The sequence below is a fragment of the Camelina sativa genome, chromosome 2 (assembly GCF_030686135.1).
Source record: "Camelina sativa cultivar CO46 ecotype springtype chromosome 2, ASM3068613v1".
Classification (NCBI taxonomy): domain Eukaryota; kingdom Viridiplantae; phylum Streptophyta; class Magnoliopsida; order Brassicales; family Brassicaceae; genus Camelina; species Camelina sativa.
Window position 1 is genome coordinate 26,148,080 of NC_141881.1, and position 135,992 is coordinate 26,284,071.

Below are 135,992 nucleotides of genomic sequence, written 5' to 3' on the forward strand. Positions count from 1 at the left end.
CTAGCTAGGATCGGTGGAAGAGGAGGTGGTGGAAATGGGGCCGACGGCCATGGTATTCTCCCTCTCTCACATTTGTTTTTTTTAGAATTTAGGTTTTGAGTGAAGTTTATCGAGAAAGACTATATTTTTTTTAGGTTAAGGGAATTACTTGAATTGATTGTGTTTCGGACTTGTCAAATATGCAAATTGTCTATAAACATATATATTTATATCAATTTTTTGATATTAGAAATAGATTAGAAAAAAATTATAGGGAGTTAACGTTTGATTATTAGTGAATGACAAACAAATAAAAGGGGAGAGAAGATATAATTAATTAGATTAGAAACAAATTATTGTGGGTTAAGGATTAGTAGTGAATGACAAACAAGTTAAAGGGAGAGAGGAAAAGGGAAGGATCCTAGTTCTATAGCCCTGTTTTTTTTCTCATATTTTGTTTCTTTTACATCGATTAAAAAAAAAAGAATTAAGAATCCATAATGCCCAAATTTTACCCATTGGAAATCAACTTCTTATCTTCGGCCACCAAATTCACTTTAATAATGCCTAGATAGAGTTGTCAAATCATTATTTTATATTTTAATAAATTGACCTATATTCAAGGCCAATAATATCATGTTGGAAATTAGATTTATTTAAGCTTATGCTAAATGATGTATTGAACTTGATATTTTAGGTGATTTGTATAAAATCTTACAAATTCTATGTTAATTAATCATGTATTCCAAAAATTTTACTGATATTTATTGAATTTAATGATTTAAAATCTATTTTAAAATCCATTATTATTCAAAACAGTATATGGATTTCGATTGTAATAATTTTTAGGAATTATGGAGGATTTAAGATTATTTTTTTAGTTAAAATTATAGAATTCCAAATATCATGATTTTAGGTAGGTTTTGAAAGAATTTTACATTAAATCATATCAATTTTTCTAAAATCATCAAAATTATTTAAATTTGACGACAACTAGAATCATTTGGAATATTATATTGAATACTAAAATCCTCTACTCGATTGTTTTACGATTATTTCGATTGCCATTAGAAATTTTTTATAAAGCTTAATAATTAATTTAAATAAATATAATTAATTAAAAATAAAAAACACTCACAAATCAAATATTAAAAAATCTGAAAAAAAATTCTCTCTCTAATAAATTATGGACGAAATTAGTAAATATTTTTTTTTTAAAATATAAACCAATCAGAATTTAAAAACTAAGAATTTATATTCAAGTATACAATATAATTATTTTTAATAACTAAATTTGAAGATTTTGTTAAGATTTCAAATTATAATTCTCCTATCATCTTTATTTTATTTTATTTACAAATTGTTTGAAATTTTCATATAATACTTATGATTAATAAAATGCAGAATTTTTTCTGCATATGTTGTGATTTGAATTTTTAAAACAAAGACATATTACTCAATCTATGAAAATGTGTGTTTTAATTTTCACATTGGTGGGTTGGTAAAACTAAAATTTATATAGATGATAAATTAATAATTTTTATTTGCTCATAATTATAATATTAAAATTACTATTTTATATTTCACAAAATAATGATGCAAATACAACAAACATACAATATAAAACTGTAATAAGATGTCAAAAATAAAATACTATAATATTCTAAAATAATTGGTATTCTAATAGACTAATAGATTTACAGAACAATTAAAAATAAATATTATCTCAAACAAAATAACTTTTTAAAAAAAATATAATGATAACTTTTATTATTATATTATAATTTTTTTTTTAAAATGTTGACCCGTGCTTTAAGCTTCTAGTTAATAATTTATTTTGGTTACCAAAACTAGTACTAAAATTTAACTTTAAAACTTAAAAATAAAGTACATTATATCATTATGCTAAGGTTATATCTAATCCAATAAGAAAACAACAAGACAGTAATAGATTATACATTCTCCATGTGCTAAAAATCTTGCACGTGAGAATATTAGATCTTTGAAGAAAACACTTACTAGCAAAGATTATTAAAAAACAAGATATTCTAAGTTTCTTACTTGGTAATTACTATTAAAGAAAAAACATGTTCTTTTACTTGATTGCTTATCGTCTTACTTGATAATCAAGTGCTCTCGTTGATTAACCAAAAAAAAAAAAAAAAGGTGCGCTCATTTGTTCCTTTCTTGTATTTGTTAGTGGAGAAGATAACAAATTAAATGACAATGGTGTCATATCATGTCATGGAAATTTTAGTGTGCTTTGTATCCATAAACAACTTTTTTTCTTAAGTAAACGTAGGAGTAGGAGTAAGCGTAACTCTTGACAAAACCACTTACAAATCACTCTTTTACACAGAGAATGAAGTGTTGTCAAGAAAAGACTTTTGTAGGCTATCATTAGCATAGGACACATATCACTCATTACCAAAAGAAAAAGCATCCAAAAGATTAAGATTAAGATTAAGTTATTGTTCTAGATAAGATTAAGATTAAGTTCTACAAAAGAAAAAGCATCCAAAAGATTGTATTTCTACTTGTTGGACTTCTTGTCTTCAACTTGTTTCATCTCAGCTAGTGCCTCCTTCATCTTTGTCTTCAAGGATTCTTCCATCTCAGCTAGTGCCTTCTTCATCTCTGTCTTCAAGGCTTCAAACTCTTCCTTGCTAATGCAATTGTTCTTCAGTTCTTCGATGGCTCTTTCAAAGTCATCCACCACATTTTCGATCATCTTTGCAGTCTTCCTAGATTTGTTAGCCTTGTCCATTTGAGTGATGTAAAGCCCAGTTGAGAAGATGGAGAAAGTGATCATAGGATTAGTGTAGACTTCAGCAAATGCAGTAGAAGACTTCTTCACCGTCAAGGTTGACCTGTTGACAGCAAATTCAGACGCTGCATCCACACCTTTGCCAAATTTCACCAGTTTATATTTTATAGCCTCTGAATTGTACACGAAGGAGACAAATCCTTTCCCCAATGTAGGATTTCTCTCGCAAATACTCTTCAAAGAGCCATTCACAGCTTGAGTTGCAACTAGCTTCAAGGATTTGAACCAAGTTATGTAACCATCACCCTTCTTCTTCTTCTCCTCCTTCGTGTACATAAGGAAATTAGAGAATTAAGAATCCATAATGCCCAAATTTTACCCATTGGAAATCAACTTCTTATCTCCGGCCACCAAATTCACTTTCATAATGCCTAAATAGAGTTGTCAAATCATTATTTTATGTTTTAATAAATTGACCTATTATCAAGGCCAATAATATCACGTTGGGAATTAGATTTATTAAGTCTATGGTAAAAGTTGCATTGAACTTGACATTTTAAGTGATTTGTGTAAAATTCTATGTTAATTAATCATGTATTCTAAAATTTTTACTGAAATTTATTGAATTAATGATTTTAAATCTATCTTAAAATCCATTATTATTCAAAACAGTATGTGGATTTCGATTTTAATAATTTTTAAGAATTCTGGAGGATTTAAGATTATTTCCTTGTTAAAATTATAGAATTCCAAGTATCATGATTTTAAGTGGGTTTTGAAAAAATTTTACATAAAATCATATCAATTTTCCTAAAATTATCAAAATTATTTAAAATTTGATGACAACTAGAATCAATTGGAATATTAGATTGAATACTAAAATCCTCTACTCAATTGTTTTACGATTATTTCGATTTGAACGTTCAACATTATTCATAGGGATGATACGTTATTTACTATATATAACAAATAAGGTTAGGTCGCTGATCATAATATATTCTCATTGATTGTATTCTTCAATATTGTATGTTTTTTAAATGACAAGAGAATAGATAAGATGCAAACTTCTCAAAACCACGTTCACGGATTCATCTACCCAAATAATATACCAAAGTCAGACAATCGTTTTTAATATTTACTAGGATATATCCCGTGCTTTAAGCACGGGTCAACATTTTAAAAAAAAATTATAATGTAATAATAAAAATTATTGTTTTATTTTTTTTTAAAATTATTTTGTTTGAGATAATATTTATTTTTAATTGTTATGTAAATCTATTAGTCTATTTGAATACTAATCATTTTAGAATATTATAGTATTTTATTTTTGACGTATTATTACAGTTTTATATTGTTTATTTGTTGTATTTGCATAATATTTTGTGAAATATAAAATAGTAATTTTAATATTATAATTGTGAGTAAATAAAAATTACTAATTTATCATCAATATAAATTTAGTTTTACCAACCTGCCAATATGGAAATTAAAACACACATTTTCATACATTGAGTAATATATCTTCATTTTACAAAATTTAAATCACAACATATGTAGAAAAAAATATGCATTTTATTAATTATAAGTATTATATGAAAGTTCTAAACAATTTGTAAATAAAATAAAATAAAAATGATAGGAGAATCATAATTTGAAATCTTAACAAAATCTTCGAATTTAGTTATTAAAAATAATTGTATTGTATACTTGGATATAAAATCTTTGTTTTTAAAATTCTGATTGGTTTATATATTTTTTTAAAAAATAATTAGTATTTTCGTCCATAATTTATTAGAGATAGAAAATATTTTTTTAAGATTTTTTTAGATTTTTTAATATTTGATATGTGAGTGTTTTTTATTTTTAATTTAATTATATTTATTGAAATTAGTTAATTAAACTTAATTAATTTTTTCTAATGGCAATTGAATGTAATTTTTTACACATTTTAAGGTTAGTTTCATATTTGTACTTCTCAATTAATATAGTAGGATACTTCATTAAGTAATTGTGAGCTTTAATTTAGGAAATTGTGAGCTTTTCAAGATATATGATATTTTAGACATATTAAAAAATAATTGCTTTAAAAAAGTTTAACCAATCATAATGAAGACTGCACAACAAAAAAAAATATAAAATTAATGTAAAAGTTGCATTAAAAACTTGAAAACTTAAAACAAAAATATTTCTCTAAACATCCACCTAAACATCCACCTATATTATGATGAAACCGAGGGAGTATTTGTTAGATCAAAGCTTTATATATTGATGCTCTATTTCACATCTACATGAAGTATATCTGTTATCTCAAAAACCAAAATAAAAGATCAGTTTTTGCCGTGACTGAAGCTCGACAAGAACTCAAGAATCTGAGAGGATACGTTCCCTGAGTTTCTGGTTACAGACGTGTTAACTTTACCATCACCCTTATTTATAGCTTCTACAGGCTCATTGCTGCGTCTTTCAACTTTGGCGGATTCAAATTCTGCAGCGAGTTTCATGGCTGAGTGTAGAGAACTTTGAATGTGTGAGTTGGGCGTTGTCTTGAGATTTCTACTACTTGCTGGTTCTTGAGGCTCTCGATTCACAGATAAAAAACTGATTCCTTTTGGAGGCACCACAGGAAGAAAGCTTCCCTGTTGTGACTGCTTCAATGTCTGATTATCAGAGTTGTCTGTGTTTGGCTTGGACGCAGGAGATGGTTTCACCGTACTGTCTGAAGAGAGAAAACTCATACCCTTCGGAGCAACGGATGGTTTTCTCAAAGGAGGAACCTGTGGTGGTTTTGCATGTTCGTTGATCTTAGAAGATGATGCATCAGATGAGTTTCGTTGGTTAGATTGACCCAAAGGCTTCAAAAACGCAACAGAGCTTGAAACTCTTGCTTGGATCGCCGGTAATCTGGCTATGGCTTCTCTTACAGATTGTTTATTTGTTTTCTGAGGCGAGAAAGACGCTGCAGCGATGTTAGTTGATGACGCTGTTACATTGACATTCGATGACGCTGTTACATTGACATTCGATGTGTCTGAAGCAGATTGTGGAGTACCCTGTAAAGCGAAGATTCGTAAATAAGGATCAAACGATCAATAGATAATCAGACTCAAAAGAAGTGTCATGCATGAGAAGATCGAGACTAGTTTATACCTTGTGCGAAAATAAACAACTATCACCCCTGTGGCAGAAACCTTTGGTAATAAAATTATTGCATGGGTATTTGGAGAGATCATGATCGTACGGACAATCATCTCCTTTCATGCATGACTGGGTTGCAAAGTAGCAGCAAGGCTGAAACAACAAGTAGACGTGAGTATGAGATTCCACTTTTTTGTCTAAATGATTGCTGCTGTATTACAGTTCAAAAGATAAGTATATATCTTGAAAACAGTAATCTTACCGAAGATTTGGTTTCCGGGATTATATCATGTGAAAATTTGCATTTATCTCCCTACAAAGGAAGAAAAACAATTGCCATCAGCGACACACAAACAATATTTTAGATTCCAAAGACATGCAGAAACCAAAACCATTGTGCATACCTCATGGCACCGTCCCTTGATATAGTGTCGACAATATTTTATAGGCTTGGGTTTTGGAGCTACTGGTTTAAGTTTCAGCTTTTTCACGCCAAGGGCTATACGCTCTTGAGCTCTTTTCTTCCTATCTTTTGCCTGCATGAAATAGCGTATCAATAAGTAAACATCTTAATCCACACACACACAAAAAAAACTGACTGCAAGATATGCCAATGAAATGTCAAAGAAAAGCATAAAGTACATTACCCTCTTTCTAGCTTTTGCGTCTTTAGAAGGCGCAGACCTTTTTTTAATGGAGGTTCCAGGATTGTTCTGCAGATAAGAAGTTAAATACAAATCAGATTTTATAAACACCTAAGCAACATAACACTCCGTTCTTTTATATTTGGATACCTTTGCTTCATCACTGAAAATTTGATCACACTTCTTGGCTCGATTATCTACATTCGATACCTCAACAACCAGCTTTTTTTCAAAACTCTCATAACTTGTGAGATGGCTGTTACCAATCACTTCTTCTGAGACATGAGACTCTTCAAGCCTTACGACTGGTTCATCATCTCCTACAAGCATATCATCATTCTCATCCCCAGATATCTCTCCTTCTTCTACATCATCATCTTCAACAAACACAGGCACGGAATCAACCAAAACCTGAGTACTGTCATCAACAGGTTTCTCCAATTCCATCTCTCTTTGAACTATTTCATTACAAGCTTCCAAAACTCCAGAACTTATAACTTCAGCTGGTTTAGGAACCTCCTCTGCCTTTTTATCACTTTCAACTGGTTCTACTTGAACTTCAGTGGCAATATCAGGCTTCTCCACCACATTTTCAACAATATCAAGTGGTTGTTTAGCGATATCATCAAGTGACGCAACTATACCATCACCATTATAGTCATTCACATCTAATGCCTCAAAGATATTCACACAACTTTCTGGAACAAAGCCTTGGCTTCCATTTATCATAAGCTCAAAGTCATCGAAAAAATCTTTGTGTCTACTACTAACAGTTGCATCTTGTAAGTCAATTCCATCGAAAACATCTCCAAGCATCAAAATTTTTTCCTGTGAAATTGTTTCCACCTTCTCACCTCTTGACTCATCAGACACGCCATTAGATCTTGGTTCCACCACTGGTGAATTCTCCGGCGGTTTGCAAGTTTCTCCAGGAGACGCTTGAGAAATATCTTAGTAAATAAAAACACAAAATAGCATCAGAAGTTAGGATCATACTATTCAAACTACACTACATTGAGATTCAGATTGATAGTTTCTGGCAAAATCAAGCAACTGAAGAACTTCGAATTTTTTACTATTAGGAGATGAAGTAACCTTCCTAAGAACAATCGAAAAAACTCACCAGTTCTTAAGACCAGCTCCTGAAGAACGGCCGGTGTGGCAAGAGAAACTCGAGGCTCCCGATCGAAACTCGAGCAGAGATGATGAATCAAAGAGCGATAAGTCCGATTCGGCAGATGCTTGCGTCGGTTAGGAAACGTAGCGACGGAAGATTCCATTGTCTCCTCCGGTGAATAATCTAAAAACGGTGACGATACGGTCACTTTAGACTCGCCGTTCGCCGGAGGAAAAGGCCGTTTTGTGGCGGTGGACGATTCATAAGTCTTTGACGATGGAAACAAACACCGTCTCTGATTATTTAACAGCGCGCCGTGAAAATTTTGGCTTTTTGATTCGTAAAAGGGAAACGTCTTTAAACGGCGTCATACGACGGAACCTTAAGGCCCAGTAGATTCGTGATTTCATTTAAGCCCAAAACAACTCTGCTCACAAACGGTGTCGTATTGAGGACCCAAACCCTAAAAGATTTATCGATTCAGGAGTTTTTCGAATCCGAAAATTGAAATCTCACACTCTCTCTTTGATTTGATCATTTGTGGTGTTTTCTCTAGCAAAAAGGGAGGAGAAATATGGTTGTAAGGATCAGATTATCGAGATTCGGATGCAAAAATCGGCCATTTTTTCGGGTGATGGCCGCAGATAGCAGATCCCCAAGAGACGGGAAGCATCTTGAGGTCTTGGGTTACTTCAATCCTTTGCCAGGTGAATTAACAAAATCAACAATGTATTCTTTCTTAGTCTAAAGTTGGTTTTTTTAATATCCCTAAGCATCTCTCGGTTTGTGTGTGCAGGCCAGGACGGTGGTAAGAGAATGGGTCTGAAGTTCGATCGAATTAAGTACGTTTTCTTCTCCAGTTTCTTATGCTTTTTTCGATGAAATTAAGTAGTTTTGTGGTTAAGTTTACCCAGAAAGAGGTTTATGAATGCTTCAGTAGATGATTTAATAAGGTATTGTTTGCAGTTGAAGTGTTTTGGTCAATTGCTAAAGTTAGCTCTAGATATTATCAGTCAAGGGTTACCTTACCTTAGCTGCCTCTAGAAATATTAGTACATTGTTATGTAATCAAACGTTATATCATAGTTAGCTGTAGATATTATCAGTCAAGGGTTAGCTTAGCTTAGCTGCCTCTAGAAATCTTAGTGCATTGTTATATAGTCAACGTTATGCTATAGTTACCTGTCTCTCAAAATCTATTAGTACTAAGCTGAGTTCAGTCTTGACTGTTATTTTTTATGCTATCGAAAGGTGAATGAATATGTACATGTTACCCGTGGTTGCTGTGGGATCACTTTCTCAACCGCTAGTTGAAGCAATTTTGTACTTAATTGAATTCCAGTCAATCACAAATTTGAAGAAGAAGGAAACTTCAAATCTTTTGTGGCAATTTATTAGCACGTTTTAGTGTATAACTTCTTCTTCTGAGTTCTGCAATTGTTTACTATTACTGTGAGTTGAAGAACCTGTTGATTTTCTATTCGTATACATTCCTGTACATTCACTATATACAACCTCTTCTGCATAAGTCTATAGTTAGGTAGTTTCAGAATCATCTGAAAGATATAAGTTTATGATGTCCGGATAGTAACAGAACACATGCCAAAATTACTTAGAACCTGCGCTTACCAATCAAATTTCCTGTTCTGAGTGTGTAGTTTCAACAAATGATGCGTGTAGATTTTTTTGATTAATGGAGACATTTTTGTGTAACTTTTTCTGTACAGGTACTGGTTATCTGTTGGTGCTCAGCCATCAGACCCGGTTCAGCGTCTCCTTTTCAGATCAGGTTTACTTCCTCCTCCTCCAATGGTAGCTATGGGACGTAAAGGTGGACCAAGAGACACTCGCCCTGTTGATCCAATGACTGGTCGCTATGTGGATACAGAGAATAATAACAAAACAGTTAATGATAACCAGCCTAAGGAAGAGGAAGACAAGAGTGCATGATTGATTCATTAGCCTTTCATCGTTGTAGCTTTTAAGTTCTCACTTTGTTGCCGGTTGATCATATCTATGTGTCATGCACTTTATACTAAAAAGCTTGTTCCTTTGTTTTGGCAATAAACGGCAAAAGTGTTTAGAAGCCTTTTTAACTAAAACCGGCACATATTTTGCATTTGGGATTTATTGAATTTTACCCTATCTTTTGATCGTTAAATTTCATATTTTATCGATATTGAAACATGTCATCATATTTGATGAATAAATCCTTTTTGGGTCAGGATATTCGATGAATATTAAAATATCTTTATGCAATAAATATGAAAGAAATAATAAGAAAAGTTAAAATAAAATAAAAATTGCCAGCGAGGGAAATTAAAAAAAGAAAAGAAAAAAAATGGCAGTTGTTAGGTTTATGATGGTATAAAGGAGGGAGCCACGTTTAGCGTATAGTCGCCACCACTCTTCTTCACAAAAACCCTCAACAAGTCTTCCTTCTTCTTCCTCAATCTCTCCACCACCACCACCGTCTGTCTCGATCAAATCGTCTTTCTTCTCTCAAGTCTTTTTCAATTTTTGATCTCTGAAAAAATGAGCAACGATAAGGACAATTTCAATGTCAGCGATCTCACTGCTGGTAATTAATTACTATATCTCTCCAGATTTTGTTTTTTCTCATTGTGCTTCAAAAGTGTTAGAAGCTTATCTATTTTTGCTGTTTTTTTTGTTTTTTTTTTGCAGCTCTTAAAGATGAGGATCGAGCAGGTCTTGTTAACGCTCTCAAGGTGAGTTTCTCTATCTCTTTATCTGTAGTTGAAGAAGAATAAGCGATTTTTGGGGTTTGTGTTCGAGTGTTTAGGAGAGAATTAGCTTCGTGCTCTATAGTTTCTGTGGTGATTTGTTTGTAATTGTTGTTATGTGTTTTGATTTTTTTAACAGAACAAGCTGCAGAATCTAGCTGGACAGCATTCCGATGTACTCGAGAATCTGACTCCTAAAATCAGAAGACGTGTTGAGGTCTTGCGGGAGATTCAGGTTCGGCAAATCTCCATTCTCATGTTTAGGAATGTGGATTGATATGGTATCTTGTGAATGTGGTAGTTGTATGCTTCTGATTATATGAAAAAATCTTGTGTAGGCTTCAAATTTCATCTTTTTTTTATAGGCTTGAAATTTTTCCTCATTGGTATAGAAATGATCAAAGCTCAAATGGTATTCTTGTATTTCTATAGTGCTATCCTCCCGGTGCAGTTAGCATTTCACATGCTGTATGTTTGCTGTTGATTGTTTATGCCTATAATCCTTACTTATTTAGTAACCTCTTTAGTGAATCTTTTGATACATGTTTTAATCTCCATTCTCATGTTTAGGAATGTGGATTGATATGGTATCTTGTGAATGTGATGTTGAATGTATATTTGTATGCTTTGGATTATATGAGAAGTATTGTGTAGTCAAGAGTGATGAATCATCCCTTTGATGATTTATCTGATGAGAATTCTTTCGTGTTTTTAGGGCAAACATGATGAAATAGAGTCAAAGTTCCGAGAGGAAAGAGCTGCTCTTGAAGCCAAGTATCAAAAGTTATATCAGCCTTTGTATACCAAGGTAATTTGGTTGTAACTTTCTCTTTAGAATGTGGTTACTTTATCTCAAGCAGAAACCATTTAATCCAGATGATAATTTCCTTAATCTGCTTTGGCTATGTACTTTTGGTTTTCTCTTGAATCTTTCTTTGACACATGGAATGTGCAGCGTTATGATATTGTGAATGGAGCTACTGACGTTGAAGGGGCTCCAGAGGATACTAAGATGGACCAAGGAGACGACAAAACTGCAGAAGGTAGTTTCTCTCTCCCTCTCTCTCTTTGCCTTTGTGAATTGTAATCATTCTTCAAAAACAATTTGCTTATTTCACCGTGTTGGATTGCAGAGAAAGGAGTCCCTAGTTTCTGGTTGACCGCCCTGAAAAACAACGATGTTATATCTGAGGAGGTTGGTGTTGCAGCTATGGTTGTTCATTTAGACTTACGTAATCATATCCATGGAAAATGACCAATAGTTTTAATTTCCTTTGATATCAGATCACTGAGCGTGATGAAGGAGCCCTTATATATCTTAAAGATATTAAGTGGTGCAAGATTGAAGAACCAAAGGGATTCAAACTTGAGTTTTTCTTCGACCAGAATCCTTACTTCAAAAACACCCTATTAACAAAGGCATATCATATGATCGATGAAGATGAGCCTCTGCTTGAGAAGGCTATTGGGTAATTTGTTGATACTTTCTTCTATTGCTCCATAGCATGTTTCGTTCTGAGATGCTTCCAAGAACAGCGTAATTTTGTGCTGACCTATGCTATTGTTTCTGTGTTCTCTCTCTCAGGACAGAGATTGATTGGTATCCTGGAAAATGCTTAACTCAGAAGATTCTTAAGAAGAAGCCTAAGAAAGGTGCGAAGAATGCCAAGCCAATCACCAAGACTGAAGATTGTGAAAGCTTCTTCAACTTCTTCAACCCTCCTCAAGTTCCTGATGATGACGAAGACATTGATGAGGACAGAGTATGATATCATTTGGTTCCAAAACATGCATTGTTTTGACTATGTTTGATCAAAATTTGTTCTAAAGCTTGATGTTCTTGGTGCAGGCTGAGGAACTTCAGAATCTGATGGAACAAGACTATGACATTGGGTTCGTCTTCTTGAATATAAACTCTGTCAATCTAATACTTTTCCGTTTATCTTTTTACCAACTGCATAAAAGCGTCAGCTAGCATCTTTTATTGTGAAGTTATACATTTCTTAATATCTGATTAAATTATTCCTTGCTTACTGCAGTTCTACAATCCGGGAGAAGATTATACCTCATGCTGTCTCATGGTTCACTGGTGAGGCTATTGAGGGAGAGGAGTTTGAGATAGACAATGACGATGAAGAGGATATTGATGAAGACGAAGATGAGGATGAAGAAGATGATGAGGATGATGAAGAAGAAGACGACGAAGATGAGGAGGAAGAAGTAAGCAAGACCAAAAAGAAGGTACTGTACTGAATTTCTCTTTTTTATATATCTTCTTCTCATGGAATTACCTTTTTGAGGTCGGTTGGTTACTAATTTTTTGAAATTATGTTAAATGTTTATGCAGCCATCAGTCTTACACAAGGTACATAGCCACTTTCCTCCCTTCTTATAGTATTTGTGTGATTTAAATAAATATATAGTTTCTGTTAAGTAATCTGACACCAATGAATCATAGAACAGACATAAATTATTGACATTTTTAGGCTCGAGTGAATTAGAAGATAGCTCAAGTGAACTGATCAAGCTCATTATGCAGGAATCTGTTTATCATAGAAACTTGAACACTTGTATGACTAAAGCTGAACTATAAGTAGACAGAATCATTCGCTTGCATATGTATAAGCTTTATACTAAATCTGGTAAACTGTAAATCAGTGAGTCATGTTTGTGAAAATGAGATAACTTCATATATTCTCTACAAAATCAAATTGCAGAAAGGAGGAAGACCTCAACTTAACGATGGGCAACAAGGAGAGAGGCCTCCTGAGTGCAAGCAACAGTAAACAACATCGATGAGTTGAAACGAAGATTGGAAAAAGAAAAAAAAAGGAAAAATGTTTTGGGTTGAGTGAAGAAGTTTCATGGCTTAGTTTTTTGGATTTTTGCAACCATGTAAGGCAAATTGTTTTGAGGACCGCTCGTAGGAGTTTCGCTGTAGGCAAAGAGTGAGCTTCTCATGAGGAGATGTGATCAAACTATTTTTGGTATCTTTTTTTGTGTTTTGTTTTTTTTTTCTTTTTCTTTTTGAAATCACTAAGTTAAACCTTGGTGTGTTCGTCAATTATATCCTTTTACCACTTGAATTAAGCCTCTTTTGGTTTCAAAAAACCTTTCTTTCAATTGAAGCGTTAATATTTTTGATTTTTCATGACATGTTTTGAAAACGATGTCCATTAAGTATTTTCTGGATTCTTAAATGTATAAAAGAACGGGAAGAAAAGTTTATACTACTATAGTAGTATTAGATAGTTTTTTCAATGGGTCAATTGACAGTATTCAATATGGTCAAGAGTCAAATTAATTACACAACGTGACTCTTAGCATTAGTGAGTGTCGTCGTTTCTTCTCGTTAATAAATCAACTAATTGGGTGATTTAATAATTTTAATAGTAGACGTAAAAATCAAAGGGGGATCTTTAAATATGATGGCTTGTAAATTTATATGATTACTGTTTTAATAGCACGAATTAACCAAAAAAATTAAGGCATGTAGGGTTTTTATCTAATAATACTAGTCTATAAAGTTATGTTCCCTCAGAAGACACAACCTACCGAAAAATGACTGAAACAATTGAGAAAGTTCAACTACTTAACATTTGAAAATTAAATAATCAAATCATTCCATTTTGGCAAATGTATATGGGGTTGGGTTGGGACTTTTGGTTTTGAGCGATTGCGATGTAAAAAAACTACGTAGATACAGTTACACACTATATTAGTGTCTAGAGTGAGTGGATTCATAACGTTGAAAGCGATATAGTTTATACAATGTTTCCAGACATTTTAACTTCTTTCTTTAACAAAAAAATAACATTTAACTAAGCTTTTGAGCTCACTTTTTTCCATAACAAGTAGTCAATATTCTTTTCATCATTAAGTATCTAGAAGCATAATCTTCAAAGTTTCACGTGTTTAGTGTAATAGTGTATAGTAAGACTTTCTCAATATACAATATCATAAAAATGTTAATATAATAGCCTTAAGTAGCTAAGTTAAAAAAAACAGTTGTTACTATTTTAATGTCATAAAAATGTTTAATATAAAAAGTTGCTTTACGAGGGAAAAGGTTTTGCCTAGAAGGTTCTTTCTCAACCTCAATCTTAATCTTCATTGGGTCAAAACTGCCGTCCTCCAAATCCAAATCTTTAAGTTCTGAATATTCTGCAGACTGCCCCAACTTTTTGTTTTGTGACACTTACACCCACACTGGTTTCCTTTTTGACAATTATATATAGCTTTGACGAATAATATTTCCTATTCATACGTACTAATCAAATCATAGATCGGATAGTATCTAATAACGTGCGTTATCTAACCATTATTGTATAAAGAAACTATGTTTTCCTTTTGTAAACTTTGGTCTTAGTTTATGTAACTATCATCAAAAACATTGTTTGGCGAAAACCCCCATCGATATCGGTATGTCTTCTTTTTCTTTTTATCTCTATATATATATATGTCCTTGTCGTTTGTTTTTTTCCATTTAGCAAGAAAAGTTCAGTCAATTTGGGCGACAAAAGAAATTTGATATCAGCCACAAGAACATAGGAAAGATTATATAGATCGTGACACAAACTTTTCATATTTTTATATTTTAGAAGGATGACTTGGATCGAGAGATTAATACATTAATATCAACTACAACTTGAAGTAGTATGGAGAAGTACAATTTGTGACTCGACCCATTAATCATAAAAAGTTAAAGAATTTAAACTAATACACGAATTGTTAATTAAAAGAAACAAAACAAAAAACATCAATCGTATATAGAGATGATGTCCCAAAATACTAATTATTACCTATTACAAATGAAGATACTAATTATTACCTGTTACAAATTTATGGTAATGACTTTATTCACAAAATAGCGACGAAGGCTGAAAAAAAAATCGACAGAAAGATAGAAATAATTTTTAAAAAATAAATTAAAACCTAATTTGTAAATTGTAAGTGTGGAAAAGACTATAAAATTAAAATATATAGTTATAGAGTATTAGGAAATAATCAAACTTGTTGTCAGTGAGCCAAGTCAGCAACAACCCTTCTGACTGCTTCCTGGAAGGCTGATTCGTCCCATTCACCCTACAATATAATAAATAATTCCAAAAACTTTGAGGTTCTTTTATTCCGATGACTAAAACTTTTTTTTAGTCAAGACCAGACCAGTGATTATCTACTTATCGTATCAAATAAATTAATCTATACTTTATCAAATCAATTCATTTGGAATTATAAAAAGAGTAAAATCTCAAATAATGTATTACCTTAACAGAAACCAAATTGATAAAATGAATTAAGATGTTACTTTACCTCAATCTTGAGCCTTAAGCTCACAAGAACAACCGAACTATCTCTAGCTCGACTTCGAGCTTCAATTGATACTAAGCTCACATTGTTGATTTGCTTCAAGAATTCGAGAAGCCTTATCATCAAATCGTCAACACTAATGATGTCTTCTCTTAGAACGACTCTTAGATCCAACATCCTCTCTCTAGATGTTGATTCCGGTATATGTCTTATACAAATGTTAAACCTCTCATCGGGTTGTAAATCATTTCCAATCTCTCTTTCTCCGGCTAGCTTCGCCTCTAGCTCCCGATTTCTCTTTAGGAGTTTTGAAATCTCGCCTTGCAAAGAAGATAGTTGCTCTCTTGCAATGGTGAGGACCGATGCTTTATCTTTCTGTTCACATATATTTACTCATAACATTAGCTCCACTATATATATCATGGTCAAATCTTATATTAGCATATGTAATATCCTTAAAAAAAAAGTTTTAAGATATTAATGATAACTGTAAATTGAACAGAAACAATAATTAATCATGGCCAAAGTGTTTATAGCATAAACAACATATAAAATTTATGAAAAAAATGACATGTCACATACCTTAGTTCCCGGAGGAAGGAGAGATCTCAATGCTTGAAAGCTCTCATTAAGCTTCTCTCGCCGTTTCCTCTCCGATATCATATGATGCAACTGCGTCGTGGATGGCGAACGTCCAGCCCCGCCACTTCCACCGCTTCCATCTCCGGCCATAGTAGCGTTTTCCCTAACAAAACGCTCTCTCCGTTGAATGTTAAGCCTATTGTAAAACGTAATCGCTCTTTTCATCATGCTTTGCTTCCGCATACTAGGCGGCGGCACTCTACCTCCGCCACTAATCATGCAGTAATATCTTTTAAAAGCGGTGGCTCTTCCTTTACGTAGCGGTGAGGAAGAAGTAGACGGAGGACTTGACGACCCCCGTAAAACCGCTAAGATAGCTTGCGTCATTGCTTCTTCCTCACGTTCACGGTTACGGAACAAAGGCTCTTGTTGTTGTAGTTGTTGGTGGATCATATTGATCGGAGCTAGCAGTTGATGTACCGGAGCGTTAACCGCGTCAGTCGTCGTTGAAGGTTTAGGGATGAGTGGGAATAAAAGAGAGGAATATTCGGAGACGTTGTTGGGACTAAGAGAAGAAGAAGATGTAGATGGATGACGCGGTGGCCGGAGATAGTCGGAGTTTATCGGAGAAGAGTTTCTATTGAAATCTTCAGGGAACCATTCTCGAAGACTTTCTTCTATTTTCATCTGTCGTTGAGTCGAGTCAATGCGACTTTATTATATAAAGATTAGTGAGAGAGACATTAAAAATATTAATTCAAGTAATTAATAAATGTGTATGGTGTTATTAGAAAAAAACAAAAAAAAAGATTCATACATTTGCAGCATCATACGTCATTCCGAGTTCGATCTCGCCGCTACGGCAACCCATGAATATCACCGTCTGATCATAATACACATTTTTACAACATTAAATTTACATGTATATATTAGTTACATTTTGTTGAAATATTGTGAAAATGAAATAGTGTACCTGAATCTTGGCTTCCTGCACGCGACCAATTATGAAACGAGATGAAGAATTGGTTATTAGTGAATTCATAATTACAATAATCCTAATTGATCATTGCAATAATAATGACCTGATAGAAGAGACGTTGTGCGTCGTTATAAGGAAGCCTTTGAATTTCTTGTTGTCGAATCTCTACGTATGGAAGATTGTTCATGAACGCCATGCTTGGTACATGCCTGACATGTACATATTTTATTTTTAAAATTATATACTATAATTAATCATGTACGTACGTATATTCACGAACGTAAACACTTCATGTGCATACATATACATTAATGACTTGAATTGATGACAATTTTATACCCATTATGGAGAGGGATAAGAGATTGGCGATACTCAAGGAGCAAGCTTCTAGCTAAACTTCGAGAAGAAGAAGAAGAAGAAGAAGAAGGTGGTTCTTGAGAAGCTTCATTGTAAAATGCATCCATTGATATCAAATAGCTGTGCAACACAAAATCAAATGCATCATGTTTACTAAAAAAAACATCTATACATTATATATATAATGAACATAAATGTGTTATGTGTATAAATGTGTCATGTGTAATATATGTAAAGATTGAGAATGAAGAAGATATGATTATTACTTAGAAGGCCGTGGAAAATAATAAGACCATAGACAAACATAAACGCATCCGAAAGCATGAGCTAGAGACGCGATTAACTGTTTCCGTGTATTCGAATCATCCATTAAGAAGAATGCGTCCATATCACACAAATTGAAGATTTTGAGAATTGAAGAAGAAGAAGAGATAATTAGAGCTTCATTGCTTAGTTCTGTGATAATGAGAGAGAGGGGTGGAGGGAGGGAGGGAAAATTATTCGTTTCATTATTAATTTTCTATTCAAACAAAAGAAAGAAAATATTAAAGTGGAGAAAAGTAGAGAGAAGAAGCAGCCAAAAGAGAGAGATAGAGAGAGATGTCTTACAAAGAGAGAGTCAAAGTCAAATGTATCGAAGTTTTGAAACACGGTCAAGAGAGGATGGCAAATTCAATTATTTTGTTTTGATCTTATTATATTACAAACCCTTCTCATAAATTTAAGTATATGTTGTTTTAACTTAATAAAGACAAAAAAATTATTTAGTTACCAAAACTAGTAAATTTTAAATTCAAAAATTAAAAATAATCATCAAAAATTAAAAACTAGTACATTATATCATTATGCTAAGGTTAGTGGTAAAATAATTATCAAAATTTTGTGTTATACACTTCAAAAAATTTAGATAGCTAATAGATTTTAAAATTTTCTTCATATATGATTTTTGAATAATTACCTAATATGCTACTTTAAAATTTTAAAATATTATAATTATTTAAATTTTATGGATTGAGAGAGTTAAGTGTGTGTGTAATAATAATTTATAAAGAATATTTGAAAATAACGGATATATGGATAGTAATAGTTAGAAACTCGGAAGTGAATCTAGATGTTTTGAATTTACAGGATATTCAATCTGTTTAACTATACAGATAATATATAAGGTTATTAGCTTTGATAATTCATTTGTTGCTATAGTAGCTTTGTGAAAATTTCAAGAAAAGTTTTGTTTCTATTTGTCTCTTAATTAATCAATTAATGAGAGTGGCCAAAAACGACGTCATGAGTTTCTTTAATTCTTTATAAGTACTGGTAATTTATCAAACCATTGAAAGAAAAAAAAAAGAATTCTATAACTAATTGTCTATTTTTGAAGAATCTTTACTATTACCAAAAAAGGTATAATCATGTGATTTTTATGTCGTTCCTTTGCCATTCTCATCCTTTTCAGATTATATATATAATAATTGTTCTAATATTCCTTGTTACATCGCCTCTAGAACTATCTTTCTGAATTAGTACTAGTATAACATTATGTGTCCTACACAATATATTCAATCCTATCCAATATAATATCTAGCAGAAATCATAAGCTTCTAGAACTATATAACCACCAACTGTTGTTTTTCTCAAGTATCATCAACTATATGGTAACTGTTGATAAGGTAAGCTAGGTAAGGTATGCCATTTTTAATTCTAATGTATCCAGCAAAAGCCAGATATTGTTTTTGAATAAAAAGACGATGACTATTAAAGTATTATTTATTTTTATAAATTTAAACTTTGAAAATAAAACACTTTCTCACTCACAGGTTAGGCTTCTCTCAATATCGAATCCGATAGAAAACAACACAAGACAGTTCTGATTTTGTTTTCTATTATTACATGAGAAAGTTATTTATCTGTCAAATAAAACATGGAAAAGTATGTCACTCAACCCAAAAAAAAATGATTTGATTCGTATGTTGGGACCATAAACGAGTCATGAGCAAGTAATTGGACTTATATTGTGGTTAGAGGTGTCAAGCGGGTTCCATGCCCGCGGGCCTAGCCCAAATAGTACTTTTGCGGGGCGGGTATGGATACTAAATATTAAACCCATTAAAAAGCAGGCCTTACGGGCCTAACCCAAGCGGATTGCGGGTTATAGCGGATTATGTCTGCGGGTTGGCGGGTCGGCCCGTGGTCTTTAATTATTAAATAAAAATGAATATTTAATATAGATATATAACTATTTTTATATTATTTTAAACATATATATTTTAAAATTATGTGACAATACAAATAAATTTAATATAAAAAATTAAAACATCTATAAATAATCAATATAAACATTAATTTTATTTAAAATTATTTTTTAAATTATAATTTATTAATTTTATTTTATTTTGATAATATATTATTTAGGCCCGCGGGCTGGCCCGTTAACCCGCTGGGCTTAGCGGGGCGGGCTTGGACATATCTTTTATGTCTGCGGGTTTAGCGGGCCGGCCCGTCGCGGTCCAAAAAATTGAAACTGCCCGCCGCGGACGGCCCAGATGGACGCGGGCCGGCCCGTTTGACATCTCTAATTGTGGTTCATATCATTTGCAATTTCTAGACTAATCATGTGTACATAAGGAAAAAACAAAAAACAAAACTGATGGAACGTTATCACAACCACATTTGGTTAGACGAATAATTCTATAGTACACATTTAGATTGTGTACCACCACAAAAAATGGTTTGGCCAAGTTGTATCAATCAATTTCCTAAAATTAAAATGTAGAGAATCTTTCTTACCGAGTAAATTAAATGCACGTTTCGTTCTGCTTAACGAGTAAATTAAAATCCAAGTTTCGTTATTCACAATGTCAAGAAGTTCACATCGACAAGATCCGTTAATCTCATGCACAGATGCACTTTGGACTTTTGAGTTTTGACACACCGACATGAACCAATAGCTTCATAATTTTTTTTCGCCAAAAATAATTACTTTGCATTATTCACGACCTGCATGTAGTTTCGTAAATTAATAACTGGTTTTACGGATCAATTAACTAATTAAATACTACATTGTAGATAAACATAAAAATGATTACACATTCGACGGTGGGAGTTACTTTATCTTAGTCGAATTTGGAACATTCACCATAATAATAATTAAAAAAATATATAACCCCTTTTTTAAAAAAAAAAAAAAAAACATTCACCATAATATATAAGCTCTTAAATTATAAATTATTACGAAATATATAAAACATTCACCATAACTATGCGAGTCTATGACATTGACAATTTGCCACTTGCTTTGCTTATTCTTTCGTTTTCTACATTCATGATAACGAACAACATGTCGTTAATATTGAGAAAACCAGCACGTAGTGTACTCCGAGGCCCAGAGCTCTACGTTTGATATTTGGGCTGTATATACGAGGCCCATGATAAATTTCCTAAGTCGCGCCTATTACTTTTATTTTAATTGATATATAAAAATTATACTAGAAAATTTGGGATGTAATTACACGAAAAAGGATAAGATATACAAGGGAATCTCATGATCGTATTTTTAGTAATGATGCAATGAGATTTTGTAAGAAAACAAAAAAAAGAAGAAGAGATTTTGCACTATAAAATAATGGTAGATAGCAAATGCTTCAACTTTTTTAGATAATAATATAAAGTTTAATTTGTATATGTCTTTATAAATTGATATACATTTTATTATATTAAAAATTAGGTTGGAGATTCCTACGGATCAGAAAGCTAACGGCTGCAACTTTCATCATATGATACCCACTTTTCACGACGTTTTTGTCGTTTTTCCTCTATTTACAATTGATATAATGAAATAGTTTATAACAAATTATATTTTCAAATGTATGTATATTATAATTGATTTAATCATATTATAAATTATTTATACTATAATAGAAGAAGGTGAACAGAAGAATATCTTTATGGAATATGTCGTTTTTCCTGAAAAGCAAAAGGATTTAAATTTTGATTAATCAAGCAAAGAGATGCATTGATGGAAATAATTACATTCTACAAGTTATGTCAATATGTGATTATTAATCTTAACACGACACAGTTAAGACCTTTTAATTAAAAAAAATAGAAAACATTTGAGACCAAAATAAACATCCGACGCTTAAAGGAAAATGAAAAACATAATATATATACGTGGACTTTGTTCGACCAAGATCTTCAAAGTACAGAAAGGAAGTAATTTTAAAATTAAGCCGAATAATAAAAAAACAGAAAGGTGGCAAGAAGTGTGGATGTCTCCTTCTTTCCCGCAGACTGTAACAAAAAGATTTGGGGACATTTCTCAGACATAATAATTATTTGTTATTGCTTTAATCAAATGTAGTATATCATATACTGTATATGTATATGTCAAAATTTTCTTTACGAAAAAAAGATAGTTTTCACATTTAGAGACTTACTTTCGCATCTCATGATCATGGCCGTGTTCGTTTGGTTGACGCATGCAGCTGCGGCAGCGACAACGACTGCGGCAAACGCAACATTTTTGATCGCCGCAACTAATCGACGTCCAAAATTAAAATCAGTATTCGCCGCGGCGTCTTGCCGCAAACACTGCGGCAACCAAACAAACAACGATACATGCGGTTGCCGCAGCCGCAGATACTTGCAGCGACCAAACGAACAGGCTCCATGTCTTTTACTTTCCTATCAATTTCCACTTTTTTCCTATCAATATTTCCATTTTCTTACACTAACATTTTGCTCTTATTTCATGTTGTTAATTATAGCCAAAATCTTCCACCGATATATAGGTTGAATTTTCTTAATTTGTTCACGTGGAAAATGTAGTATAAACACTACACTGTTCATATCTCTATCAAAAATTGATTTAACAAAGAAAAGCTTGGACTAAATAGAGATATTTACAAAGTGATGAGAAAGATTAGCTAACAATAGAATTCATTATCGACTTATCGTCTAACACTAACACAAGATTATTTATTGAAATATGTTTTGTCCCGGGGATAATATCATCTTGGGATCATATTTGTACTTTCTCTCTAAGAAAATATTCCACCTCGGACCAAAATGTCTAACCCATCCTTCTTGTGATGAATGATAAGGAAGATATTGTATAACCCTCATATTAGCATCCTCACAAAACTTCAGTATTTCCATATTTTCTCTATCGTAAGCCTCCCAATCGTCAAAATCTGCGGATCGCAAAAAACCGACCGCATAAAACACATCTTCTTCAGGTATAGCAGCTGACATCCGATCATTCCACCTGAGAAAAGACCCCAAAATTTAGTTACTAAATTTATTTTCTGATTTATAGAAATGTGGAAATATATAAAAAATCTTCATATCAAAACTTACTTGTTGCGATTCATGGGATAAACAAGAACGGGACCGCTAGTGATGTTATTTCTTAGGATAATACCCTTAAAAACACCATGATCGAATTTTGAAATTTGAGATTTTGGTACGAAAAGATTGAGCCATGGATGTGGAACATCCCATTGGCCTTTGGATTTCAGGCTTAGCTCTCCGGTACGAACCCGGTTTAAGAAATCCATATACGTCACATCTTTCTCGTACATAAACCCTTTTACAAAGTTTAGACTCTCGCCTAACTCCTCCATTTCCTGCATGGTTTAAATAATTATATTTAATTATATGAATAGTTACTTATAATTATTGCGTAAAGATCTCCCAATTATACATGTATGTGATTCATGCTTGTATTATTTATGTACGGACCTCGTTGACTGCGTATTGAGAAGTTTCGTCGTAATACTTGACGACTTCGAGGCAGTAGATGACACGATGTCGTTTGACCATTGAGACGATTCTCAAGTGATCGGACGGTGGATAATACGTGGATCTCCAGTTATCCGGTGGGCCATGGTCCAGCATAACGGAACCTTCCAAGAAATCTACACCGTCCGTTTCTGATATCAACCGTTCTTGATCTCTTGTGAATTCGGAGAAATCTATGTATAGAAACCTAAACCACTTGGCCTGCAAAAAACCAAAAAAATGCATATACTTGTATGTTCAGTTATAAGCTTAATAAAAATTTATTTATTTATTGCATAATTTACAATTTTAGCATACCCTTTTCGGAGCTACTTCGAGTTTAATTCTGGCTCTTGTGATTATTCCAAATTGACCCAAACCTCCTAACGCGGCGAAGAAAAGATCCGAGTTCATATCTTTGGAACAAGTTGCACTCTCTCCCTTTCCTATAATACAAAAATATATATTGACCCAAATTAGGAAATTTTAGCAAAAAAAATTCAACAAATGTGGACCGTTATATATGAGTTTACAAAGAATAATATAGAACAATGCGACGAGTTACATATAAATAAAAAGTATCATCATCATATAGAGCCTAAAGTGCTAAAGTCGGTCTCATTAAATTATGTTATCTCCTAACCAAACAACGGAACTAGAAAGTCTTCGTAAGCTAACTACACTTGAGACCAACATATGTGGACATCAGGACATAATGGGTACAGCTACAGTAAGAAAACTGACTGTTACTTAAAAATCCTACACCTGGTTAGGACCAAACGTTATGACTTACGAACTTTTGAGTTTTGTCCTTATGCCACAAGAAACCTCGTGTAAAATTATGCGCGTGGGACCATTTGGTTGATTTAGTTTTGTTTTCTTGTTCATCGGGTTTTTATGAACCGTTACATAATATATGACCATGTAAATTTCGCAGAAATCAGAATTAGTTTCAAGGAAATTTTCATAATATATAAGACTTTATCAAAAAAGAAAAAAAAATTTCACTAAAAAAAATCTTCTACTGATAAATCGACCTTTGCATTTACATGTGCATGTTTATATTATTAAGGAAAATTCATACCATTCAGAGAAGAAATAGCCTTATTACAACCACCTATTTTTTTACCTAGTCTGTAGTTTTTTTATAACCTTAGACAAAAAAAAAAGATATGTGATTAGATTGATGTGTGAAAAGAAGAAAAGCAATCAACCAAGTTCGAGAAACAAGTAAAAAGAGACAAACAATACAAACAAAACAAGAGCATAACCAAAAGAGCATAAACAAAATCTAAATGAAAAGACGAAAAAACGTACGAAGTTTTTTTTTAAAATCAGAAACGTACGAAGTAAAAAATAAAATAAAAATCACTATTATTGTATTTTTATGTGAAGATAATCATGGTACGTACCTGTAATAACATCCATCTCTTGAACATTAGTGATCTGTGGACCGTACCGAAACGTCTGTCCACTGATTCCGGCGTTAGATAACGTTCCACCGACCGTTAAATACAAATAATCCGTCCAAGAAACAGGCGTTAACCCTAACTCCAACGTTTTGTTCAACACCTCAATCCAAAGCCAAGCAGCGTCCACGTCAGCATATAAACCGGTCCTAGACACCTTGATGCCTCGATCCCGGTTTACCATTGACCGCATGTTAACCACAACTCCGTCTTTAGCCGAGGCTTGGCCACGGTGACTGTGTCCGTGGCCACGAGCAGCTAGAGTGAAAGAGGGTTGAGAGTCATAAGAGAGTTTTAGGAGATCAGTGATGTCCTCGACGGAGGAAGGGTTTAAGACGGCGGATGGGAAGATTTTGGTGACGTGGCCAAAATCTGTTGCGGCTGATTCGATGGAGGAGGAGGCGGTGGTGAGCTTTCCGGCAAAGTCGTCATGGGAAAGAATATTCCATGGTTGTGGTGATGTGTTGTAGGTTGTGATCGGAGTTAAAAGAGTAATGATGATTAAAATTATTATTACTCCAAGATGAATTTGCGAACGAAAACTGTTACTCGCCATATTTTTTTTTTCTTCTGAGAACTTTTTTTTTTTGTTTTGTTTTAATTTACACTTAAGCTTGATTTGTGTCAATGAAGAGTAGTAGTAGCTGTATATTTATAGCCACTAATGCCACGCATGTAGACACATGTATTGGACGGGTTCTTGTTTTTTTCTTTTTCTTTGTGTAAGTTATTTTGTTTTGTGCGAGTATCTTCTGTGTAATATTTAATTAACCCCGTTTTAAATTATTTGAAACAAAATTTATTCTTGTGTACTGAAGTACTCCATTAGTTAATATTTATACTATTGACTACTAGTATCTTTTAATGTAATAACTTATTACATACATATTCCTATACTAATTAAACTCATATAAGTTCTGTAATATTATCACAGAGATGACGTGAGACTCTAAATTTACAAACCACTGGTTTCAACTTTCAATAGACAACAATATTAGCTGTAACTGTTTAAACAGGCGCGATCTAGCTCGCTAGTCAAATGGTTTTGGAAAAATATTCCACGGTCCATTTTGTACATTACTACATTGATAAGAGTCGGTATAGTATATTCATACACTGCGTCAAGAAAAAAAAAATTAGCCTTCACATCTCATCAAACCTTAAAATGTATAATGGTTTTCATGAACCAGGTAATGCAGTTTGGATATTCAAATTAGATGTAATCAAATATATATATGCATGTCTATAAAGAATTAATCACTATTTTCAAATAAACACTTAATATCCACTAATATATATTGTAGATTAAACTAATAAATTGATTAACGATAATAAATATAACTAACATAATATTGTAATGTGTCATCATCACCACCACCACCACCATAATCCCCATCATAACTGTGATTAGTTGTAATTAGCAAAAAGAATTATATGAGCATGTACCATAATCATCATGGGGATTGGAGATTGGCCTTAGATCACCATGTACCATATTTTCCCAGGGACATGTCGTTATCCTAACCTTCGGATTGATCAGACTTTTTATATTAGAACTTGGCTAAGTTTTTTATCTAGTTAATGGGAGTTCAAATTGCCTTGAACTTTGCAGTCTATACAAAGAAAGTCTTTTTAATGATGTTAACTAGAAGATATCTGTACTTTAGATCAAGAAACCTGTGAGAATTCCATTCATCAGCTCAATAATGTTTTATTTTCTTAAACCTAAAAATGAAAACACTTCGGCAAACAGCCAAACAAATTTCAAGTACAGTATGGAGTTTTATTTAGTATATATAAATATGAGTTTCTTAATCGGCTTAAACTTGCAGTATCTTTTGGAGATGGTTTGTGCATGAACAATTTATTCTGTTACCAATCAAAACGAACATATGTAAGAAGTGGCTGCAGCATTTAAATATATATTTTTTTAAATTATAAGTTGGAACAACATGGTTACTAACTATTTGAAAGATGTATGATTTACAGATGTCTTTTTAAATTCACCAAACAAACATAGGTTTTTCTTCTATATATATATATTGAAAAATTGTTTTCTTATTCAAATTGAATAATACATTTTGTTGTTGTTATTGATCGATTATGTTGATTAAACCGCTAATCATCATGCTAACCATCCATGTTAACATATACAATCCGCCTTTTCTTATATGGCTATTGTCATATTCTTCTTTATAAGTGTACAAAAATAAAATAAAAATATCTTATCATTTTGTTACTGTAGAAACCAGTCGGATCTATAACACTTTGCATATATATTAATGTTCTTTTGTTGGAGAATATTTCTCATGAATATCCCTACTAGATGATGTTTCCTTGTCACAATTAGGTCATCATCAAAAGAATCTATAAGATCTTCTTCCTTACGGCTATCGAAAAGTGCCTATAAAATATTAAAAAGGGATGCAATAAACTATTTTGTCAATTTCAATTAAATACAATTGTAGATTCGTGATTAATCATTGTGCCGCGTTAAATAAACAATAAAAAGCAAGACATGGAATATCCTCAAGATTTCGTTATGTTTGCTTCTTTTGCCACATGTAAACTTGTTGTCGCTGCAAAAACACATTTGCATTACTTTTATGAATGTTTTACTGTTATTTATTGAGGGAACTGAAATATTTTAAGCAATATAACAAGATAAGAACGAGTATAGTTAGGAGGGATACAAAATATATAGTTATGCTCACTTGCTCAGTGGGAACTTATATACTGAATCGTTAATTAGTTCAATTTGATCATACATATTATTACTATATGTCATGTTCATTGACACCCTCGTTCAATTTTTTTTATTAGGTTCTCACTGTGTGTTACAGAAAAAAATATTATTATTTTTCTTATTATTATTATTTTCTAGGATGATTTGTTTTAACCATAATCTTTCTTCCGAACACATGGCTAATTTTTTAGGATTATCGACTGAAATTTTATACTATGTAAGAAAAGTAAAAAGACATACAGCATTACAGCCGGACAGCAAAACTGTGCTAGACGCACGTGTGGTTGTCATTTTCTTTCTTTCTAACTTCGTGTCGCGAAATTATTCATGATGATTTAAGAAAATAATCTATGAGCGACGACCAAAACGACAAGTGATTAAAGGTTGTGCTAAAAAGAATTTAATAATAAATTACCGAGAAAATCAATAAAATTCCATGAGCTGCATAAGTTGTAATAATAATGGAACTGGATTGGCGAGATTGTTTTTTAAAGGATATAAGGGTAATGATTTCAACTCGTGGGCACATTTTGTTATATTCGTATCCCTTTTAATTTAAATAAAGTAAATAGTGTTTTGAGTTGTCTTAAACCTTTTTTTGGCCATGCATCATCATGCTCCTTATATGTTCCCTTCATTTATATTATCCATTCATCATTATAAGATTCTAAACGCATGTGCGACGCACCAATAAGTGTTGTACTTTTATAAATTATGATAAACGAGTTTGGCGAAAAAAATGGATTCTAATAATTGGTTTGTTTTTTTTTTGGACTCTCATAATTGGTAGTGTTATTGCCATCTAAGTAGATGTAGAGCTTAATTCCTCTCGGGCGTGTGCAAAGCTTTCATTCTAACTATTTGCCTTGCGAAACGTTTGGACCTAAAAATTAATTGAAATTCAATTTGTGCAAAATAACAATTCATTCTTATCGATCGCACCATGCGTAACCGACTCATCTCCTTCTCGTCCTAGGATCCTTCTCTTCACTACTATCTCCTTGATTTTTACTTTCGTTGTATCTCTGGTCCACTTGAAGTGTGGCATAAGCTCAAGATGTATCATGTATCATTTTCTATTGTTCTCTCTATTTTACAGTTCGGTATGTTTATAGGTTTCCATTATAAAATGTAAACTTTTCTTTATTTGGTATAAATTTTAACATTAAACCAAAAAAAAAAACAGTTCACTTTAATCTTTTTTTTGGTTAAGGGGTTTACCTAAAAAATTAACCCATACAGATTTCACATTTATATTCATATGCATCTATAGATACATACCATACAGAAACACACATATAGACACAATGCATGGTCCCATAGAGTGGAATTTTATAGATCAATCATTAATTCCTTTGAGAAATATCAGAACATCATTCATACATGTACTTAGATTAGTTTTTTTTGAGAGATATATATATATATATATATATATATATATATAATTTAGATTAGAGTTTAAGGGGGAGTGGAATTAAGCAATGATGGATGAATTTATATTGGTGTAGATGGGATCAGAAACATCATGAAGATAGTAAAACCACGATCAAAGTTCTTTAAACTTGCCACGTGAATAAATAGTGACTGTTAGGTGTTTTATTTTACCAAACAAAAAAGTGCGGATTTAGTTTATTTCAAATGCAAAGGGTCATTATTTTTCCAAAAATAACAACGACTAGTCGACTACGAAAAATCAGTCCTTTTTTCGCTTAAGACCCTCTTTCTAATTTAGTGTCTTCCACTAAGGCTAAAATAGAGATTAGACCGAGGTAAAACTTTCCTCCTTCAGTTGGTTTCATCCAGTTTAATCCTTTTTCGCATCCCTCAGAGAATCTTTCCAGCTTTCAGTGTTTGTTCTTAGATTCATCACTCTTGAAGAATTATAATTTCGAGTGTTTCGGGTTAAAAACAGTCGTTCCTCCGTTCAAAGTCTTCGGTGTTACTCTTGCTTTCAGACAAAGAGCGGAAAGATAGTTTCAGTTTTTTAGATCTCAGATCTATTTGGTGTTACAGTAAAAAACCATGTCGTCAGCGATGGACAAAGCCTTGATGGCGATGTCGATTGAGGAAGAAGACCTGCCCTTTGATATGCCGGATTTACCAGAGTATTCTTCCTGTGAAAGAAACGTGTTGAGTTTAGTCGGTCGTACTCTAAATCCAAATCGCCAGCCAATGGATCAACTCATCCGAGCTATGCCTAGGAAGTGGCAGAAGCTGGGTAGAGTTCGAGGTGTGGCGCTTTCAAAGGAGAGGTTTCAATTTTTCTTCAATTCAGAACACGATTTGATTGAAGTTCTTGAAAAAGGCGTTCATACTTTCAACGAGTGGACTATAGTGGTGGATAGGTGGTACGAGTCACCTCCAGATAACTATCTGCAGTTCACGCCCATCTGGATTCAGATGTGGAACCTGCCTATCAATTTCTATACTAAGAAGGCCCTTACTGCTTTGGGAGAACAGATTAATCAAGTTTTAGAAGTAGCTTTCGATACTGAAAAACCCCAGGTTCAAGAGTTCGTTAGAGCGAAGATTCTCTTTGATGTCTCAAGACCTTTGAGAAGATCAAAAACGGTGAATCTCCCAAAGGGTGGTACTGCAACAGTATTTTTCGAGTACGAAAGGGTGCAGAAGAGGTGTTACGAGTGTCAAAGAATGACACATGATAAAGATGTGTGCCCCTTGCTTATTAAGAAAAGACAAGACTTGGCAGATGCTAGAAGAGCGGGTATTGTTCTTGAGAAGCCTCAAAAGATTCCTGTCCTGAAGGAATCTGATCCTTTGTATGGAGTTCTTAATGAAGATCAGGTAGGAATAGATCCAAATACGGGGAGACCAAGAATAGCTCCATCGGTTTTTGAAGGAATGAGACAATACTTGAGAGTCTGTAATGAAGAAGAAAAGCTGCTTAGGATTGATAAAGTCAAAACTTCAGTGGGGGAAGTTGAAATGGATCCTTTGGCTCAGAAGTCAATTTTAAGGTTGGAGCCCTTACCAATTTTTCACCAAAATATAAACAAAGACAAAGGAGTAGTTTTCAATTATGGGAGCTCCTCTACAGCTGAAAAATCCTCAAGCTCGCTGGTTATGAAGACAAAAGAAGGTCAACCTCAGCTCTCCCCAGTCCCGGAGAAATTATGGTTGATGGAAGCGGATCCTTCCTTCTCAGTGGAAAGTTCAGGTAGTTTCCTTGCCTTGTCTCAACCATTCCAAGACAATTCAACGGTTTATGGACCTGGCTCTTTTGTAGCAGGGTCCTCCGGGATTGTCAGGAATAAGACCAAGGCCAAGTCGAGAAAAAGACCAACAAAGAACAACAGATTTCCACAATCAACTAAACCAAAGCCTGGAAATGCTCAAGGAGAGATGGGTAGTGAAGATCAGTCGGGTAGTAAGGAAAAAAGAAAAACAGTTGGAGTGGGTCCAAGCACTGTAAAATCTCAAAAGCTAAACCCTCAAGAGGTGATCCCAAAGGGGGGATTGCCTACCATCCAATGAGCATCATCAGCTGGAATTGTCAAGGACTGGGACGGTCTCATGACTTGACAATTCCCCGTCTAAAGGAAATGCGTAAAAAACATTTCCCGGAGATGTTGTTCCTCATGGAAACGATGCACAGAAGAGATGTACTAGTAGATTTACAAGAATGGCTAGGTTACGACCGTGTATATACTGTGGAGCCGGTTGGAAAATGTGGAGGGCTAGCTTTGTTTTGGAAAAGTTCTGTAAAGGTGGATTTCAAGTTTGTTGATAAAAATCTGTTGGATGCTCAAGTACAGTTTGGAGCATTCAATTTCTTTATTTCCTGTGTGTATGGAGACCCTGACAGAAAGAAAAGAAGTATAGTTTGGGAGAGGATCTCAAGGATAGGCGTTGGGCGAAGAGATAGATGGTGCATGTTTGGAGATTTCAACGACCTGATGCACAATGGTGAGAAACTGGGTGGTCCAAGAAGAAATGATAATGAGTTCAAAGCCTTTAATGATATGATCAGTGCCTGCGACATGTCAGAACTTCCCAGTCAAGGCAACAGTTTTTCTTGGGCAGGAAGAAGGGGGGATCATTGGATCCAGTGCCGTCTTGACAGAGTCTTTGGTAATAGGGACTGGTTCTGTAATTTCCCGGTCTCAAACCAATTTTTCATGGACTTTAGAGGTTCGGACCATAGACCTATTCTTTTAAAGCTCATGAACTCTCAAGATTCGTACAGAGGCCAGTTTAGATTTGACAAAAGATTCTTACACAAGGAAGGTGTCAAAGAGGCGATAAACAACTCTTGGAATAAGAGCAGATTTGGCTTCAATCTATCGGTTGCAGATAGACTAAGAGCCTGTAGGAGATCTTTAAGCTCCTGGAAGAAGCACAACCCTTTAAACTCCCTCGACAAAATCCATCAGCTTGAAGTTGCCTTAGAGCTGGAACAGTCGAAAGTCTGGCCTGATAGGCTACATGTTCTCTTCCTGAAAAAAATCTAGCTAAAGCTTACAGAGAGGAAGAGTCGTACTGGAAACAAAAAAGCAGACAGAAATGGTTAAGAAGCGGGAATAGGAACTCCAAATTCTTCCATGCTTTGGTAAAAGAGAACAGACAAAGAAAGAGAATTGAAAAACTTAAGGACGTTAATGGTAATTTACAAGTTTCTGAAGCTGCAAAAGGAGAAGTGGCAGCTGCATATTTTCAATCTCTTTTCACGTCTTCTAATCCATCAAGCTTTCAAAGCTGGTTCGAAGGGCTTTCTCATAGGGTTTCAGAAGAAATGAATACGGTTTTGATCAAAGAAGTCACTGGACAGGAAATCAAAGAAGCTGTTTTCTCCATAAAACCTGCCAGTGCTCCTGGTCCGGACGGTATGTCAGCACTCTTTTTCCAACAGTACTGGTCCTTAGTTGGGAATCAGGTTATTCAAGAAATCCAGAATTTCTTTGTCAATGGAGTGATGCCATCAGAGTGGAATTATACCCACTTATGCTTAATCTCCAAAACGACCCATCCTACTGAAATGGCTAATCTTAGGCCTATAAGCTTGTGCTCGGTTCTTTATAAAGTCATATCCAAGATTTTAGTAAAGAGAGTTTAGCCTTTTCTGCCTGAGATAGTGTCTGAATCACAATCAGCTTTCATAGCAGAGAGACTAATCACCGATAATATCTTGATTGCGCATGAACTGGTTCATAGTTTGAAAGTTCACCCGAGAATCTCTGTGGAATATATGGCGGTAAAGTCTGATATGTCAAAAGCTTTCGATAGAGTTGAATGGAGCTACCTCAGATCTCTTCTCCTGGCACTGGGGTTCCTCAGAAAGTGGGTTAATTGGGTCATGATCTGTGTATCCTCAGTGACCTACTCTGTGTTAATCAATGACAAACCTTATGGTATGATTTCGCCACAAAGAGGGTTGAGACAAGGAGATCCCCTCTCCCCCTTTCTATTTGTTCTTTGCACAGAGGGTCTGACTCATCTCCTTAACAAAGCTCAAAATGAAGGAGTTCTAGAGGGTATTCAGTTTTCAGATAATGGACCTGCAATTCATCATCTGCTCTTCGCAGATGACAGTCTCTTCCTTTGTAAAGCTTCAAGAGATCAAAGTTTGATTCTGCAGAAGATCCTGAGCATTTACGGTAAAGCAACACGTCAGACTATTAATCTAAGCAAATCCTCTATTACTTTTGGAGATAAAGTTGAAGAACCAGTCAAGTTGTGTATCAAGAGAATTTTGGGTATAGAGGCTGAGGGTGGAGCTGGTACTTATCTCGGTCTTCCCGAGTGTTTTAGCGGTTCCAAGATAGAAATGCTGGACTATCTAAAGGACAGGGTTAAGAAAAAGCTCTCAAGCTGGCATTCTAGATGTCTGTCTCAAGGAGGTAAGGAGGTATTGCTTAAATCAGTGGCTTTGGCTATGCCAGTTTTTGCAATGTCCTGCTTCAAACTCCCAAAAACTACCTGTGACAATCTGGAGAGTGCAATGGCTTCATTCTGGTGGAACTCAGTTGAACACTCAAGGAAAATTCATTGGCAGAGCTGGGATAAACTATGCCTAGCGAAAGACTTGGGAGGTCTAGGTTTCCGGGATATTAAATCCTTCAATCAAGCCTTATTAGCAAAACAAGCATGGCGCCTTCTACAGTCCCCAAACTGTCTTCTGTCAAAGCTTTTGAAAAGTAGATACTATGAAGAGGGTAATTTCCTTGAAGCCTTTGTTAGCCAGAGACCCTCCTTTGGGTGGCGTAGTATTCTCTTTGGCAGGGATCTTTTGAAGAAAGGCTTGATAAAAAGAGTTGGTAATGGCAAATCAATGTGGGTTTGGATCGACCAATGGCTAGAGGATGAAGGAATAAGAGCTCCGTGGAGGAAAAATCAGATTTTTGAAGTCGGGTTAAAGGTCAGTTCCCTAATTAACCAGGCTACAGGATTCTGGGACATTGAAATTCTAAACGACTTATTCCTCCCTCAAGATATACAAAAAATCAAGGCCATAAAACCAATGGTTTCCGTAGAAGATTTCTATGTTTGGAGGTTTAACAAAAGTGGAGATTTCACAGTGAAATCAGCTTACTGGCTAGCGGATCAAGAATCCAACAGTGTCCTCAGAAACGAAGCATCGACTCAGCCTTCAACGCTGGAACTCAAAAAACTAGTTTGGAAGCTTCAAACTGATCCAAAAATTAAAGTTTTCTTATGGAAAGTGTTGAGCGGTATATTACCGGTTGCAGCTAACCTTAATGGAAGAGGTATGAGAGTTGACGAGACCTATCAGGTTTGTGGGGAGATAGGTGAAACCACAAATCACACGTTATTCCTTTGTCCTCTTGCAAGGCAGGTTTGGGCAATCTCTGACTTTCCTTCTCCTCCAGAAGGCTTTAATAATGGCTCTGTTTTTTCAAACATGTATCACTTGCTGGAAAACAGGGACAATCGGGCTTGGCCTCCTTTGCTTCGAAAGTCCTTTCCGTGGATTGTTTGGAGAATCAGGAGGAACAGAAATGCACTTAACTTTGAGGGTAAGAGTTTCTCATCCGTGGAAACAGTGGAAAAAATCAGAGAGGATGTCGCAGAGTGGTTTGAGGCTCAACTAGTCGAAACTGAAGAATCCATTCGGACTAGAGATCAAGAGGACAGGGGGTCTAGTTGTAGAGTATGGGAGAAACCACCAAGAGATTGGGTGAAGTGTAATGTAGGCTCTTCTTGGTCAAAAAGAAATCAGTTGGCAGGAGGCTCCTGGGTCATAAGAGATGATGAAGGGACAGTGATCTTGCATAGTCGTCGAGCTTTTTCCAACATCTCATCAAAAGCCGATGCTATGCTCAGGATTTTACTTTGGACTTTTGAAAGTATGGCTAGTCACAACCTTGACAGAATCATTTTCTCCTTTCAAGACAACTCTTTAGTAGGAGCGGTGAATAGACCTAATGCCTGGCCATCCTTTAAGCCCCACTCAGCGGCTCTGTTAAGAGCTTTAAGTCCTTTTGTGGATTGGAAAGTGGTTTTAGAATGTGCTGCATCAAACAGAGGAGCAAACCTTATAGCGAGGAGCGTTACTGAAGATATGTGCCTCCAGTCTTATGTAGCTCAAGGATTTCCTGAATGGACGCGCAACGTCTTTATGGAGGAAAGGGGTTTGTCCTCTGTTTGAGAGTCAGTTCTTTTGTGAATAGTCTGATGTGAAGAGACTATTGTATGTTGCGATCCTTAGGGGCCTTTCTGGTCAAGATCGTGTTTAGCCACCCAGCTATCAGTCTAGAAGTGTGTGGGTTAGGCTAACTTTAAGTAGTTTCTCTGGTTCCAATTTCAAGTTGTAACACCTTGGTTCCATTGTTGGATAAATATAATTCTAGATGACAAAAAAAAAAGTTTATTTCAAATGCGTTTAAAGTGCGGAGTAATCAAGTCATTCCGACACCCACGTTTTCAACATCAAGTACAACAACAGATCATCACAGCCGGCCAAAACTTACGATTAATACGTACAAAAGAAAGCATTAATGCATTATACACGTACCAAAACGTTATACGTATCTCGGAAAATAAAGGCATACGCATATACATTTTCGTTTTTTGATGGAGAAATGTAACTACTAGATGGAGAGTTCAAAATTCAGAAGTTATTGGGAAGTTTGGTAGCATCTACATTTCAATTTATGTTTTAAAACAATAAGCTTTTTGGTTTTTATCAAAACCCACATTTTTAAGATGTTGGTTTGAAAATAATTTCTTGAAACATGTGGAGAGTGGAAAATAGATTTGGTACAGCTGTAAATAAAACAGTAAAAGCAAACAGCTTAAAACATATGAGCTTTATAAAATTTTATAATCCTGGATTTTTGTATGTCAAACAAATCAGAAATTATTAGTTTAATTAATGTAGACATATTTTGATCGAGATACAAAAATGAAAATATATGAGTTTTATGATAGACCGAGCATGTGATCGACGTATTGGTGAAAGTCATTAACTGATTTGAATTTCTTAACTGGTGATAGTAAGTACCCTTACCCTTATCCTTACCATAGTCTTAAAATTTTACGAGTTTCGAGAAACAAAAACAAACTGAGTTAGTTGTGAACATAATTAAAATGTTATGAGGATGTGGTAATTTAGTCCATACGATTTATAATAATTAGGTTTGGTAATAAAAGGAAAAAGGAAAGTGAAAGTGGGGACTAATGAGATTCATGCAGATCTTCGTAGGGATTCTAAGTGTAGTGGACCACTTCTCTTCGTTGTACATATTTTTCATTGAAATGGCAAAATATCCATTTAAAAGTCGAGATATCTGTTAACTTGATATTGTTATATAAAGCAACATATAATATTCATATTTCCATACTAACTGAAATTTGTTGTTCGAACATACTGTTATGTTCTACAGGGTTTTGGATGATTTCAGTAGAGGTAGAGGATATATATGATAATGCGATGAAGTGATTTCTTCTGATGTATAATTTTCTTTTAAAAATAAGTACTAACACCGTTTATACAACCACCAACATATATTGAAAAATGAAATTGCACAACGTTTTTTTTTTTTACGTAAATCTTATTCACTGATCGTCAAATCGTTTGATTCTCATATCCAAATTACATTAGAATTCCACAATTGATATCGTAATCTTTGACTAGATTCCTCGATAGTTCCATCACACCCATCACTAGCTGTGGTTTTATTTCATGTTCTTTTGTTTTCTGTAAACTTTACACCAACTGAAATAAGGTTTTGTTTATAAGGACCACAACTTTTTCTCATTTCTTCTTACATAAATAGTTCTAAAACGAAATTTAACTATAACAATTACGAATAACAGGATGTGGGTTTATATAAAAGTTTTTCTTTATTTCATGTTCTTTTCTTTTCTGTAAATTATCGTGTAACTGTTATCTTCCAACATATGAGATCATCGATTATATATAGGTTTATTATACAAAATTATGATATACTTGTTCATTTTTAGTTACCAATTCGGTATTATTTGTTGTATTTATATCTACATGTTTCTAAGTTCTTTTAATTTATTTATATACAGTTTCTTCATATATATTTCATTCATAAATTGGTCTCACATCGTAGTCATAATTTATCTATGAATCAAAAATCTTGACTATACTATTCACGATTAGATCAACACAAGTTAGAAGAGAAAGAATGTTAGAGAGAAAACACAATAAAACAAAAAGCCAAATAAAATCATTCTCAAATCTTTTCTAAAGAAATATGATAAATGTGAGGAAGCTAAGAAACAAGATTATATTACAATTAAAATATGATCTTTAGAAATAAGGAACCTCCAAGAGTAAAATCTGGCTGTTTTACAATTGTCGGATAGATATTCGAATGTACTATATTTGAAGTCAGAAAAATGGTCCGGTTTTCTTTATTATGACAAAATGATTACGATTATACTGATAATACAAGATAAAAGCTAATGTTTTCCTCTTATATATAAAACAAAGTTTTTGTATTTCAAATTTAACCGAAATTTCCTTGGTAACAAAATTGGTTCGCATGGATATAATATCTCTTAATCAATCATCAATGCCTTAAGCAAACTGTTGCTACTGTTTAATTGATTTCCAAGGCTTTAAAAAAGTATGTTTAGCTTTAAATCGGACTCAACCATTCGATTCTAAATCATTACGTGAAGAAGACATTTATCTCTCGATTAACAAGAAAAAAAATATAGGTCTAAACAATTGATTCTGACTCTAATTCTTACGGAAAAGTATTGTTTCTTACTTAGTCAACTAATAAACAAATAGTTACGAACTTACGATTATACAGTATATAACATGGTGTGTCTGCTGTATATCACGTACTTACACGGAAATACACACATGACTAGCACATTACACATACTACAAAAGACACATATGTCTTTGTGAACAGATACAACTAAACAGTCTTGGACATGATAAAAACGAGACACGTAGGACATGCTTTATACGATTGTGAAATGTGTCGGAAGAGAGAATGTGACATTAATTAGACACTGGCAGGATCCTACGACAAGATCAACTCGATCTTCGACCAAATCAAAGTGTCTTAGAGATAAAACAGGTAAGATTTTGAAGAAAATGGTTATGAGGGAATCTTGGACGTGGGTCCAAGATCTTGGAAATTTCCTTACAGCTCTTTTCTATGAAACAAAGAAAAAATTACTTGGATTCTCTGCCATTATTCATGTCTTTTCGATCTCTCTTGTTTTGTTTTTCCTCACATTTAACGGACGTGATTGATTTGGTACGATAAACTTTCTCACAAACTTCTTTCGTAATAAACAATGAAAGTCCAATCTTGAAACTTGTGAAAAATAATGCTGTTCTAACTTTTGAAAATCTGTGTGAAAAAGATTTGGTAAAATCGCCAAATTTTGAGACATATGCCATCAATCAGCATACGGTACAAATACTAAAGATTTAAGTTTCAAGAGTAAAAAAAGAGTTGTTTGTCCAAAAAGGAAAAAAGAGAGTAAAAATAGTCTCTTTTTTTTTTTTTGACAGCAGTAATTATAGTCTTGTTAGACGTGTGCAACTTGATGTGATAAGTGTATCTTTTCATCACTGCTGATTTTATTAGGATCGCGAAATTTGTTTGATCTTTTCTCTTTTTCTCTCCCTCTCTCGGATTCTAGCTCGTATATAATAAGAAACGAAGACAACGATTATAAATTAAAATCATGAAACCTTATAGAAAATGCATAAACCTAACTATACGATCAACGAGTCCGAATACAACAAATCTAATGGTTAGATTTTACTTTTTCCGTATTATCAATTATATAGTTGAAAATTTTGTTCCATAATTATATTTGTTTTGTAACAAAAAAAAATGATTATTATTTTTTGATAGATAATAAAAAAGATTGTGAGGAGTGGAATACTTTTTTCTTTTCTTTTGGTGCCAACTTCTTTATTAAACTTCTTGGAATGGATCGATAAAGATGCTTTTGAGTTTTGATACTTCGAAATATATTCGGACACTGATGTTTCTGTGATTTGGTTTGTTTAGTCAAACAAGAAATTTCATGAGAATGGATATATAGATGTTGTGATACGGGTGATGTATAAAACCTTTTTGGGATATAAACTTTTAGTTGGGTCTAAGTCAAGTCTCTCAAGTGGGAGAAGCGTACGTAATCTGGCCTATGAACGTTCGATCGAATCTACGAATATCTTCTCAGCTTTCCAATGTGTAGCCCCACAATATCTAACAAGCATAAAGAACCGGGAATATGACGTAACCGGACGTCCCGACAGTGTGTGTACCTTATTATACTATTAACCGGTTTTGGTTTATTCTGGTACAGTTTTGTCCATATATACCTTTCATTATTTTTTTACGATAAACTACCCAAGTGTACTAATGCAGTTTATTCAGAAACCAATTTGGATCCAATCGAATGAAGTTTTAATTTTATCTTAGCTTGTTAGTTATATTTATACAATATCAAAAGAAATTAAAATGGAACTCTTAAGAAAAGAAAAAAAAAAAACAAAAAATATATTTTCTAGAATTCAACGATGTTAGGATTTAGGAAATAGGAATCCTTGTACAGCTTTAACCAAAGTAAAGATGACGCATGAAGTATGTATGGAAAATAAATTAATTTGTTTATTGCCACTATGTTTACTGTATCAGTATTAGTTTACATTTTTATAATATAAAAGCATGCGGTAAAAATTAAAGAATCCCTGAGACGTTGTCAAAACACAAACGAAAAAAACCTAACTCAAAGAGATAGATATGATCCCCTTTGCCTTCAAAAAATAATATGCAACAACGTATAGAATCACAAACAATATTGCCAGTATCCACCACCTTGTTCCAGCTGCAATTTCATCATCAAAAACCACAGTTAGGTTTCTGATCGGAAACCATATTGTTAAAACGGAGAGTTAAAAGGAGATACCGTAATACGCACGTTTTTCATTCTTTTTTTCAATAACGGTTAACCTTGCCCTTGAGTCAAAAGATACCGACACTAGGCACCTGCAAAACCAAACCCAAAATTCAAACTTCAGAATTTTCTTTGTTTCTTATCTTTTTGCTTGTTTTGTAATCATTGAATCGATAGTTCTTAGGTAAACACTTGAGCCCTAGTGAGTAGAGCAAAAACCTTGAATCAGGGGAGAAAGTCAGTGCTGTGACCAAACCGAGATGCGCTTTCTTGACAATTTGGTTAGTTCGCTTTCTCGTCGAATCAAGTATCAAAACATCTCCTTCAAGGGTTCCTCTGCAATTAAGAAAGAATCATGCTTACCGAAAAATAGTAATACTTGTTATCTGTTGGTTCTAAAAGTGAGAAGAAAGCTAAAAACTTACATCGCAAGCAGCTTCCCATCAGGTGAGACATTAAAGGCTGATATAGAGTTTTTTTTAATAGGCTTTGACTCTTTTCGTTTCCATGATTTTGTATCCCATGTTATAATACTCCCACCACGTTCTACGGAAACCAAATCAATCCTCTGTTTGTTGTTAGCAGCGACAAAAAAAAAGTAGAATTTAAAGTTGTATGTTCTCGCACTGTCAGAAAATATAAGTTTACCAGTATTTGCAGCAACGTAAAGAACTTCATTGCCTGCACTGTCTAGAGAAAATCTACAGGAGGCAAACATCTCATCCTGCATTTCAGTATTTCAACTCATCAGATCCACGACAATAATGTTGGAATTGTGTTATATAGAAAGTTAAAAGAGATACTAAGAGCAAAAAAACCCAACTGACCTTCTCTTTTGATAGACTGGCAACAGCAGTTGAAGCATTCACTTCCCAAACCCGACAAAGTGGACCTCCAAGAGATACAAGAAATTTACCATTTTCGCTGTAAACAAATAATAATATTTACTATCAGGATATACATCTGTTAACAATCACTGTTCGAAGATGACCCCTTTCTCATCAAGAGAATAGACAAATGATTCCCTTATATGAAAGGAGAAAGCAGACCTGAAAGTTAAGCTTTTGACTGATGAATGTGCCTGAGACTCATTAAGTAACGAATTCATGCTGGGCCATTCAAAAACCCTCAAAGTCCCATCCTGTACTGCATCAAAATAAGAACCACTACTAAACCTTCTTTCTCTGGTTATTTTAAAAGAGAAGGAATCTAAGAAACTTTTTACTACCTCCGCACCAGCAGCGAGCACAGATCCCTCCGGATTGAACGCCAGAGCCAACTGTTGTCCAACATCTTTTAACTCTTGAATCACTTCCTCAGACTCTTCACCAGCCTGATTATCCTCTCGTGGGCTCATAATGTTATCCCAACCAAACAGTCTGTGTATCAAGAGAACAGCACACTAGTTATAACCACACCCCCTTGAACTTTCTCTCTACTCCAAACCCCCATAAAATCCAGAGACACAACTTATATCTCTATTTGTATACAGAAAATTCAAACCCATATGCTTCTTCTCAAACATAAAAGTCCCAAATTCTAATCACAAAAAAACCTAGAATCTGATGATGAGTTGTGAAATCGAATGAGAGAACTCTCACCTACAACTGTTTTGCAATGCACAGATAAGACCACCTTCGCGAGGATGAACAACCATCCGGTAAGGTAGATCAGTGCCAAGAACAAGCCTACCCAGCTGAAATTGGATCTCATTCGTTTTTTTAAGTATCGGAGGATCTAAACAAAAGTAACTAGAGACCCTAAGATGCACATGCACTTACAGGTTGTTCCGAGAGAGAGTTGGTGTCGAGATCAACACGACAGATTAAGATGACATTCGGGATTCCGCTTCGTCCCTCTCCCCCTCCGCCGGACAAAACGATGCAGCTCCGAGACGACGACGACGAAGACTCATCAACATCATTTTCTTCGGACTTCTCTGGATCCATAAGGATTTTAGATCTAACATCAACCTCCGGGATCCAATCGGCGGCGTAAATCGGTACACCGTAAGTCTGCATATTCTTCGACGGTTGTATGTATGGAAAATAAATTAATCTGTTTATCAAATAAAAAAACCAAAAAAAAAAAAGTTGGAAAAGCTTCAAATTCATGAATATGAAGAAATCACACACTAGGAGGCTATGAAGTGTGTGAATTGAAGCACAGATCTAAGAGACAAAGAAACCATATAATTGAGTTACGAAATCGTAAAAACAATGGTGCTGAGATAAACAAAATAGATCTGAAGATCCGATAGGCGAATCATAATCAAACAATCATCATCACAACATATTTGAATGGGATCAACGGAATCGAGCACCAGAGATTCGGATCTACTCAAGCACAAACCGGAATTTCAAAAAATAAACTATAATGCGAACGGAAGAATAGGGAGAGAAAGAGAAATTGACAAACCGGAGATGACGGGGGAGATGAAGGAGGAGATGCGGTGGCGAATCGGAGTGGGTGGGCTTGAGATTTACAGAGTTTTGGATCTCGGGGAAAACGACGATCGTACAAGTGAAATTTTTAACTGTGTAGAGTCGACCATTTATCCAATTTATGTATGCTTAATTTCTTCACCACTAATCCAAATTACTCAAAGATAATTACATTTTAACTTAATAGTAGTTAAGAAGACTAATTACGTAACCCCGCGAATCCGGAGAAAACAAAATAAACTTAATTAGCAATAAAACACCGACCCATTTGGCTTAGTCGGCCCATAAGCCCATAATCATTTCATGACATTTTTTTTGTTGGTCTTCCAAGCCCAATTTTGTAATAAATTTAATATAAACTTAATTCCATTAATCCAACTTTTATTCAACCAGCACTGCAGATCAAAATAATCGAATCACAGAAAAAAAAAAAAAAAAAAGGGTCGAATGCTAACCTGTGGGAATATCCAATATACTGTAAATATACCCAAAAGCGTCTTCTTTTTGTTTACCTGAGGGCATGTGCATCGGTTGGTACAGAATTTTGGTCCTTCAATTATTTTATTCATATTTTGAGAGTTTCTTAAGTTTTGTATAGCATTGGTGTTCTTCAGGGTGTGGTCTTTCATAGTATTTTTAATTTAAAAAACTAATTATTTAAATAATTATGTAAAAACATATTAAAGTTTTAATTTAAATAAAACATATAACATTGACATTAAAAATATATGCAAAGAACCAACTATAGACTCTTAACACAAACAGCTTGTTAACTGAAATCATAAAACACAATCAAACTACAGCAAGTTAACAACCTATACTAACGCAGGAAGTTTTAGAACTAAAAGCCTTGTGGAGATCATGAATATTCCCACGGGAAATTCCAGGCAGAGGTTCCTGTTCCTTCACAAGATCCTTGTTTTCTAGCAGACAAAGAACAGCCAATTTGGATACCACGGGTTCTTTGCATCTGCCTTCAACTGCATAAAACACATCTATTATTCTATAATTATATACCTAGAATAGCAAAATCACAAGTATAATAACCACAGTCACTCCTTTTCCCAATCATAAACCAATAGATTACCAAGTGACCTCAAATAAACAAAACATACGAGACATATTCAGACAGTATGCAATAATTAGTGTATCCTATGCAGAGACAAAGAGAGATTGTATAAATCCAAAAGTCTCACTAACACAGACTGAAGATATAGTACCTGTACTCTTATTGGTACTTTGATTTCCGGCCACAGGATGGCGAAGAACACCGCAACTATCACACACAAACATAGTCTCATCATTGTCATATGTACAGATTGCACATCGCCAAAGCCCTGCCTTAGCAATATCTTCCTTTGGTTCAACAACTTCTGTTATAATATGAACTCCGTGAGTATTAACATTAACCGAAGAACAGTATTTATAGAGTACAACATGATGATAGAATCATATCTATGCTGAGAGGATATTCTATATTCACATATATCCAAGATCCCTAGAGGATCGTAACTGTCTAACTAACAGTCTAACTAACACTCCCCCGCAGTCGGAACGTCGGTGAAGCGGCTGAGCGGACGTTCAGACTGTCCCGAAAGTCTAAGAACAACGGAGATGGAAGGCCCTTGGTGAAGATGTCTGCGAACTGGTGAGCGGAGGGAACATGAAGCACTTTGATCTCGCCAATAGCAACCTTATCGCGGACGAAATGAATATCAATTTCGATGTGCTTGGTCCGTTGGTGTTGAACGGGATTGGAGGACATGTAGACGGCGCTAACGTTATCGCAGTAGACGAGTGTGGCCTTCGGTATGGTAATGTGCATTTCGGAGAGAAGAGCTCGTAACCAGGTAGCTTCGGCAACAACATTCGCCACACCCCGATACTCGGCTTCTGCACTGGACCGAGACGTTGTAGGTTGGCGCTTGGCAGACCACGAGATGAGGCTATCACCAAGAAAAATACAATATCCAGAGGTAGACCGTCGAGTTGTAGGGCACCCGGCCCAGTCAGCGTCCGTGTATGCAACAAGATCAGTAACGGACGAACGATGAATTTGTAGACCGTGAGAAATAGTGCCCTTGATATAGCGGAGTATGCGTTTTAAAGCGTTGAAGTGAGTCTCTCGTGGATCATGCATGAACAAACACACCTGTTGGACTGCATAGGCAATGTCAGGTCGGGTGAAGGTGAGGTACTGAAGTGCACCGGCTAGACTTCGATAGAGCGTAGGGTCTTTAACCGGAGCGCCGGCATCAGCGGCAAGTTTGGCTTTGGTGTCCACAGGGGTGATGGTAGCGTTGCAGTTTGTCATTCCCGCACGGTGTAGTATATCAGCGGCGTAGTTATGTTGACTCAAGAAAAGACCAGCATCATTCCTTGTTACTGAAATGCCGAGGAAGTAGTGGAGGAGGCCTTGATCCGACATCTCAAACTCAGAGCTCAAGGAGGAGATGATGCGTTGAAGAAGCAAAGGGGTGGAGGTGGTGAGAATAATGTCGTCAACATATAAGAGAAGATATGCGATGTCACGGCCGTGGTGATGAATGAAAAGCGAAGGGTCTAAAACGCTCTGTTTGAATCCAATGCGGCGAGCGTAGCTTGCAAACCGAGAGTTCCACACGCGGGGCGCCTGCTTAAGGCCGTAGAGGGAACGTCGGAGAAGGCATACATGATTCGGTTTAGTCGGATCGACGAATCCGGGGGGCTGATGCATATAAACAGTCTCCTTGAGATCACCATGCAGGAAAGCGTTCTTCACGTCGAGTTGGTGTAGCGGCCAGTTGCGAGCAGTTGCCGTATGGAGCACCGCGCGGATTGTTGCCGGTTTGACGACCGGGCTGAACGTCTCGTCGCAGTCAATGCCTAGTTGTTGTGATCTCCCGTTAGCGACGAGCCTGGCTTTGTAACGACTAAGCTTGCCATTTGCATCGAATTTGTGCCTGAAAAGCCACATTGAACGAATAATATTAGTAGCAACAGGCCGGGGGACCAGATCCCACGTACGCCTTTTAATCTGAGCATTATGTTCTTGTGTCATTGCGTCATTCCAAAATGGATCCTTAGCCGCTTGGACATCTGACGTAGGAATGGGAGATATTATGTCTGTATGGAGACATAATGGAGCTCGTGGTTTAGAGATACCACTTTTACTACGGGTGACCATCGGATGAGAGGGGGGAACGATGTTTGTGACAGGTGGCTCCACGAGTGGAGTGATGGTCAACCGGGGAATGGGAGGCACCGGAAGGATCTGTTTAGGGACAAGGATCAGTGGGGAAGAAGCTGAAGAAATTTTCGAAAAAGGAAAGACCGATTCATCAAAAGTGACATGACGAGATAAGATGACCTTTCTAGTGGCAATATCCATGCAGCGGTATCCCTTGTGGTTAGTCGGGTAACCCAAGAAGATGCAAGGAGTGGCACGCGGTGCAAGTTTGTGATCGGAGGTGGCCAATGCATTCGGATAGCATAAGCATCCAAATGTGCGAAGGTGACTGTACTGCGCCGGTTTTGCGAACAGCTTGGAGTACGGTACTTGATTATAGATCGCCGATGATGGTAAGAGGTTGATTGTATGAACGGCGGTATTGAGGGCTTCGACCCAATATGATAGCGGCATAGACGCTTGATGGAGGAACGTACGGACAAGATTGTTAATGGTCCGTAGGGTGCGTTCTGCTCGTCCGTTTTGTTGTGACGTGTGTGGACATGAGAAGCGAATGGTCGTGCCGGTGGAGGAGAGGTGAGTCAGAAACGCACGGTTGTTGTATTCACCACCATTATCGCATTGGAGGGACTTGATGGTGGTTTGAAATTGCGTTTGAACATATGCGGCGAACGATATGTACTTGCTGAACGTATCACTCTTGCGCTGCAATGGATAAACCCAAATGAAGTGTGTGAAATGATCTAAGAATAGGAGATAGTATTTCATTCCGCTCACACTTGGAACTGGAGAAGTCCAGATATCTGAATGAATGAGATCAAAAGGTTTAGAAACAGAACTTGTTGATGATATAAATGGAGAACGAATGTGTTTGCCAAGTTGACACGCTTGACACAATGTCGTCAAGTCGGTCTTATTGAAAGAAATATTGTTTGATGACAGAAGACGAAAAAGATTATTATTGCCGGGATGGCCGAGGCGACGATGCCACAGAAGACCACTTGGAGGGACTGAAACAAAAGCTTGTGGCGGAGAGCTTGTAGGTGGAGTAACGGAGTAGAGGGGACCCTCACTATTGCAGCGGAGGAGTTTTGTCCTCGTCGGGAGATCCTTAATGCAAAAGCCAAGGGGGTCAAACTCAACAGAACAATTATTATCCGTAACAAAGCGACGTACCGAGATCAAATTTTTGATTATAGATGGACAAATAAGCACATTACGGAGATTAAGAGAGCGAGAGGGTGTGGGGAGGATGCCATTACCAACGTGAGTGACCTTAGCCGAAGTTCCATTTCCCACAACAACACAAGGTACATTACTCAAATTAAAAGGAGGACGAAGGATACCTGGTTGGGAGGTGATGTGGTTGGTGGCGCCGGTGTCCATGACCCATGGAGTGGTAGTGGGGTCCTGAAGTGTCATGGTTTGGAACGCATTCGTCAACGCAGGTGGGAGGTAGGTCAGCGGTGTGTTGGTTTGTGCAACGTGTGCCTCACCGTGGTGTTGAGGAGCAGAATGCATGACCGGTGGCGCCGGCGGGTACGTCATGTGAGGCGGAGGTCCATAGTAGGGAGGCGGAGGCGGGAAGTAGGATGATTGGTGTGGAGCATGTTGGTATGGCGGATAACCATATCCCCATGGTGGGCTGTTGTACGACCAGTGGTTGTTGTGTCGACCCCTTCCTCTGTTTTGACGACCTCCACGACCGCGGCCTCTGTGATTACCACGGTTGTTGTGGCCAGATGAGGAACCACGCGATGAATTCTGATCAGTCGTGGTGTAGAGGATGTTGGGCGATGATGTGTTAGGAGGTGGAGTAATGGCGGGTTTCACATGTTTGGACAGGTGGTCCTCTTCCAGTTGTAGCATTGAGCGGGCAACGGTGAAGGATGGGTACGGAGTCTTGTGCTTGATGACGTTGATTACGGAGTCGAATTTGTCTGTCAGGCCGTTCAACATATACATGACGAGTTGACGGTCGGTAACTGGTGAATCAACATTGGCGAGGAGGTCAGAGAGCGTTTTGAGTCTTTTGCAATACTCTGCCACGCTGGAATCGCCGATTGTCAGGGTTCGCAGTTCTGTGTCGTACTGCATAGCACGAGCATCCTTGTTGTCGCGGAATAGTTCTTCGATGGTGAGCCAAAGTTCACGAGCCGTAGCTTTGGTTTTGAGAACCGTGTCGAGGATCAATTCTGAGATTGTGCCGTAGATCCACATTTTGACTAAGCCATCGTGTTCCGTCCACTGCTGTTGTGTCGCCGGAGTTGCAGTAGATGTGCCGTCGAGATGGCCGAGAACGCCGAAGGTGAGACAGTGGGTCTCAAACAATTCTCTCCAGACGTCGTAGTTCATTTTGGACATGTCAAGGGTGATTGGGATGTACGCCTTGATCTGAGAAATACCGAATGGTTTGTCGGTTTTCTGTGTTGCGTCGGCCATGCTTAGAGATGGGACGGCGGATAAAAAATGGAAAACAAGGGGGAAGAGTGAGAAGAAGATGAGAAAACAGGGGATGAGGAAGAGAAACAGAGCAAAGAAGAAAGAAGAGGGCGGAGATGGATCGAGCAAACAACTAGCAGTAGGCTAGGGCTTCTGATACCATGTTATAATATGAACTCCGTGAGTATTAACATTAACCGAAGGACAGTATTTATAGAGTACAACATGATGATAGAATCATATCTATGCTGAGAGGATATTCTATATTCACATATATCCAAGATCCCTAGAGGATCGTAACTGTCTAACTAACAACTTCTTCTTCTTCTTCAGTTTAGGAATTACAAGTTCATAACCAATTTAAAAAGAGACCATGAACCACCAAAAGAAAGGTAATGGGGAAGATGTTTAATACCAGGTCCATCTATATCAATATCATAGTCATAATCATAAGCATCGTCATCATCATCAAAACCATCATCATAATCATCGAAATTGGATAATCCTTTACGAGGCATCGTTTGTTTCTTCTGCACACAAGTTGGAACAAACAATTCAGAAACTTTAAAAAGTCTCAACTGTGTTACAAACAACAAACACATCACCTAAAGAACTGAACATAGTCCACATTAATGGAATCAGAAGAAGTTTAAAGATAATAAAACAGACATTGACTCAGAAGCAAACAGGCTCATGCACTTTTGGTACCCACAAAATCCCAAAAGAAGCAGAAGCAATGATAAACAAAGAGATAATTCTAAACGATCGAACCACAGACTAAACAATCGAACACCAGACTTACCGAATCAGAGAAAAAAATCGAAAATACAATAAAATTCCTAAATCGAGAACCCTAAGCTAAATCAAAGAATCCTAAATCGAGAGACTAAATTCAGGATAAAAAATTGAAACCCATAACCCTAAATCCAACTCTAATAACAAATGAGAGACTCAATCAAGAACCCTAAATCGAGAATCAAGTCGAGAGAGAAAGAAACAAGAAAGACGGAGTCGGAGATGAAAAAAAAATAAGTGATGTTTCGATTTTTTTGTTTACCCTACCCAAACAATACAAACATCTCTTGAGCAGATACGTGTACAGACGGACGAAGGAAAAACGTCCCCTAATAAGGAACGTATCTTCTAAATATGTCGAATTTACATTTAAATTAAATCACTTAATTGGCAAGGACAGTGTTTAGGGACACCGATGCAAATGCCCTGAGTCCCCCAGACATTGTAACTATCATTGTTTAGTATTAAAAAAAACTCACAAGTAAGCCAAAAGGGTTTTATAACTTTATTAGTCCACAATATTGTACTTTCACTATGTTTACTGTATCAGTATTAGTTTACATTTTTATAATATAAAAGCATGCGGTAAAAATTAAAGAATCCCTAAAGATTTTAGTACGTAATGACTTTTAAAAGCAACCTCCAGCGTAAATCGGTACACCGTAAGTCTGCATATTCGACGGTTGTACAACTTAACCAAAGTAAAGATGACACATGAAATATGTATGGAAAATAAATTAATTTGTTTATCAAAAAAACAAAAAAAAAAAACCAAAAAAAAAAAGTTGGAAAAGCTTCAAATTCATGAATATGAAAATCACACATTAGGAGGCTATGAAGTGTGTACGTGAGTACGTAATGGGCTAGGCCTAGTTTCTCTAACTTTCTATGTAATTAGTTCGGCCTTTTACAGACGGCCAGATTACCTTTGATAGCAGCATCTGAAAGTTTTATGAATAGGCCTTTCGAAAAATATAATGGAAAAAAAATATGTAAATGTGATGTCTGAGCCCGGGTTCGAACCGGGGACCTCTAGTGTGTGAGACTAGCGTGATAACCGACTACACCACCCAGACACTTTTGTTCGTTTATAACATCCTAAATAGTTAATTCAAATTAAATTGAATGTATTTTTTTTGTTTTTCTCTTGCCGTGCATGTTAAATATATAACAACTGATGAATATATTGAATGTTAAAATAATTTTAAACTAAACTTTGTTGAATGTTTTTCTTTCTAAGAGGCCTATATATATTTAAGAGAGTAAAGTGTATTTGAAAGCACAGAGCTGCAAAACAAATGAACTATTCGTTTAGAGAGGAGAAATCGAAACTGAATTTGAAGTTTGAAATTGTTTTGTTAAGTAAAAGAATAGTAAGCTAAAGAGATAGGGATGAATGGATGATGTGTGATGATTAAGAAGAAGATTAATATAATCAGGAATGACCCAAAAAGTCTTTTTCGAGCCACGAGTAAAAAACATAAAAGATTCCAAATCTAAATTTCGTGGCCAAGAATGGTTGGATGGGTTTTGATTCGGATGATCACTTGATTTCTAAAACCCTCATTATTACGACGTACACCCTTATCTCACAAGTTTTTGATTTGTTGGATCAATTCAAAGTCTATCCCATTAATTGTCAATGAAAATACGATAACGTATATAGCAAAGAGACAATTTAATTTGTAGGTGACTGCTATGACATTTTTTTTCAAAATATCCATCTACTAAAAAAATTATGGACACGTAATCTATTTTATTGCGTCGCTTCCGTACACCGTTCAAATGTGACTACCACTACGAGTCGTGAGTGACCTCAGCGTATATTCTCAAATGTTTAGTGTTTGGTTCCAATTTCTCTACACATACGTTGGTTTTTTGTTTTTGTTTTTGTTTTTGTTTTGGGTAGTTTCTTGAGTTGTACATAATAAATGAAGTTTTGAAACAGTATCATATCAGTTCGGTTTGAACTATCTATTTAATGAACATTTAAGTATGGTAAGCGAATCATTAAATGTATAAATGTTTTTTTATAAGCTTAACCTTATCAAATTTAAACATTATTACAAAAGATACTTGTTATTGTGCGGGGAAGGGTAATAGTAGCAAGTATAAGTAATTATAGCTCCCCTAACATCATTTATCAGAGAAGAAATTATCAAAACAGTTTCATTTTATTTGTCTTCAAAAATATTTAGTTGTTGACTTTGTATATATAATAAGATAGCTATTAGCCATTAGCCAATTAGTGGTCCGAACAATATAAAAAGGAAAAAAAGAATTACAATCACATGTGATAGGCATAATAAATCTGACAACAAATGAATTATATCATCGGCCACTTCATTCATAATCTTTTTTTGTTAATAACATTTACATGTAATCTTAAAAATCTGTTATATGTACATATAATCTTAAAAATCTGTTACAAAATAGGAGTAAGTAAGTACAAAAAAAAAAACATTTAAGATAGTAAAACTCTAATGGCATGTTGGAGAAGACATTACGAAAACGAGTTTACCCGAAAAACATCATGGCACGATCACAAAATTCTTATAGTACGATTGAAAAGTTCAATAGTAAAAATAGAAATAAACCAAAAACAACACCTGAAAGTAGGGCAGAATCTAGGAAACGTGTCGAACATATTGCCAAGTTGGATAATGTAATGATGAACATTAGTGGAATTAAGACGCAAAAACAACGTCCCAGATCCAATATTAACGCCCACACCACATCAATCTCACTCTTCGCCCAAGCAAACTACGTTTCTTTTTGTTTCCTTTTGTCTCTTATGAAATGACTAAAATAATATTAAATCCCACATAAACAAACTAATTCACAATTTACTTAAATACCCTCAACATGCAAGGGCATTATCGGTAACTCCGACATTCTCCACTCTCCTCTGTGGAAAAAAACGGCGGCAAACAAAAAAAAACCGCGACGGAGACGGTGGCCGTAGCGAGGAATACAAATCTCCACCGAGAAGCAGTTTCAGTTATTACTCTTCATCTCTCAGTTGGCCTTGAGCATCTCTTTGTACCTTAGAATCGAGTCGAGTCTCTGTAGTTTCAGTTGTTGTTTGAATTTGTTGATGAAATCTGAAGCTTTCGCGTCGACGCCATCTTCTCCGTCTCCGAACGACGTCGATCTCTCGACTCTCGTCGTATCTGGTCTTCTCCGTTCGACGGATTCAACCGTCTCCGCCGCTGCTTCCTCGTGGCTTCCGGCGAATCCGAAACCTGATTTCTCGCTCGCCGATTTCGTCATCTTCGCCGTCGTCGAAGCTTTCTTCTTCTTCTTCACCGGTTTTTTCGATTCCGATTTGCTCCTTACGTGCTTGTTGTGCTCTTCTTCGTGAAGAACCGGATCCGGATTTTGATCTAATTCCGGGTCGGATCTGTAGAAGGACGATAACTTGATGGATTTAACCCGTTCTAAGATCGAAGGAGCACGAGTTAAACCGGGCGGGTTGATTGGGTTATTATTATATCCGGATCCAGTTGGTTGATCTTCCTCCGGGATTCGGAATTTTGAGATATCAATCGGGTCAACCCGACCCATCCGTGTCGGGATGTTTTCGAATCGAGTCGGTTCCGTGTGATGATGATGATGATGAGTGTAATCATTCTCCTCCTCCGGGTTATACTGCTGGAATTTGAAGTACGACATGTTCATCGATTTGACCCGTTCCAAAAGAGACGGAGCGCGTTGTAACGGAGCCGGATCCAAGTGTCGATCCGGGTGGGAATAAGAATGAGAGTGAAGATCCGACCCGGTTACGTCGTGTGGGTACTTGAAATAAGAAAACATGTTGATGGATTTAACCCGCTCCAAAAGAGATGGAGCGCGTTCTAAAGGAGGAGCCGGGTTCGGATCCGGGTATACATGAAGATCCGATCCGATTACGTCGTGGTGAGCTGTCATCGAGAAAAGCTCTGTTTCCGGATGAGGAAACTTGTAGAGATGGAAATTGATAGACTTGACTCGGTCGATGATAGACGGAGCTCTAGCTAACGGAGCCGGAGCATGACCCGACCCGAATCCATCGTGATGTTGTTGGTGGTGATGTTTTCTTGAACCTGAACCGAGTCGAGACGTTACGACGATCGTGCCGATCATGAGATTGAGAAGGAGGAAAAGAGTCGTCGGAGTGAACCAAGTCGCGACGGTCGATAGTAACTCCATTTTTTTTTTTTGTTGGGGTTTGTGTGTTTATGTTGGTGTTGTCGGAATGAGAACAGAGCAAAAGGAGTCTATTTATATTTGGATTTTTTTTTTTTTTTTTTTTGAGGTTTGCGTTTATTTATTTATTAATTTTTCTTTATTTTGCAAACTTTTTTGAGAGTCTTGACTGTTATTATTTTGGTCCTTTTTTAATGGTTTTTTAGTTTTGATTATGGAAACGTCGGAAATATTTAGAGTTAATGTGTTCACATCAGACGCACGTGAAATTTTATTTTTTCTTCTTCTTTTCTTCTATTCATATTTCTAAAACAGTGATATTGTTTGCACTTTGTGTATGATTTTACAAGAACAGCTCATTATTAATCAAAGTAATTTTTATTAATAGGTAAATAAACCAGTTATGGATGATGATGACTACGTGAAAATCACTACACGTTGATGTAAAGTTTCCACCGCACATAAAAAATACGTACACGGTTAGATTTTGTTTCCGGAAGTCGGGAGGTGGGAACAAGTTGTATTGACATTTACCATTAAATTTTATTGTCAGTATCTCAATTAATGTAGATTGTTACGCATAATAAAATTTATTTCTACATAGTGATACCACATGATAGTGTAAAACATCTTTAAATGCGGTGAAATAAAATAATGAAAAAGCTAACGGTAGAAATGTAAAGGAAAAGAGCTGGAAACAAGTAAGAAAGAGATGCTCTAGTTCTTTTGACAGGAGAAAGTTATGTGTAGGGCTCATCCTTTAGTGTGAATTGAGAAATCATATAAAGTTCCAAAATTATTGTGACAGGAGAGACCCCATCTTATTAACATCAACTTTTTTTTTTTCATTTCTGTTTAAATATATTTGGTGTTTAGATTAGACCACCCATTTCAACACGTTTTTTTCTAATCTAAAGCTTACGAGTGACAACTAACTCTACTATTCACACATGTTTTACGCGTGTATAATTTGTCTACCTTGACTTTAGGGTTTTCCTGGTCTGGTCTCAAATTAAATGATTGAGTGATTCTTGAGCTGAGCTGAGCTACTATGTAACTATTAACTAATGCATACTGAAGAGCATGTAATTATCTTATGAAATTGGTGAATTTTCCTTCTCAACTTCATAATATTTGCGCAACTTCTTTCTTCATTTCATAATAATTGATCTAGGGGTCGCGAAGTGAAGTTATATCAAGATTGACGATGCGATTGCATATTGTGTGTGGTTACGTGGAACACACCACTTTATATATATATTTTTATTCGAATCAAGTGGGTATCAAATAGTGAAATCAATTAAACAATTTGTCGAATATTTTGCAAAGCAATCTCAACCATTTAGCTTAGTTTAGCTAGTGTTAAAGTATTGATGAAATATATAATTAAGACTTTTCCAAGTTGCACATTTTCTTTCAAAGGGAAGTTTTTTTCTTTTAAAAGGGAAGTTTGTTAACCGTTGAAGATTTATTAATGAAGAAGTGTGAGATACTCGATATGGATGGTAACTTGAAAATGCAATGACTCATTTCTAATTTATTAATTTTCAATTTCTAAATCTATATATGTCTTTGTCTTTCAAATTAATAAATCAAAGAAGACAACATTTACTCAAAATGTGGACTCGACGATATCGCGTGGATGCTAGCTGCAACGCCGACCTTTTACGGTTGACTTTGATTTCTTAGAAAATAATTTGAAACATACATTATTATTATTAAAATTTGGTCCACTCATACACGTCTCTCAAAATTTTATATTTATATATTTAATATTATTTTGAAGTAATTATCGCATACTTGCATGTATCTGGCTATATACACCCACATGGGTAGCCATTTCAGCATTTACTATAACGATGGATAACGAACAAAGATGGACTTTATGATTCAATCAGAAAGTTTCATTTTCATAGATTATGACTTTTCCTTTGATGCATTATGAGGATGGTCCGGCTTGAGTTATATCGTGGAGGACGAAATGGGTTATATTGTAGAGGTGGATTTATATCCTTTTCAGTTCAATCGAGTGTTTTTGAATTAGGCAAAAATTTATTTTCATTTTAGGTGAACTGATTCGATTTCGGTGTCTCTATTGAGATCGGTTCGAATGCATGTATCATTGGATTTTATATTTCCATTGACAGTGACTTGGCTACGACTAGCTAGTCTACTAGAATCATCCGTTAAATAAAAGTTTAGTTATATAGAGATAAGTACATCATGATATCATCTAATATGTAACCTTACGAAATATTCTAAAAATGATAATAATATATAGTTTAGAGTCCAAACGTGGATTGTATGGTGCCGTCAACATCAACATTTAGGTAAGGTACGTAGTCTCGATTGGACTGACTACTTCGTCCCATCCTATACCAATATTTAATTTGTGGAGTATCTTAATTATAATTAAGCTTTTTTTAATTGTCATTTGTCGCATTTTGTTAGACAATAATATTTGAAAATTACATTTTTACATATAGCAAACTGTATATGTCACGTATGTTTTCTATATACATGTAATATTGACCCTTATGAAGTTGCAAAAGTTACAGCACATGCAAACTTACAAAGCACACACGGAAGATGACATCAAAGAATAAAGGGATATAATTCACCAAAATAAAAGATAACATTCTTTAAGATTATGGTTACTGGTCTCTCTAGTCCGATACCTCCAAAATCTAGTCCAATATTTATCTCAAAATTTTTATTTACAATATTTAATTAATACATTAGTAATAATGTACATAAATGTGTAATAGTACTCACCACCTACTTCGATATGACTATAAGACTTAAAGTCCATAACAAGGCAGGACAGACACGATAAGAACGGCCCATGGCCTCAACGTATGTTAGGGAACAGAGACAGATTAGTAATTTTATATCTTTGTTATATAAATTACAAAACTAAGCAATATGAGAGGTGATATTTGTGATTTAAATTAATACAGTTAGCATATTGTAAGTTAAAATTTGTATACTCTTATAATGCTTGTAATTTGGAAGACAAGGACAGTACATACTACTAATTAACACACATATTACCTCAAGATAATGACTATGTATATACGTATATGAGTTTATTAAATGTCGACTGCGCTTCTCAAACTTAGAAAATATGATTAGATTTTAAAATATGGATTCCACTACAAATAAGAAAGTCAAGTAGGTAACAAAGCTACTTATATTTAGGCCTCATCAGGATAAATATAAGTTAATGCCAACAACTTACTAAGTTACTAGAGGTCTAATAAGGGATTTATTAGGAAGAGAGAAATAAGAAAGGTGAAATACAAACAGAGGTTTTTGGGGTTTTGGATAACACGCGGTGAGGATTATGGTGACCACACGGTCGGCTCAACTTCAGCAGGAATCCGAGTGAAGGAAACTTCGGGTATGGACATGTAACCAGATCCTGGACCCGTTACGGTGAACAATATGGTGGGTAACTCTGCAAGCACCAAATAATCCAGTTAAGAAAAGAGTCAAAGTCACCCACTTCGCTAGAAAGGCATATCAATAGCAGAGAGAGAAGAGTAAAGATTCACCTGGGTCAACACCAAACAATGGAGGAGGAGGATCCACTTGAACAGCAGCAATCTTGAGGTAATCCGAGGATCCATTCATCGTTGTAGGGATCATACAGCAGGAGCTCTCAGCAGAAACTTTTTTTGTTTTTTTTTCCAACTATTCTGGAACCTTTCTAAAAGTAAAAAAGAAAGAATATACTTAAACTCCGTAAACATTCCCTCTATAATAGATGACTAGATAATAATCCGCGCTGGTAGCGCGGAGAATTTTTTTTATTTTGTTATTTGTTAATATTATGTTTATGTTGTATCATTCATTTACATGTTATATAATATAGTACTATATGGTGAATTTTGATTTATATTAAACTATTAATAGGTAGGCCTGGAAACTACTACCGATACCCGTATTGGACCCGCTTTTCGGTTTATATCCGTCCCGAAAAAAGGTACCCGCAACTTTAGGGTCGAGTGAAGGATATAATAATTATATTATCTATGAATAATGATCGAGTATCGGATATTAATTTAATTTTTGAGCGTCTCGTTACCCGTCTCATTACCCGTTTTATTACCTAACTCATAAATACACATTAATATTTTGTAAAACAATGTTACCAGCGTGAGGAAATATTTATGTAAATTTGGATTTGTTTGTTACAAAATAATAGTAGAAAATTTATTAATTCTATACATTTTATAAAATCATATAATTAATTTACTTAAGGTCATACTCTGATTTCAACCCGTAGTTGGTACTACTATTTTGGTTTGGTGCAATATCAAATTCGTTAATTATACATTTGGTAAAACCAAAAAAATCTAACAAAACATGTATTGACCCGTGATTTGGTATTACAAATTGATGTGATCGTGTTTAGAGATCTTAATATACCAAATTTACAAATTGAAGTTATTGGTATAACATGTTGTATATTAATTTTATAGGTGAAAATTACAATTAGGTTATGTATATTATCAATATTATACACTTAGTATTGTTTATATAGTGAATATTGTGTATAAACAATTAAGTTTTAGCCAATTAAATAGTTTGTTATTATTTCCTAAGATTTATGAAACAATAAATAGAGTTTTATTATTTTGTAAACAAATCTAAACTTTTCTTTTGTTAGTTATTAGAATAATTAAAATATAATAGCATTTTCGTAATATGTCACATCAGAACTGGTTAAATTTTTAACAACATAGTTTAAATAAGTATATAGATATATTTTAAAAATATAAACAATGTTGTATCCTAATTTTAATATATATTTGTTATTATTAAATGATTTAGATATGTAAATATTTAATTTTAGTTTTATAAATAAATTTAAGTTTTATAATTTGCTAAATTGTTTGTTATTGTTTCCTAAGATTTCTAAAACAATAAATAGAATCTGTTTAATTATTTTATTACATAATTTCAAAATAATTTTATTAAATAATTTTGAAATTAATTTATTAATGATTTCTTGTAATCTAATAAATTAATAATTACTATTTTTTTGGATAATCATTTTCAGGTTACAACAAATTAATATTAAGATTCTGTTATTATATTTTGTATTAAAATACAATGGCATTTTGTGTAATATTTTATTTGGAGTATGGTTATTTGTTTAAAGAGTTGCTTAAATAAGTATATAGATGTTTTAGAAATTTATTTTATATCACAAAAATTATTTTTTAATATTTTTATTAACTAATACAATAAAATTGTAGATTTTACAATTATTAACTGAAATTTTAAAATTTTGATAAAATTATTTTAACGTTTCGTATTAATTTGTAGAAATTGGTACATAGTCTTGAAATAAACAACTCCGTAAATACAATGGAGGGTAGAAAAATATTTGGGCAGTTTCTTGTTGATGATGAGCTAATCTAGCTTATCAGCAACCTGATTACATTCTCGCCGAACAAGCGAGAACGATATCTTAGTGAAATGATCCGTCCAACTGCGGATGTCAACCAGGAGATTTTCCATAGTTATACTCGTAGTTCGTTTGTGTAATAGATCATCCAATGCTTTACAGTCCCCTTCTAGGATCACGTTCTGGTAACCTCAACACCAAGTCAATTGGAGAGCATGTAGCAGCGCTAGTCCTTCAGTTTCCAGAGGAGTAGATGCTTGCCTGAGTTTTGAACTTTCAGATAACAGATATGTTCCTTTATCATCGCGTATTATCCAACCAGTGCCGATATTACCATCATGATAATGGAAACTACCATCAAAGTTTACCTTGACTACATTCTTTGATGGTGGTTTCTATTGGAATGATTGAGAAGAGTTATGTGAAGGAGATTTCCGGTGCGATTGGTTTGCCGATTGATGTGTTGCAGACAGCCATTCTGTAACATCATCAGTAGCTTTGGCGAATACCGAGTTTGGTTCCAAACTACTTTGTTGAAATTCAGATCATTCTTTGATTTCCAAAGTTGCCATCCAATCCAGAAAGGTAGATGTTTTTTATATGTATCCATTGTTGAATTATACACCAACAGTAATGCCTCAAAGTTTTCTTCAAGATTTGATGTGAATGTCTGACCTGCAGGTAGGTTGGACAGTCTCCAAGTTGTAGTGGCGTAAGGGCATTGAAATAACATGTGGTTGATAGACTCAATATCTTGACAGCAACGTTGGCAAGTGGCATCAATAGGGATTCCTCTATGGGTGAGTTGGGATCCAAGGACCAGTGGCAGGTTTTATGGATGTCCCATCTCCTACTTGATATCAGAGACCTTTGATCAGTAGATTAAAACCATGTAGTATTGAGCACCAACCATGAGACGGTTTCTTGCCTAGGGTTGCATATTGAATGTCTAAATATGGAAAATATCTGCATTTTAGAAGTTTAGCGAGAATGGAATCCGGTGATGTTAAGATTCTGCTTAGCAAGTAAAGCATCATTGAATATCTCAATATCTCTGAATCCTAGTCTCCCTTCTGCCTTTGGGAGAGTAATTCGTTTCCACCCTACCCATGCTATTCGTCTCTTTGAATCATCTGAGCCCCACCAGAACTGAGAGAGGACAGAGTCGATCTCATGACAGATGGTCATTGGGAGTTTAAAACAACTCATAGCATGTGTTGGCATTGCCAATGCTACATATTTCAGCAAGACCTCCTTGCCACCCTCTGATAGATGTTTAGTATGCCAGTTATTCGTTCTCTCCTTCACAAGCTTAACAATATACTCAAACATCTGGCACTTTTTCCTTGAAAATTCTTCAGGCAAACCCAAATATTTTCCACAACCCCCTTCTCTTGTTATCTTGATATGTCTTATAACTGTGTGTTTTTTAGCATCTTTAACTCACGAACCAAAGGTGATGGAGGATTTATTGAGGTTTACCCGTTGCCCTGTCATATCCCCATATTGTTGTAGTAATCGAGTAAGGGCCTTACTATTTCGTGAATTTGCTTGACAAAAGAACAAAGAGTCATCCTCAAAAAGCAAATGAGTAATCCTTGGACCACTGTTGCTTATGGATAATCCTGTAAGGTTACCTTTGGACTCCTCTTGGCGTATCTTTTGTGTCAACATCTCCGCACAGAAGAGGAATAGATATGGAGAGATAGGGTCACCTTGTCGGATGCCTTGCTGCAGATTAATATCACCATAAGGGCTCCTATTTATTAAGACTGAATACGTGACTGAACGAACCATCGCCATGATCCAGGTAATACATGTCTGATTGAAACCAAGATGAGCCATTGTTTTCTCATGAAAATCCCAATCCACCCGGTCATAAGCTTTACTATTGTCAGTCTTGATCGCCATATAGCTTTTCGATTGACGTTTTCTGGACTTAAGGGAGTGTAATAACTCATGAGCCACCAATATATTATCAGTAACGTGTCTTCCAGGTACAAAATCCGTTTGTTCGAGTGAGATGGGATCCGAGAGGATAGTCTTAGCTGACTAGTCAAAATTTTTGAGATGATCTTATAGGAGACATTGCAGAGGCTAATGGGACGGTAGTCACTCATTTGACTCAGTTGCTCTATCTTAGGTATCAGACATATATTCGTTTGACTGAGTTGAATTGGCATGATACCTGTCTGAAAGATGCTCTTGATCTCTGCAGTGATATCAGTACCTAAGACTTCCCAAAACTGATGATAGAAACAACCTGTCATACCATCTGGACCCGGCGCCCGATCTGCTTTGATATCAAAGACTGCCTGTTTAATTTCATCCTATGTGACTTCTTTAGTGAGGAGTCGATTCATATCCACCGTAACTGGAGCATGTACATTATCAAAAAAATCACCCCATATGCCTTGACCCTCTTTTTGATACTGATTTTGGAAGTACTCTATAGCAACCAACACTATGTTCTCATCTCCTATATGTTCAAGACCATTGCTATCACGTACCGAGAGCATCCGATTCCAAGCTTTACGAGATTTTGCACGTCCATGAAAGTACAAAGTGTTTCGATCACCCTCTCTTAACCATTGTGTCTGGCTTTTTTGTTTCCAATAAATTTCTTCTTGTAGATAAGCTTTACTCAAAGCTTGTTTGATTTCACAAATTTTGTTGTACGCTGGTGCGGCTTGCTTGAATTCTGCTTCTAGTTGATCCTTGAGGATTTCACTTGTGACATTGGAACGTTTCCACTTGGATATTTTTGTTCTCAACTGTTTAATCGTATTTGTCTATGGTCTGGCCAACAGGGGAATATATAATACTGTCTACAGTCTACCTATATTCTTCTGACATATTTTATAATCTTATGACGTCTTTAATTCTAATAGTACAAAGAGTTAGAGACCATATATCAGACCAGTAAAAGCCTAATATCTATTAAAAAAAATTGTAGTCCACGAATCATGCATTGATATCAAAGATATATGTTCTTATGGAGCTTAAAGTGTAGATTATGAGAAAACATTATGCTTAATATATACAACCTATATCTAACCATAGCAACTGTACATTATGAGAAAACATTCTGCTTAATATACAATAATACAACCTATATCTAATTGGTGGCGGATCCAGCCAAAGCTTTGATCAGATGCAAAAAGTGAAAAAGTTGTTTTAATGGGGATTTTAACTCTTGACCTCTTGAATAATGTGGTGCATTCATTACCACTACACCACTTTTACAAACAAATTTAGGGTAAAACCAAAACACTTTCATGCAGTTGCACCACCCCCAACCAACGTGGCTCCGCCCCTGTATCTAACCATAGCAACTGCCAACTGGATTGGAAATTTCTTTATTATTAATTTAGAAGTACATTTAGCAAAGTAACTTTTTTTTAAGATTTACACAATTAAACCCCTACTATTTGAATATATATCAAAACATTAAGTTATTATTTGTAATTTCTAAAAAAACATATTTACAATAATTCTAAAAGAAATTAGTATCCATAATCTAAATATTCTAGATACTTTTAACTTGTTAAAAAACAAGTAAAATCTTGTGAATCATGTTATGCAGCGCATTAAAATTTACATACTGATTATTTAGTTTTTTTTACAGATTTGTCTATTTAAATGCACAAAATAGTTTACGATAGGTGTTACACCAAATACTAAGTAGCAAACTCAAAAAAAACAATTCATCTAAAATTACAAAATCTAAATATTAATGAAAACATATTAAAATAAATACAAAAATACAATATACATTTTTAATAGTTATTAGAAAGTTATCTCCCAGTACACCACATATTAAAATCTAGTTTCGGTTATTTTGTAAAAGTAATTTGTTGCGATAATACAGTCTGCAATGTAAATTTATCTATAAGCAAAATAAACCCATGACATGTATTTACACAAAAGGTTAGTAAATTCCAAAGGATAACCACGGAGTTGGTTTTAAACGAGTAATTTTAGTTGTATTATCAAACATAATCATATATATGTTAAAAATAGTATTTGCGTTTTTGTTTCGTAATATCCTAAATTCCCAAATAATTTTTTCGTGCAAGTGATTACAAATGGCTATGGGATTTATGCAGTATAGGTATGCAGTTCTGATTTCCCTAGATATGTGCGTAAACCAAAGTTAATTAGGTCTGAACCGCGTTAAATAATGAGTCGTCGTTAGATGTGTCAAAATGAGTCAAGATTAGTGAGCCAACTCAAATCATCTCAACTCATGAACCCTAATAAGTTTAAAATTTTGATCCTAATGAGTTGATGGGTTAAATAAGTTGAATATTAAATGAGTTCATGAGTCAAATGCGTTTAGTTATAATGAGTTTATGAGTTAACCATTAACCTATCATTTCATCATTATAAACCTAATATTATCAACAACATCATCATCATAATACCAACATCATCATATTATCATCATCATCGGTCTACCATCATCATATCAACATCATCATACTATCATCATCATAATACCAACATCATCATACTATCATCATACTATCATCATCATCATCCTACCATATCAACATACTATCATCATCATCATCATACTACCATCATCATATCAACATTATCATACTATCATCATCATCATACTACCATCATCATATCAACATCATCATACTATCATCATCATCATACTCCCATCATGTAAATATCATCATCATCAACATTGTCATACTATCATCACCATCATCATACTTTCATAATCATATTAACATCACCATCATCATATCAACATATATATATATATCATAGTCAACAGCATGATGTCATCATCATCATCCTATAATTTTATATTAAATATTAATTAATTTATATTGTAATTAATTATAATTATTTTATATTAAATATTAATTAATTTATATTGTAATGGATCAACCCAATTATTCATCTAACTCATTTAACTAAATAGATTTATGGGTTGATCAATCCCAATTGTTAAATGAGTTGAATTAACTCATAAACTCATTAACGTTTAACTCATTGGATAATGAGTTGAGTTGGGTTGAGTTAACCATTTTGACATCCCTAGTCGTCGTACAGTCAAACGTATACATACAATCATACAGAAAGATTTTGGTAGTTGGGTAAAGCTTTAAATCGTGGTATAAAGAGTTTGCAAGTTTTGAACCAAAATTTAAAAACTTCTGTTTTGGTTATATTTTTGAAGTATGAGCTTTGAATCTTTCTTTGGTTAACCTAGTTATTAGAAAGTTTTCTTACTAATTAAATTTTAAAGTTTTTTTTTTCCATCAGTTTTCTTCTCTGCCATAAAAAGAAATATCCTCGTTAAGTGCAATAAATTTGCTTTCACTCCTAAGAAATTATGATTAAATCAGAAAATCGTAAATGCAATTTGAAAATGCGCAGACTTAGCTAATGGACTTGGGTAGAAAGTTTCCTGTTTTGTACAAAATAAAGAGAAATAAATTATCTCTAACTAACTAAGAGAAAAATCAAATTTGATATATATATATATATATATATATATATATCATATTTTAGATCACATAAAATTCAGTTATATTTTCTTACAATATTCCTTCATTGTCCTCTAACAAAATAAAAAAAAGCCTTCATTGTCTGATTTTTTTTTTTTCAACCATTGGGGCACAACAGGCCGGCCCATTAGCCTAATCCTTATATTCGTAGGGAGCGGGACTCGATCCCGGATGTGATGGTGTTTTGTGCATTAAAAACTTACCTTTGACCACTGCACTAAAGTCACTTCACCTTCATTATCTGATTTTATCATTAGGATCAACAAAATATTTTCAAAAAAATTGGTATATTTTTTTGACTCATAAGCAATAAAGAGACAAAAAAAATAAAAAAGATATGGAGTAAACTTTTGTGTCTTCTGAGTTCTGTTTCTTCTATCAAATCATAATGGCTGAAATGGAGTATTTAATTTTCCATTTACATTGTCTCTAATTTTTTTCTTTTTGTCTTTCTTGAATTTATTGTCTCCCTTCTTATTCTATCTATCTAATCATTTCATTAAAAATAATTACCTATTTCAAAATCCTTATTCTTTATCTACACAAAAAAACCATCACTACTAGATTATGACCCGCGGTATACTGCAGGGCAATTTTTTTTTTGTTAATATATTATTTTAACATTAATTTTGCTAATATAACTCTTTTGTTAATTTTAGTGATCTAGTATATAATACGCGATATACCGCATACCAATTTTTGTTAATACAATCTTAATAAATCAATTTGATGTTGAAAAAAAAAATTTGTTTGATTCGACATATTTAATATTGGTGTTGTTAAAATAGTAAAATGAAGATTTAACTAGTATCGAAGTAACATATTAATGATATTTTATTTTTTAGTATTATCAATTCACTCATGTATGTCATATAACCCGTTATGTAATATAATTCGTTTGTGTTATTTTTAAAATTTAATATGTTTAAATATTCATAATTTAAACTTTTTATTATGTTAAGATATATCAGTTATAAATTATAAACTTCTTAAAATTTTATAATTTACTATATACGGTAAATTTAATATATATATATATGTTGAACACACATTTTTTATATTAATTTAGTAATATATGTTCGTTTAAAAAACACAAATTCACAATATATGCAGAATATACATTTTATTAACTTTATATTTTATACAATGATTTACTACATTTAAAATTTAAAAGAAAAAAAGATCATAGGAGAATAATTTTTTTAAATCTGAAATAAATCTTCTTAATATCTATATTAATGATAGAACATTATATGTATGGATATTTAAAATATTTTAATTATGTTTTGTTATAAAGATAGTAGAGAAAGTTAACAAAACTTGTTTGGATATGAATATAAGCATTTAATGGAAAATATTTCCAAAAACATAAACTAGTATAGATTTTTTTTTTTTTGATAAAGATATATTTTTCTTCTTACTCGATAAAAACTCACCACTCACTCATCCTATATATCTCACGGACCCTGACAATGATGAGCTTCGAGCATTTGTGAGACAACAACCAGTGAAAGTCTACTAAAATTTATGCAATGCTGGTGCTGAGTTCAGTAGTATCGGATCCGTAAGTTTCGTTAACTTGAAAGTCTACAAAAAATTATTTAATATCCTTTTTGGTAGATGAGTAACTGTTTCCAAAATTTACAGCGAATTTACCGATCACCAGTTGATTATGTGGATCGAGCTTTCCACCAAGATTCAGATTTCTAAAAAATATATTAACAAATTATATATAATGGAGGGAATGGAACTCACATTGGTTTTATAATATTGTTGCAGGTGCGAAAGAGAAACTAATGCTTTAGTGAGATAATCGGTGATGTTTTAGACCACATTAGAGTTTTTAAGTTCGATAAAGATTTGTTTTTTCATTTCTCTTTTATTTTGATTTTGTTTTTAATCTTTGTCAAGATTGTTGTTGTAGTTTGACTAAGACTTTTGCTTCTAGTTAAAACATATTATCTAAGAATTGCAACGACAAAACAAAATCTGAAAATTGAAACCTAACAAACCTAAGAGAAAAAAAGTTTAAATAATTGACAATGACTGTGAAATTCTGAGTGACAAGGATTTTGGGTACTGACAATGTTATCACATATTGGGGATCCATATAATAAAGACAATATAGGCTTAAAAAAATAAAATGCATTTCAATTTATTATTGTGAACTACCGATTATGTGGTTAGTAAAACATATAAATAAGAACATAAGTAGGAACAAAGCTATTTAGATATTTATAAGCTATTTACACCTCCGGGGTTTTGGTTTACACGTATGGTGAGGATTATGGCGACCACACGGTCGGCTCAACTTCAGCAGGAATCCGAGTGAAGGAAACTTCGGGTATGGACATGGAACCAGATCCTGGACCCGTTACGGTGAACAATATGGTTGGTAGCTCTGCAAGCACCAAATAATCCAGTTAAGAAAAGAGTCAAAGTCACCCACTTCGCTAGAAAGGCATATCAATAGCAGAGAGAAGAACAACATATTCACCTGGGTTATGATCAAACAATGGAGGAGGAGGATCCACTTGAACAGCAGCAATCTCTGTATCATATATAACCACACACACACACAAGTTTACATTCAAACATTTTCACATGAGGCAAAACAATATGCCAACTAAACCGTACGCCAAAGAAGTATTCCTAGCTAGAGTCCATCATCAACCAAAAGGCAACTATCCAATACTCCCAAGTTGTTAACCATCAAAGTATGGACATAAGCCTCAGCCAAAAGCAGTCTGCCAACAAAACCTTACGCCAAAGAAGTATTCCTATTTCCTAGAGTCCATCATCAAGTAAAGTCAAATATCCAATACCCCCAAGTTGTTGTTAATTAACCATAAAACTATGAACCTAAAGCCTCAGCCAAATAAGAAGAGCAAAGCAATACTAAAATTCCCGAGAAGAAAATGCAACTAGTCTATGAATGTTGATAGCAAAAAGAGAGATTGTTATCAAGAAGATACCTTCATCAGTAGGTTTGAGCCTGAAGATTAACATCTCACAGAAGGTTGGTCCGCAGAGGCGAACATTAGTTTGATAAAGTCTAGGCTCAGGATTGGATGATGCCAAATCCTTAGCCCAAAACGTAACCCAATAAAGTACACCTGCACACCACCTGTAACTTGCCGAAACGTGATCCACGAACTCAATCCGACTCCCCTGAATACATAAAAAATACGTGAGCAAACAAAGTAAGAATAAGGAATACAAACATACATTATATATCAACAAAATCAAAGACGACACTACTGACCGTATCAGCATTGTGTTGGAAAATGGCACGGCAAGCCACGCCGCGGATAACTTCATCATTGGTACTGTAAGCAGCAACGCGATATGGGTCCATTATAGGCCTAGTCTCGAACCGGTAGTCCAATTTATCCCAATCAATGACGAAACCCTATATCACACACAGTTCAAAAAATTGAGATTACAATTTGAGATCACGTAAACGTATCATACAGTACAGATTTAAAAGTTTAAACCTAAATTCAGGGAGAATGAAGATATATACGATATACGATACCTCGCTCTTATGGAACTGATAGTAGTATAAGAGGTACTGTCGTATGTAGTCATCGTCGTACGGGTCGTACTTCCGGAGTTCTCGGCGTGTGGAGGCGGAACTCGACTCGCCGGAGGATTTGTCCAACCGTGGCTTCTTCGTCAAGACAAAATCGCCGGCCATGATCGAGGAACAAGACAAAAGATAGAGATTTAGGGGTCTTATTAATCCGCATATTTATTTATTTTTAATTCTTATAATTTTGTGGTATGAAATATAGTAAAATATGCTATATTTTTTTAAAAAATTAACAATGATGCAATTAAATTGCACTCTTTTGTCTGGCTTGCTTGTATAAGACGTTACTCTGTTCATAAACAAATTAATCTGTGATGTCGCATTTTATTTACATTCATCCAGAGAGTAATTTACATGTTTTTGTTACAAAAATCATGATTTGCACAATTGCACTAAAGTTTCAATTCAAAATACTAATTAGACTTGATTTAGGCTATAGAGTACAGAGTATCTAAACTTAACTAATAACACATCTTTTTATAGCTCAAAAGCCTTTAACAGGTCCATTGGCACATCTAAGAACCATTCGTTTGATGAAGTTTCAGACCGATATCATGATGTTTGTTGCCTAATCTCCACCTCAAGATGTTTTTATGTCGATTTTGAAATATGAAATTGTGTCTAAGTAATAGTAGTAACTAGCACCCATAGAATCCATGTAACAAGCTAACGATTTCAGAATTATATACATAGAGGACACTGAAGTTTTGAAATATGAAAAAGAACAAGCAGAGTCTGTTAAGGTAACAACAATTCTCAGAGTACCTAATAACCAACAAACTCATTCAAACTTAAAACCAAGTTCTACCACGCCAATTAGAAAACAAGAGTTCATGATCATATCAATCAATCATATGAATATAATTCAATCTTTTTTATCATCACCCCAAGGAGAACAAATCTTTTCCAGCCCCTTTCCAATAGAGCATCCGAGTCCAGCTCTCTCCTTTTCCGGTGAGACAGACCGAGGAGACTTAGGTGAATCAGAACCCTCTGCCTCATTCTTCTTCTTGGGATGGATGGTGTCGATGACGGCCTCGATCTCTTCCTTGGCTCTCTCGAAAACATTAGGAGCCTTCACTTCATCCACCGGAGTGTTCTCATTAATATCATCACTCCTTCCATGAGTTTCTTTGTGATGATGATGATGGCGATGAGGTTTCTCCTTCTGGAATAAAGATTTGAGTTCATCTTTCGCCTTTTTCATCATGTTCGGTTTCTTCTTTCCATCTTCTGTATCGACGTTCAAAGTAATAAATTAGACAAAACTTTGTTCTGTTACCCAATTGAAACCAAAAAAAAAAACCCCTGTAAATCTCGAGACCGAAACAAACTTAACATGATGAGAGCAAAAAAATACTGAACCTGGTTTCTCTGATTTGACTTTGTCAGATTCATCCCTGAAACAGAATGTACAAAGCATTATTAGCAAACTCCTGAAGACGCTAGTAAGTTTCATTCTTCACGGCGTTATATAACACCAGAGAAGCTTCATATAATAAGACAGGGTCACAGAAGTGTATTAGAAGAAAGAAAGAAAGAAGCAAACTTAAAACTCTTGCGTTTTTGAAGAGATCCAATAACAGCATCAAACTCCTCTTTTGCTCGTTCGAACATGTTTGGAGCTTTCACTTTGTTCTCATCAATACTCTTCTTGTCCGAACGATCTCCATCACCTTAAAACACACACAAAATCAAAATCATATAACAGTGGACATACAAACAAAATCCAAAAAATTCCCACAACATAAACACATAAACCTCGTTGATTAAAGCTCAATAAAATCACAAGTAAAAAAATCGATATTAAAAAAAAAAAAACAAATTCAAGAAATCAAGATTCCCCAAAACAAATAAATCACAATTAAACCCCAGAAAGAAAAAACAAAAAATCTGCGACGATTCATCTAAGGCTCAGAAACAATAAACACAAAAAAAAAATCAAATCAAGAACGAGATTTATCGCATTGATTTGATAAAGAGCAAGAAATTAAAATCAACTAAAAAGAACAAGATTGATCGTAATTTGGAAACACTGTAAAAAAGAAAAAACCTCAGGGGGGGGGGGGGGGGGGGGGGAGAATTTTTATACCAGAAACTGTGTTGACATTAGTCATCTTCTTTATTTGCTTGGATGAGTCGAGAAATCTCGAAGAAATCTAGGGATTTGTAGGGTTTAATCTCAGGAGTCGAATTTGGGAAGAGAGCATGATTTTAATTTTTTTTTGCACAGACAAGGCAACAAACATATAGGAATTGGTCTTAATTTGAGAAAACAATCTGTAATAAGCCAGACTGGATTACCATAATATTGGGTCCCACACATTTTTATGTGTTTAGGCTAATTTAAGTCACTAAATCCTATCTTTTATGTGCTCTTTTTCTTTGTTTAAACTTTAAACCGTCATGTCTCTGTTTTCTCATGGGCCTTTTTCAAGCAAGCCCAATGTACGTTTTGATCCATGTCTTATTTGTTAAACTCAAAAGATAGTCAATTTACATAAAGTTGATTAACTATTATTAATCTTTTGAGTGACATTTCCTATATATTTAAAAGTAGCCATTGTGGTTGATAATTCTAATTTGTAAGTTATACTAAAAAATGTATTTGTAACTACAGCTTGTTTCGTGAATATAAATCATGGTGGTCTAGCGAGGTAGTATAAGAGATTATCAATTTAATCACAACTTTTCTTATTCAACTTGATTTCTTTTACAAGTTTTCGTTTACTAGTTATAATGTTCGCTTGTTTACTTGCTTGTAAACAACAGTGGGGAAATACTTTGGTTTTAACGTCATAAACGTAATAAAAATGGAAATAACGCTTTTGAATTATTCTTTAATATTTTTAATCTGAATATATCTTATATTATAAATTAGCATTATATTAATAACAATATAAACTTGATATCTCAAAGCATAAATATGTATTCAAATTGGTGTCCATCCTGAATTCATTCACTTTGTTTCCTTGTCAAGCATCTGTCCACACAAAGAAACACCAAATCAGTTTCTTATAACATCAGTAAACTTGGTTTATCTATATCAATATGATTGGTTCAAAAAAATATCAAGATGATAAAACTAGTAAATATGTCCCTCCACATGAAGATCAGTGAAAATACCATACATAATTGAAATATTAGGTATGCTATTGCGGGCTGAAACAGACAGTTTCTTTAGATAAGGTATTCAAGAGCAAATGAAACGTTTTCTAAGTCCACATTCATCCTCCTCTATTTAAATACCCCAACATAAACCATTAACATGCAAAAGTTTTTTTATATATCGCCAATACGTTCAAGCTCATTTATGTCTGACCTTTTGTACCATGCTAACCAACTATGCTTAGAGACTAAGATAGGGAAAATAAGAATATCAATTTATAACACTGAGAATTTATTTTTGCTATAGTATATAGTGGTAGAATGTTACATGCAAAAGAAATGCCTTGCTTCTCATATCTTCGCTATTCTCCGTTAGGTTCTTCATCTTCTTATCTTGGACTTGCATAATTTCATTTTGTTTTTTCTGCAAATACAGAACAAAAGTTCAGTTTTAGGGAGATGAAAACATCCATCATATGCGCAAGACAATCTTCTGTTTTGAGGTTTTTTCAGAAGAAGCAAAGCTCATTGACATAATAGTATGTTATTTTAGGATCCAACATGATTATGCATTTTATATTTGGTCAATCTATCAACAATTATACAGAAAAACTTAGAACAGAGAGTACAAGGAAAGACCAGAGACTACACACTTACAATGATAAACTTTCTCTCATCCAACTGCTGCTGGATTTTCAACAGCTCATATGATTTGTCCTGAAGAATATAATTACGGAGAAATTACAAAATCAATTTAAGATCAAATCAACTCACAATCAACTTGATTTATATAATTATGAGACTAGTAAAGATTGATTCATGGAGAATCATTTGATTGGGGATTATAATGTCCACTTGATTGAGCATATAGCTACAGTTCTTAACAAAATTCACATGAAAAGTAATAGCGAATACAATTGAACAAGTGAGGAACCTCGTCTAAAGCTTTGGTTACATATGGCGAAGTCTGACTTGAGACTTCTTTGTGATCATCAGGTTTCGGCTTTTGGAAGAAAGATTTGATTTTTTCCTTCGTCTTTTTCATCATGTTCGGTTCTTTCTTTCCATCTTCTGTCAATGTTAAACCATGTGAAACAAAATTGAGACTTGTATACTAGAGTCAAGAAACAAATAAACTAAAAAAACAACATTGATCGTATTTGGAAATTGCACAGTGAAAACTAAAACCTCCAAGAAGAATTTTTACCAGAAAATATATTGGAACTAGTCATCTTCTTTTGCTTTGACAATGATGAGAGAATGAGAGAATGAGAGAAACCGATGCAATCTAGGTATTTATAAGGTTTATATCTCAGAAGTCGAATTTGGTAAAACAAAGTGCATGATGTAAACAAGGCAAGATAACATATAAGGCATAATTTGAAAACATATGTTAAGACCACATGTAATCTCTTACTAATACTATAATATTATTACTTTTAATGCATTTTACTTATATAAATTTTATTTATGATTGTATATCTTCATTGATGAGAGACTCATCAATATAATAATTACTTTTTGTGGTGTTTAATTTGTGTAGTAATTTTATTTTACTAATTTTAAATTAAAAGTTTTCATATATGTTTACATTTTAAATATATTCAATTTTATCAATTAGTCATATTTGTTTATAAAATCTACAATATTAATTTATGTTTATATAAATTATAATAGTATAAATCATCTATTATAAGATATAATTGTAATAATTATTATCTTTTTAACTAATATTAATTCAAAATATTAATCTATAATTTAAAGTCATTCATAATGGAAATAAAGGATATAATTTTTTATTTTATGATTTCTAAGAAAAAATAATAATAATGACATATAAACTATTTAATTCACTTTTTCAAAATAACAAATAATGGTAAATCAAAGTTTAAATATATAGCAAGGTGCAATATACTTTGACAAAAAAAAAACAAAATAACATATTAGACTCAATTATAAAAGTCTATGAACATTTTTAAGCCAAAAGATTTTAAGAAAATATTATATGTTTCATCATTTATTATATACCATATTATACTTATATATAAAAAAGGAAATTTTTGTATTTTATAAAATTTTAGTATAAAGTATTATAACAAATATACATTTTCCTTTTGTATATAACAAAGATAATATGGTATATAACAAATATACATTTCCCTTTTGTATATAATAAATATAATATGGTATAAAAATTAAAACTAACTTTTGAGTTTACTAAAAGAAAATGTATATTTGTTATACTATTTTGTAGTAAAATTTTATTATTTAATCTTTTAGTAAAGTTATGTAATTATTTTGTTAATTTTTGTTGTTTATGAAAAATCTTTTGGTTAACGCCGGTCAACATTGGTCAACGTCGGTCAATACCGGTCAACACTGGAGTCCGGCAAAGAAAGTATCAAAATTAGATGGTTATGGTGTTGTACAAATAACTCATGTTTGTTTATGATGTCCGTATGTAATGACAATAGTTCGTATAGTTAATAAAACATTTATATTGTTTACATGTGTGATGATGTGTTGGCCTATACTTGGCATAGCTGCAATAATTTTTACTCTGAACGACAATTCATTCATGCGGAAAAATAACGTTTCATACTTAGTTGTTATTTTTCTTTTTTGTTCTTTTTACTGTAGGAGTCTGAGAGTCAATTTTCATCAAGTTTATCAACTATTAATATTTTGAGTGACATTTCTAATATATTTAAAATAAATGTTTTAAGTATAGAGAACAAAATTCGAATTAGTTCTTAGAGGTACGGGCACAATCCCCTTAATTTCTTTGTGTAGATATATTGATCCACGACATAGGTACGGGCACAATCCACACTTGTATTTGGTCAGCAAGCGAGAGTACTCAGCCTTTCTTCTTCTGGTAAATTTATAACACAAACCTTGGGAAAAGGGCCATTTCATACCCGTACACACCTCAAAAGTGCGAATTGCTGCCTGTACAAACAAAGAGTGCCAATTTAGACATGTACTCTAATACATTTCTAATTTCATACCTGTACTCACAAAATCGAGCCAATTACAAAGTCCACGTTAACAGATTTAAGTCAACCGTTAGAGATGCTGACTCAGAATCCACGTGTATGCAAAACGACGCCATTTTGATATGTTTTCCTCGCAAAAAAATTTGTGGACATTCCACACTCAGGGAGATTCGAACCCTCAATCTTGAACATTACTAGCATTGGACTTAACCAATTGATCCCACAACAACACTCGGTAAAATCATACAATTATATTGTTATAAACCTAAGGTAGCATCTAAATCGAAGAAAAATGTGGGATATCCACACTTTCGTAGGTCGAACCCGCGTCCTCAGATTTTAATAGCAAAGACGTAACCAATTGATCCAACAACATCACTCGGTTATATCACACAATGTTATCCTTATAAAACGAAAAGAAATCTAAGTCACAATTAAAAAACCAAAATTAATTTTAGTGTAACCAAATAATTTGATTTTATTTTATCAAAAGTTTTTAATATGAACAGATGTATTAAAGTAGATGTAATCTAAAAAATTTATATTAAAAATATTAATTAATTAATCTAAATTAATTAATCTAAATTTTTTTAGATTAATTATTTTTTTTTAGATTAATTTTTAATGAATTAAAGAAAAAAATGAATTAATTTTTTTAGATTAATTAATCTTTGTTTATTATTATTAATCTTTGTTTGTACAGGCAGCAATTCGCACACTTTTGAGGTGTGTACGGGTATGAAATGGCCCTTTTCCCCACAAACCTTAGTCAATACATTTATTTCTAATTTAAATTTTTAGTAACCGAAGCTGATTTTGAATGATACTAAAGGTTAGACATTGGAGATGGCAAGGAAGTAAATCTCATCAAATGTCCAAGAACACTTCTTCAACGCCAATGCATCACTTACCTTGGTCCGGTACGTACACTTGTTATTAGGTTAGTTGGTTATTGAAAACAAGAATCGATATTAACTTTTGGTTTGTTTCGGTTAACAGAAAGAGAGACAAGCGTACGAAGTGGTGTTTGAAAATGGGAAACTAGTCAACAAAAAAACCAAGAACCTCGTGGAGACCATCGAAGGAACTAAATGGATCTTCACGTTGAGCACGACAAGAAAACTATACGTTGGTCAGAAACCAAAAGGCCGGTTTCAACACTCGAGTTTTCTCTCCGGCGCCGCCATTACTGCCGCCAGTAGAATTGTTTCACAAGACGGAGTTGTAAAAGCCGTTTGGCCATACAGTGGTCATTATCTCCCGACGGAAAAGAATTTTAGAGAATTCATCGGTTTCTTGAGAGAAACCAATGTGGATCTCACTAATGTCAAGGTGATTAAGCTAGTTAAAATTTTTAACTACGTAAATAGTTAAAGTTCGTTATAAAATGTTTTAATTATTTTCTCTTAAATAATTTTGTTATAGATGAATGTGATTGACGATGATAATCAGTTGATCACAAATGATGGAAGCACAAAGCCGTGAAAGTGGTGGTGTCAAAATCGGACGGTTCAGATGAAAAGAACCGCTTTCGTGTAATTGGAGTACTAGAAACGATCCTAGGATCGAGTGTACGGGACTACCCAATAGATATGCAGACGCGGGCGCTTGAACAAGTCAACTTTTCTCCATGTGTGGTCAAAAGAACGACAAGATTATTGGGCCCAATACCATCGCCAAGGCCCAGTCCAAAGATTTATGTCTCTCCTAGACTCTCTTGCAGGGGTCTTCCATATCCGAGAAACTAACGGGTGTATTCAAAACATAATTTAGGAGGATTTGTGATTTTTTTAAAAATTACCTGTTATTGAATATGAATTGTTCAAAATCATTCAAAATCACTCATAATTCACTGTTATTCAATCAATAATTTGCAAAAATCATAACAAATCCATTGTTATTCAAAACCAAATTCTCTTGTTTTTTAGAAAAACATAATAGTGATTGTGAGAGACTTTGAGTACATTTTTGTAAGGGAAATCCTATTTTTAAAATCTCACCTTCCAGAAGGTGTTTTTGAAGGATTGGTTAAAAAAAAAACAAATTACAAATTGCAAAATTCTGGGTTCTCTCTTCCTTTCTCTATTCTCTTCTCTTCTCTCGTTTATGGGCTCTCTCTCTTCTCCTTTCTCTGTTTTTCTTGTGTGCTAATTATGGGCTTCACGTCTTGTTTTATTGTATTTTATTAGGGTTAGTTGTTCGGTATATATACTCTCGAGATTAGGGTAAAGGCTTCATGATGCAAATTACGGTGGTGTCTGTTCGGATCAAATTGCCAAAAAACCAAAAACCAACCTCTATACACATGAATATGTTCAACGTATTCTTTGTGTTATGCTATATGAACATCTCTCGTTTGGACTTGAGAATCTCTTAAAACCCCACTTAAGTCTCACCAAATCTCATCAAATCACAAACTATTTTTTATTTTCAAAAATAGAAAATAATAATAAATCCATCAAACTACCTTAAAAACTCACCGTAAATCTCCTAAAACCCAGAATATCATAAATCCTCCAAAATCCTCCCAAATTCTCTTTTTTCCTTTCCTAATTTAATCAATTTTTCAAATATTTCCTTTTTTTTTTGCATTGCCCTAATGTTGGGTGATTCTTTAATTAGAGTACAACTTGTACTCATTTATAATTCACATAATTTAATTTTACATGTATTTTTTTTTTAAGGTTTGTAACCTTTTTTATTTACTTGTAACATTTGTACTTTCACATCATTATTTTTCAGATGATATAATGTTAATGTGTACAATTTAATGGTTTTCTTTACTTTACTTGCTTGTAAACAACAGTGGAGAAATACTTTGGTGTTAACGTCATAAATTTAATAAAAATGGAAATAGCCCTTTTGAATCATTATTTATTATTTTTAATCTTAATATAACTTATATTATAATTTAGCATTATATTAATAACAATATAAACTTGATATCTCAAAGCATAAACATGTATTCAAATTGGTGTACATCATGAATTTGTTCCTTTTGTTTCCTTGTCAAGCATCTGTCCACACAAAGAAACACCAAATCAGTTTCTTATGACATCAGTAAACTTGGTTTACCTATATCAATATGATTGGTTCAAAAAATATCAAGGGATTGCAGATGATAAAACTAGTAAATATGTTCTTCCACATGAAGATCAGTAAATACTAAATACCAATAAATAATTGAAACATTAGGTATACTACTCCGGCCTGAAACATACAGTTTCCTCAGATAAAGTATTCAAGAGCAAATGAAACGTTTTTTAAGTCCACATTCCTCCTGCTCTATTTAAATACCCCCAACATAATCATTTACAGGCAAAAGTTCTTTTATATATCGACAACACGTTCAAACTCATTCATGTCCTACCTTTTCTACCATGCTAACCAACTATGCTCAGAGACTAAGGCAGGAAAAATAAGAATATCGATGTATAACACTAGGAATTTATGTTTGCTATAGTATATAGTGGTAGAATGTTACATGCTAAAGAAATGTCTTGCTGTTCACATCTTTGCTCTTCTCCATTAGTTTCTTCATCCGCTTTTCTTTGACTTGAAGATCATCAATTTTTTTTCGCTGCAAATACAGAACAAAAGTTCAGTTTTAGGGAGATGAAAACATCCATCATATGCGCAAGAAAATCTTTTGTTTTGACGTTTTTCAGAAGAAGCAAAGCTCATTGACATAATATAGTATATCATTTTAGGATCCAACATGATTATGCATATTATATTTGGTCAATCTATCAACAATTATACATAAAAACTTAGAACAGAGAGTACAAGGAAAGGCCAGAGACTACACACTTACAAGGATAAACTTTTTCTGATCCAACTGCTGCTGGATAAACTTTCTCTGGTCCAACTTCTGCTGGATTTTGAACAGACCAAATGATAGGTCCTGAAGAAATAACAAAATCAATTTAAGATTAAATCTACTCACAATCAACTTGATTCATATAATTATGAGACTAGTAAAAATTAATTCATGAAGAATCATTTGATTGAGCATATAGCTACAGTTCTTCACAAAATTCGCATGATAAAAGTAAGAGCGAATACAGTTGAACAAGTGAGGAACCTCGTTTAAAGCTTTGGTTAAATATGGCGAAGTCTGACTTGAGTCTTCTTTGTGATGATTAGGTTCATTCTTATGGAAAAAAGATTTGAGTTTTTCCATCGTATTCGGTTTTTCTTTTCCTTCTTCTGTCAATGTTAAACCATGTAAAACAAAAGTTAGAAAACAAATAAACTAAAAACCAATGTTGATCGTATTTAGAAATTACACAGTGAAAACTAAAACCTTCAAGAAGAATTTTTACCAGAAACTATGTTGACACCAGTCTTCTTCTTTTGCTTGGATATTGATGAGAGAATGAGAGAAATTTAGGTATTTATAAAGTTAATATCTCAGAAGTCGAATTTGGGAAAAGAAACTGCATGATTTAAACAAGGCAAGACAACATATAGGACATAATTTGAAAACATATGTAAAGACCACGTGTTATCTCTTATTAAATACTATAATCTTATTATTTTTAATGCATTTTACTTATATAAATTTTATTTATGATTGTATATCTTCATTGATGAGAGACTCATCAATATAATAATTACTTTTTGTGTTCTTTAATTTGTGTAGTAATTTAATTTTACTAATTTTAAATTAAAAGATTTCATATCTGATTACATTTTCAATATATACAATTTTATCAATTAGTCATATTTGTTAATACAATCTACAATATTAATTTATATAGTTATTTATATAAATTATAATAGTATAAATCATCTATTATAAGATATGATTGTAATAACTATACTAATTTTCACTAATTTTAATCAAAAAAATATTAATCTATAATTTAAAGTCATGCATAATGGAAATTATAAGATAGAAAAATTTATTTTATGATTTCTAAAACAAAATAATAATGACATAGAAACTATTTAATTAACTTTTTAAATTATTGTGGAGTTGATTTAGTATAATAATGTAAATAATTATTTAGAAAGTGAGGCATGTGTCTTATAATCTTAGTCTCTTATGTGACACCCACATAAGAGGTTGCTAAGAATTTCTCAAAATAATATTGGATCCCACTTTATATGTTTTATGCTAATTAATTAAAGTCACTAATCCTATCCTATCTTATGTGCTCTTTTTTTAGATTAGACCGCCACGTGACTATTTTCTCATGGGTCTTTATGATGAAACATATGATTAAAATTTATTATATATATATTAATAGATCTAACAATTTCAAAAATAAATTATAGTTTTTGCACTTATAGTTTCTGTTATAGTGAGTTTATTTTAAAAATATGTATTTTTCACTATTTTAATAAACAAAATTCACTTAGTTACTTCAAAATAAATTTAAATAATAGATGAATATATTATTTCATTAAAAATAACAATTTAAATTTATAACTATATAATATATCTGTTTCTTATTTATAATATTATAATATTTTAGAAACTGCTTATTGTATAAAATTTTTTATTTATTAATACAAAACAAATTAAAGTATATAATAATACAAAATCCGCACCGCAAATAATTTACCACCAATCAAACATTATTTTGTACCGCTTATTTTGGAATAACCGCACTTGTCCCACAAATATATTTGTCCCGCATGTACTGCAGTTGAACCGTACCGCACTAGTAAATTTTTTATCCCGCACTACTAAATCTGCGATTACCATTCGGACCCTGAGAATTCTAATTTGTAAGTTATACATTAAAAAGAAATGTGTTTGTAACTTGTTTTGTGAATAAAAAATGATGGTCGTCTCGTCTAGCGAGTTAGTATTTAAGAGATTAGTTTTTGCGCCCTTCACTTCCATTTTTCGTTAATACGAAAACTATATTTTTAAAAGTAATAGTAATTTCTATATAGAACTGTATATCAAAGATTCCAAACATACAAATTAATTTGAAAGAAAGAAAAAAAAAAAGTAAAATAATGTTACTTGACCATGCATTTAATTAGCTTATGTAATTTAGTTTACACTCTACGTCTCTTGCTCTAAAGGTGTAAAGTCCATGTCGTGTATCTGACTTATCGGTGCAATTTTAGACATCCATTTCAAACTTTGACCTTTTGGTCGTAGGTTAAGCCAAGACAAAAGGGAAGAATGATCTCCTGGTATATATAATATCATTTACTCCTAATATGAAATCGATATTAAGGAATGTGACCAGCTCGTCGACAAAAAGAGAAGAATGAATATTAGTGAATAGCTCATACAAATATGAAATCGATATCCAATATGTGGCTAACTGTAGTATTTTCCATTTTTATAATATCTTAGACTTCATGATCACGCATTATGTAAACGACAGAATAAACGACATATATTTCACCAATGCGAGAACTTTAACATATAAACGACAGAAAAAAAAAAAAAAAAAGTAATCGAAATACACGTAATTGTGATCTTACTTGTTGACCAATGTTGTAAAGTTATAATCCATTATTTGGGGGATGGTGTTTTAACTTGGTAGATAGGGTTGGCACTTGGCATAAAATCTACTATATATACTCAAACCCTTTTCTTACGCCTCGAGTAATGGCATCACCAACGCTGAGAGACGGTATGAGTTCTTCAATCTATTAATTTAATCATATTATAATAAATAAGTTATTTATTTAAATTTTAGATAACAAAAATAAAAGTTAACTAGTCATATGATAACAAGTGGCAAGAGACGTTTCTTAGGGCATCTCCATTGGGAGACTACTATTTTGAGACTCTTTATTTTTTTTTTGATATTAGAAAGTCTATTTTTACAAAATAAGAGGTTTTGGTTTGTTAATTAAAATTATACTTCTCCAATGGTGAGCTCTAATAATTGAGGTTCTTATTTTTGGAAAAAAAAATATTTGGTACAAAAAAATAGAAAGTTGTACTTGCTCAAGATGTGTGGTAAAAGGTACACAAAAACAAATAAAGAGAGGTGTAATTGCTTTTCTTATTTGTGGTAAAGGGTACAAGAAAACATTTTGCTCTTCTAAAGAATCTGAACCCCTCTACACATATCTACGAACCGATTATGCAACCAAACTCCAAAGGACCTACAAGTTCCACTGTCACAACCAACAACGAACCCCTGAAGCAAATTAGGATCACATCGAATACAGTTTCCCCAGGTATCAATTCCCCCTATAAACGAAACCATTTCGGCATAACCATCGAATACGAACCGTACATACTCGATTCCAGAACGGTAAACTTACCGGAAAACGTGTGAAACTCACGGTGTGAAGAAACTCCGATTTCAGAAACAAAAGAGGAAGACTTGACGACAGTGACATCGTCAGATAGAGGTGCTTCATCGACGACGAACAACGGAGTAGTAGAAGCAGAACCCGGCAGTTGTTTCTGCGGGACTATCGATAGAGAAATTACCATCAGATGGAGATCAGAATCTCTGGTTAGTTGTTCTGATTGCTTAATCAACACCTCCGACTGAAGATTGTTTGATCAGTAATTTGATTGGAGATTGGTTAATCAATTTGCGAGTGAACCCAAAAAATCTCTCGGCTTCGAGAGTATCGATCCGGAAGAGATGGAGAGAAGAAAAAGAAAGAAGGGAAGAAAAATAAATTGTTTTTATATAAAAAAATAGACCAATCAGATACAAACACCTACCCTATTTTACCCAATAAGAGTCGGTGTCAAAACATCTTAAATAAGAGGCAACTCTATCCAACTCTTATTTGTTTATCATTTTTCATTTATTTTTAATCCCAATAAAAATAAGAGTCCCGTTAAAAACTCTGCTAAATACACCAATGGACTTGCTCTTATATCTCTAAAATAAGAGACGACTCTCTCTTTCTCTCCTTCCTTTTCAATTTCTTTTATTATTATAATTGTCAGAGACTGTGTGAAAAGCCCCCGTTTGAGGTACTCTAAGAGTCTTTCGCGCCCATAATGAAATCAAATAACATTTTAACTAAATAACAATCCGCACATAGTGCGGTATAAAATAATTATTTAATATTTTTTACAGTAATTTTTATTTATAAAATCTCTTCTATTTGTGAAGTGATTTTAGTGCAGTGGCATAAGGTAAGTCCATTTGTAGAAGGCACCATCACACCCAGGATCGAGTCCCTGCTCCTACGAATGTAGGAATCTGGCTAATGGGCCGACCAGTTGTGACCCAATGGTTGACAAAAAAAAAAAAAATTTCTTCTATTTATGGGTAATTGAAATATTTAAAATTCGATTGTGTAGTATATATCTATAAAAAAAATTGTATAATAATTAAAATTTAACCCGTGAGAGTTATTATAATATCAATCTTATATTATTATATCATATGAACAAAGGGTTCATAAAATACATTTTAAAGATTTTTATGAAAATATAATTAAAGGATATAATTAAGTTAGAAAGATAATATAAAAATTTAATTTTGGGTGTTAATTGTATTTTTGGAAAAATACAATGGTAAATAAATGGAAATATTTTTAAAAGCTGATGATAAATAAATGAAAGAGTGTCCTGAGCTCTGTAATGCTGAAACCTCAGCTTTTTTGCCAAAATGTTCCTCTATCAATATATAGGGAATATGATCATTTAATTTTCTATAACTCTCTTAGTTAGTCTCTAATATATACATTGTAACATTGGCCCTGTTCGTTTCATCGTCGCAGGCGGCAGCGGCAGCAACAGCGTTAGCGACAGCATCAAACATTACCGCAGGTTGTTGTTCGTTTTGTCGTCGCTATCTCTGCCGCTGCCGCATGTATTCTGTTCGTTTTGTTAACGCTGTCGCTGCCGCTACCGCAACCGCATGTTTTGTGTTCGTTTTGCTGATGCTGCGGCAATTTTACACTTAATTTTTATTTTACTTTTATAAATTTGTATAATTATATTTTACAACCAGAAAATATTTTTTAATTTAGCTGATAATAATTTTCAGTTAGATATATAGTTATAACAACATATATAGTAAAAATTTCTAATAAGGTAAACGGCCTTGACCATATTCATTCATGATGTTTTGACGCAGAGCTTCCATCGTTCTATCACTGGTCGGCTCATATGCAATATGTTGTTGTGTTCTTCTTCTTCTTCTTCTCCTTCTCCTTCTCCTTCTTCCTCTTCTCTTTCTTTTCCTTCTCCTTCATCACCATGATATCTTTCTGTACTTTGCCAATGTACAAAATCATGATCTTCCCTATATGAATCCCGTATGAAGTTGTGTAGTACACAACACAACACAACACAACACTAAAACTGTAGAAACAAGAGACAGAAAAGAGGTGAACTTTTGGGTTAGAAACTATCAAATAGACATACCCATCAAAGCAATACAATCAATTAATCTCAATCTGTGTTAGAACAGAGATCGAGAGAGAGTTATGTAAAGAAGCAGAAGCAGAAGAGCTTACGAAGATGAGAGTAGGGAAGAAGACAAAGAGAATCGAGCCTCGATCTGCTCCTCGTCGCTTTGTTCTTCTTCGACAGAGAAATCGAGCCTGGATAATCAAATTAATCACAACTTTTCTTAATCTTATTTGGCTTTTACACTATCAAGCATAATCATAAACATTAGTGTTATTTAAAGTTTAGTGACCCACACACCACCTAACTCCAATGTGATAGATTTGATTTAACTTCTTTTACAAGTTTTTGTTTGCTAGTTAGAGGTTTCACCATCTTATTCTTACATTAGTCCCAACCGAAAGACGAATTATTGCTATAGGACATGATATCAGTATAATACTTTGGTGCTGCCATCACAAATTTAATAACATTCTTTATTATTTTTAGTACTTGATTACCTCCTAGGCTCCTAGATCATTATACTAGTATATTAGCATTATATTATCACTACAATAAAAGAAGAAGAAGAAGGTGTTTCTCTCGAGGTGCTGATACATCAACTTCAATATTGAAACAGGTGTTGACACCTCGGTAAAAATCAGTAGCCAATTAAAACATTTGGATTAATACACCTAAGATTTGTTTTCTTCCACATCATTCTTTTATTTACTCTCTCCCTCTAAACAAAGATATGCTCTATGATTCTGCTGGTACAATTCTTTTGTTTTCGTTGGTTGGTAGATCTTGATGAATTAATGTTGTTTATGTCTGATTAATATTAGGGTTATATGAATTGGGAATTAGAAAATTAGGGTTCTTTGTTGTTTGGATTTTATTCGGAAGAATGGGTTTGACGAATTTCATAGCGACAATGGTTGGAGTAGGCGCTGTGGTGTTGCTATTTAAGGGCGACGTCAAGCAAACTGACACCGTCGTTAGGCGTAACATCAAGCACATCCGTCACTGGCTCGAAGAAGAATCCTCTGCCGCCTCCAAGTCGTGATTCTTCTCTCTCTTGATTCCTTATGATTTCTCCTTTGCGAAGGTGTGTTATGTTTGTTAGTTTGGTGGGGTTTGTGGTGTCGTAAACCGGTTCACTCTCTCATTTTCGATTTTTTGCCGTGAGCTTAGTTGTGTTGGAAAGCTTATGGTATGAATATAATATCATTCAGTTGTTTAAATTCTAGGATCATCTGAGATTTTGTAACTTGAGTAAAACATAAAAAGATTGATTCTGGCAGTGGTTTGGGTGGGCATAGTTGTGTGATTGAGCAATGTTGGTATTAGTGATAGATCTGTAGCGACACAAAGCAAATTCTCTGTGTGTGTGTGACTGATGAGTTTGATGCGGATTTCAGGGCAGCTAAGGCCATAAAACCAAAGGAAATAGAGACAAAGGTTCCGAAGAAGGACATTCCAAAAGGGAAGGATTAAGTGTGCCACTATATATAATGGTTCTTTGGATTGAAGTGGTAGAATTGAAGAATTTCTTTGAAAGAATTTTGACTTAAGTATTATCTTAATTGAATCTGATATGTTTCTGATTTGGTATTTTGTTTGCATCGACGAGGAGAGTTCCAGGGATGTTGCAGGACAACAGTTGGCTCTTGTTTTAAACTCCCTGCTGATGCAGAGGTAAAAAAGAACTCTTTGATGCAATTGTCTCTTTTTTCTTTAAACAAGAGAGGGAGATATGATCTTAATTATGCATTTTGTTTTGATGTTGCAGGACAACAGTTGGCTCTTGCGTTCATTCTGTGTGCTCGCTTCTGGTGCAGAGGTAAAAAGAGCTCTTTCATACTCTCTTTTTTTGTTTGTAAATGACAGAGAAAGAAAGAAACTTAAGTTGATTTTATGGCTTGTATGTTTCAGTTAACAATGGGTTGTAGGTTTCTGTTTCTTCAATCTGTTACTCTTGTTCTTATTTCAGTTTCTGTTTGTGTTTCTAATGACTTGAATGTTGTTGTTTCATGTCTTCGGTTGTATGTTTTTTATTTATCAATGAGTTTGAGTTTCAAAGAGTGTGTGTTCATGGATGTTGATGTTTTTTGAATGAGCTATGACTTGCATTTATTTAGTTAAAATTAATCCTATTTAAAATAATATTATTTTCAAAATATTTTTTTTGTTTTAAACAAGGAGAGTTTTTGAATAAATATATCTACAGTCATTTTTTTTGAAAACTACCTAATGTTTTTTTTTTCCTTTTTTCAAATGTTAATATAAAATCACGAAATTTTAAATACAGTTTTTTAAAAAGAGTTGATATGTATTTTAATTTAATAGTGAAGATAGGACTGTCTTTTTACAAAAAGAAAAAAAAAAGAGTTAGATTAGAAAAAGAGAAAAAAAAAAAAAAACATAGGGTAGTTTTTATAAAATATATTGTAGATAGAAAGTCTATATTTAATACAAAATAGATGAAATTAATGTATAACTATAAGATTATAGATTAAGTTAAATAGAATTGATCCGGTGGGGTATAAAATGAGATATAAATAATACTGTAATTGGGACGTTAATTCTATTTGAATAGCAAATTGATCATAGTAATCGAAATTTTACGTAGTTGATATTTACATAATGAAATGTTTAACTCGGTAAAACACATTTAATGGTCTTGAAAATGATGATAATAAACAAAATTATGCAGCAACAAATAATAACAAAAAACTGATAACAACAATATTAGCAAGGATCATTGTCATAAACTGTATTAATAACGCTTTTAGATTACAAACAACATACAAAAATAGTGTTTCAGAAAACACAAAACAAAATATTTTTAAAAATAAATAAAAAATAAAATGAGAAACAATCCCGCGGTGTAGCGCGGGTACTAACCTAGTTAATCTTAAAAATTTCATATCTCAAACCATAAGGGTATAATTAAATTTTCAACACGGCATAATTGAAATAAAAATCTTATATGCAGAATCGGTTAAATTTTAGAAGTATAAACTTCAAATATAAAAACAGCTCGTATCTGAATAATTCAACATAATGATTTGATTCACAATTTATGTACTTTTCTTTTGTAACATTACCTTTTTTTTATATATAACATTACCTATAGATCTGAGAGATTGGTTTGTTTCAATAGAAAAAAGCATACAACCCAAGTTATTTAATCCTAATAAGTTGACAAAAGAGCAAACCCGTTGACCGTAAAAATATTGAAATCCATAAAAGTTGGGAATTGTATAACAAAAAAACCCGATGACGCATTCAAAGATGTCCCCACACGTACCGTGCGTAACGCCGTGCGTATGTATATCAAACACGGCGACATTCACATCCACATACAGTATATCATCTATGTTAGTAAAGTGAGTATTTATGTATATGCAACTCCTAACAGTGCGCGAACGTATTCAAAGTTGCCCTACACGCTAGTTAGTATGTATACAAACCTAAAACATTGAAATATGAAAATCAAGAGCTCGTGTGGTTTGATTTTTTATTGGGGTTTTTATAAGTCCGGGAAACGTAAAACCTTTGAATTACTCGAAGAAAAATCTTCCGTGCGTATCCTAAGGCTATCTCCAGTGGTAGAAACCCATGAGGTATCTTTACAATTATTTTAAGAATAAAATTTGAAAATTTATAAGTTAAGAGATTCTTAACTTTGTATGGCCGGTAGAAACCCTACTTAAAATATTTCTTTGAAAATTAAAATCTTTGAAGTAGAATTTATGTTTACACAATACACAAATATAAGCAAAAGTGAAAACGTAAAAAATAGGCGAGAAGGATAGATAAAGGCGAGGAAAAGAGAGACACCTTGTAATTTCTTTTTGTTTTGTAAAAAATATTAGCCAATTGCTGATGGACACGTAAGCGTCTCTTACCATCTCTAAGAACATCATTACTCGAGAACGACTCAACGTTTTTCAAAAAAACCAAAAAATATATATTTTTTACAAATTATTATTATTTATTTATTTTTTAGTTTATGTTTCACTGAATAAATGACACATGTCTCGTTTACTCTGAGAATCGTTTCTCAAGTGACTCGGAAAAAAAACGATTCCCTTCTTTTTTCCCTTCTTTCTCTTCCTTTTATTATTTTCTAATAAGAGTATTTGAGAGAGTAACTCCCAATAATCATGGTCTAAAATCCCTCTGCAGAGAAACGTTTCTTCACATTTTCTTTCTTTTCCAATTTTGTTTTTTGCCTTTTTGCTAAGAACTCTAGTTAAAAAGACAGCGTTAGAGATGCCTTCGAGCATCTTTAGTGGTGAGAAGGTGTCACCGTTACTCAAAGAAAAAAAAACTTAATATTTTAATATATGACTAATAAGTGATTGACATGTGTTAAAAAACACTGAGAATCGTTTCTTCCGCCAGTAACTGCAGCAACGATTCTTTACTTTCTCTCCCCTATTTATATTTTTTTATCTGTTTTTATTAAAAGAATTGGAGAGAAAGCAACGCCATTAATCATGGTCTTAAGGTCCAATCTCAATTTTTGTTCTCACCAAAATAAAATATAAAAAGCTAATAATTACATCATATAGCCATTGATATAAATATAGACGACAGATGGGCAAAGAACATGCAAAGAAGAGACATTACCAGAAACAGAGTTCTATTCTAGTGTCTCTGATTAAAACAACTGCATCCGCATTTCCATTCCTTACACCGGATACACGGAAAACAATTTCATCGGAACCTCATAATTCCGACAAGACAACCGACATCAACCGCTTCTGACAAAAGTTCCACAAATACTAGGTAGAGCAAACTATCTCATACTCTGCAGCTATTAACAGTAGTCATACAAACGTACTTCAGCTCCACAAGCATTTTACATTCATAGACTCTGATTACTCCTCCAACTGGCCACTTCATGATCCACCTAAACAAGCCACTTAAACATGTATCCTAAACATCACCTCATCTAGTTACTGAATCGCACAACCAACCACCCCTAGCGATCGAGTAACAAGAGAGGCTGGCTGGAATACTTTATTCCGTCCAGCCACGGAAACACTTCTCCGACGAATCCATCGATTCATTGTCTTAGCTTTAGCCCGACACTCCTGAGCTCCAACTTGGTTCTACAACCACCATGACCTTGCTCCATAAGCTTATGGAGGTTCTAGCTCAAACCGAGCTTGTTGGTTCAACCAACAACACAACTTAACACAATTCAATCCATACAAAACCTTATATAAACACTCGAATAGTTCATAAAATAACCGTTAAAATCGAAGTTCCACCGTTGGATACGAAGCCCGTACTATCACGTGTCTCTCTACCAAATAATTTCGTCTCGATCAGACAAGTTTTGAACCGCAAAATGCCTCCTAGAAAGAGCTATCTCGGAACAGTTTCTAAGGATCATACTTAGTCCAGATTTCACAGTTTAGTGATTACTTGGCCAGGAAGCAACGAACATAATTCCTTAGTATTAACTCCGAATGAAGCTATGTCAGATGATATGGAATCTTGGCTTGATGGAGATCACGCCAATATAATCACCTTTCCGAACCTATATAGGATTCGGCGCCGGCGAGCCTCCAAATTTGGCTCCTCCACACTGCCTTTATCACCAACCTTCTTTCACTTTCTTTCTCCTTTTCAGCTCTGATCTCTCTGCTCTGCTCTCCCACCACCAAAGAGGCATCCCACAGCCATGAAAGGACTGTACATAACCACTGTTGGTCCACCACCTCCGCCACAACACGTTGATCTCTCTCTCCTCCCCACAACTCGTTCTCTCTCTTCCTCGCACACCACAAGCGAGCTTTGTTTCTCCTTTAAATAATCCACCACAGTTCATCTTCACGATGACATAATCATTTTAATAACCGATCCTAATGTTCAATCCAAGAAACAAATCACGCAACCAAGACAAAACGATCATCTTCACGTGACCATCTATTCCGCTACGGTTTATGGACTAAAATAAAAATACATGATCCTTTGGTTTAATTGGTCAAGACTCTGGTTCAATAATCAGCCCAGCATACGACATCATCAACTCATTCGTGACCATCAACCTCACAAGTCGTTAAGGGGTTAAGGGGTAGCGATACCTTCTCGACAACACCGGTTTGCTCTCCGGTGAAGGCGTTACGGGCGACAGCACAGGTTGTACACAACGAGAGTCTCGGGGCTAACATACGGCGGCAACGAACAACCCTCTCCCCTTTCATCTTTATCGTCACAACATTCGGTAACAAACCTTTTGAATGATACTAAAGGTTAGACATTGGAGATGGCAAGGAAGTAAATCTCATCAAATGTCCAAGAACACTTCTTCAACGCCAATGCATCACTTACCTTGGTCCGGTACGTACACTTGTTATTCGGTTAGTTGGTTATTGAAAACAAAAATTGATTTTAACTTTTGGTTCGTTCTGATTTAACAGAAAGAGAGACAAGCGTACGAAGTGGTGTTGGAAAATGGGAAACTAGTCAACAAACAAACCAAGGACCATCGAAGGAACTCAGTGGATCTTCATGTTGAGCACGACAAGAAGACTATACGTTGGTCAGAAACAAAAAGGTTGGTTTCAACACTCGAGTTTTCTCTCCGGCGCCGCCATTACTGCTGCCGGTAGAATTGTTTCACAAGACGGAGTTGTAAAAGTCGTGTGGCCATACAATGGTCATTATCTCCCGACGGAAGAGAATTTTAGAGAAATCATCGGTTTCTTGAGAGAAAACAACGTGGATCTTACTAATGTCAAGGTGATTAAGCTAGTTAAAAATTTTAACTACGTAAATAATTATTTAATGATTAAGCTAGTTATAAAATGATTTAATTATTTTCTCTTAAATAATTTTGTTATAGATGAATGCGATTGACGATGATAATCAGTTGGTCACAAATGATGGAAGCACAAAGCCATCGAAAGTGGTGGTGACAACATCGGACGGTTCATATGAAAAGAACCGCTTTTCGTGTAAGTGGAGTACTGGAAACGGTCCTAGGATTGGGTGTGTGCGGGACTATCCAATAGATCTGCAGACGCGAGCGTTTGAACAAGTCAACCTTTCTCCACGTGTGGTCAAAGGAACAATGGGATTATTTGGCCCAATACTATCGCCAAGACCCAGTCCAAAGATTTGTGTCTCTCCTAGACTCTCTTGCATGGGTCTTCCAAGTCCGAGAAACTAATTTCCCTTTTTTTTCCTTTCTTAATTTAATAAATTTTTCACATATTTCCTCTTTTTTTTGCATTGCCCTAATGTTGGGTGATTCTTTAATTAGAGTACAACTTGTACTCATTTATAACTCACATAATTTAATTTTACATGTTTTTTTTTTGAGGTTTGTAACCTTTTTTATTTACTTGTTACATTTGTACTTTCACATCATTATTATTCAGATGATATAATGTTAAAGTGTACAATTTAATGGTTTTCTTTACTTTACTTGCTTGTAAATAAAAGTGGGAAAATACTTGGGTGTTAACGTCATAAATGTAATAAAAATATAAATAACCCTTTTGAATCATTTTTTATTATTTTTAATCTTAATATATCTTATATTATAAATTAGCATTATATTAATAACAATATAAACTTGATATCTCAAAGCATAAATATGTATTCAAATTGGTGTACATCCTGAATTCGTTCACTTTGTTTCCTTGTCAAGCATCTGTCACACAAAGAAACACCAAATCAGTTTCTTATGACATCAGTAAACTTGGTTTTTCTATATCAATATGACTGGTTCAAAAAATATCAAGATGATAAAACTAGTAAATATGTCCCTCCACATGAAGATCAGTGAAAATACCATACATAATTGATATATTAGGTATGCTATTGCGGGCTGAAACATACAGTTTCCTCATATAAGGTATTCAAGAGCAAATGAAACGTTTCTAAGTCCACATTCCTCCTCCTCTATTTAAAATACCCCAACATAACATTAACATGCAAAAGTATTTTTAATATATCGCCAACACGTTCAAGTTCATTCATGTCCTACCTTTTCTACCATGCTAACCAACTATGCTCAGAGACTAAGACACTGAAAATAAGAATATCGATTTATAACACTGGGAATTTATGTTTACTATAGTATATAGTGGTAGAATGTTACAGGCAAAAGAAATGACCTTGCTCTTTTCCATTAGGTTCTTCATCTTCTTTTCTTTTTCTTGAAGAATATCAGTTGTTTTTCGCTGCAAATACAGAACAAAAGTTCAATTTTAGGGAGATGAAAACATCCATCATATGCGCAAGACAATCTTCTGTTTTGAGGTTTTTTCAGAAAAAGCAAAGCTCATTGACATAATAGTATATTATTTTAGGACAACATAATTATGCATATTATATTTGGTCAATCTATCAACAATTATACAGAAAAACTAGAACAGAGAATACAAGGAAAGGCCAGAGACTACACACTTACAAGGATAAACTTTCTATGATCCAACTGCTGTTGGATTTTGAACAGCTCATATGATAGGTCCTGAAGAATATAATTACGGAGAAATAACAATCAAACTTGATTCATATAATTATGAGACTAGTAAAGATTAATTCATGGAGAATCATTTGATTGGGGATTATAATGTCCACTTGATTGAGCATATAGCTACAGTTCTTAACAAAATTCACATGAAAAGTAAGAGCGAATACAGTTGAACAAGTGAGGAACCTTGTTTAAATCTTTGGTTAAATATGGCGAAGTCTGACTTAAGTCTTCTCTGTGATGGAAGAAAGATTTGAGTTTTTCCATCTTCATGTTCGGTTTTTCTTTTTCTTTCTTTTGTCAATGTTAAACCATGTGAAACAAAATTGAGACTTGTACCAAGAAACAAAAGTTAGAAACAAATAAACTAAAAAACAATGTTGATCCAAGAAGAATTTTTACCAGAAACTATGTTGACACCAATCTTCTTCTTTTGCTTGGATAGTGATGAGAGAATGAGAGAAATCTAGGTATTTATAAAATTAATATCTCATAAGTCGAATTTGGGAAAAGAAAGTGCATGATTAAAACAAGGCAAGACAACATATAGGGCATAATTTGAAAACATATGTAAAGACCACGTGTAATCTCTTATTAAATACTATAATCTTATTAATACTATAATATTATTATTTTTAATGCATATTACTTATATAAAATTTATTTATGATATTGTATATCTTCATTGATGAGGGACTCATCAATATAATAATTACTTTTGTGTGTTGTTTAATTTGTGTAGTAATTTTATTTTACTTAATTTGAATTACAACATTTCATATCTGATTACATTTTCAATATATACTATTTTATCCATTAGTCATATTTGTTAATACAATCTACAATTTAAATTTATATAGTTGTTTATATAAATTATAATAGTATAAACCATCTATTATAACTTATTATTGTAATGATTATTCTAATTTTAACTAATCTTAATTAAAAAATATTAATATATTGTTTATAGTCATGCATAATGGAAATTATAAGATAGAAAATTTTATTTTATGATTTCTAAAACAAAATAATAATAATAATGACATATAAACTTTTTGATTAACTTTTAAAATTATTTTGGAGTTGATTTAGTATAATAAAGTAAAGATTATTTAGAAAGGAGGCATGTGTTATACTCTTTAGTCTCTTATGTGACACCCACATAAGAGGTTGTTAAGAATTTCTCAAAATAATATTGGATCCCACTTTATATGTTTTATGCTAATTAATTAAAGTCACTAATCCTATCCCTATCTTATGTGATCTTTTCTTAATTTAGACCGCCACGTGACTATTTTCTCATGGGTCTTTTCAAGCAAGTATCCACGTCCACTTTTTATTTTTTTCTCCCCCAATTTTTTTGGTCGTCTCAACAATTCATTCACGCGGAGAAATACGTTTCATATGTAGTCGTTGTTGTTTTTTTTGGTCTTTTTACTGCAGGAGTTTGAGAGTCAATTTTCATAAAGTTTATCAACTATTAATATTTTGAGTGACATTTCTAATATATTTAAAATAAATGTTTAACTATAGAACAAAATTCGAATTAGTTCTCAGAGGTAGAGTGTAATTAGCTATTTTGATTGAATCATCATACATGCATGTCCTAGCAGCTGTATATATATATATATATATAGCTATTATGATATGTAATTGTTTGGAAGTAGAAATTATGATTGAGAATTCTAATTTGTAGGTTATACATTAAAAAGAAATGTGTTTGTAACTTGTTTCGTGAATAAAAAGAATGGTGGTCGTCTAGCGAGGTAGTATAAAAGAGATTAGTTCTTCACTTCCATTTTTCTTTAATACCAAAACAATATTTTTAAAAGTAATACTAATTTCTAGATAAAACTGTATATCAAAGATTCCAAACATTCACAAGTTTATTTGAAAGAAAAAAAAAAAGTAAAATAAAATGTTACTTGACCATGCATTTAATCAGCTCATATAATTTAGTTTACACTCTACGTCTCTTGCTCTAAAGGTGTAAAGTCCATGTCGTGTATCTGACTTATCGGTGCAATTTTAGACATCCATTTCAAACTTTGACCCATTGGTCTTAGGTCAAGCCAAGACAAAAGGGAAGAATGATCTCCTTTTATGTAATATCATTTACATATAATATGAAATCGACATTAAGAAAGGTAACCAGCTCGTCGACAAAAGAGAATAATGAATTATCATATATTAGTGAATAACTCATACAAATATATGAAATCGATGTGGCTAACTAGTATTTTCAATATTTATAATATCTTAATTAGACTTCACGATCACGCATTGTGTAGTTATATTTCACCAATGCGAGAACTTTAACATATATACGACAGAAAAAAACAAAAAAAAAAAAAGGTAAACCAGAATATTCAAGTCGAAATACACGTAATTGTGGTCTTACTTGTTGACCAATGTTATAAAGTTATAATCCATTATTTGGGGGATGGTGTCTTTTACTTGGTAAATAGGATTGGCAACTTGGCATAAAATCTACTATATTGTATACCCCTTTTCTTACGTCTCGAGTTTAATATTCTCAATGCCGATAATGAAATCAAATAATATTTTAATATGATCATTCAATTTTCTATAACTCTTAAATCTTAATTAGTTTCTAATATATACATTGTTTAAAAAGTATTGCGATTGTTTAAATAAAGTGGTACGGTTCGAAACCACATTTTCACTCAGTTTTACTCTTAAGAAAGCTTTAACAACTTGACCAGAACACAAGAGACAGACTGTTCTCCATTTACACTCAAAGCAACGGAAAATATGCATCTGCACTAACAACATGGCTAGCATCAAGATAACTCTTTGTTTTGTATGCTTAGATAAACATTTCGAATTCTGTTAAATAAACGCTGTTGTAAAACGTTTTTCGAATAAATATTTTATTTTGTTAAAAAAAAAGAAAACTTTGACAAATATTATCGAAATTTGGATGTCCAAAAACCAATAATTATATATTCATATATACAAACTTTGTTTTTATAAGAAAAAATCTAGAATAATATTGGGAGTTTGATCTCCGATTCTCAATCTCCCGATAGAGTATGCTTTATAACTATGATTTAGTATAAACCATACTCTAAATACCACTTTGACCCAAAAAAAAAACATACTCTAATACCATAGCTTTACTACTCGTTATTGTCTTTCGAATGAATAATTGAATAGCGCTCTAAGGCTTAATTAAGGTTCAAATTTTGTTTATTCGGGATCATTTTTTTGGTCCAGCTGTTTTAGATAATTCTTCTCAGGACTGCTGTATTGGCATAACAATTAAATATTTAGGGTTAAATGTGAACTTCAACGTCATATGACACCTATCAAAGAAAACAAGGATGATTGTTGCATGCGTAATCGTTATAATATACTACACAGTTGTGTTATTTTGTGTCGTGTAAAAGGCGACCAAGTGAGATAAATAGACCAACAACTTTAAACTAACGCGTACGCTGCTGTACGATCTAGTAGAAAACTAGAAGAAGAAGAAGAAACTATTTTGGGAAATTAAAACCCAAAAGTAAAAGGACTTGGCCGCAATTGGTTGACTCTGCATTTTCATCTCACGATCCCGAACCAGTTTTGATGCCTTTTAATGTGGTCCGTCTTTATCAGATACATACTTTATAGTTTATATGGTTGCTTTCTTTGACTGTCATGAATCATACTGCTAACATTTATTATTAACGTAGTAACGAATGGCTATAAAGATGTTTGGACCACTGAAAATCAAATTAATTATAACTTTTATTAATCTTATTTGGCTTTTACACTATCATGCATAATCATAAACATTAGTATTGTACTATTGTTTAAAGTTTAGTGACCCACACTCACCTAACTCGAATGTTATAGATTTGATTTGACTAGTGTAAAACTTTGTAACCAAGCCGTAATTTCTTTTACAAGTTTTCGTTTGCTAGTTACAATGTTTATAGTTTAAAAGTTTCACCATCTTATTCTTATATTAGTCCAAGTAAAGACGAATTATTGATATAGGACACGATATCAATATAATACTTGCTGCCATCACAAACTTAATAACATTCTTTATTATTTTAAGTACTAGTATATTAACATTATATTATTAATCATAAAACTTCATATCTCGTGAAGTGACCTTAGTGCAATGGCAGGAGGTAAGTCCATTTGTAGAAGGCACCATCACACCCGGGATCGAGTCTCGGCTCTTACGAATGTAGGAATTTGGCTAATGGGCCGGCCAGTTGTGGCCCAATGGTTGATAAAAAAAAAAAAAAAAAAAACTTCATATCTCAAACCATAAGAGTATAATTAAATTTTCAACACGGATAATTGAAAAAAAAATCTTATATACAAAATCGTTTAAACTTTAAAGGTATAAACTTCAAATATAAACAGCTCGTATCTGAATAATTCAACATAATGATTTGATTCACAATTTATGTACTTTTCTTTTGTAACATTACCTATTACTATTGTGTTGTTCTTATATAGATTTGAAAGATTGGTTTGTTTCAATAGAAAAAGCACACAACCCAAGAATAATTAATCCTAATAAGTAGACAACAGAACAAATCCGTTGACCGTAAAAAATATTGAAATCCATAAAAGTTGGGAGTTGTATAACAAAAAAAAAAAAAAAAAAAAAAAAAAATCCGACGACGCATTCAAAGACGTCCCCACACGTTCCGTGCGTAACGCCGTGCGTATGAATATCAAACACGGCCACATTCACATTCACATATATCATATATGTTAGTAAATTATGTATATGCAACTCCTAACAGTGCGCGAACGTATTCAAAGTTGCCCTACACGCTAGTTAGTATGTATACAAACCACTAACAGATAAATCTAAAACATTGAAATATGAAAATCAAGAGCTCGTGTGGTTTGATTTTTTTATTTGGGTTTTTTTAAGTCCGAGGAAAACGTAAAACCTTTGAATCAAGACTCGAAGAAAAATCTTCACTTCGTATCCTAAGGTCCAATTCCAATTTTTGTTCTCACCAAAATAAAATTTTAAAAAACTAATAATTACATCATATATTATATAGCCATTAATATAAATATAGACGACATATGGGAAAAGAAGAGACATAACCAGAAACAGAGTTGTACTGTCTCTGTTTTTTAAAAAAACATTCGACGAAACTTCTTCAGATTGTAAACAGTGTAAGTATCTTCCTCAATCTTTAGATTACAATCCTAAAACAATTTTCATTTTCTCCAACTCTTGTCTGAATCTGTACTTATCTTTTTTACAGGTTAGCTTCAATGGCTTTGTCTTTGGGATACTTACAAAGAGACAACAGTTTCAAGAAAGATTCACAAAAGTGTGAAACACCAAGAATCTGTAATAACATGTATTTTGAGAAGACCTTATCGTTCAAAGATTTGGTTAACCAGGGTAACAATTACAACAAAGAAGAAAACTGCGGGGTCAAAACGAGAAGAGGTATAAACTTGAGAGGTCCTAAACCAGATAACATGATTCTTGAGAGGAGTCTCTCCTTCACGAGCCTAGTCCAAGTGGGAGGAGAAGACGAAGATGATGAAAGAGGCTCGTCTCCGAAACGAAGGAACAGAGGCAAAATGGGGAATTTAACGGCGTTAAGTTTACCAGCACCGACGCCATTTTGGTCTCCTAGACCGTCAACGGAGCTAGACGCCGCCGCCGTAACGTTACAGAAGGTTTACAAGAGTTATCGAACGCGTAGAAACCTTGCTGACTGTGCCGTGGTTGTTGAAGAGTTATGGTACGTTGAGTTCTATTTCCTTATGAAATAACCCCGTTACTTTCAATTTTGGTGATTTAACCCCTTTGTTTGTTTGTATTAGGTGGAAAGAATTGGAATTGGCAGCATCAGAACCGAACAAAACCAGTGAGAAACCGGAGTCGGCTGTATCTAGGTGGGCAAGAGCTGGAACAAAAGCAGCAAAGGTAATTTTTAATTAATTAAGGTACTAATTAATTAATTAATCAATTTCATACATTATCATTAATTTGTTTTGTTCTTTTGGTTCATAGGTGGGGAAAGGATTGTTGAAAGATGATAAAGCACAAAAACTAGCATTGCGACATTGGTTAGAAGCCGTAAGTTTCGGCTTTTTTATTTCACTTTGATATTGACATATTATACTTTGGTGTATAATAATAGTATTAATTCTTTTGGGTAATGGATAAAGATTGATCCACGACATAGGTACGGGCACAATCTACACTTGTACTATGATGTTTGGTCAGCAAGCGAGAGTAATCAGCCTTTCTTCTTCTGGTAAATTTAACACAAATTTTAGTCAAAATTTTATAATTTCCTTAAGAAGTAAATAGAGCTTAATTTGATAGCAAACCTTTTGAATGATACTAAAGGTTAGACATTGGAGATGGCAAAGAAGTAAATCTCATCAAATGTCCAAGAACACTTCTTCAGCGCCAATGCATCACTTACCTCGGTCCGGTACGTATACTTAATGTTAGTTGGTTAGTTAATTCCGGTAATCGAAAACAAAAATCGATTTTAACTTTTCGTTTGTTTCGGTTTAACAGAAAGAGAGGCAAGCTTACGAAGTGGTGTTGGAAAATGGGAAACTGGTCAACAGACAAACCAAGAACCTCGTGGAGACCATCGAAGGAACTAAATGGATCTTCGTGTTGAGCACGACAAGAAGACTGTACATTGGTCAGAAACAAAAAGGTCGGTTTCAACACTCGAGTTTTCTCTCAGGCGCCGCCATTACCGCCGCCGGTAGAATTGTTTCACAAGGCGGAGTTGTAAAAGCCGTATGGCCATACAGCGGTCATTATCTCCCGACGGAAGAGAATTTTAAAGAATTCATCGGTTTCTTGAGAGAAAACAACGTGGATCTTACTAATGTCAAGGTGATTAAGCTAACTAAAATCTCTAACTACATAAAAAATCAAATTTTCTATAAAATATTTTTACTTATTTTTCTTAATTGATTTTGTTATAGATGAATGCGATTGACGATGATAATCATTTGGCCACAAATGACGGAAGCACAAAGCCGTCTAACGTGGTGGTGACGAAATCGGACGGTCCAGATGAGAAGAAACGTTTCTCGTGTAAGTGGAGTACTGGAAACGGTCCTAGGATCGGGTGTGTACGAGACTACCCTATAGATCTGCAGACGCGAGCGCTTGAACAAGTCAACCTTTCTCCTCGTATGGTTAAAGGAACAACAGGATTATTTGGTCCAATACCTTCACCAAGGCCCAGCCCAAAGATTCGTGTCTCCCCTAGACTCTCTTGCATGGGTCTTCCAAGTCCGAGAAACTAATTATCTTTTTCTTTGGCCTTTCCTAATTTAATCAATTTTTCAATAAATTTTTTTTTTTTTTGCATTGCCCTAATATTGGGTGATTCTTTAATTAGAGTACAACTTGTACTCATTTAAATTCACATAATTTAATTTTACATGTATATTTTTTTTTTTTTGAGGTTTGTAACCTTTGTAACATTTGTACTTTCACATAATTATTTTTCTTCAAACAATTGTAATAGAATAATACCAAATAAAATAATAAACGATTATTTCGTTCGTGGAAAACAGTTAGTATTTTATTTGGACCGACCACAGTTACCAGATACTTATTTTAAAATCTTTCTCCTCGTACAGAATTTAGTAGACCAGAGAGAGTAAAAGTCAAAATACGTCACGTGGGATTTACGTTTTAAAGTAGCATTCGGAAGTCACGTGAGAAACGATCTTTACCGCTCACCAACGGCACGCGTAGCTCTCACGCTTGGTGTCCCATTTCTTACTCTTAGCCAATCCAAATTTACAACCTTTTTTTTTTTTTTTCATTTTTTAAATTATTACCACATTCTTAACTCTACGCGTGTTATATAACGTTCAAATACCGAACTAAACCGGAAAATCAATCAACCGTTATGGACCAAACCAAAAAAGACACTAATTAATCCATTAACTAAAGTAATAAATTTGGTTTTTCATAACGTATTGTTTGAAAATTTTAAAATTTGAAGTGATGATTAATGGAGAATTATTAACTGGTTTTACGGTTTAGTTAAACCGGGGAATTAGGAACCGTGCAAAGCAGCGAAGAATAATTAATAATAATAATAATTACCTGTAAGGAAAGAAAGAGAGGAGAGAAGAAAAGAAAAGGAAAAGACCCAAACTTTGAGAAAACAAACAAAACAAAACACCTTCATCATTCTCTTCCTCCTCCTCCTCCTCCTCCTCCATATCAAAAGCTTCCCTTTTTATCCTCGTTTTTTTCAATTCGCGTCAAGAGAGAGAGAAAGAGATACAGAAAGAAGAGAGTCAACATTATTCCATTACGAAATCTTTGTTCCAGATCGTGAAGAAGAAGGGAAGAAAGAATGAAGATGATGATGACTACCTGTTCTTCTTCCCTGTTTCAGCCCTAATTCTGCAGAATTTAATCTTTCTTAATTTCTTTTTCTGGGTTTGAGCTGCTGATTCTGGTGGATTAAAGGGTACAAATTTGTTTTTCTTTTTTTTTTTGGGAAAGAGAATTAAAAGTTTTCTCCTTTAGAGTCGGCGTTGAAGGTTGAGACTTGAGAGATTATTATAGTTTAGGGTTTTGGAAATCTGAAAACTTGGTGAATGTCGATGGAGTCTCGTGTGGGAAACAAATACCGTCTCGGCCGGAAGATTGGAAGCGGTTCATTCGGAGAGATCTATCTTGGTTCGTCTTTTTCTTTCAATTGGATTCGTTTTTACTGTTTTTAACAATGTTGGTTTGGAATTGCTAACTTTGTTCTTGTAATGTCGTTTCTTTAGGTACTCATATTCAAACGAATGAAGAAGTTGCAATCAAGCTCGTGAGTTTCTTGTTGCTGCAAAACTTTGTTCCTTTTTTTTTTGTGTTTGTGTTGATAGCATCATCTGAAGATGTTTTTATTGCACATAGAGACAATGTAGTTTGTTTACTATATAAAGGAATGATGGATTAGCTTCTGGAGTTAGATTTGGACATTGGTTAGAGCTTTTAAAACATTTAATGAGCTACTTTGAGTTAGATCAACATATAGGAATACAAAAGTCTATTCTTATTTCTCTAAGCCTCTGTCAAATTTATGGATAATGTAATATCAATTGAGTATGTTTTTTTACTGCTACTGAGAGTTCTCTTTTCTTTTGCAGGAAAATGTGAAGACGAAACATCCACAGCTGCTCTATGAATCAAAGTTATACAGAATTCTACAAGGAGGAAGTAAATATTCACTTCTGATAAAACAGCCTTATGGTTCTTTGTTCTATCATTCTGTTTTACTCTTTTTATAACCATGTCCTGAATCTCTTTTGAACCTTTTGATTATGGCAGCTGGTGTTCCAAATGTGAAGTGGTTTGGTGTTGAAGGTGACTACAATGTACTGGTGATGGATTTACTTGGGCCTAGTCTTGAAGACTTGTTCAATTTCTGTAGCAGGAAACTTTCCTTGAAGTCAGTACTCATGCTCGCAGATCAAATGGTAAAAAATCACTGTTGTCTTTATATGTGACTCTTTTTTGTCCTTAGATTAGTTTTACTGATTGACTATGTTTTCTTCCTTTTACATACAGATAAACCGTGTTGAGTTTTTCCATTCGAAATCTTTCCTTCACCGAGATCTTAAGCCAGACAACTTTCTTATGGGTTTAGGAAGGCGCGCAAACCAGGTTTCCTTCACCCTTATCTTTGGTTTTGTTCTCATTTTTACTTTTGTAGTTATTATCTCGGACATGACTCACTTTTTTTTACGTTTCTAAAGGTATACATTATCGACTTTGGTCTTGCTAAGAAATACCGGGATAATACTACCCATCAGCACATTGCTTACAGGTGAGAGAGACAATCGAATCAAATTCTTACCAGTCTACACTTCTTTTTTCCGATTTACAAATCAAAATTTACCTTTCATTTCTTATTTTGTAGAGAAAATAAAAATCTCACTGGAACTGCAAGATATGCTAGTATGAACACTCACTTGGGAATTGGTAAGTTTGACAAAAACCTGTTTTAGATTATTTGTGTGTAAATGCTCCCAACACTGGCCTTATATTAATGTAATGTTTTTCATGTAGAGCAAAGCCGAAGGGATGACCTAGAATCTCTTGGTTACATTCTCATGTATTTCCTAAAAGGAAGGTGAGTGGTACTCTAGTAACTCTACTACCTACATGCCTGTTCGTTTCACTTTGTTCTTCTTCTTCTCATACCTTATTGTAATATATACGGTGGTTTTTGTTTTAGTCTTCCTTGGCAAGGACTTAAAGCTGGAACCAAGAAACAAAAGTATGAGAGAATCAGTGAAAAGAAAGTCTCTACATCCATTGAGGTAAAGTTTCAATCACATATTTGGTACTTTATTTCAATCTTTTAACTCTTTTTACCTTAACAAGTTTTCTCATCTTCATCCAGTCCTTGTGCCGTGGTTACCCATCCGAATTCGCATCCTACTTCCACTACTGTCGTTCACTTCGATTTGATGATAAACCAGATTATGGTTATCTCAAAAGAATATTCAGGGATCTCTTCATCCGCGAAGGTTCTGAAACTTTCTTCTTTCCCTTAAATCCTCATGTTTTGTCAGCTCTTCTGTGCTTTCTAACATTCTCTCTTTCACCAGGGTTTCAATTCGATTACGTCTTTGACTGGACCATATTGAAATATCAACAGTCACAACTAACAGCTCCTCCATCACGTGGCTTAGTAAATCCTGGGGGTGGAACTAGTGCGGGTTTGCCTCCTGGACTAACTAGCATGGATAGATACGGAGGTGAGAATTGTAAAACTTATTATGAGCTCTTGAACCAATCGAATGTTATATTAAAAACTTAGAAAGTTTAAAGCTTTGTATGTTTTGTTTAAAGGCGAGGACGAATCAGGGAGACCACCAATGGATTCATCACGAAGGAGAATGTCAGGAACTCTTGAAAACTCTGGCAACTTCTCATCAAGAGGCCCAATGGTATGAAATATTTCTCTGTTTTTTTTGTTTTTTCTCTACACAACAGACACTGTTTTAGCAAATCTAAAAGCTCTCTGTCTCTAGATTTTAAAGTGTAAAAAAACCAAAACAAAAATAGAGTTTCTAGAATTTTCCATTAGCTTTGGTAGCAATCAGTTACGTTTGGAATGTGGAAGAGGTTCTGAAGTTAACACAATCTCCATGAGGGAAAATTCTTGTTGAATTTGCTGAGAAACAACACAAAAACTTAAATTTTTATAACTGGACTAAGTGCATTTTGAGAATCTTGAGAATGTAAAATAAAAGGTTTATTTCGATTTTGATTTAACAAAAAAAATAAAAGGTTTATTGGTATACTCAAGCTGCATATAATTCTGTAGGTTTAATATATTGATGTGATTACTATCTTAACTAGTTTCAACATCTGCATGAGCAAGTCTCGACTCTGAAATGGGAAAATGAAATTTTAAAAAAGAACCAAAAACAAATTTAATATATGCATAAAAGATTCAAAAACTTATTTAAGTTATATATAATCTTCCATATTTTGATGTATGTTCTGTTCAAAATGTCGTTGGTTTCTATATATATAAATAAAGTTTGTGAAGTTTATGAAGTTTGTATGTAAGTAAATATTTTTGTCTGTTGTCAACAATTTGATGTGTTTTACTTTACATAACAGATGCCAAGCTCGTCCTTGTTTGCACAATCAGCAGGATCATCAAGGAGAGTAACGTCGTCAGAGGAACTACAGAGATGCCGTACCGGGGCCGGATTAAGAAACTCTCCGGCGATAACAACGTCGGAAGGGAAGAGATCTGCTTCAACCAGAAAACATTACGATTCTGCCATCAAAGGCATCGAGACCCTCCAAGTCTCTGACGAAAGGTTTCACCACCACTGAATCCATCCATCCATCGCTTAGCAAAGTTGTTGTAATTTTCTTCAGAGCTCTTTATATAATATATAAAGCTTTCGACTCTATTATATTGCAGAAACGAGATTGATTTTTTTTTCTTGTTTTTTTTTTAAATTTCATTAATCGTTCTTTTTGTTCTGTATGTTTTTTTTTACTACGAAGGGAAGTTAAATTCAGTGTTTTGGAGTTGGAAAATCGTATATATTAATTACGTTAGTGAAAATGTGTTGTTCAGCAATACGAAATTGTATTACGTATTTATTGATTTTAAGTAAAAGGAAAATCCTACACAGAGTGAAAATAAATGGGTTAAATTAAAATAAAAAGGAATATAGAGGGAGCAAAATGCAATATATATAAAAGTATGAGATTCTATCCGGCCATTACTTCACACATCACGCTCTTTGTTCTTTTCTTCTCAGAAGAGTTTGCTCGTTCATAGGAACCCTAATCTCGTTGGTTTCGAATCTGAAACTCGAAATCGATAAAATCCTTCGAAAGATCTGATAGTTTTCTCTTCAAAGATCTCTAATCGGTGTGACTTTGCGGAGTCTTCAGTTCGGGGCGAAATCGGTGAGTCTTTTAAATCTTGAGCTTATCTTTTGATTTTGATTTTCGTAAGATCTGATCGTTCCTTAGTATATTCACTGGATATTTCTCCCGTTAAGTTCGCTAGTAACCTAAGAACATGAAAAAATTGATCTGCCTTACTAGTTTTTAGCCTGTGGTTTTGTGTGTATTGAGTTCGATCTCGGAGAGATTGACATATATATGTTACATTTTGAAAGAGCTTATAAAGAGTGATTTAATTAGAATTGCGTTTGGCGATTTACCCAATGTTAGTTTGTTGTTGTTTTTGTTCTTGAACTTAGCTTGTCAAGTTTTGTAATTGTAGGAAATGGCAGACAACAATTCACCACCTGGCTCTGTAGAAGAGAGAGCAGATCAAATTGTTGAAGCTAACCCATTGGTTAATGATGATACTTCACTTGAAACCATAGTTCGGAGGTTCCAGGATTCAATGTCAGAGTCAAAGACGCATAAGTTCTGGGAGACTCAACCTGTTGGGCAGTTTAAGGATATTGGGGATACCAGTTTGCCTGAAGGCCCTATTGAGCCTGCAACTCCGTTATCTGAGGTGAAACAAGAGCCTTACAACCTTCCTTCTGTTTATGAATGGACCACTTGCGATATGAACTCTGATGATATGTGTTCAGAGGTGTACAACCTTCTCAAGAACAACTATGTTGAGGATGATGAGAATATGTTCAGGTTCAATTACTCCAAGGAGTTTTTAAGGTGGGCACTGCGTCCACCTGGTTATTACCAGAGCTGGCATATTGGAGTCCGTGCCAAGACTTCGAAGAAACTCGTTGCTTTCATTAGCGGTATCCCAGCAAGAATCAGGGTGCGTGATGAGGTAGTGAAAATGGCAGAGATCAATTTCTTGTGTGTTCACAAGAAGCTCAGGTCTAAGAGACTCGCTCCTGTCATGATTAAGGAAGTGACTAGAAGGGTTCATTTGGAGAACATTTGGCAAGCGGCTTATACCGCAGGAGTTATACTTCCTACACCGATCACCACCTGTCAATACTGGCACAGGTCATTGAACCCGAAGAAGCTTATCGATGTTGGGTTTTCAAGGCTTGGACCGAGAATGACAATGAGCAGAACCATAAAACTCTACAAGTTGCCAGACACACCCATCACTCCTGGATTTAGGAAAATGGAACCACGCGATGTCCCTGCTGTTACACGATTGCTTAGGAACTACCTTAGCCAGTTTGGAGTTGCGACTGACTTTGATGAGAACGATGTTGAGCATTGGCTACTCCCGAGAGAAGATGTGGTGGACAGTTACCTAGTAGAAAGTCCTGAAACTCACGATGTCACTGACTTCTGCAGCTTCTACACACTACCTTCGACCATCCTCGGTAACCCGAACTACACAACGTTGAAAGCTGCTTATTCTTACTACAACGTCGCCACACAGACCTCGTTTCTTCAGCTGATGAATGATGCGTTAATCGTCTCAAAGCAAAAGGGTTTCGATGTGTTCAACGCTTTGGATGTGATGCACAACGAGAGTTTCTTGAAAGAGCTCAAGTTTGGTCCAGGAGATGGACAGCTCCATTACTATCTCTATAACTACCGTTTGAAAAGTGCGTTGAAGCCATCAGAACTTGGGCTTGTGCTCTTATAAGCACAATAAATTTGCTCTCTGATGGGTATTAGTTTGATATCATCAACCAATTTGAAGTTTGGGTTTTCTTTTTCTTGTGCTTCTTCCATTTGAACTTTTACCAGTACTATGGGTTACTGAAACTGAGTTTTGAATTCTTTTGGCAATGCAATTTTTGAATTTTCTGCGAATATGCTTCTTGTTTCAGGCTCAGTAATCCATATATCCCAGCTACAGTAGTGTATGTTAAAGTCGATTCTTGTGTGCTTCCACTAAACGACGTCGGTGTGTCAAATATGTTGAATCGTCCTTTGGATTAAGTACAGTAACCTTTAAAATTGCAGGAACCAATCAAATTGCTAACACGTACTATTAAGTTAAAGAAGGACGTTATTAGGCATATGTCCACCAATGAGAGAATTACACGTGGCGAATTGAGTCCCATAGGCCCGGGTTCTATCCTTTGATATCGTCCTCTCGTCCTTAAGGCTCTTCCAAGCCATTGTGAGCAAAAAATTTGGGTTGAGATTTTTTTCCAAATATTACAAAAGGAAACAATTAGATTCCTCTTTCTGCTTATACACCTCACTGGGGGTACTATAAGAATGGCGTGAAGAGATATCCTCATCTTTTCAGAATTATTTTATTTTTATTTTGGGGGCGGAGGAAAAAAAAATGGAGTGTGTTGGGGCTAGGAATTTCGCAGCAATGGCGGTTTCAACGTTTCCGTCGTGGAGTACTTCTCCAAGGAAATCCCCGGTGGTTAATAAGAGTTACAGCTTCAGGAATATTCGTTTCGGTTTGTGTTGTAGTAGTGTCAGAGCTAGCGGCGGCGGAGGAAGCTCCGGGAGTGAGAGTTGCGTGGCGGTGAGAGAGGATTTCGCCGACGAAGAAGATTTCGTGAAAGCTGGTGGTTCTGAGATCTTGTTCGTTCAAATGCAGCAGAACAAAGACATGGATGACCAACAGTCCAAGCTTGTTGATAAGGTCCGTTGCCCTTTTTTGCCTTGTTTATGAAGAAAACGAACTGTTTCCTTTGATTTTGCTTTTGATTTTAGGGTTTGAATTTGTTCTTACTTAGAGATATCGATTTTGAATTCAACTCTGGATTTTGGGTTTACAGTTACCTCCTATATCAGTTGGTGATGGTGCTTTGGACCTAGTGGTTATTGGTTGTGGTCCTGCTGGTTTAGCCTTGGCTGCGGAATCAGCTAAGCTAGGACTTAAAGTTGGACTCATTGGTCCAGATCTTCCTTTCACTAACAATTACGGTGTTTGGGAAGATGAATTCAATGGTACAGACTTCTACCTGATATCGTGTCTTCTTCCATCATTGCTAGTCACTTTCTCTATGGTGTTGTTAACTTGGTGAACGTTTTTGTTACTGTTTTTTTAAGATCTTGGGTTGCAAAAATGTATTGAGCATGTTTGGAGAGATACTCTTGTGTATCTGGATGATGATAATCCTATTACCATTGGCCGTGCTTATGGAAGAGTTAGTCGTCGTTTACTTCACGAGGAGCTCTTGAGGAGGTAAAGAATTGTTCCACTCCCTTGCACCTTTGGGAAGATGTTTCTCCAAATTGTCCTGCATCTCCTGACTTAGTTAATTTCCCCTAGGTGTGTGGAGTCAGGTGTCTCGTACCTTAGCTCCAAAGTTGACAGCATAACAGAAGCTTCTAATGGTCTTAGACTTGTTGCCTGTGAAGGCAATGCCGTCATTCCATGCAGGTACGAGACTGGAACCATAGATGGTACTATTCCTGTTTTAATATAAATGTTTTGGAGCAACGGTGAAGGTTCTGACTTGTAGCAAATGCAGGCTTGCCACTGTTGCTTCTGGAGCAGCTTCGGGAAAGCTTTTGCAATACGAAGTTGGGGGACCTAGAGTCTGTGTTCAAACTGCATACGGCGTGGAGGTTGAGGTATAATTTTAATATGATATGATATTCCCACAGCAATAACTATATGAACTATGAAGGAATTATTGAGACTGTTCTAAATGATATATTCAGGTCGAAAGCAGTCCATATGATCCAGAGCAAATGGTTTTCATGGATTACAGAGATTATACAAACGAGAAAGTTCGGAGCTTAGAAGCTGACTATCCAACGTTTCTGTACGCCATGCCTATGACAAAGACAAGAGTATTCTTTGAGGTTGTTGTCTCTCTCCTTCTATTTTAGTAGCTATTGCGAAAGTTCTGTTGCTTATCCAACTGGAACTCCTTGCAGGAGACATGCTTGGCCTCAAAAGATGTCATGCCCTTTGATTTGTTAAAAAAGAAGCTCATGTTACGATTAGATACACTCGGAATTCGAGTTCTAAAGACTTACGAAGAGGTGAATTTATACATATAGAATAGTACTTTACTTGTTGAACACCATAAAAACAACCATTGGGTTTGCTTTATTAATTCGTTTAGTATAATAACTACAGGAATGGTCCTATATCCCTGTTGGTGGTTCCTTGCCAGACACCGAACAAAAGAATCTCGCCTTCGGTGCTGCCGCTAGCCTGGTACATCCCGCAACAGGTAGTTAGAGCATGCCTTGACTCGAGTTGCGGTTAACATTTTGAAACTGCACCATCTATTACCTAATTTTTGTTTCTCAATAAAACAGGCTATTCAGTTGTGAGATCTTTGTCCGAAGCTCCAAATTACGCATCAGTCATCGCGGAGATACTTAAACAAGAGTCTATTACTTCCTTAACCAAACACATCAACAGCAATATTTCAAGACAAGGTGAGCTCCATATACACCACAAAGTTAACTATTACTTTCAGACAATGACAAAACCTTATCAAATTTAACTGGTGAGTTTCCATTTTTTGGCAGCTTGGGATACTTTATGGCCACCAGAGAGAAAACGACAAAGAGCATTCTTTCTCTTTGGCCTTGCGCTCATAGTTCAGTTCGATATTGAAGGCATTAGAAGCTTCTTCGAAACTTTCTTCCGCCTTCCAAAATGGTAAAGCATCCCATTTTTTAAGACACGTATTCTTGATCCATTTACTAAAACAATGTATTGCAAGCAAGAAAATTTTGATTCTCCTTTTTCACTTATATCAATCAGGATGTGGCGAGGGTTTTTAGGATCAACATTAACATCAGGAGATCTCGTTATGTTTGCTTTGTACATGTTCGTCATTGCACCAAACAAATTGAGAAAAGGTCTCATCAATCATCTCATCTCTGATCCAACCGGAGCAACCATGATTCGAACCTATCTCAGACTATGATTCTCTCTTATCAACTCGTAGGTTTGTGTGTGTGTATATATATATGTGGTTTATCTTATCTGAATAATCGATAAAAGAATGGTATGTGGATTACTAGGAAGTTGGAAAGAATCGTGTATAGAAGAATCTAAGGAGTGATCGAAATGGAAATGGAAAAGAACAAAATCAGTCTATGTTTTGTGGTAAGCGACTGAGAATTGAGATTGAGAGATAGACATTTTGTGAAATGTGAGTCTTCTTGATTGTTTATGAAAAACTAAAATTAGGAGTTTTAGATTTTTTCAAACTTATGTAATTCTCTCAATTGTTAATCATCTACAATACTTAAAATTAGAAGTGTAATGTTCAAAGGCATGTTTCTATCCATATTATTTGGCAGAAATTTTTGACTAATACCATTTAGTTTAATACTATGATATATTTCGTGTAATCAAGTGCAAAATACTCTCATTAATCTATCATCTATATACATTTGATTCTGTCCGGAAACTGAGAATACGGAATTACTGAATACTGCAAGTGGGAGTACTGTGCCGTCTTTAATCATTTCTCTATTATGTATGAACAAAAGTATATGTTCGTTGCATTTGCATCACATACAGAATCTTAGAACAAGCAATATATTATTTTCTCTTAATTAAACTAATCAATCCAATGAAAATTCTTCTTCACCCTCATTATAAAACCAGTTACTAGTCAATAATATCATTTTTAAAAATTCGCTAATTGCACATTTTAATACATCATTGCTAATGTCAACCTCTAAAAGACTTTTCCAATAAAGCAAGCGCTTTTTAAAATAACCTCACGAGTTCAATAAATACAAAGCAACAAACACCCACATTTTTTTTATTTCCAAGTCAACAAACTTAAACGCGGAGGTCGTCTTCGTCTTTCTCTCATGGTGGTGATGACGAACAAGTTCTTCGAATCAATCGGAGGAGCTCCGTCTTATTCTTCAGTATCCGTCGCTGTTAAAGGATCTGTCGGTGACGCCGTAGGAGGAACAGCTAGTCGTCGTGCTCTTCGTTGGACAATCGAAAACTTCCTTCCTAAAATCGATCGATTGGTTCTTGTTCATGTTATCCCTACCGTCACTACTATTCCATCTCCTTGTAAGTAGTATTATTAAAAATCCCAGGTTTCGTAATTTTTTAACTCTTGAGAAATCAGTTTCATGAATTTTGAATTTGAATTTGTTTGGTTGAAGCTGGATCGAAGATTCCTGTGGAGGAATTAGAAGAGAGTGTTGTGTCTATGTATAAACGAGATTTGAGAAATGAGTATGAACAAGTTTTTTTGCCGTTTAAGAAGATCTGCAAATCCACCAAAGTGAGTCTTTTGTTTTCTTCTTTTTTTTTGTGTGTAGCCATTTTTTTGGAACTTTTGAGTCTTATGAAAAAAAAAATGTGTTAAGGTTGAGACGTTGTTGCTGGAACATAATGATACTGCAAAGGCACTTTTGAAGTATATGTCAAGTACTGAGGTTGAGTGTTTAGTCATTGGCTCTTGCTCTTCAAATTTCCTCACCAGGTATTTATTTATTTTATTCATTGTTTCTAAATTGAGATTTTGTATATTGTCATGAGATCTTTGCTCAAACGTTTTTGTGGATTGCGTTTTGGTAGGAAAAAAGGACAAGAATTGCCATTAACTGTACTAGGAGAAGCTCCAGAGGCATGTGAGATTTATGTTGTTTGTAAAGATCGAATCTTAACCAAATCAACCAATCAGTTTACCGCAGGTTTTGTCTCAATTCAGTTTCTCTCACTTCCATTGATCTAAAAATGTAAATTTTTTTCAGTTTTATTGATTTCCCTGTGGTTGTTGTGTCTCTGTAAAAACTTTCAACAGATTCATCATCTAGTTTCCGTATACCTGAAGGAGCTGAAGCTTATACAGAATCTTTTAGTCGCACACGCTCGGATAAGACAGGCTTGTCTGCTTCATCCATATCATCCTCAGGCAGGAAGCGAATTGGAAGACCTGCCTCTTTACCTCACAGTCATCCAGTCTCTCGAGTGTTTTCTGATGCACAATCTTCAACTGATGTTGGTTTTGTCAATGACGAACACGCTCGTTCTATCCTTAGACATAGCACTGTTTCTACTAGTAAAAAACACTTGGATCCTAGACCTCATATAAAAACACCAAAGGTGAGCCATTTTTACACTCTCTGTTGCGTTTGGTTCTCTGATACACAAAAATGCATATGATTTTGATATCAAGACCTGTTTTTGCAGTCAGATGTTAAAGCTGAGGTCGAGCAGCTAAGGAAAGAAGTACAAACCACTCTTTCTATGTACAAACAAGCTTGTGAAGAGCTAGTTCATAAACAAACGCAGGTAGGTGTTCTAGTTTCAAACATTTTTCTCAGAGTCTATTCCATAAAATGTTTTGGGATTCTGATGGATTCGTAAACTCAATCCCACGTTGTGACTTCAGGTCCAGTCTCTTTCCTCTGAGTGTGTTAAAGAAACGGAAAAGGTCATCACTGCTCTAGAAAAAGAAGAAATGCGGAGGAAAGCAGCAGCGGAAGAGAAAGAAAAGCATTTAAAAGCTGTAAGAGAAGTCGAGGAAGCAAAATCAATGCTAGCCAAAGAGTTCTGCGAGAGGCAATTAGCCGAGCTAGATGCCCTGAAACAGTCCATAGAGAAACAAAAAGTCATTGAGCAACTCTTCTTGAGAGATGGGCGGTACAGAAGGTACACAAAAGAAGAAATAACTGCAGCTACAGATAATTTCTCTTCCCGTAAAATAATCGGCGAAGGAGGATACGGAAAAGTATACAAATGCAGTCTTGATCATACCCCAGTAGCTCTTAAAGTTCTCAAACCCGATTCAATCGAAAAGAAAGAAGAATTCTTAAAAGAGGTAAACATCACTAAGCTAATCTAATGATCTAATACAGGCCTTTTATCTCTCTGATATCTAAAATCAATTGTCCAATTTTACCTGCAGATCTCAGTCTTAAGCCAGCTAAGACATCCCCACGTCGTTCTTCTCCTCGGTGCATGTCCTGAGAATGGCTGCCTTGTCTATGAGTACATGGAGAATGGTAGCTTGGACTGTCACATCACTCCTAAAAAAGGGAAACCATCTCTCTCATGGTTCATCAGGTTCAGAATCATCTATGAAACTGCTTGTGGCCTAGCTTTCCTCCACAACTCAAAACCCGAGCCCATCGTGCACCGTGACCTCAAGCCAGGCAACATACTCCTAGACAGAAACTTCGTTAGCAAAATTGGCGACGTTGGACTCGCAAAACTCATGTCAGAAGAAGCACCGGAGAGTGTCACGGTTTACAGAAACTCGATTATTGCGGGTACACTCTACTACATGGACCCAGAATACCAAAGAACCGGAACTATCAGACCAAAATCAGATCTTTACGCATTTGGAATCATAATTCTCCAGCTTTTAACTGCTCGACATCCCAACGGTCTTCTTTTCTGTGTTGAAGACGCAGTAAAGAGAGGCTGTTTTGAAGATATGTTAGATAAATCAGTAAGAGATTGGCCCATAGCTGAAGCGAAAGAACTAGCTCGTATTGCAATCAGGTGTTCGCAGCTCAAATGCAGAGACAGACCAGATCTTGATACACAAGTCTTGCCCGCTCTCAAACAGATTCTTGAATCCGCAAATAGTAGACTCAAGACAGAGCAGGCTAATGTACGACCACCAACTCACTATTACTGTCCAATTCTTAAGGTAAACCGGAAAAAAACAACCATAGCAAGGACAACAATTCTTGATGGTTCAGGTTTTAACAATATCTGATTTGGTTGATTGCAGGAAATAATGGAAGATCCACAGATAGCAGCAGATGGGTTCACTTACGAAGGAAAAGCGATAAAGGCATGGATTCAAAAACATCAAAATGTGTCTCCCGTGACTAAGCATAGGCTCAAAAATTCCGATCTCACACCGAACCACACCCTCAAATCGGCTATACAAGAGTGGCGATCTCGTTCACGCTTAGACCTCTCCACTACTCTTGGCTCCTTTTGATCACACTAAATATTAGTAGAGTCTAATTTTGTATATATACTAAATTATAATACCCTGAACTTGTTTGAATCAGGTGTATCAACTCTGTAGTCTTCTTTTTCTCTAATGTTTATTGTGGTATGAAATAACAATAAGTCAACAACGATTTGGTTTGCTTTTCTCAATTTCATTCAGAATGTGCAGGCTTAAATGGAACTGATCCACACACAGTTTGGTGGTAAGACTATAAGAACATGAAGAAGAGTATCTACAACTTACATAATCAAGTGATGTGTTTTTGAAGTATATACCATCTACAAAATAGACTCACTGAGAAATCAAATTTGAGTGAACTCAAGAGCGTTTGCATCTGGATCACGAGTAAATATCGCTGGTCTTCCTGACTTGCTCATTGTATACTCTATCCCTGCAAAGTTCAAAAAACAAGAAAATAAACTTTCTTTACAACAAAAAGAAACATCCTTTAAGCAGAACACAAGAAGAAAGAATCAAAAAATGTACATACCAGCTTTGTCCAAAACATCTTTCAGATTAGAAACATTACGGATTGCGAGACAAGCGTGTCGATCCCGTCCTCCGTGCTCGGGTCTACCAGTCAATGGATCTGGATTTGGAAGCTCCATAAGATGAATCATCTCTGAACCTACCCATAACCAAGCTCCTCTATATGGAAGCTTATCGTGTGGCCTTGCCTCGTTTATCTCAAGGCCTAATATGTTTTGGTAAAACTCTAGTGACCGTTCTAGGTTCTCGCAGAGCAGACCAACATGGTGAACCCCAACAACTCCATAATCTAGAATCAACAATTTAAAAAACCAAAATTAAACGGTTTAAAACGAGATTAAAGTCTTATATTATATCAGTTGTATCTTTAATCTGAAAAAAAAAAAAGGCGGGATCAGTTAATCACCGGTTTTGTTGTTAAGCTCTTTCTCTTGTACAACGCTAGTCCCTTCAACTGATGATCCTTGTGCTTTAGGCTTCAAGCTAAGATTGAGCTTTTGTTTCCTCAGACTCTTCTTCTGAAACTCAAACCTCTCTTTCGTAGAGAGATTCGTGCAAGTAATCTTTCCAAAACACCAAAAACAAAATTCATCATCAGTCCAAGGAAATAATAATCGTTATTTAAATGATACCCTAATTTCTAAACTCAATTATCAATTTCTTGATAACTAAAGAAAAGGTAAAGAAGAACCCTTAAGTAACAGAATCGAATAACCTAATTTATGAGTGAGTGAGTGAGTAGAGGAGCTTTACCTTTGGTCTTAGATTAACTGAAACCGAAGGTCTGACAATAGACGCCATGGAAGAGAAGAAAGCTTTACTGTCTGATTTTTAAGGCTCTCAACACACGAGTAAAGAGTCTGATTTGGTTTTGTCTCTGCCACAAAAGGTTCAAGAAAATTAAGGAGCAAAAAAAAAATCTGAGCCACAGAGCAAAGGGTAACACACTAACAAAAAAAAAAAACAATCTCAATCATCAGAGAATCGATGGGCCAAGCCCAATCCAATTGGTTGCTCTTTTAAATAATTAATTAGCTTTATCGCATGACATAAGTATACTGTTAACATTTTCACTCAGTAATAGTGTAATCCTACTATATTAATTGGGAAGTACAAATATGAAACTAACCTTAAAATGTGTAAAAAATTACATTCAATTGCCATTACAAAATTTCAATTAAGCTTAATTAATTAATTTAAAAAAATAGAATTAATTAAAAAATAAAAAATAATCACAGATCAAATATTAAAAAATCTGAAAAAAATAATAAAAACATTTTTCTCTCTCTAATAAATTATGGACGAAATTAGTAAATATTTTTTAAAAAAAAATATAAACCAATCAGAATTTTAAAAACTAAGATTTTATATCCTAAGTATACAATATAATTATTTTTAATAACTAAATTTGAAGATTTTGTTAAGATTTCAGATTATGGTTCTCCTATCATCTTTATTTTCTTTTATTTACAAATTGTTTGGAAATTTCATATAATACTTATGATTAATTAAAAATGCAGAATTTTTTCTGCATATATTGTGATTTGAATTTTTATAAACAAAGATATATTACTCAATCTATGAAAAATGTGTGTTTTAATTTCCACATTGGCGGGTTGGCAAAACTAAAATTTAGATAGATGATAAATTCATAATTTTTATTTGCTCACAATTATAATATTAAAATTACTATTTTATATTTCACAAAATAATGATGCAAATATAACAAACAAACGATATAAAACTGTAATAAGATGTCAAAAATAAAATACTATAATATTCTAAAATAATTAGTATTCTAATAGACTAATAGATTTACAGAACAATTAAAAAAATATATTATCTCGAACAAAATAAATTTTTAAAAAAATATAACAATAACTTTTATTATTATATTATTAAATTTTAAAAAAATATTGACCCGTGCTTTAATCACAGGATATCTTCTAGTACAGTAGTAATTAACAAAATTTTCAGAATCGTTAGTTAGTATAGTTACTACTCCACTTTCTTTTTAAAATGAGTTTAGATGTTTTAGGTTTATGTTTTAAGAACTAAGAAATATTGTTTATATGTGGTTATGTGACCGCCACTTATATATGCTCCAGCTCCTCTCTATACTTTGCAACAGATCCGTGTAGCAGCTGATCATCTCAAAATTTGTGACACATATTACAAAATATAAACTTTTTTTTATATATCAAAAGATATCTTACTTTATCTGACAGCTGCTAGTAAGCCTTAAAAATAAATACTATTAAATTAAACTTTTTATAAAAAAAATTGCATGAGTCTGTCTACTCTACGTATATATAATATCTCCCGAAAAAAGAAAAGATAAATTAAATCATAAAGATCACATGATTCATATCCATTACATTATGTTCATTTAAGAAAAGAAAAACTGAAAAAGAATATACAAAATTTCATATCAACGATTTATATATTCATTTTATATGATTGGTTCAGCCGTTCAGTGTACTTGATACGTATATGATGAATTTGGTGGGTATTTTGTTTGTTGCCCATCCAAAAGCTACATACGCTACTATACTTTTTTCCATTTACATATCATTACATGGTCCAATGATTACCAAACACGTGGAGACAAAGCCATAGTTTTAATGGTTTTCTAAAAATATTACAGAACCAAAAAAAACACAAAAGATATTTACGGAAGTTAAAGAGAGACGTGTCGATGTCAGTGCAGTGAACCTCTTCTCTTCTCTTTCTTTTTCTTTTTTTCTCCCGCCACCCCCAACTAACAGATCTCTCACCGTACACGTCATCCTCCTCTCTCTCTCTTTTTTTGGTTTACCAAATCTTATGACTTCTTTTCTCTCTGTCTACGTGGTGATCATCCGGTCTGTTTTCCGACAAGTGTGGGACCTATTTGATTGTTACAATTTCAAAACCCAAAATAAAATTATTGTTTGGCGAAAAAAAAAAGAAGAAGGAAAGAATCATCTGTCGACAACACAACACCACTTCTCTCTCTCGTCTCCTCCCTTCTGTTTTTGGTATCCCATCCACCCCGAATGTCATTATTTTAATTTTTTTAAATCTCTATCCATAAATGTAATTTTTATTCTATTTTGGTCTGTTTTACCAAAGTAGAATTTACAAGTATTATATTATTTATATAACTATGAAAATATCATTTTGTACAAATATCATCCATCGATAATTCCTTCGATTTGTTTTTGTTTTTGTGATGAACAAAATTGGTTTTTGGTTAACTTATTGAATACCGTAACACTTTTTTCCTAAACTCAAAAGTCTTAGAAATAGTTGAGGAATTTTTATCATTACCTAAAAAATTATGGAAAGTTTAACTTACTCATTTTTTTCATTACCCCATAAGCTTCTCTTGACATGTCACATGTGGCATGTTGAAACTAAAATTTAAAGAACTTCGTTTCTATATTAGAATAAGTAAATTACTCATTGTGTAAGTGAAAACGTTTATTTAAAATACAGGATATATTTTGTAATATGAAAACGTGTAACTCCGATATAGATACGCGCAATAATGGAGATATGATTTTATTTGTTTCCCCCTTTGCAATAATGAAGTAGATGAAAGATACTGCAAGTGTAGTAAATAAATTATTATAGAACCCCCAAGAAACTATGTATTAAGAAAATAAAATAAATGAAATAAAAGAAGTCAAAACAAAACTCAAGTAATAAAATAAAATTTTACTAATTTGTTTTCCATATAGTAGTAGTAGCAAAGTTCATGAAAACATTTCTCTTTTTTGGGCAATAAATAAAGACCTTTCTCATATGTGGCAGATTTAAAAACCGATATTTATTCTTTCGTTGAAGTTAAAAAAATTAATTGTGGGGGAGAGAGAGAGAGAAAGAGAGATCAGAATCTCTAAATGGCTGAAACGAATTGCCCAGAATCCAGGAAACTCTCTGATTGATTTTTTCTTTTTTTTCTTTCTGGTGATTTTCTCGGGAAATTTATTAGCTTTTTCTGTAATTGTATTTGGGGTTTGGGGGTTCTTTTAATTTTGGCAAATCTCTATCTGTTTCATGTGCTAGCTAAGGTTGTCTTCACTTTCCCTCTTATGAGTCATGAGTTTCTTGTCTTCATCTTCTCTAATAAAGTTAACAACAACATCAACACTCTCTTAAATTTCTTCTGTTCAAATCTTTCGACTTTTCTCTTCCACCGAACCGTTTTAACAATCAAACACCTGTCTCTTTGAACACAAGTCATAAAGAAAAGTTTCAATTTTGAGTTTGGTTCTTCCCTTTGTAAGAGAGAGAGAGAGATCAAGAAATTGAGTTTTTTTTGTTTCTCTACCATTAATGGACGAAGCTTCTCCTGCTGTAGCTGTTCCATTCAGACCATTCCCTGAGCCACGCGCCGGAATTAGAGGCTACTGCAACAGCGAATCTAGGGTTTCTTTACCGGAAAATTCTTGTTCCGGTTCCGGTTCTTTGATTTCCGATATGAAAGGCTCATCCTTTGAGATCAATAATACAAGACAAGATTCATTAGCGTCGTCATCATCATCTGTTGTACCAGACGTCACCGTTGATATCTCCGCCGGAGATGAGATGAACGGTTCAGATGAGTTTGATCCGACGAGATCGACGACGAATCAGAGTGAGAAGAAAGTAGTACTCAGTAGAACAGAGAGTAGAAGTCTGTTTGAGTTCAAGAGTGTGCCTTTATATGGAGTCACTTCGATTTGTGGAAGACGACCAGAGATGGAAGATTCTGTTTCCACGATTCCTAGGTTCCTTCAAGTTGCGTCTAGTTCGTTTCTTGATGGTCGAGTTACTACTAATGGATTTAACCCTCACTCGAGTGCTCATTTCTTCGGTGTTTACGATGGCCATGGTGGTTCTCAGGTAAACTTAAATCGAATACTTTTGAATCCGAGAACTGCAAAAGTTTGGTTTTTTTTTTTTTAAGATGTGGTTTTATGTGTAGGTAGCGAATTATTGCCGTGAGAGGATGCATCTAGCTTTAACGGAGGAGATAGTGAAGGAGAAACCGGAGTTTTGTGATGGTGACACGTGGCAAGAGAAGTGGAAGAAGGCTTTGTTCAACTCTTTTATGAGAGTTGACTCGGAGATCGAACCTGTGGCACACGCGCCTGAAACGGTGGGATCGACTTCGGTGGTAGCTGTTGTCTTTCCGACTCATATCTTTGTAGCGAATTGCGGCGATTCGAGGGCGGTTCTGTGCCGTGGCAAGACGCCACTGGCCTTGTCCACTGATCACAAAGTAAGTATAGTAATGTGTGTTAATATGTTTTAGGTATATGTCGTAGCTTTTTATGAATGAGACTCTAAATGATTAGTAGTAATATGCAGGGATTTCAATTATATATAGTTCTTTAGGAACTCTATATTGGTCAACGTTCTTATAGCTATTTATGTGTAGCCGGATAGAGATGATGAAGCGGCTAGGATAGAAGCAGCCGGAGGGAAAGTAATACGGTGGAATGGGGCTCGTGTTTTTGGTGTGCTAGCAATGTCAAGATCTATAGGTATATGTAATATGCTTAATGCTTTTACATTGTCCCAATAATATTGGTTCTTGTAATAGTTCACTTACATTGTGTAAACCGTTACATAACAGGTGATAGATACCTAAAACCATCAGTGATACCGGATCCGGAAGTGACTTCAGTACGACGAGTCAAAGAAGATGATTGTCTCATCTTAGCAAGTGATGGTCTTTGGGATGTAATGACAAACGAAGAAGTGTGCGATTTGGCTAGGAAAAGGATTTTGTTATGGCATAAGAAGAATGCTATGGCTGGAGATGCTTTGCTTCCGGCTGAGAAAAGAGGAGAAGGAAAAGATCCGGCGGCAATGTCTGCGGCTGAGTATTTGTCGAAGATGGCTTTGCAAAAAGGGAGCAAAGACAATATAAGTGTGGTAGTGGTTGATTTGAAGGGAGTAAGGAAGTTCAAGAGCAAATCCATGAATTGAGAAAGAAGGTTTGAAAGGAAAAAGAAAAAAAAAAAAGTTTTGATGGTGGGGTAAATAAGAATGGAACAGGTAATAATAATATTATTAATTGTTTTGTAATATTTAATTTCCTGCTTAATTTTTATTATTTACTTTGTTATCTCTTCCCACCATTATTTAATCTTTTTTTTTTTTTTTTTTTGTTAAAGCTAACTTTGATATAATGTACATGATGTAGCTTCCAAACAAAAATCCCCTTTTTTTAATCCTGGGGTTAATTGTAATAACTAATAACACTACACTCATCTATGTTTAAAGATCTAGTGTTATTATTTGATGTTTATCACTTCTCTTGTTCTCCAAATTAAATTTGTGTGTGGTTGGTAAGAGAGTCACAGGTGTTAGGAGGCTGCAGTAGGAGGTAGACTTTACCAAAAATTCATATTAGTCACGACTGATTTTTTTTTTTTAGAAACCAAAAGCATAGTTACAACTTACAACACTAACCGACCAATCATATTATGGAAAAAAATCATAATAATTTGAAATGAAACATATAAGAAGAAGAAAAAAACGTGTGAATTCTTAAATTGTAATAAGTGATGGAGACAAAATAATACAGACTTACACCTAAAGCTTTAATTGTAATAAAGTGGTGTGTAAGGCAGATTTGTATCCCAAACTAGTTTCATATTTTCATCACATGAAGTAATGTAATTTTTAACATCATTATTTGTAAATTTCAGAATTTATAATATTTATTCTTAATTTTATAAATTCGTTAAAAATTGCTTAGTACTCTAAAAATAAGTGGTTATATACAAGTAAAGAAGAAAACAAAGTAAGTGGTTTAAAAATTGCTTAGTAAGTAATAAGTACTCTAAGCAAAAAAAGTAGGAACTCTAAAAATTGTTTAGTACTCTAAAAAATAAGAAGAAAACAAAAGTAAGTGGTTAGTAAAACTAAAACTAGAAGAGTGTTTTATTACGAAGCATTTAAAGCGCCGACGAAAGTTGAAAGAAGACACGAAGAGGAAGAGAACAACACACACGATTTCTCGTCTGATTTATCAGTTTCAGATTCGCTCAATTTTTCAGATTCGCTCAATTTTTCAGATTCATCTCGGATTCACTTGATTGTCTTCTCTCCGGTGAGCTAATTTAGATCGTTTGTTAAAAAATTTCAAGAGCAATTTCTTAGTGAACGTTAGATCGACGAATTGGTTTGATTACTAAAGCTAACTTTTTTGGTGGAAACTGAGCTTAAAGTTTCAATCTTTTTGTTAAACTGAGTTTTGGGTTTTTGTTATGAATACAGGGAAATTGAAGATCTGGGTGCAGAACTCATAAGCACGAGCTATATATAGCCATGGACGAAAGTAATTTTTTTTTTTTGCTAAATAGCTCTCTTCTACTATGACTATGAGCTTTGAGGCTAATTTTAGTAGCATATAGAAAGAAACAAAGAGTATACCATATATGTCTAGGAACAGATTAGTTTTACTGTTGCCAATGGTATGCTTTGATAGTTTTGGGGGCATTTCAGTTTTGTGATTTTGATATTGTCTGAATTGAGATTGAGAAGAGACTTAGATTAGATCACGAGACGACGTCGTTTCTCCTTTTCCATGATGTTTTCTTGAGTGAATTTGCAAGTGTTGGAACCTACTGCTAAGTTTTTAGAGTATGAGATATATCCATTGCTTTAGGATTTTGTCGTTCATCCCATACGTGTGCAACTAAGCATTGTGTATCTGTTTCATTGCAGATACTAAATTTGTATCTGGAAATGGTAGAACCGAGCTTGTAAAATTCATTGCTGATAGGCATACCAAACTCATGAAACAAGCCGCTCGATATTATTCCGCACTTAAAGGTTAGTACTACAAATCTATTATCCATTACTGCCTAGGAGCCTAGTCTTGTCATGTTTACAAGTCCTGCAAGTTTAGCTTTACCTTTCTATTCAAGAAAAGATGACTTTCGTCTAGGATAATAGATATGAACTAAGCAAAAGACATTTGTCTCTGTTTCGGTAGATGCTATGGCTCGTGGGAGAAGAAGATATTCACTTGTCAAAGATGTAGACGACATGGAAACAGGAGCATATGACAAACCTCTTCCATGCTTTGGTTGTGGAATCGGTTGGTTCTCGTGAGTACTTTTGCTTCTCCTGTTAATTCCGTTTTACAGTCTTAAGACCAATCCTGATTTAGTCATATCTTAAACAGCTTTCTCCTAGGATTTATGTTTCCACCTTTGTGGTACTATGCTGCATATCTTTATTTTGGGAACTATTATCGTAAAGATCCTAGAGAAAGAGCTGGTCTTGCTGCTTCCGCAATCACTGTAAGTAATTTATATATGATTTTGTCTATAGTCTAACTTAGATTAGTTGAAATGACTCTGAATTCGGATGTTAAATCGATGCAGGCGATGGGATTCTCTCTTGTGTTACTCGTGTTTTTTGCTGTCCGGTGGTTTTACTATCCTTAAAGGTATACTACAAGATAAACTATGTAACTATCATTCATACCTACAAGTTTCAGTGTTCATCAAGGAATAGTCGCTAAACTCATGTACATTCACATAAAACCAATGATTTTTACTTTGACATTTTTATCAAGTTGTTTATAATTTTTTGTTCACAACATATAGAGTTTGTATACGAACAAAGAATCAAAAAGAACAAATGGTTTAATGGTTGTATTGTAGCTTTACACATTATTTTGGCTGTGATTATTATCCTCGTCTAAACAAAGTCAGCGAAATTAGATTAGTTTATTGGTTTCATTCATTCATTATCCTTTTGGCCGTTCTGTAATGATTTTGTGGACTGTTCGCTTTATCCTTAAACGACGAACCTTTTTCGTTTCTGGTTGGCCGTCGTTTTTAGTGCGCACATTAAAACTTCAAGCCGTTTAGTACGCATATCAGAACTTCAAAGACGGCATGACGTGCTGCTCTCGGAATGTAAAACGGGCGATGTTTTGTTTCCAGTGGTGATAGGTACGTACGGCGGGGAGTTCGTATATATTTGTTGTACTTATCAACAAGGAGAAGTATATGATTGATTCGAGGGATTCGATTATGCTCAATCAATAAAAAGCTTCCAATAGGTTAATGCCACGACAAATTTGTGGATCTCTCTTCCAAGTAAGTTAATAATGGAATCATTAAGAAGAGCTTTAATCAGTATTTTTAAAATCAAAATAGTACTAATAAAGACGACATGTAATACGATTGGATGCATCAATGTGGTAATATAGACACGTGCGGGAGACAGGCTGTGTTGTGTAATCTGGACGATAGCTGTCTGAAGAAACTTAGACGATACTTCCGATTCATCTAGCGTCTCTCTTTTCCCAGCCTGTCTCTTTCTCTTCTTACTTATTTTTAAATATGTAATCTTTATAAATTAGTATTATATTTTCCTAAGCTATTGTGGCTCGTTTCCAGACCAATATACAGGTATCTCTCTACCTAAACTCCAGATTCATGTCCATCTGTTGTGTCCAATTATTTCAGTCATCATTCTTTGTTTGCTCTATATATAAAAATAAAATTTCTTTTTAAAACTATACTTAGCAACAAACCATCAACAACAACAACAAAAAAAACCAGAAATTCTGACTCTTCGGTCTAATCATTTTTGGTTGTGTCTCAGCCTTTTCATGCGGAAATTGAGTTTAAATCTCGTATGTGTGGTTTCTTTAAGCAAGGGTTTGTAAAAAAACGCATGGTACTAGGCTACTAGCTAAGTTTATGTTACATGCTATTATTAGTTAGATACTACTATTCTATTGGTTGAAGCTGATCACAGTCTCTTTTGATGAAGATACAATTTTTATACGTTTTGAGTCACAAAAAGACTTTTAACGTTTGGTGGATTTGTCACATGTGTGATCTCAATAAATAATTTTTGATCTATGGAAAACTATTTTTGATTCGATGGCCTCAGCAAATTTTTGGTTTGACAAAATACTTTTTGCTAAGCACTTTTTCTTTCACTAACTTTTTTCACCCACGTAAATCATTCTGATTCTTAATTAGTTTAATGAGATATTATAACCTGGTGTGATTCTCCCGAAATCGATATGCTCTTATTATATTTTCTTTATACGTAAAAATCACTATCCTCTTTTTCTTTGGTTAATATATACAAGTTTTATAGTATATGATTTTAGTTGATGCTTACTTTTCTTTCTTTTGGTCTTTAGGTTTAATAGTGGGACACTGAATACGAAAGATAAGAGCCAAAATTTCAAAAATTAATAATATTTCTTTTTCACAGACAGAAAGCTGGTGGCGATGGCCATAATTTTAGGACTAGCTATCAAATTTTATATATTTCAAGCATAAAATGCGTTGTTAACTTGTTACATCATATTTTGTATTCTTATTTTTCTCACTTTTGGGATTGTTGTCTTACCGTCAAAATGTTACGTGAATAATTTACAGGAAATACAATTACGTATAAGTTATAACTTACAAGTTTTGATCCCTTTCTGGTTATCAAAACGTATGATCCCAGCTTTTATTAAGCATTTTAGTTGTCTGTTTCCAACAAATAATGATATGAAATAAATTAGGAAATGGTGGTGGCCGAGTGTACAACACATTAACGATAAGGTGGAACGTTACACAACCCCAAAAAAACAGGGTTTAGTTTATTTATATAATTCATTAATTCGCTTACAAGTATTATTAGGCTGAAAAGTGTTTTTAACTAACACTTTAAATTTGATATATTGATAGTGTACTAAACTACAAAATTGTTAAAAGGGTTTATGAGATATTAAAGATGAGTTTAATTAAAGGGTTGGGATTGGATGCTGGTCCCCTTTTCTTTTTTCTTCACCTTTTTTATTAAGTGATATTTTTTGTTCAACTTTTTTTTGCTCCTTCCACTTATCGAATGTGGCAATATTGTGGCAAGTAATGAAGAAAGTATATGGAGCACATAAGCTCTGTACGTAATGCTATTGCTACCCATCGACATTTGATTTCATTATCGTTTGATCTATCGCTATTATAAAGGTAGAAGCATGATAACCACTCCTCTACCCAACCAAAACAATAGAAAGTATAAATAATGTATTTAAAGTTTAAAACACAATTTTTGTTTTTTTTTAACGAACTCTTAAATTTGCCAGACCATTGCTTTTACTAAAACTATACACCGAGTTTGAGCATAAATACTATAAATGTTTGTTTATTATATATCTAAACTGTGAATTTTTTTAGCCATGGTTTTGTTGTGTTAACTTTAGGAACAATCACTGATAAGATCTGCGGAGCGTTTTCCATATGCATAAACACCGACGACTAAAAAAGTGAATGCACAATACCACATTCAAGTCCTCGTCCTGACAAACTGACTACAAGTCTAAATCAATCTTTACGAATAAAGATTCATCATATTTCTTTGACTTCTTTAGAAATGATTCATGTGGAAAAAGCATAATCATATATATTGCGAAATAGGGTAAATATGTGTGTAAATTGAAATTTACTTTGGTTTTGTTTCTTTAAATAAACGAATAATTGTAAAAGGAAAGAAAAAATAATTTGTTTAAGGAGAGACAGGTCGACAAAAGGTGCGGAGGTTTGTGTTGGGGTGTATCGAGAAAAAGGGTAAGTAAACACTTTACAATGATGATCACCACGCTCCAATTATTTCTGTCAAACAGAGCATGAGCATCCCTCTAAAGTTATTTTCCAAATTTATATGTAACAAAAATTTAATACTATACGTGGACTTTTTAAGTACATGCATATATAATCGTACATTTCTTTTAAAATAGTAATATACATGATTCGTGTTTACATGGAAGTGCTAATAACGTATTTTGCGTGTTTACATGGTAGTAGTACATGGAGTGATGACAACATGTTTTGTGTAGCGATGACCAATGATAAAGATTATAGTCGTGACTCGTGAGAGTGTTTTTAGCGAGATAATAAACAAATACGCAGAAGTAAAGCTCGAGTTAATTACTACAAAATGTAAGAAAAGTTATTTATATACGAAGTAAGTGTTAACCCATCATGCATTTAGTGATAGAAATAAAAATAAAAGTGTTGTGTTGCGTATTTCGTAAGTTCTTCTACCAAATAGAGCTAATTGTTCCACTTTAATTACTGTAGCTAGTGGATTTGCAATTGCAATTATGGTTAAACAGTCCCAGATAATTATTAACGTCCACTTTTAACTAAATTTTCTATAATTTTTCAGTCCTATTTTAAAACCTCTGTTTTTTTTTTTTCTTCTTTCAGATTTGAATGTTAAGCCTTAAGCATCGAAACAACTTTGAGATCGTGTGATTGTCTTCATGTCACCATGGTAAAAGATGTGTGCCGTGACATTTTTTAGGAAAATATTAAAATAAGATATTTGTGTTTAACAATAATGATTTTTAAAAAAAACATTAATGTAATAATTTTGCAACTTTTGTGAATTAATTCCCCGGAAATCAAGTACAAATCCTAGAGATCTATTTTGTAGAAACATAACCCATTTAGTCCCCTAAAAATCATTATTAATTTTGAATGTTGCCGTGTTATTCTGAAAAAAAAATCACAACAATAATTTTTTAAAAAATATTTATTTGTTGACTAATCCTAATCAAGGTATTATTATATTTTGTGTAATCAAAAGTTGAAAGTCTTACATTGAGCATGAAGTTATTTTCTTACGTAGCTAGTAAAAATCTCGTGGTATATATATATAGTCGAGAAATCGTGTGTTGAAATGTTTCATTGGGAAAACAATATAGTATTTGGTATGTCAACATATGTTCGATTATATGCATTAAAATTACTTGCATGATTAACATAACGTTTGGTAAGCAAAAAAAACATATACTATTACTAACTATATCTTTTGGTCGACGGCTCCGACGTTGCTTGTAAACAAGGGTTATCCAAGACGGGCCTTAGTGGCAACATATATCCTCAACAATTCTTTAATTTATCAATCATTTAAACAAAATTAAACTACATTTTGACTAATTTGCTGTGTTATTAAATCATTGAAACAAATCCGATTAATTAGGATACATATGCAAATAATAACACTGAAAATATATTATAGTTGGACGGCTACGAGAAAATAACATATCAATCTTTTGTTTTTTTTCCATGTCATTTTCAAATATTGCCTTTTTATATATGTATGATATTAATATATACTCCCTCCGTTTCATAATATAGTATGTTTAGAAAAATATTTTTATTTCATAATATAGGAGATTTCCAATTTTTTATGAAACTTTTAGATTAAATTTATATTTTATATTGTGCAGACTTGTTTATGATTAGTTAAACTTTTTTAAAATTAATTATTTTTTAATATGCGTGTTTTCACTAAAACATCCTATATTTTGAAACGGATAGAGTATTAAAACTTATGGGAATTATGGTGCATTATCTGTTTCTGAACAAAAAAAAGTGAAAGCAATTCGACGAAATTTCCAACTCAATGATTTGAATTTGAGTCTAAATAATATATTTAAAATTAAAATCTTCGGCGCGACATGGTTCAATACCATGACAACAATTCCTTTCCGTGTCCGTATGATTATAAATCTTAATCATTGTTTTAATTAATAATTACCCTCTTTTTTAAAAAAATAACGTACTTACAAAAATATTAATATTATTGTTAATCTCTCTCCCACTATATAAACCCGTTTACTCCATTAAATGGTTACTGTAATTAAATCCACAAGTCTCTCTCTCTTTTCTCAACTTTTTTTAAAATGGACGATCAACCGCCGCTGATCTGGCCGCAGTTTGAATCCACCGGATACACTCGTCGACGATCACCAATCCCGACTATATTAGTTCCAGCGATGATCGGAGTTACATCAGCGGCTATATTTCTAATCTTTGTAACCTTCGTCGTCCCTACGTTTCTCTCCATCACATCACAGATTCTCCAACCAGCTTCAGTGAAGCGAGGATGGGACTCGATCAACGTCGTTTTAGTAGTTTTCGCCATTTTATGCGGCGTACTCGCTAGACGAAACGACGACGGATTACCTTCGTCGTCGTCGTCTTCTTCACAATCAGAAGAAGCTGTTATGATCAGTGGTGAGGTTAGTAAGATCTCATCAACGCCGACGGTTTCATCAGAGCATTGGTTTGATGATGCGTATGATGCTGATAGGCTTAAGACCTATGAGAGTGTGAGTAACCGGAGTTTTATTACGCCTGCTTTATTACCGGTTGTTACCGGAACTGTACCGTTGAGGCGTAGTAGTACTTCCTATCCTGATCTTAGACAAGGTGTTTTCAGAGAAACTGGTGATCGCCGGTTCCGGTTTTACGACGATTTCGAAATTGATAAGTACCGATCAGTAAACGAATCTGAACCGTTTCTGAATCGTTCTAAAATCGAGATTGAAGAAGAAGAAACAGAGCCTAAAGAGATTCATATTGATAAATTCGTTGTAAAACCTTCTTCTCCGCCGCCGTCTCCGCCGCAACAACCACCGGCCCCACCACCTCCGCCTCCTCCGCCACTTACTCGACAATCGCCGGTTGAAGTTTCGCATAAACCGAGAAGGACTCAACGTTCTGTTAGAAACAGAGATGTACAAGAAAACGTGAAACGCAGTGAGACTAAGTTCAAACGAACGTTTCAACCTCCGCCATCACCGCCTCCTCCGCCACCTCCTCCACCACCTCCTCCGCTTGTAATGGCTACGCCACCGAGGAAACAAGGGACTCTTCAGCGGAGAAAGAGCAATGCGGCTAAAGAGATTAAAATGGTTTTCGCTTCTCTGTATAATCAAGGAAAGAAGAAGAAGAAGCTTCAGAAATCTAAGAGAAAGGAGAGAATCGAATCTTCTCCGGTGGTTGTGATGGAAGAGCCGCCGCAATACCAATCGTTAATTCCGCCACCGTCTCCGCCTCCTCCTCCACCACCACCACCGCCTCCGCCGCGATCGTCGCAGTCTGTGTTCTACGGGTTGTTCAAGAAAGGAGTTAAGAGCAACAAAAAGATTCACTCCGTTCCGGCGCCGCCTCCACCTCCACCGCCGAGAAAGATTCAATTTGATCCTCAGATACCGCCACCACCACGGAGATCCAAATCCGGAAGACCTCCACGTCCGACGAAACCGACGAGTTTTAACGAAGAGAACAACGGACAAGGATCTCCGTTAATCCAGACTACGCCTCCGCCTCCACCACCGCCTCCGTTTAGAGTTCCGCCGTTAAAATTCGTGGTGAGTGGTGATTTCGCGAAGATACGGAGTAACCAGAGCTCTAGATGTAGCTCCCCTGAACGAGAAGTGTTCGACATTGGTTGGGGTCTAGAGCTCACTCAAACTGACGGCGGAGTTGAAACAACACCCGCCGTGAGCGGCGGTGGTGGTGTGCTGCCGGGGTTCTGTCCAAGCCCGGACGTGAATACGAAAGCAGACAATTTCATCGCCAGGCTTAGAGACGAGTGGAGGCTTGATAAGATTAACTCCGTTAATAGAAAAAGGTAACTGGGCTTTGTGTAAGGCCCATTATGAAAACGGCGTAGTTTTTGCGTCATTTCATGACCTGAAAGTGCTGAAGCAACAACATGCACAAGTAGGATCTGTCGCGTCATACGACAAACATCTACAAAGGAAGTTTGGTAAACAATATGGTCGAGATGTTCTTTTTTATATTGGTTGGCGATTTCGTTGTGATTTAAAGCAATGTGCAGACACAACACAAGGACTTAAATTTAAGTGGGTATTGTCGGTATAGTTAATTACTGGTAGTTGGTTCGAACTGGCTGGTTAGTTTTTGGGTTTAACCGGTTGAGGGGATTTTGTTTGGTTTGGTGTGTTGGGTTTTTTTCAGTTTTGGACTTTGGAGTGTGGGTATGAAAAGTTAGTTAATAAATAACTTTGGTGTTGATATTATTATTGTTGGTACGCATAACGTATTGATGTATGTATGGGCCATTGGTGTATGAATTATATAGTTGTGGGGGCTCTGTATTTTGTTGAGCCTACCTCTTGTGACTTTTCCCTTTCCCTTCGTCCTTCTTCATTTACATAATTTGTAAATGCTCTTTAGAATTGGTTTTACAGTTTTTACATTTTGTAGTCATTTTAAAAACAATTAATTATTCCATTTTGAGTTAGAGGATTCTCCCTGCGTTAGCTATTATGCTAGCTCTTAAGAAATGATCTTCAGTTTTTTATTTATCATCGATATGATTAATCGTTGAAAACGTTTTAGTAAATGAATAATTATCTTTGATGGATGCAATCACCAAATTAATGGATATGTTTCTATACTTTTCATGAATGGGCAAAATGTGTCAAAGAAAAGTTTCAAAAGATAAAATAAATGAGATTGAGTTCATGGGATGGTTTTCAAGTAAATGTTTGAAGCTTGAGTGTAATGACAACCTTCACAATTTATCAAGTATGTCTCACTTTTTGTGTTTTCTTTTTTTTGGTTGCTTTTAAGTTATGATAAACTACGCGGCCGAAAGGTATTTTCACGGTTGAGATTACAAGATGAAACAAATTGGAAAATCGAAATGATCGAATTGCTAAATCTTAGACAACTAACATGGAGAAATTGTTTTTCTTTTGTTGGGATAAAATGTGAAGTATATTAGTATATTAGCAAAGGAAAAAGTTGTGTTACAAGAGCTATATTACCAAACGAGAACTAGTTATATACATGAATGATTCTGTTATTGTTTCTCTGATTTCTCAAGCTGCTTATAAAGTAAATTGTTATTTCCTTTATCTTCCTTGTGACAAGCCAGTGAACAACCAAATCTATAATCACATCTGACAGAATTGGTTTTGTCAAACACGAAATGTCTAGCTTCTTGAACAACTTATTGACATGTTTCTCATAAGAAAAGTAAAAGGGATATAGATGTCCTGAAAATGAAAAGCAGAGTCAAGAAACAGAGGACAATGGCCTTAAAACAATAAGCTTACTTGCAATTTGCAAACTTCTATGATTGTATGTATGTGATTCGGTACTTTGTGCTTTAGAAGGTCCATCAGGCCCAATGATGCGGCGTGATGAATACGTAGTAGTGCTGGGCACGAAACGGGTACCCTTGAATTTTCTCCGACCCTTTACTCGTCCCGACCCTAACGGGTAACTGAAAAAATTTACTCATACTCGACCTTTAAATAACGGGTACCCGGAGAAACGGGTAGCCGGTAAAAAATAGTTAACCCTTTACTCGTCCCGACCCTTTATTATTACCCGGAAAACGAGTACTCGATAAAAAAATGTTAATAATCGCAATAATAATTTTATCTTTTGAAATCCAAAAAATAAAAAATTCATAAATTTATGCAATATATAGTTCCAAAATTATAAAATTACGAATTTTGAAAATAAAATAATATATTAATTCAGTTAGGCTAAGTTGAACTTAGGTTTTAACTCTAACTCTATAAATTAATAATAAATAATAATAATAATAATACAAAATATTAACGGGTATTTACGGGTCGGGTAGCAAAACGGGTAAAGAGCCAAGTAACGGGACGGGTATTGAAAACTAAACTAATACCCTATACTCGTCCCTTACTCACGGGTAATATAAATATAATACCCTTTACTCGACCCTAAAGCTGCGGGTACTTTTTTTTGGGACGGGTACGAGCCGAGTAACGGGTCGAGTACGGGTAACGGGTATTAGATATAACTAGCCTCCCTTCCATATCTAATACCCGTTACCCGGAAAACGAGTACTCGTTATTATTACCTAGGCGCAATATGAAGTATGAACGAACATACGACAATTAAATATGGAAGGGAGGCTAGTTATAAACTTATAATTCATCCGGTCCAATTGCCAATGTCTTTTGACCGTAATTAATAAGAAATCATTAAGAGATCAAATGAAATAAAATCACATTATACTAGTATTAGTTATTAAGAGTGGTAAAGTTGTAAATAAATTAATGAATAATTAGAAATTGTTTGTTTCCTGATTAAAAATCAGATCTTTACAGGAACCGCAGATCGCTCAGAAAATGTAACAAGATGCTCTCAAAACCATGTGCATTTCCATCAACCTTCGCCGTCTCAGTAGCTTACACAAAAATCGTTTTTGCTTTCTTCTATTATAATAAAATCTATCTAAAATTTACCATATAATATATATGTATTAAGAAATTTGTGTGTGGAAAATATTGAAAAGTGGTGTTTACACGTACAAGTGGATCCATCCAAGTATCTCTAAACTCTATAGATATTTGGAATCTAACATTTGTGTGTAAAATTATACTGTATAATCTTCCGAAGCATTTAAGTTCACATCAAATAATATATAAGACCTCGGGACAGAAGGTAAACCAAACTTCCTCATCCCAAGACAAGATTCTCTGTTTCATTTTTTCCTCCATAATCAATCAAGAAGGGATTCTTGTATAAAAAAAATAATAACAGAGATTACATTTGAGGTGCAAAATATATACTACTCTTAACAATTTTAAAAAATAAAAATATCTAGAGTAGAATAAATACTATGTCATATTACAGTATATGATTTGAGAAATCTTTATAATGCTTTTGATGCAATTATGTTTATATATGATCTCGTGGAATATATACATTTTGCAACATATATCTATATTAACAAAAAAAAATGTTTATCAAGTAACACTTGTATTTGTGATAATCATTTTATAATCCAGTTCATATTACTACGGTTTCTTGTCCATTCAAAGAGTATCGAAAATACGTTTTGATTTATATCTTGTTTAATAGTAATCAAATGTCAAACAATCCTCTTAGCTAGTATAATTCAATGTTTGAACACGAATCACATTATTTTAACACAAACAACATTAATTAATATCGTCTAAAGGAACTTCACTTCACTTCCTCCTCCATAAATACGTTATACCACCACGAACACTTCTCTCTCTCCCTCTCTCCATCTATAATCTTTTCTTCTCTCTCGCCGGAAAATTAATCAAAATGATTACCGGCAAAGATATGTACGACGTACTAGCGGCCATGGTGCCGCTGTACGTAGCTATGATACTAGCCTACGGTTCGGTACGGTGGTGGGGCATATTCACTCCGGACCAGTGCTCCGGTATAAACCGGTTTGTTGCGGTTTTTGCGGTTCCTCTCCTCTCTTTCCATTTCATCTCCTCCAATGATCCTTATGCCATGAACTACCACTTCCTCGCCGCCGATTCTCTTCAGAAAGTCGTTATACTCGCCGCACTCTTTCTTTGGCAGGCCCGTCTCTTATAATAATCTCTCAATGCATCATATCTTAAATATATAGTTAACTTATCAGCACATAGTCTGTTTTCATTCTTGTGTGTTTAACTAAGTGATGGTCGTCTCGTCTAGTAGTAATCGTTATGATGGTCTTTTTACTAGATGTATTAATTGGTTATAGAAAACTGTGTTGTATAGTATACTACTAGGTAATTTATGATTTAACACGGGTAGATCTTTTATTTAACAAATAGCAAAACTAGTATCCAAATTCGAATTTAGGATCACAAAATTAAAGTTCTCTAATATTTTGAACTAAACCGTTCTTTTGATGTTCATTACTTTTAGTCTATAGTTTTCCTAAATTAATTGCTACCAGGTTTTGATGGCACTTATCATTATAGTCTTTAGATCTAAAATTAATGATTAATCAATGAAACATAAGTAATCAATTTATAGTGTGGTCCAACAGTCTGAAGGGCTTATTATTGAGGGTACGTGGTTCGAATCTTCCAGGATGATTCTCTTCCCCACTAAGTCTATGATTCAAACCTCACATAACTAGCTAAGCCTTAGAGTTATAAAGCTAGTTATGTTTCTCTAAACAAACTTACACATGCACATATTCTCCTGTTTGTAGATATACTAAATTACTGATGAGTATATTGTGATATGAATTCAGGCGTTCAGCCGCAGGGGAAGCCTAGAATGGATGATAACGCTCTTCTCACTATCAACACTACCGAACACGTTGGTTATGGGAATCCCATTGCTTCGTGCTATGTACGGGGACTTCTCCGGCAACCTAATGGTGCAAATCGTGGTGCTTCAGAGCATCATATGGTATACTCTAATGCTCTTCTTGTTTGAGTTCCGTGGCGCTAAGCTTCTCATCTCCGAGCAGTTCCCGGAAACGGCCGGTTCAATTACTTCCTTCCGAGTTGATTCTGATGTTATCTCTCTCAATGGCCGTGAACCCCTCCAGGTTTGAATACTCGATCCGTTTCATATAGTAAATTTATAGCTTAGTCACAAGTTTTTGTAAATATCATGCAGAACTTATTACTTATGAAAAATAACCTTCTTATAATACCGGTTCGGTTATATTCGGTTTATATTACTTCATCTCCTAAAAATATGATTTATCGTTAATCAGACCGATGCGGAGATAGGTGACGACGGAAAGCTCCACGTGGTGGTCCGAAGATCAAGCGCCGCCTCATCAATGATCTCATCGTTCAACAAATCTCACGGCGGAGGTCTTAACTCTTCCATGATAACGCCGAGAGCTTCAAACCTCACAGGCGTGGAGATTTACTCTGTTCAGTCGTCACGAGAGCCGACGCCTAGAGCCTCGAGCTTTAATCAGACAGATTTCTACGCAATGTTTAACGCAAGCAAAGCTCCGAGCCCTCGTCACGGTTATACCAATAGCTACGGTGGTGCAGGAGCTGGTCCCGGTGGAGATGTTTACTCACTTCAGTCTTCTAAAGGAGTGACGCCAAGAACGTCAAATTTTGATGAAGAAGTCATGAAGACGGCGAAGAAAGGAGGAAGAGGTGGGAGAAGTATGAGTGGCGAGTTATACAATAACAATAGTGGTATGACATTTATCTTTTTATTTTGCTCTTATATATATATATATGTTACTATCTAGGGGAAAAATATATTTGTGACAATTTCATTATTGTTTGGTTGCACTATAATTGTAATAATTTTTAAAAATAATATTTTGTAATTATGGTGTCAGTTCCTTCGTACCCACCACCAAACCCGATGTTCACGGGGTCAACGAGCGGAGCAGCTGGAGTAAAGAAAAAGGAAAGTGGTGGGGGAGGAAGCGGTGGAGGCGGAGTTGGTACTGGAGGAGGACAGAACAAGGAGATGAACATGTTCGTGTGGAGTTCGAGTGCTTCTCCAGTGTCGGAAGCCAACGCGAGGAACGCTATGACCAGAGGTGCCTCCACCGATTTATCTACCGACCCTAAAGCTCCTCTTCCTCCTCCTCCTCCTCCTCCTCAGGACAACCTCGCTACTAAAGGTTCTTTAATCTTCCATTTTTAAATTCATACTAAAAATATTTTTGTACTTTTTTGTAAAATTATAAAAATACTAAAGTGAATCATAGTCAATCGGTGAATATTTTTTTCGAGGAACGATCATGTATAGTCAATTAAGTTTAGTATATTAAAATTTATTGTATTTGATGGTGACAGCGATGCAAAATCTGATAGAGAACATGACACCGGGAAGAAAAGGGCATGTGGAGATGGACCAAGACGGTAATAACGAAGGGAAGTCAGGGGTAACTTCGTCACCTTACATGGGCAAAAAAGGCGGTGACGTTGAAGACGGTGGTCCTGGTCCGAGGAAACAGCAGATGCCGCCGGCCAGCGTGATGACAAGACTAATACTCATAATGGTCTGGAGAAAACTTATTCGAAACCCTAACACTTACTCTAGTCTCTTTGGCCTTGCTTGGTCTCTTGTCTCCTACAAGTAAGTAAAGTAGTATACATCACGTCACATATATAAAAGGTAGCAAATGTATATTGGTGTCAATTGCTTAAATGTTGATCATTTTATGGGACAGGTGGAATATAAAGATGCCAACTATAATGAGTGGATCGATTTCGATATTATCTGATGCAGGTCTTGGAATGGCTATGTTTAGTCTTGGTATAGATCCTCTTCATATAAATTACATATACTTTCTAGTCTTTGGTATTTTTTTTTGTGTGTGCTAATTATATTATGTTTATTAATTGGTGATATATATAGGTCTGTTTATGGCATTGCAACCAAAGATTATTGCGTGCGGAAAATCAGTAGCAGTGTTTGCGATGGCAGTAAGGTTCTTGACCGGACCGGCCGTGATCGCAGCCACCTCAATCGCAATTGGTATTCGAGGCGATCTCCTCCATATCGCCATCGTTCAGGTAAATTACTCTTTAGTCTTATTATATTTCAACTTAACTTACAATTGATGCTTTAGTACTAGTGGTGTTGAACGTTTCTTAAAATACACAATTATGGATAAGAAATTTTTTGTATTATTGAAGGCTGCTCTTCCTCAAGGAATCGTTCCTTTTGTTTTCGCCAAGGAATATAACGTCCATCCTGATATTCTCAGCACTGCGTAAGTTAATTATTATTAATTTTTCTCTATTTGAAACTTGCACGACTTCTAAATATATATGTGTTCATGATTGATATAAGTTTTTAAAAATATTTTTAAACTTCAGTTTCAAAACCTTAAAATAAAGAAGCAAATACTTTTTGATATTTTGAATTTTAAATTTTATGCTTATTTTTGCAGGGTTATATTCGGAATGCTAGTTGCTTTACCTGTAACAGTACTCTACTACGTTCTTTTGGGGCTTTAAAGTTATGATCAAAACGTATTAGCGAATCAAAGGCGATACGACCAAAGATGTGAAGTTTCTTTTTTTCTTTTCAAAAAAAGAAAAATCACAAGAACGAGAAAAGACTAATTCCAGGTCAGGCTTAGGTGGATGGACCAGCAATGTT

General features: G+C 34.3%; 23 protein-coding genes, 2 long non-coding RNA genes, 1 other non-coding gene and 1 pseudogene across 64 annotated transcripts in view; 14 read left to right on the forward strand and 13 right to left on the reverse strand.

Moving 5' to 3' along the window:
• Positions 1-4,879: 4,879 nt before the first annotated feature.
• On the reverse strand, positions 4,880-7,952 carry LOC104733766 (zinc finger CCCH domain-containing protein 65). The gene is made up of 7 exons (XM_010453317.2): positions 7,649-7,952; positions 6,676-7,475; positions 6,529-6,594; positions 6,286-6,417; positions 6,144-6,194; positions 5,894-6,034; positions 4,880-5,796 (listed from the first exon to the last, which is right to left on the reverse strand). The coding sequence occupies exons 1-7, from the start codon at positions 7,803-7,805 to the stop codon at positions 5,074-5,076; spliced, it is 2,070 nt and encodes a 689-aa protein (XP_010451619.2). The 5' UTR covers positions 7,806-7,952; the 3' UTR covers positions 4,880-5,073.
• A 46-nt stretch (positions 7,953-7,998) lies between these two features.
• On the forward strand, positions 7,999-9,803 carry LOC104733775 (small ribosomal subunit protein bS16m/bS16c). The gene is made up of 3 exons (XM_010453324.3): positions 7,999-8,349; positions 8,439-8,484; positions 9,370-9,803. Exons 1-3 carry the CDS (start codon positions 8,217-8,219, stop codon positions 9,590-9,592), a joined length of 402 nt encoding a protein of 133 aa, XP_010451626.1. The 5' UTR covers positions 7,999-8,216; the 3' UTR covers positions 9,593-9,803.
• A 117-nt stretch (positions 9,804-9,920) lies between these two features.
• On the forward strand, positions 9,921-13,535 carry LOC104733782 (nucleosome assembly protein 1;3). The gene is made up of 12 exons (XM_010453334.2): positions 9,921-10,223; positions 10,328-10,371; positions 10,526-10,621; positions 11,102-11,194; positions 11,342-11,429; positions 11,520-11,581; positions 11,671-11,855; positions 11,972-12,149; positions 12,236-12,279; positions 12,426-12,627; positions 12,734-12,751; positions 13,104-13,535. Exons 1-12 carry the CDS (start codon positions 10,178-10,180, stop codon positions 13,170-13,172), a joined length of 1,125 nt encoding a protein of 374 aa, XP_010451636.1. The 5' UTR covers positions 9,921-10,177; the 3' UTR covers positions 13,173-13,535.
• Positions 13,536-14,996: 1,461 nt separating this feature from the next.
• On the reverse strand, positions 14,997-18,115 carry LOC104733789 (putative transcription factor bHLH041). Of its 2 annotated transcripts, none has more exons than XM_087478225.1 (7): positions 17,881-18,115; positions 17,597-17,734; positions 17,349-17,466; positions 17,096-17,161; positions 16,279-16,965; positions 15,700-16,071; positions 14,997-15,471 (listed from the first exon to the last, which is right to left on the reverse strand). In XM_087478225.1, exons 1-7 carry the CDS (start codon positions 18,000-18,002, stop codon positions 15,406-15,408), a joined length of 1,569 nt encoding a protein of 522 aa, XP_087334351.1. In that variant the 5' UTR covers positions 18,003-18,115; the 3' UTR covers positions 14,997-15,405. The 2 variants fall into 2 exon arrangements, with proteins under 2 accessions (XP_087334351.1, XP_087334355.1); XM_087478229.1 differs by having other exon boundaries at positions 17,252-17,466; positions 17,881-18,077.
• Positions 18,116-22,477: 4,362 nt separating this feature from the next.
• On the reverse strand, positions 22,478-25,555 carry LOC104733803 (cytokinin dehydrogenase 3). Its single transcript, XM_087489774.1, has 5 exons — positions 24,805-25,555; positions 23,711-23,838; positions 23,354-23,614; positions 22,970-23,238; positions 22,478-22,877 (listed from the first exon to the last, which is right to left on the reverse strand). Exons 1-5 carry the CDS (start codon positions 25,415-25,417, stop codon positions 22,589-22,591), a joined length of 1,560 nt encoding a protein of 519 aa, XP_087345900.1. The 5' UTR covers positions 25,418-25,555; the 3' UTR covers positions 22,478-22,588.
• Positions 25,556-29,280: 3,725 nt separating this feature from the next.
• Positions 29,281-31,405, forward strand: LOC104733809 (uncharacterized). 2 transcript variants are annotated; one of them, XM_010453358.3, is made up of 2 exons: positions 29,281-30,785; positions 30,858-31,405. In XM_010453358.3, the coding sequence occupies exons 1-2, from the start codon at positions 29,630-29,632 to the stop codon at positions 31,100-31,102; spliced, it is 1,401 nt and encodes a 466-aa protein (XP_010451660.1). In that variant the 5' UTR covers positions 29,281-29,629; the 3' UTR covers positions 31,103-31,405. The 2 variants fall into 2 exon arrangements, with proteins under 2 accessions (XP_010451660.1, XP_087346045.1); XM_087489919.1 differs by having other exon boundaries at positions 29,347-31,405.
• An 8,279-nt stretch (positions 31,406-39,684) lies between these two features.
• Positions 39,685-42,639, reverse strand: LOC104733817 (SEC12-like protein 2). Of its 20 annotated transcripts, none has more exons than XR_015583414.1 (11): positions 42,413-42,589; positions 41,776-42,052; positions 41,596-41,690; positions 41,223-41,373; positions 41,044-41,135; positions 40,822-40,918; positions 40,643-40,718; positions 40,420-40,562; positions 40,214-40,330; positions 40,019-40,086; positions 39,685-39,925 (listed from the first exon to the last, which is right to left on the reverse strand). XR_015583414.1 is itself a non-coding variant. In XM_087489787.1 (11 exons), exons 2-11 carry the CDS (start codon positions 41,941-41,943, stop codon positions 39,822-39,824), a joined length of 1,089 nt encoding a protein of 362 aa, XP_087345913.1. In that variant the 5' UTR covers positions 41,944-42,009; positions 42,413-42,639; the 3' UTR covers positions 39,685-39,821. The 20 variants fall into 20 exon arrangements, 18 of the variants coding, with proteins under 18 accessions (XP_087345913.1, XP_010451670.2, XP_010451666.2 ...); XR_015583417.1 differs by having other exon boundaries at positions 41,776-42,009; positions 42,413-42,554; XM_087489787.1 differs by having other exon boundaries at positions 40,420-40,540; positions 41,776-42,009; positions 42,413-42,639.
• Positions 42,640-49,846: 7,207 nt separating this feature from the next.
• On the reverse strand, positions 49,847-49,920 carry TRNAV-CAC (transfer RNA valine (anticodon CAC)). The gene has a single exon. It is a non-coding gene; the product is annotated as a tRNA-Val (tRNA).
• A 1,250-nt stretch (positions 49,921-51,170) lies between these two features.
• Positions 51,171-53,264, reverse strand: LOC104733832 (pathogen-associated molecular patterns-induced protein A70). The gene has a single exon (XM_010453377.3). It carries the CDS (start codon positions 53,033-53,035, stop codon positions 51,863-51,865), a length of 1,173 nt encoding a protein of 390 aa, XP_010451679.1. The 5' UTR covers positions 53,036-53,264; the 3' UTR covers positions 51,171-51,862.
• A 12,851-nt stretch (positions 53,265-66,115) lies between these two features.
• LOC104756155 (uncharacterized) lies at positions 66,116-67,714 on the reverse strand. Its single transcript, XM_087489927.1, has 5 exons — positions 67,524-67,714; positions 67,251-67,397; positions 66,961-67,156; positions 66,483-66,536; positions 66,116-66,386 (listed from the first exon to the last, which is right to left on the reverse strand). Exons 1-5 carry the CDS (start codon positions 67,683-67,685, stop codon positions 66,271-66,273), a joined length of 675 nt encoding a protein of 224 aa, XP_087346053.1. The 5' UTR covers positions 67,686-67,714; the 3' UTR covers positions 66,116-66,270.
• Positions 67,715-68,233: 519 nt separating this feature from the next.
• Positions 68,234-69,916, reverse strand: LOC104733839 (uncharacterized). Of its 2 annotated transcripts, none has more exons than XM_010453385.2 (4): positions 69,673-69,916; positions 69,130-69,256; positions 68,946-68,980; positions 68,234-68,810 (listed from the first exon to the last, which is right to left on the reverse strand). In XM_010453385.2, exons 1-4 carry the CDS (start codon positions 69,695-69,697, stop codon positions 68,446-68,448), a joined length of 552 nt encoding a protein of 183 aa, XP_010451687.1. In that variant the 5' UTR covers positions 69,698-69,916; the 3' UTR covers positions 68,234-68,445. The 2 variants fall into 2 exon arrangements, with proteins under 2 accessions (XP_010451687.1, XP_010451683.1); XM_010453381.2 differs by having other exon boundaries at positions 68,234-68,813.
• Positions 69,917-70,388: 472 nt separating this feature from the next.
• Positions 70,389-72,077, reverse strand: LOC104733850 (uncharacterized). 2 transcript variants are annotated; one of them, XM_010453392.2, is made up of 5 exons: positions 71,896-72,077; positions 71,623-71,759; positions 71,346-71,405; positions 71,017-71,112; positions 70,389-70,563 (listed from the first exon to the last, which is right to left on the reverse strand). In XM_010453392.2, exons 1-5 carry the CDS (start codon positions 71,918-71,920, stop codon positions 70,540-70,542), a joined length of 342 nt encoding a protein of 113 aa, XP_010451694.1. In that variant the 5' UTR covers positions 71,921-72,077; the 3' UTR covers positions 70,389-70,539. The 2 variants fall into 2 exon arrangements, with proteins under 2 accessions (XP_010451694.1, XP_087345976.1); XM_087489850.1 differs by having other exon boundaries at positions 71,623-71,756; positions 71,896-72,052.
• Positions 72,078-76,547: 4,470 nt separating this feature from the next.
• Positions 76,548-78,175, reverse strand: LOC104733872 (uncharacterized). The gene is made up of 5 exons (XR_759055.2): positions 78,013-78,175; positions 77,772-77,896; positions 77,502-77,591; positions 77,172-77,267; positions 76,548-76,704 (listed from the first exon to the last, which is right to left on the reverse strand). It is a non-coding gene; the product is annotated as an uncharacterized LOC104733872 (long non-coding RNA).
• A 4,365-nt stretch (positions 78,176-82,540) lies between these two features.
• LOC147949226 (uncharacterized) lies at positions 82,541-83,250 on the reverse strand. The gene is made up of 2 exons (XR_015583471.1): positions 83,108-83,250; positions 82,541-82,952 (listed from the first exon to the last, which is right to left on the reverse strand). It is a non-coding gene; the product is annotated as an uncharacterized LOC147949226 (long non-coding RNA).
• A 496-nt stretch (positions 83,251-83,746) lies between these two features.
• On the forward strand, positions 83,747-85,061 carry LOC104733860 (uncharacterized). 5 transcript variants are annotated; one of them, XM_087489861.1, is made up of 5 exons: positions 83,747-84,038; positions 84,401-84,514; positions 84,624-84,677; positions 84,772-84,822; positions 84,915-85,061. In XM_087489861.1, exons 1-2 carry the CDS (start codon positions 83,887-83,889, stop codon positions 84,474-84,476), a joined length of 228 nt encoding a protein of 75 aa, XP_087345987.1. In that variant the 5' UTR covers positions 83,747-83,886; the 3' UTR covers positions 84,477-84,514; positions 84,624-84,677; positions 84,772-84,822; positions 84,915-85,061. The 5 variants fall into 5 exon arrangements, 4 of the variants coding, with proteins under 4 accessions (XP_087345987.1, XP_087345980.1, XP_087345985.1 ...); XM_087489854.1 differs by having other exon boundaries at positions 84,401-84,677; XM_087489859.1 differs by having other exon boundaries at positions 84,772-85,061.
• A 3,622-nt stretch (positions 85,062-88,683) lies between these two features.
• On the forward strand, positions 88,684-90,421 carry LOC104756163 (IQ domain-containing protein IQM5-like; annotated as a pseudogene). The gene is made up of 4 exons (XR_015569263.1): positions 88,684-88,694; positions 89,255-89,342; positions 89,423-89,744; positions 89,848-90,421. The product of XR_015569263.1 is annotated as an IQ domain-containing protein IQM5-like (transcript).
• A 72-nt stretch (positions 90,422-90,493) lies between these two features.
• On the reverse strand, positions 90,494-92,020 carry LOC147949227 (VAMP-like protein YKT61). Of its 6 annotated transcripts, none has more exons than XM_087478236.1 (5): positions 91,888-92,020; positions 91,672-91,779; positions 91,423-91,482; positions 91,127-91,192; positions 90,494-90,660 (listed from the first exon to the last, which is right to left on the reverse strand). In XM_087478236.1, the coding sequence occupies exons 2-5, from the start codon at positions 91,756-91,758 to the stop codon at positions 90,637-90,639; spliced, it is 237 nt and encodes a 78-aa protein (XP_087334362.1). In that variant the 5' UTR covers positions 91,759-91,779; positions 91,888-92,020; the 3' UTR covers positions 90,494-90,636. The 6 variants fall into 6 exon arrangements, with proteins under 6 accessions (XP_087334362.1, XP_087334365.1, XP_087334363.1 ...); XM_087478239.1 differs by having other exon boundaries at positions 91,111-91,192; XM_087478237.1 differs by having other exon boundaries at positions 91,672-91,817; positions 91,888-91,994.
• Positions 92,021-96,570: 4,550 nt separating this feature from the next.
• On the forward strand, positions 96,571-99,048 carry LOC104733890 (IQ domain-containing protein IQM5). Its single transcript, XM_087489933.1, has 8 exons — positions 96,571-96,651; positions 96,744-97,235; positions 97,318-97,420; positions 97,508-97,573; positions 97,666-97,754; positions 97,850-97,937; positions 98,027-98,359; positions 98,452-99,048. Exons 2-8 carry the CDS (start codon positions 96,754-96,756, stop codon positions 98,776-98,778), a joined length of 1,488 nt encoding a protein of 495 aa, XP_087346059.1. The 5' UTR covers positions 96,571-96,651; positions 96,744-96,753; the 3' UTR covers positions 98,779-99,048.
• A 526-nt stretch (positions 99,049-99,574) lies between these two features.
• On the forward strand, positions 99,575-103,586 carry LOC104733897 (casein kinase 1-like protein 12). The gene is made up of 13 exons (XM_010453423.2): positions 99,575-100,177; positions 100,273-100,313; positions 100,636-100,705; positions 100,817-100,965; positions 101,057-101,152; positions 101,245-101,315; positions 101,409-101,470; positions 101,558-101,621; positions 101,727-101,811; positions 101,895-102,021; positions 102,103-102,252; positions 102,347-102,444; positions 103,127-103,586. The coding sequence occupies exons 1-13, from the start codon at positions 100,096-100,098 to the stop codon at positions 103,346-103,348; spliced, it is 1,317 nt and encodes a 438-aa protein (XP_010451725.2). The 5' UTR covers positions 99,575-100,095; the 3' UTR covers positions 103,349-103,586.
• Positions 103,587-103,744: 158 nt separating this feature from the next.
• On the forward strand, positions 103,745-105,736 carry LOC104733904 (glycylpeptide N-tetradecanoyltransferase 1). The gene is made up of 2 exons (XM_010453432.3): positions 103,745-103,936; positions 104,259-105,736. The coding sequence occupies exon 2, from the start codon at positions 104,262-104,264 to the stop codon at positions 105,564-105,566; it is 1,305 nt and encodes a 434-aa protein (XP_010451734.1). The 5' UTR covers positions 103,745-103,936; positions 104,259-104,261; the 3' UTR covers positions 105,567-105,736.
• Positions 105,737-105,885: 149 nt separating this feature from the next.
• On the forward strand, positions 105,886-109,171 carry LOC104733913 (lycopene epsilon cyclase, chloroplastic). 2 transcript variants are annotated; one of them, XM_010453446.3, is made up of 12 exons: positions 105,886-106,532; positions 106,669-106,840; positions 106,943-107,078; positions 107,166-107,276; positions 107,368-107,470; positions 107,561-107,704; positions 107,780-107,887; positions 107,985-108,081; positions 108,170-108,292; positions 108,386-108,518; positions 108,624-108,810; positions 108,887-109,171. In XM_010453446.3, exons 1-11 carry the CDS (start codon positions 106,221-106,223, stop codon positions 108,787-108,789), a joined length of 1,605 nt encoding a protein of 534 aa, XP_010451748.2. In that variant the 5' UTR covers positions 105,886-106,220; the 3' UTR covers positions 108,790-108,810; positions 108,887-109,171. The 2 variants fall into 2 exon arrangements, with proteins under 2 accessions (XP_010451748.2, XP_010451752.2); XM_010453450.3 differs by having other exon boundaries at positions 108,624-108,806.
• A 395-nt stretch (positions 109,172-109,566) lies between these two features.
• Positions 109,567-112,964, forward strand: LOC104733931 (U-box domain-containing protein 34). Its single transcript, XM_010453456.3, has 9 exons — positions 109,567-109,904; positions 110,000-110,121; positions 110,207-110,322; positions 110,418-110,533; positions 110,644-110,945; positions 111,033-111,134; positions 111,235-111,663; positions 111,751-112,500; positions 112,585-112,964. The coding sequence occupies exons 1-9, from the start codon at positions 109,691-109,693 to the stop codon at positions 112,798-112,800; spliced, it is 2,367 nt and encodes a 788-aa protein (XP_010451758.1). The 5' UTR covers positions 109,567-109,690; the 3' UTR covers positions 112,801-112,964.
• LOC104733936 (uncharacterized) lies at positions 112,946-114,298 on the reverse strand. The gene is made up of 4 exons (XM_010453463.3): positions 114,058-114,298; positions 113,711-113,867; positions 113,306-113,593; positions 112,946-113,206 (listed from the first exon to the last, which is right to left on the reverse strand). Exons 1-4 carry the CDS (start codon positions 114,103-114,105, stop codon positions 113,118-113,120), a joined length of 582 nt encoding a protein of 193 aa, XP_010451765.1. The 5' UTR covers positions 114,106-114,298; the 3' UTR covers positions 112,946-113,117.
• Positions 114,299-116,253: 1,955 nt separating this feature from the next.
• On the forward strand, positions 116,254-119,593 carry LOC104733945 (protein phosphatase 2C 77). 4 transcript variants are annotated; one of them, XR_015583496.1, is made up of 5 exons: positions 116,318-118,176; positions 118,259-118,555; positions 118,715-118,820; positions 118,913-119,337; positions 119,457-119,593. XR_015583496.1 is itself a non-coding variant. In XM_010453470.3 (4 exons), exons 1-4 carry the CDS (start codon positions 117,628-117,630, stop codon positions 119,266-119,268), a joined length of 1,308 nt encoding a protein of 435 aa, XP_010451772.1. In that variant the 5' UTR covers positions 116,259-117,627; the 3' UTR covers positions 119,269-119,593. The 4 variants fall into 4 exon arrangements, 1 of the variants encoding a protein (XP_010451772.1); XR_015583503.1 differs by having other exon boundaries at positions 116,254-118,176; positions 118,635-118,820; positions 118,913-119,593; XM_010453470.3 differs by having other exon boundaries at positions 116,259-118,176; positions 118,913-119,593.
• Positions 119,594-120,129: 536 nt separating this feature from the next.
• LOC104733950 (uncharacterized) lies at positions 120,130-122,007 on the forward strand. 2 transcript variants are annotated; one of them, XM_010453476.3, is made up of 6 exons: positions 120,130-120,397; positions 120,565-120,625; positions 121,015-121,122; positions 121,286-121,400; positions 121,478-121,595; positions 121,680-122,007. In XM_010453476.3, the coding sequence occupies exons 2-6, from the start codon at positions 120,616-120,618 to the stop codon at positions 121,740-121,742; spliced, it is 414 nt and encodes a 137-aa protein (XP_010451778.1). In that variant the 5' UTR covers positions 120,130-120,397; positions 120,565-120,615; the 3' UTR covers positions 121,743-122,007. The 2 variants fall into 2 exon arrangements, 1 of the variants encoding a protein (XP_010451778.1); XR_015583506.1 differs by having other exon boundaries at positions 120,206-120,397; positions 121,286-121,390.
• A 4,787-nt stretch (positions 122,008-126,794) lies between these two features.
• On the forward strand, positions 126,795-129,261 carry LOC104733956 (uncharacterized). The gene has a single exon (XM_010453479.3). The coding sequence runs from the start codon at positions 127,010-127,012 to the stop codon at positions 128,747-128,749; it is 1,740 nt and encodes a 579-aa protein (XP_010451781.2). The 5' UTR covers positions 126,795-127,009; the 3' UTR covers positions 128,750-129,261.
• Positions 129,262-132,091: 2,830 nt separating this feature from the next.
• LOC104733965 (auxin efflux carrier component 2-like) overlaps positions 132,092-135,992 on the forward strand; it is a 4,029-nt gene continuing 128 nt past the window's right edge. Inside the window, exons 1-9 of the mRNA XM_010453486.3 lie at positions 132,092-132,476; positions 133,144-133,446; positions 133,618-134,062; positions 134,212-134,502; positions 134,678-134,960; positions 135,055-135,140; positions 135,243-135,400; positions 135,524-135,600; positions 135,781-135,992. The exon at positions 135,781-135,992 is cut by the window's right edge and continues 128 nt beyond it. Coding sequence (XP_010451788.2) covers positions 132,207-132,476; positions 133,144-133,446; positions 133,618-134,062; positions 134,212-134,502; positions 134,678-134,960; positions 135,055-135,140; positions 135,243-135,400; positions 135,524-135,600; positions 135,781-135,847 — 1,980 coding nt within the window. The 5' untranslated portion in view covers positions 132,092-132,206 and the 3' untranslated portion in view covers positions 135,848-135,992. The remainder of the gene's footprint in view (positions 132,477-133,143; positions 133,447-133,617; positions 134,063-134,211; positions 134,503-134,677; positions 134,961-135,054; positions 135,141-135,242; positions 135,401-135,523; positions 135,601-135,780) is intronic.

Bases quoted from the DNA above. Each gene is read 5' to 3' on its own strand.
- LOC104733809 (XM_087489919.1), top strand. From the start codon at position 29,630: ATGTCGTCAGCGATGGACAAAGCCTTGATGGCGATGTCGATTGAGGAA.
- LOC104733931 (XM_010453456.3), top strand. From the start codon at position 109,691: ATGGTGGTGATGACGAACAAGTTCTTCGAATCAATCGGAGGAGCTCCG. The intron at 109,905-109,999 runs GTAAGTAGTATT...GTTTGGTTGAAG, and splicing joins CACTACTATTCCATCTCCTT to CTGGATCGAAGATTCCTGTG. The intron at 110,323-110,417 runs GTATTTATTTAT...GCGTTTTGGTAG, and splicing joins TCTTCAAATTTCCTCACCAG to GAAAAAAGGACAAGAATTGC.
- LOC104733789 (XM_087478225.1), bottom strand. From the start codon at position 18,002: ATGGACGCATTCTTCTTAATGGATGATTCGAATACACGGAAACAGTTA. The intron at 17,735-17,880 runs GTAATAATCATA...TGTGTTGCACAG, and splicing joins TATTTTCCACGGCCTTCTAA to CTATTTGATATCAATGGATG. The intron at 16,966-17,095 runs GTATGAATCTTT...ACTCAACGACAG, and splicing joins TGACGTATGATGCTGCAAAT to ATGAAAATAGAAGAAAGTCT.
- LOC104733832 (XM_010453377.3), bottom strand. From the start codon at position 53,035: ATGGAGTTACTATCGACCGTCGCGACTTGGTTCACTCCGACGACTCTT.
- LOC104733936 (XM_010453463.3), bottom strand. From the start codon at position 114,105: ATGGCGTCTATTGTCAGACCTTCGGTTTCAGTTAATCTAAGACCAAAG. The intron at 113,868-114,057 runs GTAAAGCTCCTC...TGTTTTGGAAAG, and splicing joins CAGTTAATCTAAGACCAAAG to ATTACTTGCACGAATCTCTC. The intron at 113,207-113,305 runs GTATGTACATTT...TGAACTTTGCAG, and splicing joins AGATGTTTTGGACAAAGCTG to GGATAGAGTATACAATGAGC.
- LOC104733850 (XM_010453392.2), bottom strand. From the start codon at position 71,920: ATGACTAGTTCCAATATATTTTCTG. The intron at 71,406-71,622 runs GTTCCTCACTTG...TATATTCTTCAG, and splicing joins TAACCAAAGCTTTAGACGAG to GACAAATCATATGAGCTGTT. The intron at 71,113-71,345 runs GTAAGTGTGTAG...CTGTATTTGCAG, and splicing joins ATGAGAGAAAGTTTATCATT to AAAAAACAAAATGAAATTAT.
- LOC104733956 (XM_010453479.3), top strand. From the start codon at position 127,010: ATGGACGATCAACCGCCGCTGATCTGGCCGCAGTTTGAATCCACCGGA.
- LOC104733913 (XM_010453446.3), top strand. From the start codon at position 106,221: ATGGAGTGTGTTGGGGCTAGGAATTTCGCAGCAATGGCGGTTTCAACG. The intron at 108,082-108,169 runs GTAGTTAGAGCA...TCAATAAAACAG, and splicing joins CCTGGTACATCCCGCAACAG to GCTATTCAGTTGTGAGATCT. The intron at 108,519-108,623 runs GTAAAGCATCCC...TATATCAATCAG, and splicing joins TTCTTCCGCCTTCCAAAATG to GATGTGGCGAGGGTTTTTAG.
- LOC104733817 (XM_010453372.2), bottom strand. From the start codon at position 42,015: ATGCAGACTTACGGTGTACCGATTTACGCCGCCGATTGGATCCCGGAG. The intron at 41,374-41,595 runs GTGAGAGTTCTC...CTTGATACACAG, and splicing joins GCATTGCAAAACAGTTGTAG to ACTGTTTGGTTGGGATAACA. The intron at 40,087-40,213 runs GTTTTTGCTCTA...TTGGTTTTGCAG, and splicing joins ACTTTCTCCCCTGATTCAAG to GTGCCTAGTGTCGGTATCTT.
- LOC104733766 (XM_010453317.2), bottom strand. From the start codon at position 7,805: ATGGAATCTTCCGTCGCTACGTTTCCTAACCGACGCAAGCATCTGCCG. The intron at 6,418-6,528 runs GTAATGTACTTT...TATTTCATGCAG, and splicing joins ACGCAAAAGCTAGAAAGAGG to GCAAAAGATAGGAAGAAAAG. The intron at 6,035-6,143 runs GTAAGATTACTG...TTGTTGTTTCAG, and splicing joins TCCCGGAAACCAAATCTTCG to CCTTGCTGCTACTTTGCAAC.
- LOC104733839 (XM_010453381.2), bottom strand. From the start codon at position 69,697: ATGACTAATGTCAACACAGTTTCTG. The intron at 69,257-69,672 runs GTATAAAAATTC...GTGTGTTTTAAG, and splicing joins TAATGTCAACACAGTTTCTG to GTGATGGAGATCGTTCGGAC. The intron at 68,981-69,129 runs GTTTGCTTCTTT...ATTCTGTTTCAG, and splicing joins CAAAAACGCAAGAGTTTTAA to GGATGAATCTGACAAAGTCA.
- LOC104733890 (XM_087489933.1), top strand. From the start codon at position 96,754: ATGGCTTTGTCTTTGGGATACTTACAAAGAGACAACAGTTTCAAGAAA. The intron at 97,574-97,665 runs GTAAGTTTCGGC...TAATGGATAAAG, and splicing joins TGCGACATTGGTTAGAAGCC to ATTGATCCACGACATAGGTA. The intron at 97,755-97,849 runs GTAAATTTAACA...ATGATACTAAAG, and splicing joins AATCAGCCTTTCTTCTTCTG to GTTAGACATTGGAGATGGCA.
- LOC104733904 (XM_010453432.3), top strand. From the start codon at position 104,262: ATGGCAGACAACAATTCACCACCTGGCTCTGTAGAAGAGAGAGCAGAT.
- LOC104733897 (XM_010453423.2), top strand. From the start codon at position 100,096: ATGTCGATGGAGTCTCGTGTGGGAAACAAATACCGTCTCGGCCGGAAG. The intron at 101,622-101,726 runs GTGAGTGGTACT...TTTTTGTTTTAG, and splicing joins ATGTATTTCCTAAAAGGAAG to TCTTCCTTGGCAAGGACTTA. The intron at 102,022-102,102 runs GTTCTGAAACTT...CTCTTTCACCAG, and splicing joins GGATCTCTTCATCCGCGAAG to GGTTTCAATTCGATTACGTC.
- LOC104733803 (XM_087489774.1), bottom strand. From the start codon at position 25,417: ATGGCGAGTAACAGTTTTCGTTCGCAAATTCATCTTGGAGTAATAATA. The intron at 23,839-24,804 runs GTACGTACCATG...TTTGTATTATAG, and splicing joins AGAGATGGATGTTATTACAG to GAAAGGGAGAGAGTGCAACT. The intron at 23,239-23,353 runs GTCCGTACATAA...TAAACCATGCAG, and splicing joins CTCAATACGCAGTCAACGAG to GAAATGGAGGAGTTAGGCGA.
- LOC104733945 (XM_010453470.3), top strand. From the start codon at position 117,628: ATGGACGAAGCTTCTCCTGCTGTAGCTGTTCCATTCAGACCATTCCCT. The intron at 118,177-118,258 runs GTAAACTTAAAT...TTTTATGTGTAG, and splicing joins ATGGCCATGGTGGTTCTCAG to GTAGCGAATTATTGCCGTGA. The intron at 118,556-118,714 runs GTAAGTATAGTA...ATTTATGTGTAG, and splicing joins CCTTGTCCACTGATCACAAA to CCGGATAGAGATGATGAAGC.
- LOC147949227 (XM_087478236.1), bottom strand. From the start codon at position 91,758: ATGAAGATGGAAAAACTCAAATCTTTCTTCCATCACAGAGAAGACTTA. The intron at 91,193-91,422 runs GTAAGTGTGTAG...CTGTATTTGCAG, and splicing joins ATCATAGAAAGTTTATCCTT to CGAAAAACAACTGATATTCT. The intron at 90,661-91,126 runs GTCATTTCTTTT...TTTGTGTGACAG, and splicing joins ACCTAATGGAAAAGAGCAAG to ATGCTTGACAAGGAAACAAA.
- LOC104733775 (XM_010453324.3), top strand. From the start codon at position 8,217: ATGGTTGTAAGGATCAGATTATCGAGATTCGGATGCAAAAATCGGCCA. The intron at 8,350-8,438 runs GTGAATTAACAA...TTGTGTGTGCAG, and splicing joins TTACTTCAATCCTTTGCCAG to GCCAGGACGGTGGTAAGAGA. The intron at 8,485-9,369 runs GTACGTTTTCTT...TTTTCTGTACAG, and splicing joins CTGAAGTTCGATCGAATTAA to GTACTGGTTATCTGTTGGTG.
- LOC104756155 (XM_087489927.1), bottom strand. From the start codon at position 67,685: ATGGCCGGCGATTTTGTCTTGACGAAGAAGCCACGGTTGGACAAATCC. The intron at 67,398-67,523 runs GTATCGTATATC...TGTGTGATATAG, and splicing joins ATCAGTTCCATAAGAGCGAG to GGTTTCGTCATTGATTGGGA. The intron at 66,387-66,482 runs GTGAATATGTTG...TGGTGCTTGCAG, and splicing joins ATTGTTTGATCATAACCCAG to AGCTACCAACCATATTGTTC.
- LOC104733782 (XM_010453334.2), top strand. From the start codon at position 10,178: ATGAGCAACGATAAGGACAATTTCAATGTCAGCGATCTCACTGCTG. The intron at 12,150-12,235 runs GTATGATATCAT...TTCTTGGTGCAG, and splicing joins AAGACATTGATGAGGACAGA to GCTGAGGAACTTCAGAATCT. The intron at 12,280-12,425 runs GTTCGTCTTCTT...TGCTTACTGCAG, and splicing joins GAACAAGACTATGACATTGG to TTCTACAATCCGGGAGAAGA.
- LOC104733950 (XM_010453476.3), top strand. The intron at 121,401-121,477 runs GTGAGTACTTTT...TATCTTAAACAG, and splicing joins TGTGGAATCGGTTGGTTCTC to CTTTCTCCTAGGATTTATGT. The intron at 121,596-121,679 runs GTAAGTAATTTA...AAATCGATGCAG, and splicing joins TTGCTGCTTCCGCAATCACT to GCGATGGGATTCTCTCTTGT.
- LOC104733860 (XM_087489851.1), top strand. From the start codon at position 83,887: ATGGGTTTGACGAATTTCATAGCGACAATGGTTGGAGTAGGCGCTGTG. The intron at 84,039-84,400 runs GTCGTGATTCTT...TGCGGATTTCAG, and splicing joins GAATCCTCTGCCGCCTCCAA to GGCAGCTAAGGCCATAAAAC.